General features: G+C 39.6%; 2 protein-coding genes and 2 pseudogenes across 5 annotated transcripts; all 4 read right to left on the reverse strand.

Annotated features, from left to right (window-relative positions):
- Positions 1–4,119: 4,119 nt before the first annotated feature.
- Positions 4,120–64,890, reverse strand: UBXN7 (UBX domain protein 7). 2 transcript variants are annotated; one of them, XM_036071803.2, is made up of 12 exons: positions 64,759–64,876; positions 53,952–54,018; positions 45,474–45,621; positions 42,285–42,352; positions 32,951–33,016; positions 29,883–29,995; positions 22,270–22,416; positions 20,941–21,031; positions 20,157–20,284; positions 12,436–12,829; positions 12,218–12,297; positions 4,120–10,711 (listed from the first exon to the last, which is right to left on the reverse strand). In XM_036071803.2, exons 3-12 carry the CDS (start codon positions 45,593–45,595, stop codon positions 10,550–10,552), a joined length of 1,371 nt encoding a protein of 456 aa, XP_035927696.1. In that variant the 5' UTR covers positions 45,596–45,621; positions 53,952–54,018; positions 64,759–64,876; the 3' UTR covers positions 4,120–10,549. The 2 variants fall into 2 exon arrangements, with proteins under 2 accessions (XP_035927696.1, XP_035927677.1); XM_036071784.2 differs by lacking the exon at positions 53,952–54,018 and having other exon boundaries at positions 64,759–64,890.
- On the reverse strand, positions 23,943–24,024 carry LOC118522837 (U4 spliceosomal RNA; annotated as a pseudogene).
- Positions 31,958–32,580, reverse strand: LOC118522648 (mitochondrial pyruvate carrier 2 pseudogene; annotated as a pseudogene).
- Positions 64,891–87,658: 22,768 nt separating the features above from the next.
- RNF168 (ring finger protein 168) lies at positions 87,659–136,973 on the reverse strand. Of its 3 annotated transcripts, none has more exons than XM_078067413.1 (7): positions 136,662–136,972; positions 135,981–136,317; positions 117,024–117,104; positions 111,552–111,727; positions 109,431–109,552; positions 100,853–100,934; positions 87,659–98,532 (listed from the first exon to the last, which is right to left on the reverse strand). In XM_078067413.1, exons 2-7 carry the CDS (start codon positions 136,279–136,281, stop codon positions 97,588–97,590), a joined length of 1,707 nt encoding a protein of 568 aa, XP_077923539.1. In that variant the 5' UTR covers positions 136,282–136,317; positions 136,662–136,972; the 3' UTR covers positions 87,659–97,587. The 3 variants fall into 3 exon arrangements, with proteins under 3 accessions (XP_077923539.1, XP_077923533.1, XP_035927656.1); XM_078067407.1 differs by having other exon boundaries at positions 136,538–136,972; XM_036071763.2 differs by lacking the exon at positions 111,552–111,727 and having other exon boundaries at positions 117,028–117,104; positions 135,981–136,973.
- Positions 136,974–144,179: the final 7,206 nt, after the last annotated feature.

The raw sequence follows: 144,179 nt of genomic DNA on the forward strand, positions 1-144,179 counted from the left end.
CAGCTTCCTGTGGGCGGGCTCCAACCTCAGCTTACAGCTGACTAAACAAGAGAGCACATTCCCTTAATTGGAGGGAGAAAAAAAGGAAGATAGGAGATGTTGAAAGAATTGCCATTTACACTATCCACTGAAGAGGAAGTATTGTTTTTTCTGCATTAGTATAAAAATATTACAAACTTCAAGCCACCCCAATTAGGCTTCTGTTTCCAACAGCACACTGAGATGGATCTTGGTCTCCAATGACTTTTTGCATCTAATAAACACTTCACTGTCCTTCTTATTGACCCCAAGACAGAATTAGGCATAGCTGGCCACTAGATCCTTTTTGAAATTCTTGCTCTTGGCTCCCTTAACCCCCCACTCTGGTGTTTCTCCTCCCTCACTGACTGCATCTCCTTGACTGGGCCTCTTTCCGTTGGTGATCTCCAGACCTAGGTTCTGGACCCTCTTTAACTTTCTCCTTAGGTGACCTCATTCTCTCTCATGGAACTAAACTCCGTCTGTAACGCTGATGATTTTTCAAATCTCCAATTCCAGTCTACCTCTCCTCCAAGCTTCATACTTACATGTCCTATACTACTCTTACCCTTGGAAGTTTCATGATGAACACATCCAAAATGATTTCTTCTCCACCAAACCTGCCTGATCACATCTTCCCGCCTCAGTAATGACACCGCTACATACCCACCGCCAGAAACGAGTCGTTCTTGATTTTGCTTTCCTTCATTCCCCCACATTTTAAGTCTCTCCATTTCTACCTTCATAGTGCATCTCTACTCTATACCCTACTTCCCAGGTGCTCTGCCACTCTCTGGCCCAGGTGACCTCTGTTTTACAGTTTGATCATTGCAACCGTCTCTACTCTTGCTCTCCTCCAATTCACTGTCCACTTAATAATGGCTTCTCATTACACTTGAAACATGATCTGAGCTCCTTACCAGGGCCTAATAAGGCCTTCTATGATCTGGCTTTTACTCACTTTATGCCACTCCCTTTGCTCACCACATGCCAGACCCATCTGCCTTCTCAAAATACCTCAGATCCATCAAAAACTTTGCTGCTCCCCAGCCTCTGCAGTTGTTGTCCTGCTTGGAAGTTTTCCTCCTACTCAGCATGGCCACCTTCTTTACATCCTTCAGGTCTCAGCCTAAATGTTAACTCCCCAACACCTTATTTAAAGCAGAATTCTTGGGGCACCTGGGTGGCACAGTCGGTTAAGTGTCCAACTCTTGGTTTCGGCTCAGGTCATGATCTCAGGGTCATGAGATCCCGTGTTGGGCTCCGTGTTCAGCAGAGTCCACTTTTTTTTTTCAAGATTTTATTTATTTATTTGACAGAGAGAGAGACAGCGAGAGAGGGAACACAAGCAGGGGCAGTGCGAGAGGGAGAAGCAGGCTTCCCACCGAGCAGGGAGCCCGATGCGGGGCTCGATCCCAGGACGCCGGGATCATGACCTGAGCCGAAGGCAGATGCTTAACAGCTGAGCCACCCAGGCGCCCGACAGAGTCTGCTTAAGACTCTGTCTCCCTCTCCTCCCCCCACTCTAATAAATAAACAAATCTTAAAAAAATAATAAAAATAAAGCAGAATTATCTATCTGCTTTTCCATTTTTTTTTTTCACAGTCTTTGAATCAAATCAGTATTTTTCATTTGTTTATTGTCTGCATTCACTGAAAATAAGTTCCCTGAGGACAGGACTGTGTACGTTTTGCTCATCACCGTATTTCTATTATTTGGCACACAGTGAGGCTAGTTAAGGTTAAGGATAAGCATTCTGTGGCTGGAAGAATGGGAAAGAATCTCTCAACCCAATTTAGTATTTATGCCCACCCCTTGGCTGGTGCATGTGGCCAGGGAGACAAGGTCTTGGAAGAAGATGGCAAGTCCCATCAGGATACATTGCTGAAGCACGGGGATGAGGAATAGCTCCACAAGAGGAAGAGGAATAACACAAACTGATTCCTGGGGTTACTGTGAGCTAGGCAGTGATCTCAATTTCTATAACACAATATAATCTATCTCCTGGCTTTTCTCCCATTAATTTAAAAATTCCTTTTTTCTTCACTTATTAGAGTTGCGTCCTTAGTCATTATTCCTGGTCTGAAAGACTATATGCTGGAATTGCCCAAATATGAGTTATAGACTCTTACTTTCCTAAAAAGCTAACTCACCCAGTGATTTCATGACGCGACCAACATTTACAGAGCAATTACCATCAATGTTCAACATACTACTAGTAGCAGAGAATCTAGCAAACATTATCCTTGATAATGCGATGAAACCTATGTCAATAAACACACTTCAGTGTCCTAAACATGAGAATATGAGGGCAAGCTCTTGAAACCTGAATTATATTAACTGAAATAATATCTAGGGAGTCTTATCTCACAAAAACAGTACCAAAAAAAAAAAAAAAACTAATACTGAAAAGTTTTTGATTTTATTTCCAAGATCAAATATTACAACAGGACATTTACATGTATTTATAAAAAAATGCAGCAGTTGAATTTATAGATCAGAGGTTTCCTTGAGTTTGGTCCCTCTCTCAGCACAGTGAGCTGATGTCTTCAAAAGACTTATCCCACTCCCCTCCCTCCCCCACCCCAAATGTCCCACCCCACCCCCCATTCAAGTTGCAGTACCAATATAAAGCAACTGGGTACAACACAGCAAGGATATTCACAATTTGGTACAGCCAAAACCAGAGGACCACCAACTGAAAGACCCTCTTTTTAATTATTTACCTATAGAGTACGTGTATCTATAGATATATCACACCCAGTTATCTAAGATTTCCCTGGTTTTAGAGCAAGTGGAAGTTCCATTGAGTCTTAGCCAGCAGTTACAGCTCTGCTTTACCTAACAGCATGTTTTTCTCCTCCAAGTTTAGATTTTCTACGGCCTCCATGTGTCTTCAAATTTAAGGCTTTCCCGAGCACCTTACTTATCACTGACTACATATACAGGAGGGTCTCTAGTGTGTTGTGAACAAAAAAATTTAGTGGATGATCCAGTTGCCCCTTGCTCACTGGTCCCAAACCCTTCTGCCCGCTTTTGAGAAGAGCTGCAGAAACAAATTATCTCCTAGCACCATGGGATTGAAAGCCCAGAAAACCGACAACTATATGTGCATTTTAGGGAGCACTTGCCAGAAACATTACAATAGGAGCACTGTCTCTGTCCATTATCTTCTTGGATTCAATAACTAAATTACACTACAGATTAAATTTCGAGCCTGTCCTGCATTAAAAACGCAAATCTCACTAAGACCGCCACTTTGTCCAGAATGAAGGATTCCCAGGGAATCTCTAAATACTGTTAGGAACTGCTTGAGAAACACTTTAAAGCAAATACCCCAAGCTGACTTCACTCGAGTCCCCAACCCACCCCCATCCCTATTCCCCAAACAAATTTCATTCCTTGATTAACCTCTCTGAATAAGATGGGAAGTGAGGTTTGGAAAATGACATGAAAAATGTTTTAAAAACACAATTAGTGAGGACATGCCAGAATTGGGACATCCCAGATGATTCAAAACGCATTATTCAAACTAATGACAAAGCATGCAGAGCCTACAAACACTCCTGAGAGTATCCATGGAACAATCAATACCTACTCAAAAAAGGACTTTTCTTAAAGGGTTAAAAAAAAAAAAGACACCAGATGCTTAGAAATTGTTAACAATCAAAAGGAAAACCGTTCTAGAAAAGATTTTTAAAGGAGTGAAAAAATTGTATCTAACAGATTCATGCCAAAGCTTGGATGAAAGCCCCTCAAAGTCCAAGTATCATGTTAGCATCAACTGGTACTCGTTTCTCTGTATCTAAGTCTAGAGGATTCTATCAGAGCTTCACTGTCTGTTTCCCAGCAAGAGTTTTAAATAGCCTTTCCAAAACTGAAGGGACAAACATTAGAAAGTAACAAGGCCCAAGTCCCAAAATGGGTAAGATAAACAGCCGCTAGTACAAGCTTGCTACACTCATTAACTAAAAAGTGGAGGTCACATACTACTTTCATTCTAATTAGCAGGTAAAAGGGGATTTTCTGGTGGCAATGGTAACTTCATGTGAGGTTTAACTTACAGGGCAATAAATCAAAAAGTTGTTAAGAACATATGATTAGGGTAAAAAACCTATTTAATATTTTGAATCACACCATTTAATGTATTGATATTTTCCATTATTAAGAACACAGAAATCTGAGAACATACTATCAAACCATTTTGTTGAAAGCAGTAAGATACCCAACTGAGCATCAGCATTCCAGTGTCATTAATTTGAAACAGAAATCTAGTGACATGTACTCTTCTAAAACCAGCAAGCTTGACAAAAGAAAAAAAAGCAGAATGGCAGGGAATAGCTCCAGACCAAAATCTCTCCCTTATTAGTTAAGATGCTCTTACTGAGTCTATGAAAAAAGCAAATAAAAAAGATTTTAAGAAAAGGAGAATTCCAGGTCAGAACTATCCAGTGATTTGAAATGCTTCCCATTTTATTTACCACATCTTATAAATGAATGATTCATGGTAGCCCAGTTAGATTAATAACTTGTTTTGATACAGATAAAATTTTTCGTATGTTCAGTCCCATGTAGCTTCACTATTCTTCCTATTTGAAAACTTAAGTGACCCCGTAAGGGATATAAAAATCTCAGGGCATTTTGATCTCTATACAGGAAATACCAATAAGCAAACAACAAAAATTTGCTGTTTGTGGCCACAGAATTAAGTACAACAAGGCAACTTCCCCATATTTAGAGATTAATGTGGGATTGTTCTTGGGCAAAATACTACCATTGGTATTTGTATCTCTAATCCAAGTAAACCTGGCCATCTCTTGAAAATACTTTTCTGAAATGTTAAATCGTTTTACTGAAGTAGTTCATATTGGACTGCCCAACTCTACTAGGAGATCATATGGCAAAGAAAGGCTGGAACCAAAAATGATCACGTTTAGGAGAATGACTGAGACTCTAAGCAGTACAACAGCATTCTGTAGGCCAAAGAAAGGGGAGGGGTATCATGGTGCTAGCCGTTCTATATTTGGAATAAGAATTTTTAGGTAGAGAGAGAAAATGAGCTATGAAAACATTGTTTCAAATTGTTCCCTTATATTTTAATTTATGAAAAAATTTTTAAGTGTTATTCAAACTTAGAAATGGAATTTCTTATAATTTCATTAAAAATCATGACTAATTTTCAGTGAATGGATGCCAAAAAAATTGAGAATAGAGAATGACAAAGTAAAAGAGAATGTAGGATGAAACGATTTTCTAATTAACAGTCTCATCATCATATCCAGTAATTTAATCACAAGTTCACTTCATGGGGAAACTATCAAGGTTGTCAAAATCTCTATAAAAAAATATTCTTGATTCTGAGCTGTCTCTCTAGTAGTGTTCAGTCAAAGACTAAAATACTAAATTTCTATAGAATAGGAGAAATCAAGATAGTGCCTTGATATTCTGTTGGTTATTTTCTGTATGAAAGAACATTCTTGCCACCAGTCTAAACCGTGTACAATGCAATACTAAGTTTCAAGTCAAGACAATAATTGATATGCTATGCAAGGCAAATCAATGAAGCTGAATATTCATGGGACACAGCTGTCTTTAAGTAGCCTTTTCATCAAGGCTTGTAATATTGGACAACTGCCATGTTCATCAGTAAGGTTGGTTCTTCCTACTCTCATTTAGTTTGACACAAGCCATCACTTATTCATCAACCAGCATCCTATGATTTACTATTGAGTAGTTAACTCAAAGAGGGCCAGAGACAGAGAGAATATGAATGACATAATAGAGATATACTCTGTGAGATAAGAAATATTTTTGAAAGTCAGCCTAATTGAATCTTGAAAAAGTTGTTTCTGCCAAAACCAAGTGTGAATTCTACAACTTACATAAATCAATTTCCTAACAACTGCTCAGCCAGTAAAGTGCTTTGTTTAAGCACACAGGTAAAATAAATTTAACTCTGGTGTCAGTGAAATATTTGGTTCTCATTAATTACATTGTAGTCATACTTAACACCGATCAGAAACACAGCATGAAGTTTTTAAATATTATGAATTGTGTTTAAAAGCTCATTACTAGATCTAGAACTATGATATTTTCCTTTTTGGAGATTTTAGTCATCACAGTGAGGTTAGATTAAGTTACTGGGCAAATGAAACTTGGAAACAGAAAAAAAATAAAGGAAGTGATTAACAAGAAAATTTTTAATTAGCCTAGGGATAATATAAAGAGAAGAAATTAGAAGTATAAAATTTTAGAGTGGAAAGGACTTCAAAGATAATCTAATTTGGTGGTCTACAATCTGTGGGTTCCTAGAGTTTTTGCAAAGGGTCTGCAATTCCATACACACATTTACATTTTCCTCATCTATGGACTTAATGTTATTAATAATTAACCCCACAATTCCCCACTCTTGCCGAATTTTAATATTTTAATATTTTAAGTCCTTTTACTTGAAAAGACTGAGAACTATTGATCTAGTCCAGTTCTCTATTAGCAGCAGAGCTGTTACCCAAGTGCACTTATGCCTGCACATAGTGCCCCTTTATACATTTGATTTGTACCTGGGGAGAGAAATGAAATCTTTCCTTCACTTTCCAGTTCCTAGTGGCTCCCTCTGGTATTTTCCTAAGTGTCCAAGTGAGATCCTTGCTAGCTAAAATCTTTAGTCCTAGGATCAATAATCCTTTCCTACTTGGGTGCTGGGTGTACCTTACTGATAAAAGTCATGCCCTAAGTCTAGTAGTTACAAAAGGTGGAACTAAAGAACGAATACAGGTGAGTCAAAAACTTTGAGCTACAGTGTTTGCCACTTTTCGGTTTTATTTATTTATTTATTTTTTGTGGACTTTCCTAATGAAAGCCTAAGTCTTTCCCCTTTCTAAACTTTTATTGTAATTATTGTTCAGCACCAGAAAGGTAAGCATTTACATGTTCTTCAATTATCTCATGTGTAGTGTATCTTTCCAACTGGATAAAACAGAAGAAACCAGGTATTAGACTTCAAGGTATTTCCAACTTTGATTAAGGACTCAGTAAATACTTGCTGACTTTTAGAGTCAAGGAAGTAGAATGTTATAGGAGATTTAAAAACATACACATAGAGAGTTCAATAATCTGGTATGGGTGGGACAAAGAAAAGATAACTCTATCTTTTCCCAAAAATGGTTAAAAAAAGATAAAATTATTTTTTACCCTTTCCATTTATTCTTGGCAAATAATGCCACATATTTTCCTTTCACATTTTCATCAGTGCATCATTTTTTTAAAAAGCATCATCAGTCCCTCAAAACAGTGGTGTAAATAAGAATTTATAGGCATAGTGCAAATCCCACAAGCTTTAAGGAAACAAAACCAAATGATAATTTACAGAGCCAAACAACAGGAAGATAACCTTTTGGGTAAACTGATTCCCCTGTTGTAGGAGACAACAGCAAGGGAGTGAAAAAAGCATGGACTCTGGATGCCAATTTTGATATTGCCAATTACTAGCTGTGACATCCTGAACATATTCTCTAAACTTCAATTGTGTCCTATCTACAAAATGGGGAGAATATACACTTTGTAGAGTTCTTAGGAAGATTAAAGGAGAAAATGCACAGAAAGTACCTAGCACATGCTAGTTACTCAAAATTAGTTCCCCATTCTTCCCTCATTTGGCTGTTCTCTCTCTTCTCTGGTTCCTTTCTAAATTAAAATCAAAAGGTGTTTCCTGTCACTTTCTTCCCCCACTAGTTTTCATTCCATCTCCCTGTATTTGTTTCTTGTCACTCTCAAAAGTCTCTCTTGTCCTTTTCCAACCCCCCTGTTCTTGCGAGCTGTTTCCAATACCTACAAGGAACGACTATTTTTAACTAATCTTACTAGTTTCATTTAATCTATTCAATAAAATCTCTCCTCCACAGAGCAAAGGAATTTGCAGAGGAAATAAGACAAACTGGAGGAAGCTTACTCCTTTAGTGAATTAAGTTCATGAGCGAAGCAATACTCCTTATTTACTCCCCCCCATGGGCCTCTATATCAAACCCGGGATAATTACACTTCTGCCTCACAATAAAAGAAAATCCTCAACATCTGGTACTCTAGACACACCCGCTGTACCTAAGTTGGATCAGTATCTCATGCCCTAAGTCTTTGATATGCTTACTTAAATCATTTTATACATACTCGGGCCATCTCACAGTAAAATCCATGTTGAAAAAGTCACTTTGGTTTCTCATAAATGGATATGCCACAGCTGACCTCATCAAAAAGGCAGAACTACATCCTATCATTAATGAACATGTCTCAGGTTCTTGAGATATGTTTTGTAAAGAGAAGTTAGTAAGCAAAAGAATGAAAGAGTCCCACAGGGAAAATTCTTGACTTCACATTTTTGACAGATTTGGGCTTCAGCTGTGACTGCAGAGAGCGGGGAGGTGCCATCACAGCACCAAAGCTGGGCATGCCCGCAGTTCTTACCCTGTGCCTCCCTGAATTTTTGCATTTCTGACCTTGTCTACTCAACAGTTTTTTAACCCTCTACTGCACCTTTGCTAGTATAGAGCTCTATTCCTCAGATAGCAAGTACATTATCCAAGTTGAGAGATACAACTGAGGAATTAACATGAAAACCACGTTTCCTCAGTAAATCAGAAGCTGCTAGTTACTCGAGAGCCTATGAAAAACACCGAAATGGTATTACTCAGTCACCAATCTAAAGAGAGAACTTTGACTCAAGGTATAAATGAAATTGTAATTATATAAATATATTTATAAATATTTATACAATTATATACTTATACATAAGCACTTACACAGACTTAGAAAAAAATGTAAGAACATTAATTCAAAAGGACTCACTGAAGAATAAACAGAATTTTCCATGATTTCCTTGAGGAGATACATAACTCATTCTTTAGGAAGGGTCCCTCTAAATCCAACCATTAGAAACCATATTCTCTAATTGTGTACTAGCAACACATGAGCATCTTTTTTTTTTAATCCCCTAGTTGCCAAGACAGTGATCTTAAAGTAGATGGGAACCTAAAGGTCTCTGAGCAATAGCAATTTATGTTCCTCAAGTAGAAGAATCGATCGATCCAAATCCCCAATTGACAAAATAGGCCCATTCTATATAACAAGGTTAAAATTCTGATTTTGCCACCAGAATCATTACTACCCCTTCAGAGGACCCTAAAGCTCAAAATAAGAATTGAGCATACAGTGAAGGTGATAAGTCAAACAGTATTACATAGATTCAAGATGGCCTCTTCTAAGTAATACGGAAAAAAGCTTTCACCAACTACATTTTGAAAGTGGCTTTTGTTGGCAGAAAAACCCCACAACATCTGAAGATTGCTGATAATCTTCTCCACCTCCCTTACTAAATGTTGTCTTATAAATTGAATTTAAAGGTCTTCCCCTTACAGAGGCTTTCAGTTTTGACACCTTTTGCAAGAAAACAGTAGAGGAATTAAGCTCATTCAGTCACCAGAGCCTTTTAGAAACTATTCCAACCAGGGGTAAAAAAAATGAATCATTCTAACCGCAGGAACATGGTTAGCAACTCTCAGCTGCATCTTCTTCTTTTTCCCCCCAGGACATACATAAGTATGCCTTAAAGCCCATAGGACGATCAATAACCATAGTGGTTACAACTACAAGCCACTGGACTGCATGATTATTGAACAGCTGCCTTCCCATTGATCACTTGTGGACCCAAACAATGGAAGGGCCAAGGGAACTAGTATGCTGTACTGGCAAAAAGAGCAAGCACCTTCCTATTCTAATCACCACAAGAGCCTCACTAAATGTCCCTTTCAGGACTAGCAGGATCAATACAGTTTATAAAGTAATAATGAAGAAAGCTGTTTCAGGCTAGGATATTGAAAGCCACCCCATGCTACTCACCCTACATTTAACACTCATTCTGCCAATAACACATACCATGGAAATAATTCTAGCTGGGAACATGGGAATCCGTTGAAAAAAATCTTAAATATGATGAGCAATAATTATAAGGGATGCTTTTTCCATGTATGGAAGCCTGGATATTTTGTCACGTGATATTTCTTACATGAACAACAAAACAAAACATGTGTTACAGAGTTTCTTTTCCCTACCAAAAATGGGGCTTACAAAAAAGGGAGGTTGTTCTTATTCTGAATCTAGCCATTCCTTTACCAAAGGATCTGAGGAGTAACATTATCATTTGATCCCAAAAAAGTGCCGTGCAAGAGACCACTTATTGGAACACACATTTCCTGCTGCCAGTACTAGGAGGTCTAATCCTTACACTTCCATTTGGTCACCAGATTAGGAAAGAAAGAAAGAATAGTAGGAAAAAGAAGAAAATAGAAGAGGACTGAAAAGGTGGGGGGAGGGGGAAAAGAGACTGAATATAGGAGAGAGCAAGAAATAAAAGAGAAGGCAGGTGACTTGCTTGCCCAACTTTGGCTCTATGGTCCTATGAGCCAAAATGCATACTTAGTGACATGGTATCTCACAGGAAAGGGAAAAAAGGGGTAAACTGAGAGAGGTCAGGCCATGATGTTAATTTCTTTCCTGTACAAAGACAGTCTCTTGAGGACAAAGGCCTGCCTCCTGTAATGTAATGTCATAGTCCAGATGAGAGAGTTTCCTTCGAGGGAAGTTGGTGAGAAGTTCAAAACGTTCATTTGGATATCCTTTAGACTGGACGTGCTTCACCAAAGCCTATGAAAAATAAGAGAAAGACAAAGCTGTTAGATGGAAATAAAAAGAAAGAATATATTAAAGAACTAAATATCTTATATTCATTTCTATCATATAAGATATGAAGTTATTCTTTTTTTTTAAAGATTTTATTTATTTGAGAGAGAGAGAGTGAGTGAGAGAGACAGCATCAGCTGGGGGAGGGGCAGAGCAGGGAGCCCGATGTGGGCTCAATCCCAGAACCCTGGGAACATGACCTGAGCCGAAGGCAGACACTTAACCGACTGAGCCACCCAGGCACCCCAATTTTAGTTAGGCTTTCACACAACCAAAGCTTACCCTTGTGGAAGGGCCAATATAACTCTTTGGATGGGACGATAATAAACCTGTACCCAATAATTTAGGGCCATTAAGTGATACTGAAATATACAGGATTATGTTTGTCTCCCAAATACACAAACTCAATTTCTATCTGTAAAATTATCATTCTCTTTTTAAACATTTTACCATTTTTCCTTCTTATCAACAATCTGTCCTTCAGTCCACCTGCAGACATCCGTGCCACCTGCGCATTGAATCTCTTCTTCCTTCTCTAAAACCGCGCCACTATGATATCCCCTTTTATAGGTACCTTCAACATCTCACTCTCTACAGATGATTCCCCTCAGACTTAAAGGTGCTCACTCTCTCCTTCAGTCATTTTTCCCCTCTGATTATTGCCCATTCGCTCCCTCTAGCTTCACAACCAAACTTCTCAAAGAAGTGATCTATACTTGTTCTATCCACAATCTCATCTCCCATTCCCATCCAAATACTAGACCAGGAAGACAGTTCTGGGTATCAGCACCAGCGAGCAGAACCTTCTTGCACTTCAGTCATCCAGTCTTGAAGAATCAGATTAATTATCTCCAGCCACAGCAAGTGGCTAGGTGTGGACAACTGACCCAAGGGGGATTCACTCATAGGCTAAGCTAAGCTAGTCAGACCCATTCTCTTTTCCAGGAGTCAGAAACAGAGGGATGCCCATTAGCTGTGGACTTTAGACGAAAAGGCCCTCAGCATCACTATGATGAACCATGTACAAGTTGAGAGGTAAACAAAACCCACCAGTATATAGAGAGAAGAATGGTATGAAGCAGAAAATCACAAAAGGGAAACAAAACAGGCCCCATGAGAAAAACACACAGAAAAATACTTTCGGTTTTCAACCACTCTGCAGGGTCAGCTACTAGGACACCCAGGAGCCCCACTATAATCTATAAATAACTCCACTCCCCTTTTCCAGGTAATAATTTCAGTTGGGTTTCTATACCATGCAGCCATGGAATAGAAAATCTTGACTAGACAAACCCTATGTGACTTGCCTAAGATAATCTGACAAGGAAATAAAGTAATCCAAAGATTCACCACAGTTAAGTTTCCAGTTAGAGGCCAGACTGAATACCATCTATTTCAAAGATTCACAAAGCCAATTATGCCAATTTGTTTCTCTGCTTCTAGTAAACACCTCCAATCAGATATACTTACCAACAGTTTAGCTTGCTCTGGAAGAGTGATCTGTTCCCTTTTTCCATCTGGATACCGCAACATCAGCTGTGCTTTTGGTCCTAAAGGAAGGGTTAAAAAAAAAAAGAAAAAAAGAAAAAAAGATAAGAGCTTAAGACATAAGACTAACTTAAACGAATAAATAAACCCCTTCAGTAACATTCAAGTTTTAAGTAAAGCAGGTCTAGAATGTAACTCACCATTTACATCTATGCCCTCCACTATTCCATCTGATTTTTCAGGTGACATCTCCAATATTTCTGAATCCACAGCTGGCAATCCTTGGTGGTTTGTGGCTGCTCCAGGCTCAGTTCTGGCTGGGGGTTCAGTTAGTGGCCTTCTGTTCTCCTCTTTTCTATGCCCCAAATCTTTGTGGGGAGATTTTCTGGACTTGGCAAGATTCTCTATCTCCTCTTCTTCATCAGAGCCACAAACGGATATGAACTCCTCACTGCCAGAAAAAAGTTCAGATTCAGATTCTTCATCTGAGCGGCTATCCTGTTTTGTCTGTGTTGAATCAAAGTGTGTCTCTTGCAAGGAGGCTCTGATGGCAGCTTCTAGCTGGCTGTCTTCACTTGCATCTATAAGGCTCTCCTGCGAGATGCAGTCATAAAACGTGGGTGGAAAGAAAAAGAAAACAGTTAAACCAAAAAAATAGATAAAGTCAAACAGGACATAAGAAATTTAACACTCAAGACGCCTAGGTGGCTCAGTTGGGTAAGCGTCTGCCTTTGGCTCAGGTCATGATCCCAGGGTCCTGGGATCGAGTCCCACACGTCGGGCTCCCTGCTCAGTGGGGAGCCTGCTTCTCCCTCTCCCCACTCGTCCTCTCTCAAATAAATAAATAAAGTCTTAAAAAAAAAAAAAAAGAAATATAACAGCTTGCCAATATTACTTTCTGCAGAATGTATCTCTTTACTAAAGTTTAAGCTATTTGAGTGCAACAACTTTGTCTTACACAGCCAAGTTGGAATGTATATTTTAAAAACAAAAACTACCACCTGGCATAATGGTGTTGCAAGCACAGGTTTCCTTTATAGCAAAATGAACAGAATCAAGAAAACAGTTTATTCCCGGCCCAGAAAAATACAAGAATTAAGGTTTTAAATATAAAGCCAAAACATTAGTTTTTAAAATGACTCAACACAGAAAAGGATGTCTACCTCACTCATCACTATATTCTTCAACTAGCACTGCTTTGACACAGAGGAGGATATCAATAAACTCAGTAATCATCATTTTGCAAAAAACGTAACAGATCTCTAACATTTGTTTTTTGTTGTTGTTTTGTTTTTTAAAGATTTTATTTATTTGACAGAGAGAGTGAGAGAGCACAGCAGCGGGAAGAGCAGAGGGAGAGCAAGAGAGCAGGCTCCCTGCTCAGCAGGGAGCCCAATGCAGGACTCGATCCCAGGACCCTGGGATCATGACCTGAGCCGAAGGCAGCTGCTTAACCAACTGAGCCACCCAGGCGCCCCTAACATTTGAACCAAAACAAAACAGCATATAATGATAGGAAAAACCAACAACTATGTTTCCCCAAACTTAATTACAATGAAGGGTTTCACTGTGATCATGAGAAATGCAAATTTCAACAGTTTTCCCCCAGGTAAAGTTCTGTCACAAATATCGCTAAACTGATTGAGTTGCAAAATATGGGTTTTCTGAGTGGAACTTATTTCGATCTAACTCAAATTATTAAAAAAAAAAACTTTGTAAGGTAATCAAAAGTTGAATACTAGACATCTCATGATACTAAGGAATTGCTGTTAATTTTTTAAAGGGTGTATCACTGGTATTGTGATTGTGTTTTAAAAGAATAGTCTATCTTTTTTTTAAAAAGGTTTTATTCATTTATTTGACAGAGAGAGGGAGAGAAAGAACATAAGCAGGGGGGAGCGGCAGGCAGAGGGAAAGGGAGAAGCAGACTCCCCATCAAGCAGGGAGCCTGACGTGGGGCTTGATCCCAGGACCCTGAGACCACTACCTGAGCTGAAGGGAGATGCTTAACCGACTGAGCCACCCAGGTGCCCCAAGAGTCTTTTTCTTTTAAAGATACATGCCAAAGTATTAATGAATGAAAAAATGAATTCTGAGATTTGTTTCAAAATAATGTGACTAAGATGAGGTATGAATGAAACAAGACTGGCCACCTGCAATGATTACTGAAACTAGTTAATGGATACATAGAGGCTCAATAAATTCCTTCTACTTTTGAATATGCTGAAAATTTTCCACAATAAAAAGGTAAAAAGTATGGGTCGCTAACAAAAAACTAAAGGAACCTCATTTCAACTTTTACTATGTGCTAATCATAAAGCAAAAAATTTAAGAAAAAAATGTTGAATAAACCTAAGGCTAATCTACCACCAAAAAAGGGCAAGTAAAATGCCCACATGACCTGCAATGGCTTTTAGGTGGACTGTAGGTTTACAATGACATTGCACAGTATGTAGCTTGATTTTAAAGACTGTCTCTGTGGCAGACACTACTGGCTTCCTATCCAATATCCATTCTCCTCTGTTTTCTTACTTACAGAATCCTAATCATGTCTATAAAAGAAAACCTGTCCAGCCAAAAAATTCCGTTTATCAGTTTCCCTTGCAGCTAAAAAAAAAAAAAATGTGGTATGGAGCTAAGGAAGCACTTACAGAGAAATTATAGAACTCAACACATGTTATAGAAAAGTCTGAAATTAATGACTAAATTTCCATCTTAAATAAAAAAGTACCCACACAGAAAAAGAAAATTAAATTAAACCCAAACTACACAGAAGGAAAAAGAGGAAGGACAGAAATCAATGACCTAGAAAACAGAAGAAAAATCATTAAAACCAAAAGCTGGTTGTTTAAAATCAATAAACCTGATATGCTTCTAGCCAAACTGTCAGGAAAAAAAGAAGCTACAAATTACCAATAACAGGATTAATAGGATTATTAAGGATTAATAACAATCACTACAAATACTACAGTCATTGAAGGAATAACAAAGAAATATAATGAACAACCTTATGTCAATATATTCAACCCCTAAGGTAAAAGGGACAAATCCCTAGAAAGACAAAACCTACTAAAGCTCATTAAAGAATAAATGGGAGCGCTTGGGTGGTGCAGTCAGCTCAGTGTCTGACTCTTGGTCTTGGCTTGGGTCATGATCTCAGGGTCATGGGATCAAGCCCCTCATCAGGCTCTGCCCTCAATACAGTCTGCTTGAAACTCCCTCTTCCTCTCCCTCGACGAACCCCCCTGCCCCCACATTCTCGTGCTCTCAAATAAATAAATCTTAAAAAAAAGAAATGGATAATTTAATCTTAAATGGTTCAGACCTGCTTTGTGCCATAATAGCATTTTTCAGTAATTTTGAGACTGTTTTAAAATTTTAAACAATACTTTAATCTGCTAAAGACCTTCAATGTCACAAGAACATCAAAACTAGTGACCATTTCTGAAGAAAATGAAATACTGAAATATATATTATCACTGTTACAAAAATTTGTTTCCATGAAATAAAGATGTGATAAATATTTTATAGCAAATTATTGTATCCTACCAACTTTGTGTAGTAATCAAACTTTCTATTATTTAAAAAAAAAAGAAATAGATACTTGGGTAGTCCTTTATCCATTAATTAAATTGAATCTGTAGTTTAAAACTTCCCACAAAGAAAGCTCTAGGTCCAGGTAGCTTCACTGGTGAATATCATCAAACATTAAGGAAGAAAAATACCAATTTTAGGGCTCCTGGGTGGCTCAGTTGGTTAAGCCTCTGCCTTCAGCTCAGGTCATGATCCCAGAGTCCTGGGATCGAGTCCCACAACAGGCTCCCTGGTCAGCAGGGAGTCTGCTTCTCACTCTACCCTTCCCCCTTGCTCGTGATCTCTCTCTCTCAAATAAATGAAATCTTAAAAAAAAGAAGCAATACCAATTTTATACAAACTCTTCCTGAGGGGCGCCTGGGTGGCTCAGTCGTTAAGCAGCCGCCTTCAGCTCAGGTCATGATCCCAGGGTCCTGGGATTGAGTCCCGCATTGGGCTCCTTGCTCAGCAGGGAGCCTGCTTCTCCCTCTCCCTCTGCCTACCACTCCCCCTGCTTGTTCTCTGTTTCTCCCTGTCAAATTAATGAATAAAATCTTAAAAAACAAAACAAAACAAAACAACTCTTCCTGAAAACAGAAGTGAAAGAAACACTTCCCAATTCATTGTGAGGCCAGCATTAACCTTATACCAAAACCAGTCAAGACATTATGAGGAAGACAAAACAAAAAACAAAGAAACTACAAACCAATATCCCTCATGAACACAGACCCAAGAATTCTTGACAAAATTTTAGCAAATCAAACCCAATACATAAAAGAGTAATGCACTGATAATAACCAAGTAAGTTTTAGCCCAGGAATGCAAGGTTGGTTTAACATTAAAAAGCCAACCAATATAATTCAATAAAAAAGAAAACCAATGTTCATCTGAACAGATGTAGAAAATCTGACAAAATTCCCTCATGATAAAAACTCAGCAAACTAGGAATAGAAGGAAACTTCCCTCAACCTGATAAACTATATCTATAACAAACATAGCTAACATCAAAGTTAATGGTGAAAGAGTGAATACTTTCATCCCACCACCAGAAGCAAGTCAAGGATGTCTAATCTCACTACCTCTATTTAACTTTATACTGGAGGTCGTACCTAAGAAAAAGGTATAGAGACTGGAAAGGAAGAAACAAACTAAGTCTTTATATGCTAACAACACGACCATCTACATAGAAAATTCTGAGGGATCTACAAAAAAACTAATAGAACTAATTAAATTTAACAAGGCTGCAGGCTACAAGGGCAATATACAAAAACTGTAAAACATTGCTGAAAGAAATTTAAGACAAATAGAGAGATCATGGATTTGAATACTCAATACTGTTAGGATGTCAATTTTCTCCGAAATGATCCATAAAGCCAACGCAAATCCAATTAAAATCCCAGCAGCTTTCCTCACGGAAAGTGACAAACTGATTCTAAAACTTATATGGATCTTGGGGCGCTTTGTCAGAAAAGCATGCCACTCAGGGTTGTGAGTTTGAGCCCCACATTGGGTGCAGAGATTACTAAAATAAATAATAAACTTAAAAATAAGTAAATAAATAAACAAAGCTTATGTGGATCTCTCTGCCATAGATCCTTCCCATGTTAAAAATAAAAAAATTAAGAAAATTAAAAAACAAAAACAAAAACAAAACAAACTTGTGGAAACACAAAGGACCTGAAATAACCAAGCAACTCTAAAGAACAGAGTTTAAGAATTTATACCATGCAATTTCAAGACTTACAAAGCTATAGTAATCATTAAGACAGAAAATATTAGTGTAAAGAAAGACATATTAATTGAAAAGAGTCCATAAACCCACACATATATACGATCATTTTTTGACAAAGATGAGAAGGGCAATTCAATGGGGGAAAGGACAGTGTTTTTTAACAAAAGGTGCTAGAATAAGTGTATAGCCATATGCAGACAAACAAAAAACCCTAACTGAACCCTATATTGACACCGTATACAAAAATTAATTCAAAATGGATCACTGACTTAAGAACTAAAATATAAAAAAAATGGGATAAAATCTTGAGTTAGGCTAAGATTTCTTAGATAAGAGACAAAAAGCATAAAAGTTTATAAATTGGACTTCATGAAAATTTTAAAATTTGCTCTTCAAAAGACTATTATGAAATGAGTAAATAAGCAACAGACTAGGAGAAAATATATGCAGACCATATACCTAACAAAGGCTTATTATCTAAGGAACTCTTACAAGCCAGTAAGAGATATACAACTCAATAAAAAAATGAGCTGGAGATCTGAGTAAACACTTTACCAAAAGAGAGATAGTATAAAAGCACGTGAAAAGATGCTCAAATCAAAAACTGTAACTTGTAAGTTTTAAACATGCTATTTATTGCACATTAACTATACTTCATAAAGCTATAACTTTTTTTAAGATTTCATTTTATTTTAGACAGAGAGAGAGAGAGACAGCGCCCTAGAGAGCCCACGGGGGGAGGAGCAGAGGGGAAGGGAAAAAAGAAGGGAGAAAGAATCCCAAGCAAACTCTGTGCTAAGCAGGAAGCCTGATACAGGGCTTGATCTCAGGATCCCAAGATCATGACCTGAGCCGAAACCAAGAGTCAAACGCTTAACCGACTGAGCCACCCAGATGCCCCTATAACTTTTTTTAAATAAAATAAACTTATGGCTAACTTATCACACACACAAAAGCAAACAGATGTGCCCATATGACATGTAATGGCTTAGACTGACTACAGATAGTAACACTGTGTACCATGTAGGTTGATTTTAAAGAATGACACCATTATAGACACTACTAATTTCCTATATCACATTCAGTCTTCTTTGCCTCCTTTACAGAACCTCAACTATATTTGTCCAAGGACATGTGTCCAGCTAAAGTAAGCAGAATTCTTATCTGTAGCTGTTTATTTTGTATAGAGGCACTACCCCCTTCTTCCTTGTCCATGCTTGGATATAATGCCTGGGAGCATAGAATCTATACTGTGAACATGAGAACAAAAAGCCAATACTAAGGATAAAGGAGGGGCTGGGGGGAAGAGGAGGAATCTGGTTCCTTGATGACATCCACAGGAGTCATGTCCTAGACTGCCTATGTCAACTTCTTGTTGAGAAAAGATATGTCTTCCTTGTTTAAGTCATTATTTGTGGGTGTTTCTCTTGCACACAGTTGATCCATATTTGTAACATTCAGAGAATTTAGTATCAGAAGTGGGGTCTGAGGTACTAGTCACCCCAATCACCTCTATGTATTTGTCCAATGTTATGGTCCCACTCTCCCACTAAAAGCCTTACTTTTGTAAGAGACCTGGTGAAGTTGTAAACTCAGTTTATGTTGTTGTAATTCAGCAACTCAAAAGCCCAGTCTCTGGTTTTTGAGAGTAACAGCCTTATGACTACAAAGGATAAGAAACTCTCTGGGTTTTTTATGTCTTAAAAAAGAATTCTACTTAAGTAAAACTTCTCTGGGTAATGAGAAAAGCAAACCAAAACAAAACAAAATACAAGACAAAAACCCCCGAAATACTGTGTCTGTAGATAAAGATGAAACAATGTTTTTGTTCTTCAGTACTATGTCTACCTAAATAAAACTGCTCTAAGGGGGAAAAAGAAAGAATTCTATACCACTCCTTGGCAAGCACCCATAGCATTTTGTGCCTGTGGGTACTTTATTCTAGGTGATAACTTAAGGAACTGTGTTTCACAAATGCATGATATGGACTGCTAAAGTCATATCCTCTGAAACGAATTTTATTCTCACTGCCATCAAACCCAAATAGCTCCTACAACCAATGTGAGATTCCCATATCTTTGAAGCTCTCTTACATGCCACTAATCTTGATTCCAATTATCAAACAGGTCTGCCTCATAATAGCATATTATAGAAATTACATATAGAAATAATCTGAGTGGGCCAGAGAGCCAAGCCCCAAAGCTATATAACCAATAATAATGCCCAGCTATACCACCATGAAAGCTGTCTAGGAAAAATACCATTTCCACTGGCAGTGCTGCCCCTGAAGGAGTGGATTCCTCTGTCACTGGGCTTGCCACAGCAGTTGTCCTGTCCACTGCTACATATTCACATTGTTCACTTCTAAATCCGGGTCTCAGGTCACATGCCTGTACCCTAACTGCAAGGGAGACTGGGAATACGAATCTTATAATTTCACTGAGAAGACTGAACCCTAATGTGGGAAATTATCCAAATATAAGGAGGGTGTCTAAGGTGCTGTGAAACTGTAACTGTCCAAAACTTATGTTATTATATTTACTCAAAACATTTTACACAAGACATTCATATACAATTACACTTAACTGCCCATCACCACTTCTCAGTCATACTTACTGAACGGGCACATTTTTTGGGGGGACTGCTAGAAAGTCCATCCAGTTGCCCATGTTCACCCAGAAATCCTGTCACTTGATCCAAGAAAGAAGATACATCTAATTGGTGCCACTCTACTAGCTTCTGACCTAAAAATTAAAAACGAGGATATATAATAAAATCAATTCTGAATATTCTCATTAAATATTTCTTTGGCACATGCATAATTAAAATTTGTATGGGAACATACACGCCACCCTTCAGCATAAGTTACATACTGTCTTCATAAACTAGAGGATACATTAATTATAACCAACCTAAGAGACTCCGAGCCATCATGACAGGGGCAGCTACTTTATCTGCTGGTATCACTTATTGCCATTTAAGAAAAATAGATTCAGACAAAGCAGTATTTATATGAAGCTCAATTAAAATAATAAAACTAGCTCTATCCCCTGCTTCTCTGGTGGGATTACAACCAGTAATTGAACAATCAGTATTTTAATGATAGAAAACCTAAGGGGATCCCTTATAAAAGGACAAGAAAGATAAACAACTATTCTTTGAAAGGACAGAACTGTACAAAAATATAAAATACTACAATCTCCCAAAGTTACCAGAAACAGACTCCTAAATACATACTTCACAGATATTTAAACATTTCAAGGGCATGAACAAAAACCCTTTATCTAAATTATTACAAATAATTCTGAAACTGGATCCAAGTCCAATAGTAAAGATCAATTATTGAGAAAACTGAAAGATAAATGAGAGGTTAAAGACTGTAAGCTGACATAAATCTTACCTGTCCGTGGATCCAGGATGGAAACATAGGGGAAATCCCCCAGCTTATAAAACTGTATGTATCTCTGACCTTCCTCACTGTCATGATAAACCTGTTAAATCATTGATATTATAAAAAAGGTCAGCTTCTAACCTTTGGTATATATAAGAATCTTATTCCTACATTAAATAGAAAATGAAAGTTATCTGGTGTGAATTTCCTCAACTTCCTGCCCTCAATCCCTCTGGAAACTTACAGAAACATAAAATCTGTTCTTCCTCCCTTCCCAGTCTATTGCCCTTCCTGCTTATCTGTCCATCTGTCATTCCTCTCAAACATATACATCTTAATAAATCACAATATATTAAGATTATATGGCTCGAGTGCCTAGCATAGTGCTAGACAAAGAGATAACCAATCAACAGGTGCTGAATAAAAGATTACCATTCAGAAAAATCATACTGAATTTAGGGGCCTGCAACACATGAAAAGGCAAATTAATAACATTAATAGCATAACTTGCATTGGGAAAATAATTAAGTTCATGCAGAAGTTTTTATTTTCAGTTAATTTTTCATAAAATAAAAAATCAGAGCAAGGTCATCTAACTTTAGCTTGATAATTTATATAAAAAGTAATTACAGCCAGCAAGACCCTAAGTGACAAGTCTAAGGACATACAGATGGGAGTATCAAACTCAAGCTAAAATCCAGGCCTTAGGCAAATGTTTTTCCATTACTCCAAGAACTTCTACATCTGCACTGTCAATTACAGTAGCCACCAGAACATGTATCATATTGAAGTACCTGAAATGTGGCTAGTCTGATACTGCTAAGTATAAAATACACACCAAATCTTAAAGACTTAACACCAACAAACAAACAAAAACCCTTGATATTTTAATACTAATTTTATATTTATATATATATATATATTTATATTTATAGAGTGAATTTTTAAAATATATTAAAATTAATTCCACTTATTTCTTTTGACCTTTTTAAATGTGGCTACTAGAAAACTCTAAATTACTTATGTGGCTCATGTTGTATTTCTCCTGAGCAGTGTAGTTGTACATTCTATTAAAATATATAAACTCTTCTGAGATATGAGTATTATATGCTTTACATGGCATGGTTCTTTTTTCCTCCTTCCCCTAAGAGTTCTTCATTGCTGCCCTTATTTTCACTTGTCCTTACTATTTCAGCCATTAGGTGGTTTTATTTTTTCATATGTCACAATTTAACTGTTATTAATTTTTCCCCATTTTATAACCTAATGCTTCCTCCCCAACATCCCATACTACAAAAGTAAAATACCACAAAAATTTTGATTAACTCTCCATCTCACCTGCCAGAAAATGAAATGTTCCCGGATAATATTCTTCACAGCTTCGTTGCTCCATACATCACGGTTGAGGCACTGGCATGCAAAGTCTTGTACATTTTGAATGTTTATCATTAGCCACTTATTTTGCATCTGGCCGCACTCTTTGGCCTGTAAGAGTAAAGTAACATAACATTTGTTAGAATCACTTTCTACTTGTAACTGATATGTTTCAGAATTCAGAAGCTGTCTTCATATAAATACTAAGTTTTTTCCTCAAGTACAACATCTAGAGTTTTCAGTATCTATACAGCATTTACATTAATTTGCATATTTGTATATAATTATACTGTCCATTTTCAAGCATTCTTCAAATTTAAATTATCTGCTTTTCATTTATACACTGTTACTTATTTAATGGCTAAATTTCTACTGTACAATTAAACATCTTGACCTAAAAAAGACTCCACAAACAAGGTCAACAAGTCATATAATTATATCATATCCCTTCTGATCCCTATCCATAAATATCTCCCCTTTTAAACAGATGTAAGCAGTATGTATTACTTTATTGTTTTCTTTTCAATACTTCCATACATGCATATACATACTTCAAAATGTGTTTCCAATACACAGTTCCAAATACCATTTTCATCCCAATTATCAGGCACGTGCTATTTTACAGAATCACCCTAAACACTTCAGTAAGAGCTGCCGAGGGTGTCTTCTCTTAAGGTTGTTATTCCTAAGGGTGGATTTCGAAACCTGAGATCACAGGATCACAGAATATTTCAGAATGATCTCCAAGACTCCCCAGTGTATGGTACAAGTATCAATCATGAGTGTGCACTTTTTGCTTCACAGTTCCTCATCACCACAAAGACCTAAGAAATAATGCCAAATAGGAAAAGAATAGCAGGAAGGCAAATAAGCAAATGCTACCTCAAACCTCTACATAAGAACTGAAATGAAAGGCATAGTTTTGAATAATTTTGCCCTGGAATAATATTCTTTTCCTATCAGTTTGACATGGGAAAATCTTAACGATCAATTAACTTAGATTAATAACAACTAGAGAATATAAACATTTCAAAAGTATTATAAGATGTAAAACTAAGAATATCTTCTCTTCTAAGGCTTACACAATCTTGCAAATACTGTTATCCTATTTTTTTGTATAAATCCCCCAGAGAAAATAATTTTCTAATATTCGCTACTGATTCCACAAGTGAAAACCCAAGTTCTAAAAAGAAGTATCCATGTATTAAGCCAGGAAGCTCTATTTAACTGGTCAAAGCCTTATTTTAAAGTATAGTATAATAAAGAATCTTATTATACAAATATAATAAAATACCTCCTTGAACCTAGGAAGTAAGAGTGCTCCACTTAACTTCCTTACCTAGAGCATTCACATAGATTTAAGAAATGGGTGGTAAGTAATTATACTGTCTTAACTTAAGAAAAGTATTTGAGGGATACCTGGGTGGGTTAAGCACCCAACTCAGTAGGTTAAGCACCCTACTGTTGATTTTTGGCTCAGGTCATGATCTCAGGGCTGTGAGATTGAGCCCCGCATTGGGCTCCATGCTGAGTGTGGAGCCTGCTTAAGATTCTCTCTCCCTCTTCCCCATGTGCTCTCTCTCTCCCTCTCTAAAAAGAAAAAAAAGGAAAGAAAAGAGAAGAAAAGTAAAGTATTTGAGAATAAAGGAAATTTTCAATTAGCAATAATTGTGCCTCGGATAAACCTCATTGGCTACAATACTGCCACTGCGCAAAGCTCGAGAATAAAGGAAAAAATTAACACACATTCTAGAGAGACAGATTGGAGAGAACATATCCCTTTAATAGGATAAATTTACATGTCTGCCTCAAATACAAAGACTAAGGAAATAGGAACAAGGAAAACAAGGAAAAAAATGTGTAGCACCAAAAATAATAAAAGTTCAGAGTTTAGGGGTGCCTGGGGTCACTCAGTTGGCTAAGCGGCTGACTCTTGATTTTGGCTCAGGTCATGATCTCAAGGTCATGAGGTCAACCCCCCCCCCCTCCCGCCCGCCAGTGGGCTCCACGTTCAGCAGGGAGTCTGCTAGTCCCTCTCTCCCTTCTGCCCCTCCCCCACTCTCTCTCTAAAATAACTACATAAAATCTTTTAAAAAATAAAGTCCAGAGTTCAAAAATGATGCAGAATCATTTGTTTTCTGTGTTTAAAAAATTCGTTTATTAGCATTCATGCTTTCATTAATTCAGATTCATTTATTCAGTAGGCACTTACTGAGAACCTACAATATTTCAGGTACAGTTACAGATGCTGGCTTATAGCAATTACCAAAACACAAAAATCCCTGCCTTCATGAAGCTTACATTGGGGGGCAAAACCTTATACCAGCAAAAACACCTGAAGATCTGGGACACCTGGGTCACTCAGTTAAGTGTCTGCCTTTGGCTCACGTCATGATCCCAGGGTCCCGGAATCAAGGTCTTCATCGGGCTCCCTGCTCAGTGGGGAGCCTGCTTCTCCCTCTGCCACTCTCTTGCTTTCTCTCTCCCTCTCTCTCTGACAAATAAATAAATAAAATATTTTTTAAAAACCAAAAAAACCACCTGAAGATCTATTAAGAAATTACTGCTAGAAGGAAGGAGCCAAAGAAGATACAAATTTCATGCAAAGGAACAACGTCTGGACAAGAGGTAAGAGTCTTAACACAATCTCACTAAGTATACAAATTATATGAGTCAAGGACTAGAGGTGAGAGTGGACCATGGGACAATAATGAATCTTCCCTCTTGGAATCTATTAGGCTGTTCTGAGTCAATATTCCAAAGCCATTACAGGGAGACCCAAGGGCAAGTGTGGCTACACCAAACAGAGAGGTATGTGATGGGATTTATCATGACAAGCGGTAACAGTAAAGACTAACCTCTCTCTCAGTCCCAGACAGGTCAGGAAAGTACAAAAAGTAAGGATATAGAAGAAAAATAATTTGTTTCAATAACAAATATATAGCCACAAAGCTAAAAGGGAAATATTAAAATATGCACAGTACTTTCTTATGGAAATGTTAATTACTTTCACCCACATTTATAGCAAGTACTTTTGAAATTAATAAAGTACTCTTAGTGATTAGGACTAGGTGCATGTGTAACTGAACAACAATTTTAACAAATAAATATGCATTTCTTATTAAAATAAGGAATATCAAGAAAATTGTTCGGATTCTTTCTGTACAATATACTCCAGATTATGCCATTCATTCAATCATTTAATGAAAATTTAATGAGTGCCAACTATGTGCCAGAAACTCTTCCCGGCACTGTGGAACAGTAAATAAAACAAAGTCCCAGGGCGCCTGAGTGGCTCAGTGGTTAAGCGTCTGCCTTCGGCTCAGGTCATGATCCCAGGATCCTGGGACTGAGCCCCGCATCGGGCTCCCTGCTCAGCGGGAACCCTGCTTCTCCCTCTCCCACTCCCCCTGCTTGTGTTCCTTCTCTCCCTGTGTCTCTTTCTGTCAAATAAATAAATAAAATCTTGAAAAAAAAAAGAATAAATAAAACAAAGTCCCTGTGTTCACGGAACTTAAGGGCTAAATGGAGAAATAAGAAAACCTAAGGGGCGCCTAGGTGGGTGGCTCAGTTGGTTGAGCATCCGACTCTTGATCTCAGCTCAGATCTTGATCTCAGGGTTGTGAGTTCAAGACCTGCAATGGGCTCCACGCTGGATGTGGAGCCTACTTGAAGAAAAAAAAAAAAGAAAAGAAAACCTAAGAAATGTTCCACTGCCCAGGTCAGATCATTCATCCTAAGTGCTTTGCTCACTCAGCTCCAACCACATTGGTTTTCTTGGCTGTACCCGAACTAGGCCTAGGTCTTTCCAGTACCAGTTCCTTTACATTTAACTGTTTTGTCTACTCTTCCCCTGGACCTTTATGATTCACACTCCCTCATTCCATTCAGGTTTCTATCAAATCTCATCCTTTCTTAATCTTCCCTCATCTTCCTATCTAAAATAGTTCTGGGGCACCTGGGTGGCTCAGTCAGTTAAGTGTCTGCCTTCAGCTCAGGTCATGATACCAAAGTCCCAGGCTCGAGTCCCACATCAGGCTCCCTGCTCAGTGGGGCATCTGCTTCTCCTTCTGACCCTCCCCGCCCCCCAGCCTCATGTGTGCTCCCTCAAATAAATAAAATCTTTAAAAATAAAATAAAATAGTTCTGTCCCCTCACAATTATAAACATATGTGAAATTTATGAAATCAACCTTGCTTTCAATTTACCGGTAAGAACACTTGTGCTTAATGGCCCCAAACAAACAAAAAATAACCCTCTCTCTCCTTCCCTTATTCTATTTTACTCTTTCTCCCAGCAGCTACTGTAACCTGAAATTTCTCCTCTCTCTCCCTCTCCTTCCCACTCTCTCTATATATACATATCAAACATGCATATAAAATACATGCATGTTATATATTACTTGTTTCTTATTTGTTTATTGTATGTTTCTCCCTCTAGATTATAAACTCTTTGACATCAAGAACTTTGTGTAGTTTGTTATCCGCTTATAAGTACCAAATACCCATTTTCCCCTTCTCCCTCTTAGTAACAGAGCCTCCAACTTTTTGCTAAGCATCTGGATTTCCTAGTGTCTCTTGCAGCTAGGTTTGGCCATGTTGTCAAGTTCTGGTTAATGGGATATGAGCAGAAGTGATGATAACAACTTTTAGGTCGTGCCTTTTTTTTTTTTCTTAAAGATTTTATTTATTTACTTTTGAGAGACACAGAGAGAGAGTGAGCACGAGCGGGGGAGAGGGGCAGAGGGAGAAGCAGACTCCCTGCTGAGCAGGGAGCCCGATGCCACACTCGATCCCAGAACCCTGGGATCATGACCTGAGCTGAAGGCAGACGTTTAACTGACTGAGCCACAGGAGGCACCCTAAGTTGTGCCTTTAAAGGGAAAAAGTGTGCCCTTCTAAACCCCTTCCCTCCATGCTGGTTGGAAAGCAAACAAGGTGGTAAGCCATCTTGACTCATATGAAGAGAAGCAAGCAAGACCTAGGGAATAGCAGTGCAAGACAGAAAAAACCCCACTCCTAATAACTTCATGTAGCAGAACCACTCTAACAAACAGTCTGGACTTCTATCTTATTTAAGCTACTGTCTGCTTTATTCCTAGTGTCTCTCTCATATGCAGTCAAATCTTTATCCCAACAAATATAATCCCCATTACCTAGCATAAGGCCTTGTAATTCAAGGCTTCAGTAAATAGTTACTGAGTAAACAAGTGAATTAATCAGTCTCTCATGTGGTTAGCATGAACCACAACACTTGAACATACTCTACTTCTAGTTACATTGTCCAGTTTCTAACCTGTCAAACTGTGGCTCAAATCTATATCTAAGATGGTGCCCAAACCTATGGGCCCTGCCTGAGCACCAGAGTGTTCCTCTAATTTTCAATATTCACTTTTCTAATCTTCAATGACTTAATTCTGCATATTACCTCCCTAATTTTTATAAAACTAATATACATCATTAGTCATAATTAAATGCCTACCTTTTGTTAAGTATTTGTCATTTATAGATTTATAAACAATGAAGTTTGAAGTTTAGTATTATCAGTGAATAAATGGATTGCTGTGAATAATACAGGTCATGAAATACAAAGAATATAACTTAACAAAATAAATAAAAAAAGATTCATTTTCCCTCAAAGAACAAGCAGCAGAGTAACTGCTTTTATGAACCCAAAGTGATCAAATTAAATCAAGCTCAGTTACTTCATTAAGCCCTAGAGCAACTCAGAAGCTACTAAAAAATGGAAAACCTGGCAAAACAAACACAGATCCTTTTTGTCTTTCATACTGCTGCTATTCTCTCTCAATGGCTGAATTATCACCAGAACAGCAGAAAGGATAGGCAGCTGCCATATTTAGATCACCAGGCCAAGAAAAAGAAAACATCTTTGAGCTGACTAATGAATATCAAAGACTCTCAACTCTAGTCTCATTTACATGACAAAAGGAAATGCTTGGGGCTTCTGGGTGGCTCAGTGGGTTAAGTGTCTGCCTTAGGCTCAGGTCGTGGTCTGGGGTCCTAGGGTGGAGCCTTGCCCTGCCACGGGGCTCCGCGCTCAGTGAGGAGCCTGCTTCTCCCTCTGCCTGCCCTTCCCCCTGCTTGTGCTCTGTCTCTACCTCAAATAGGTGAATAAAATCTTAAAAATAAAAAAAAAGGAAAAAAGAAAAGAGAAGAGAAGAAAAGCTAAGCTAAGCTAAGCTAAATTTGTTTGGTCAAATCATTATCATTTGGATTTTCTGTTACATGTTGCCAAACACTTTCAGGTTTTACAATTCAGAAAATTAAAACTGAAGAACAGACTTAGTTAAATTTCTAATCCTCAGTATTTCATTTAGGCTACCCTAAGAGTATGTCAAAGTACAAAATCTTTTAAAAAACAATCATAATTCACTTCCAAATATGCAGCTACAAACATCATTTTTCTGAGTATTGTTTGGCCTACTTTATGCAAACAGGTAAGACCTGAAATTTAAGTAATTTATATCTATGGAAATGCTATTCTGACTCAAAAGAGCATTAACAAGCTAGTTAACACACAAAAGCAACTGTTTTAACACTTCAACAGAATATTTAAAATCCTAACCAAACTCATTCATTTAACAGATACTATGCTCCTGTAAAATACTAGAAACTGGGGGCACCTGGGTGGGTCAGTCAGTTAGGCGTCTGCCTTCAGCTCGAGGGGCAGGGAGTGTCCCTGTTCAGCCAGAGTCCGCTTTTGTTCTCCCTCTGCCCCTCCCCCCCAGCTCCTACTTTCTCTCTAATAAATAAAATCTTTAAAAAAAAATCCCAGAAACTGGGTCCCAAGGATTACCAAAATAAAAAGAAACATGTTACCCCTGCCCTCATTACACTTAAAATTTAGCAGACAATCAAGTAAACCTGCTCTGGAAAGCTTTTCTTTGGCTTTAGCCAAATTAAAACCAAAAAACTGAAGAAGAGTATCTTCTGCAACTACATAGATATTCTTTTAAAATACAACAGGATCCCCATAAAAATATGGGCAAAAGATACCTACAATTCACAAATCGCCAATAAACACAGGCACACTCTTCTCAGTAGTAATCAAAGAAACACAAACTAAAAAAATTAAGATTTTTTTTTTTCAAAAACTACCAAATGGCAAAGATTCTTTTTTTTTTTAAAGATTTATTTATTTGACAGAGAGAGACACAGCAAGAGAGGGAACACAAGCAGGGGGGGGGGGTGGGAGGGGGAGAAGCAGGCCTCCCGTGGAGCAGGGAGCCCGATGCGGGGCTCGATCCCAGGACTCTGGGATCACGACCCGAGCCGAAGGCAGACGCCCAACGACTGAGCCACCAGGCGCCCCACAAATGGCAAAGATTCTAAAGTGATACCACACAAGGATAATTAAAGGGTTTTATGAAACAATCTCATATACTGCTGGTAGAAATATAAATCAATGCAACCTTTTAGGTATTTCATACTTGTGTCATATTTATTAAGATGCCAATTCTCTATATTCTGGAAACTTTTTTGTTCTTAGAAAGAAAAAAATGGCATTGAAAATGCAAAAGGATTCATAGCTAAGGCTTACAATTTCCAGCAACTTACTGTTTCAAAGCTGCCTTTATGCATCAAATCAATGGGTGGCCGGAAGAGATCTGCAAGGGTAGTTAGTTTCTTATCTATTGCTCCTCCATTTCTTAATTCCTGTTCTTGCCGAACTGCAACACAGGAGGATAGGAAAGTTTCAGTTAGCCAGAAAATAAAAGCCATGAATCTCAAAATATAAACATGCATCAAATGCAAGAATTACTGAACAATGTGCCTGACCTCATGCAAATGCAAATATCTAATGCTGATTCTGAAAAACATACAAAGCATGGTGGGGAGGGAGTCTTAAGACTTAGTGGTGCTCTCAATCCAAATGTAAGGACAAAAGCTGAAAATTACAGTAGAGTCACCTAATCAAAATATTTCCTTCTCATATTCCAAGCGAACTTGAGCACAGGAGAAAATTTTCATCTCCATTTACCCAGTTCTCAAAGTAAGCCTAATATATCTGTTGTTTCTAGCTACACTGCCAATCTTTAAAGATTCTGGCAGTGAGAGAGAAGGACCACCTGTTGTCACCTTCTCCTGGAAGGGTATAGACTTCCCTGGATGACCTGAATCAGTTTGGGTTCCCCCCTTCAACTCTCTCCAAAGTTACAACACCTACCTGTGCTGCAATGAGCTCATTATATATCAACTACAAAATCAAGCATGGTCCAACAGTTTTTCATATATTCTCTAAACAACTTTCCTTTTTTTAAAGATTCCATTGCTAAATCACTACTAAAGCCTCTAAAAGTATAAGGCCAAGAATCTCATTCTAGCTTATTCCACAGAAAGATATAAATCTATTCCAAACAACTGTAGCCAAAATGTTAAGAGTGGCTGCTTTGGGTGGTGTGGCTTTTTCCTCTTCCATTTTTCAATCCCCTACAATAACCATTTTCATTGTGGTCATTCCTTTAAACTGACAGATACCAGGATTTCTTTTTTTCCACCAATTATTCATTTATTGTTTTAAAGTACAGTTGACATACAATATTCTTTTAGTTTCAGGTGTACAATATAGTGATTCAACAATTATATGCATTACAAAATGCTCACCGTTAAATGTAGTTACCCTTTGTCACCATACAAGTTATTACAGTATTAAGTGACTATATTCCCAATGTTGTAGCTTTCATCACTGTGACTTATTTTATAACTGGAAGTTTATACCTCTTAATCCCCTTCATCTATTTCCCTTATCCTCCCACTCCCCTCTGGCAACGACCAATTTATTCTCTGTATTTAGGAATCTCTTTTTCACTTGTTTGTTCATTTGTTTTGTTTTTTAGATTCCACATATACATGCAATCATATGGTATTTGTCTTTGTCTGATTTATTTCACTTAGCATAATAACCTCAAGGACCATAATGTTGCTGTGAATGGCAAGGTTTCATTCTTTTTTGTGACTGAGTTAATATTCCACTGTGTACATAATACCACATCTTCTCTATCCATTCATCTATTGATGGGCACTTAGGCTGCTTCCGTAACTTGGCTACTGAAAATAATGTTGCAATAAACAAAGGGGTGCATATTTGTTTTCTTAGGATAAATACCCAGAATTATAATTATTGGGTCATATGGTATTGCTAGTTTTAATTTTAGAGGGAACCTCCATATTGTTTTCCATAGTGGTTGCAATCCCCATCAACAGTGCACAAGAGTTCCCTATTCTCTACATCTTTGCCAACACTTCTTATTTCTTGTCTATTTCATATAGCCATTCTGACTGATGTCAGGTGAGATGTCAGGATCTTGAGGGAAACCATCTTTTTCTTTTATTATAGTCAGCATTTAAGTGCTCATTCAAAAGCTAATTAAATTTGTAAATTACCAGATTTCTTACATTTCTCCATCACCCTTTTTTTTTTTTTTTTAATTAAAAGTTTGCTTTCGGGGCGCCTGGGTGGCTCAGTCATTGAGCATCTGCCTCCGGCTCGGGTTGTGATCCCAGGGTCCTGGGATCGAGCCCCGCATTGGTCTCCCTGATCAGCGGGAAGCCTGCTTCTCCCTCTCCCACTCCCCCTGCTTGTGTTCCCTCTCTCACTGTGTCTCTCTCGGTCAAAATAAATAAATAAAATCTTTAAAAAAAAAAGTTCGCTTTATTTTTCTGTTGAATCAAGTATTAGCCCCCAGTTTACAGTTTTTTTATGCCTTCCAAACAGTAGCACAGTTAATATCACCTTATCAACAGCCAAATAATAAATCAAATTAGTCCCAGTGGGTATATCCACATCTAGATTGTTCGGGTGGTCAGGAACTCTTGTTTGCTTTAGCTTTTAGTTCTTGGTTATATCTCCAAATATGAAAGAGCTGAGAAGCTTCTGCTACCCCCACAAAGAAATTAACAGCAAAGAGACTCCAGTTTTTTGGGATAATTACAAGTGAGTATCTAGACCAAATAAACCCTGTGGCCATCAAAACATCAGATTGAGCTGTGTGGAGTTTCTCTGTAGGTCTGGCCAGGTCAGCCAATCCAGCACACACCAACCCCCATTTCATAATTGGAGCCCAGAAAAAAACTGTTTTGGGACCTGCCGGGTGGTTGTACAACGGCCTCAATTTCTCCAGCAGCAGGAGCTCCACTTTATTGAGGACCCAGTGGTAGGTGGCCCCAAAGGCCCCGGGCACCAGCGGCTGTCATCTCTGCGGACGAGTTGGTTGTGGGCGGTCGAGTGGGAGAGTGGCCGCGTGCTCCTCCCACCAGGTAAGCGGGGGCCCAGAAAAGATTGAGGGGGCGGAGGCTCTGTGACCTCCATCACTCTTAATATTCTTCTATCACCAGTTAGGTTAGCATTTGGAACAATTTAGCGTAAGGGGAAGTTAGTAACAATCACAGACTGAATTCATAATTTCCTTTTAAAATACGGTGACTCCTCAAAGTAATTAGGCCTGATATAAATCATCTTTTTCTTTTAAGAAAAACTATATAAAACAAACCAGGATCCTGATCTCTAGGGGACCGGTTGGGTGCTTTTCCATCTTGTGGTTTTCTATGTGGGAGAAAGAGAGGGGAGGAGAAAATGGAGAAGGAAGAAGCAAGAGAGAGATAATAAACTGGTACAAGATACTTACTAGTTTCAGTCTGAAAATCTCGGAAACCATCAAATATTGAACGTGCAGGCCGTCGTCTTTTAGGAGCTTTAGGGGAAAAAAATAGAAATGATAGAAAAATTTAAACCTTCACTTTGAAATGGTTCTAAAAACTTCCCTATCTGTATTTCTTGTTTTAAAACAAGAAACAAGGGAACACTCATAAGATTTATAAAGGTGTCCTTCAAAAAATAAAATATTTAAACCATGAGAGATGATGGACTCTGAAAAACAAACTGAGGGTTCTAGAGGGGAGGGGGGTGGGAGGATGGGTTAGCCTGGTGATGGGTATTAAAGAGGGCACGTTCTGCATGGAGCACTGGGTGTTATACGCAAATAATGAATCATGGAACACTACATCAAAAACTAATGATGTAATGTATGGTGATTAACATAATAAAAAATGAAAAAAAAAATATTTAAAAACCTTCAAGTCATTCATATAAAATTAAGTCAACCATCTTCAGCCCAACCATTCTGTTTTACAAATAAGAAAATTAAGGCCCAGTTAAGAGACTTAACCAAACTTGTGTAAAAGATAAGAACAAAGAAGATTTTGGGTGCCTGGGTGGCTCAGATGGTTAAGCATCTGCCTTCGGCTCAGGTCATGATCCCAGGGTCCTGGGATTGAGTCCCGCATGGGGCTCCCTGCTTGGCAGGGAGCCTGCCTCTCTCTCTCTCTCTCTGTCTCTGTCTCTTATGAATAAATAAATAAAATCTTTAAAAAAAAAAAAAAAAAGAACAAAGAAGATTTTAAGGATGACTCCCCATGGTGATGAAGCTACTACATACATGCCACAAATATCTAATTCAGGTTAGCCTAAGGGATCTGACTATCTTTTGGTGTAACACCTGAGTGAGTACCTACCTTCTAAACCATATTTAAGAAAACTTCTTAGTCAATGGATACACATGTAGAATTATAAACTCCAAAAACATTTTTAATTTTCCAAGAAAAATTTTTCCACAGTTACACAATGGGTTAGTGAGAGAAAAGTACACAGAACCAAGATCTTCTGATACCCAGTATAGTATCTATTACACAATCCTTAAGTATTTTATAAAGTCTAGAAAGCAATAATAAAAATGTTATCTTCCTATATGTATATGTTCAGATCATTTGCCAGATCATTTATATACATTACAATAAACAAGGACATTTAACAATTCCTTCAATATGGGTAACAGTTATTAAATTAGCTTATGACATGCCTGGCCAGCATGTAAACAGAGCAATGCTTCATGTTAATAAATGATGAATAGCAGTAAGATTAGGAAGTATGAAGTCCCCACCCCATGTCAAAGCATCTTTCCCAAAAGTCTGTGTATGCCATTATATAAGATAATTCTTTCTATCCAAGAACAATTAAGTAAAAAGCAAAACAAAATGCAGAACCATATATTTAAAAAATCTCATTTTTGTTTGAAGTATTATCTGTATATAATTTATGCACATTTGTGTATATTAAAGAATCACAATATTATCTCAAGGAAAAGAGATTTGATTTAAAAAAGGAAAAAGAAACTTCCATGTTTTAGTTCTATATTGAATTTTATTTATATTTATTTAAACTGAAAATTTTTAAATTTAAATATTTCATTATTTTCTCCTCCCTTCCTCTTTCCCTCCTTTCCTTTATAAAGCAGCATCAAGGAATGTTATTCTTTCCAATCTTGTAACTATTTTTAATCAAGAGTTCCTATTTCAAATGTATAGGTTTCTAGTAGGAACAATATGGCCTCTCAAATAATGCCTTCTTAAAACTCTTTAGCGGATACTTTTAACCATAACAATTAAGAAAGTAAGGATATCTGATGATAAGGCACAGAATGGCTGCCTAAACAGAGTATATGATTATTGGGGAGGTAGTACACAAAAGGTAACTTTCTTCTACTTTGAAATTGCCAAAGGCAGGCCATTCAATATTCTACATTATTTCACACACACCACCCACTTTCTTCCCACTTTAGCCCTTCTAGATCAGGCATCTGATCTCCTGGGAGTCTCCTACTTCCTCTTTTGCTAGCTTTGGACTCAACCCCTTTTACTTCTTGGGCTCATAACCTGCTCCCATTTGTTTCCTCCTTATTTATGCTAAGTCTAACCAAGAACCTCTCCTCAGGCCACACACAATACCTCTAGTCCTAGGACCATTATTATAGGCATACCTCAGAGATAATGTAGGTCTGGTTCCAGACTACCACAATAAAGCAAATATCACATTAAGACGAGTCAAATGAATTTCTGAGTTTCCCAGTGCATATAAAAGTTATGTTTACACAAAGTTTACCACTGAATAATACAGATTTGAACTGCACGGGTCTACTTATATGTGGGAATTTTTCAATAAATACAGTACAATACTGCAAATGTGTTTTCTCTTCCTTATGATTTTTTTTAATAACATTTTTTTCCAACTTACTTTATTGTTAAGAATACAGTATATAATACATATAATATACAAAATATGCGTTCATCGACTGTTTACGTTATGGTAAGGCTTCCAGTCAATTGCAGATTACTAGTTAAGTTTTGGAGCAGGTGGGGGAGAATGGGGGGGGTCAAAAATTATATGCAGATTTCAACGGCTTGGGGGTCAGCTCCCCTAACCCCTGAGTTGTTCAAGGGACAACTGTATACTGTAGTCCATTATGTGTGCAATAGTACTATGTCTAAAAAAATGTACACATTTGGGGCACCTGGGTGGCTCAGTCGTTAAGTGTCTGCCTTCAGCTCAGGTCATGATCCCAGAGTCCTGGGATCGAGCCCCGCATCGGGCTCCCTCCTCGGCGGGAAGCCTGCTTCTCCCTCTCCCATTCCCTCTTTGTGTTCCCTCTCTCGCTGTATCTCTCTCTGTCAAATAAATAAATAAAATCTTAAAAAAAAAGTACACATTAATTAAAAATATTTTATTGCTAAAAAATGCTAACCATCATTGGAGTTTTCAGCAAGTTGTAATCTTTTTGCTGGTGGAGGGCCTTGCCTCTATGTTGATGGCTGCTGACTGATCGTGGTGGTAGTTGCTGAAGTTGGAGTGGCTGTGGCAACTTCTTAAGATAATGAAGTTTGCTGCATTAATTGACTCTTCTTTTCACAAATGATTTCTCTGTAGCATACAATGTTGTTTGATAGCATTTTACCCACAGTAGAACTTCTTTCAAAACTGGAGTCAACCAAGCGGCACCTGGGCTGGCTCAGTTGGTGGAGCATGTGACTCTTAATCTTGGGGTTGTGAGTTAGAGCCCCACAGTGGGTGCAGAGATTATTTTTAAAATAAATAAATATTAAAAAAAAAAAAAATTGGAGTCAATCCTCTCAAACCTTGCTGCTGCTTTATCAACTAAGTTTATGTAATATTGTAAATCCTTTGTTGTCATTTCAAAAATCTTCACAGCATTTTTACCAAGAGTAGATTCCATCTCAAGAAACCATTTTCTTTGCTCATCCATAAGAAGCGACTCCGCATCCATTTAAATTTTATCAAGAGACTGCAGTAATTCAGTTACATCTTCAGGCTCTACTTATAATTCTAGTTCTCTTGCTATTTCTACCCACATCTGCACTCACTTCCTCCACTGAAGTCTTGAACCCTCAAAGTCATCCATGAGGGTTAGAATCAACTTCTTCCAAACTCCTGTTAATGATGTTATTTTGAGGGGCACCTGGGTGGCTCAGTCAGTTAAGCAGCTGCCTTTGGCTCAGGTCATGATCCCAGCGTCCTGGGATCGAGCCCCGCATCGGGCTCCTTGCTCAGCGGGGAGCCTGCTTCTCCCTCTCCCTCTGCCTGCCTGCTGTTCCCCCTGCTTGTGCTCTCTCTCTCTGTCAAATAAATAAATAAAAAGTCTTAAAAAAAAAAAAAGATGTTATTTTGACCCCTTCCCATGAACTGTGAATGTTCTTAATGGCATCTAGAATGGTGAATCCTTTCTAGGAGGTTTTCAATTTACACTGCCCAGATCCATCAAAAGAATCACTATCTATGGTAACTATTGCTTAACAAGATGTATTTCTTTAATAATAAGACTTGAAAATAAAAATTTCTCTTTAATCCATGGGCTACAGAATGGATGTTGTGCTAGCAGACATGAAAACAACATTAATCTTGTTGGACAATAACATTAGAGCTCTTAGATAACCAGGTATGTTGTCACTGAACAGTCCTATTTTAAAAAGAATCTTTTTTTCTAAGCAGTAGGCTTCAACAGTTGGCTTAAAATATTCAGTAAACCATGTTGTAAACAGATGTGCTGCCATCCAGGTTTTGTTGTTCCATTTACAGGACTCAGGCAGGGCAGATTTAGCATAATGCTTAAGGGCTCTAGGATTTTCAGAATGGTAAATGATCATCAGCTTCAACTTCAAGTCACCAGCTGCATTAGCCCCTCACAAGAGAGCCAGCCTGTCCTTTGATGATTTGAAGCATTGACTTCTCCTCTCTAGCTTTGGAAGTCCAAGACAGCATCTTCTTCCAATAGAAGGTTGTTTTGTCTACATTGAAAAATCTGAGCTAGATCTTCTGGATAACTTGCTGCAGTTTCTATATCAGCACTTGCTATTTCACTTTGCACTTTTATGTCATAGAGACAGCTTCTTTCCTTAAACTTCATGAACGAACCAACCTCTGCTGGCTTCAAATTTTTCTATAGCTTCCTCATCTCTCTCAGCCTTCAAAGAATTGAAGAGAGTTAGAGTCTTGCTCTGGATTAGATTTTGGCTTAAGGGAATGTTGTGGTTGGTTTGATCCTCGATCCCGACACTAAAACTTTCTTCTTATCAGCAAGCAACAGGTTGTTTCACTTTCTCATCATTCATGTGTTCAATGGAGTAGCACTTCTCATTTCTTTCAAAAATTTTTCCTTTGCATTCATAACTTGGCTAACTGGCACAGGAGGCTTAGCTTTTGGCCTATCTCAGCTTTCAATATGCCTTCCTCACTAAGCTTAATCATTTCTAGTTTTTTATTTAAGGTGAGAGACGTGCAACTCTTCCTTTCACTTGGACACTTAAAGGACATTGCAGGGTTACTGACTGGCCTAATTTCAATATTGCTGTGTTTCAGGGAATAGAGGCCCAAGAAGGAGGTGAGACAGGGAATGGCTGGCTGGTAAACCAGTCGTATCAATTAAGTCCACCATCTTATACGGGTGTGGTTTGTGATGCCCAGAAACAATTATAATAGTACAATCAAAGATCATGGATTATAGATCACCGTAAAAAATATAGTAATAATGAAAACATTTGAAATATTGCAAGAGGGGCGCCTGGGTGGCTCAGTTGGTTAAGTGACTGCCTTCGGCTCAGGTCATGATCCTGGAGTCCCTGGATCGAGTCCCGCATCGGGCTCCCTGCTCGGCAGGGAGCCTGCTTCTCCCTCTGACCCTCCCCCCTCTCACGTGCTCTCTCTCTCTCATTCTCTCTGTCTCAAATAAATAAATAAAATCTTTAAAAAAAAAAAAAGAAATATTGCAAGAATTACCAATATGTAACAAAGAGACATGAAGTGAGCAAATGCTGCTGGTAAAATGGTGCTGAAAGACTTGTTCAACACAGGGTAGCCACAGCCATTCATTTGTAAAAAGCACAATAATTGTGAAGCACAATAAAACAAGGAATGCCTGTACTCCAACCTGCCTCTTCAATATGTGTTTCCTGACTCTTCAAGCAATCTGCTATACAGCAAACATCAGTCCTTTGTATTCTCACTCTATTGCCATGTAACAGAAATGCTGGTCACTGAGGTCTAAGAGGCTAAGCTACAAAACGCTAATAAAAGACTCAAAATGAGATTCATAGAATAGGGGAGTGGGACAGGTGGAGAATAAAAATTTAGTTAGAAGAGTGGCACTGATCACATTTTCACAACTCCTTGTTAATAACTGGCTTAAGAGAAGACATCTGGATTTTCAGATCTGCTTCTGCAATCCGTTGTTATTCCCATAGCTCAAGTAAATGAAGGAAATTAAAAGTCAACCTAACACAGATACATAGTTGTAAAGGGGAGCAGTATTTTAATAGTGTTTTGAGATCACTGTGAATATTCTCCTTTGATACTGTACCAAAACTCAACCAGTAGTAGTTTCTTAAAGGTTAACTGGAGCATGGAATCTAAAATCTTATCAATGAACTTTTCATTATCTGTTCCATTAAAATCCATTGGTCTATGTGGTAGGCAGTCTGCAGGATGGCCTCCAATTATCCCAATTTCTCAATATTCATAACCTGTGTGTGAATATCCTGAATATGGGCAGGATCAAATGGAATGTGGCAGAGGTGAGGTGATGGGTTGTCACTTCTAATAAAGATGGTGGCTTCTAAAATGGCTGCCTTCTCTTGCTCTCTCATTTGCTCTTTGGTAAGGAAATAATGTCTTTAGTCAACCAACAGCCACATGAGTAAGCTTAGGAGATCCTCCTCTACTCAAGCTTTGAGATGATTATAGCTCTGGCTGATATCTTGATTATACCCTTGTGAGAGACCCTAACCAAAGATACCCAGCCAAGCCATACCTGGATTCCTGAACCACAGGAACTGTGAGATAACAAATGTTTGTTGTTTCAGGAAGCTAAATTTTGGAACAATCTGTTACACAGCAATAGATAACTAATCTATCCATCTATACAATTTATCTTATTGTCTGTCCTTTTACCTATGCACAATTTTGTAATATGGTGCACTGGTCAGGGGCGCCTGGGTGGCTCAGTTGGTTAAGCGACTGCCTTCAGCTCAGGTCATGATCCTGGAGTCCCAGGATCGAGTCCCGCGTCAGGCTCCCTGCTCAGCAGGGAGTCTGCTTCTCCCTCTGACCCTCCCCCCTCTCATGGTCTCTCTATCTCATTCTCTCTCTCAAATAAATGAATAAAATCTTTAAAAAATGTATATATATGGTGCACTGGTCATCTGAAAATATAGTTCAGGGGCACCTGGGTGGATCTGTTGTTGTTAAGCATCTAATCCTGATTTCGGCTCAGGTCACAATCTCAGGGTTGTGAGATCAGCCCTGCGTCGGGCTCTGCTCTGGGCATGGAGCCTGCTTAAAGATTCTCTCTCTGTCCCACCCCTGACCCCCACAGAAAGAAAGAAAGAAAGAAAGAAAGAAAAGAAAGGAAAGAAAGGAAAGAAAGGAAAGAAAGAAAGAAAGAAAGAAAGAAAGAAAGAAGGAAAGACAGAAAGAAAGAAAAAGAAAATATTTCTTCACTGAGTTATGCAAACATTCCAAACACCGACCATTTCATTATACAGTAATAATAAAAAATCAACATCTGTTAATGACACCACTAATCTCATCAGAAAGCCTTTAAGTAATGGGAAGCTATCAAGCTCCTAATCGTGGATATAAACTTTCTAAAATTCTAATTTTTGCCTGAAAGCTCTTTTTTTTAAAAAAAATAACTGGTAACAAACAATGTCAGTTGTTTGTCTTAAAGCAGTAACAGACCTTTGTTCAGATCCAAGAAAATGTCTGCCAAATGCCTAAGTCTACATAACCATAGTTTGTCAGGAATCTTTCAAGTAAAAATAATGTTCCATAAAAAAAAAACAGCTAGTTTAGTTCACAACTCAAACAACCATAAAAGTGCTTTTCCTTAAAGTAACCACACTACTTCAGTATGCAGAAGTGCTTTATGTACACATCCTATTTCATAAAACAGAATAGTTTTAAAATGTGTACTTACGAGTCAAGATTTAATGAAGTTAATTTTTTATTGCTTCATCAAGAACATTATTAGTAAAATAGGTTTATTTAAAAAAAAAATTGTGAGTGTATGGCAGTGAAGAATTTACAGTTTAGTGCCACTGCCCCGACTCAATTAAGATGCAGCAGTCTGATCCATCGTTGCCTCTGAACCATCAGTCCAAATATCAACAATGTAAAAAAAGGCAGATAACTTCTTATGAAAATTATTATGAAAATAGTTTTCATCTTACAGACCCCCAGACCACACTTTGAGAATCACACTTTAAATCAATACTGTCCTAAGAAGAAAATAGTTCTCCAAAGACCTTTATCAAGTTATAATAAGATCTAATAATGAGTGTTAGGACTGACTTCCTAACTCTACAGTCATTCCCATTCCCCTCTTCAATGTCTATTAAACCAGAGGTAAGAGGAGGAAAGAGGTTTCAAACGGGAACTCTTTTGCCTCTTTACAACAGTAAAAGAGCACAGAATTTATTTCCTGTAGTCTACCCCACTCAGAAGTCCTGCCTTATTCCTTGCAATAAAGAAAAGATAAAGCTTCCAAGGGCATCACCCCTCAATCTTAAAATCCATTCATAACATTTATATGAAAAAAAATTATGAACAATGTTTTATTACTTCTGGTATATTAACAGCACAATGACTGGCTGAATCAAAGTCCAGAAAGCCCATATTATACTTCAATATTCAGTTCTTAGTTTTCTTCCTCCCATCTTTATTTCTAATCTAAACAGTATATTCTGTTATTTCTCACTACAGTAAACTCTAAAGCTGCCAAGTCAAAGACTGATCTTAAAAAAAACTCCCAATTACAGTGCTTTTTCAAATTAAAACATATCATTTATATAATTTTCTTCATCCTTTTCTTATAATTTATTTCCTCACCTTTATTCAAGTTTACCTACAGAACTTTTTATTTCTCTGCATTACTGGTATCAATATGTACAAATACATTTCTATGACTTTGCCTACCCAGGTTATAACTTTATTTTCTATTTTTTTAATATACCTATTAATACCTAAAATATTTAGCTTGCAAAAGGTAAATAAGTGCTTATTAAACTAAAAGTTTTCTTTAAATCTAATTAAATGTTCCATTTTCTACTGTCTCTCTATGCACCCAGACTGACACCACAATTTTTTGCATGGATTAGGTATTACTTTCTCCTTTGTTCAAAATAGGAATAGCGCTTCTGGAAATTTAGAAAGAGTAAAGACAAGGCATATCAAGACAGTAAGGATATGGTAGTCAAGTAAGTGCCCCCCAAAACAAAAGTAATCGGATCTTTTATCTAATGATAGATTTGCTTCCATTACAAGGCAGTATTTCTTTTTGCTAATTTTCCTTCTTTTGGCCTTCTACAACAAATATTTTAATCTGGTTCTCTCCTTGTAAAGAAGCAACTGTGCAATTTTCCTGAAGGGAGTACAGAATTATGAGATTAAGAACTGACTCTACACTTAAAAGTAATAATCTCTGAGCAAGCCTTCACATCTTTTGATAACTTCATTAAAAGTAATAATCTCTGAGCAAGCCTTCACATCTTTTGATAACTTCATTAAAACCCTAAGGTAACAACAGAGTCCAATAAAACTAAGGAAAAAAGAGAACTTACCACCAAACAAAGGTTCTGGTTCCACCAATATTTCCTGTTTCTGAGGAATTGGGGCACGAACTTCTTCTCTGTTAAAAGAAGTAGGAAAATATCAAAAGGAAAACTGTTTTTTGCTACATGTTCTCTCCATAACTATTGTGAATGCATCCAAATTAACAAGTTATATGAACACCAAACTTAGTGACTTTTAGGAACCATGGTGTTAAATAATTGTTAGGTTTCCATACAGAGGTCACCTGGAATAAAAGTACCTGGCATAGATGGCTCAAATGATTTATAAAGAAAGAGAACAAACAGAAAAGAAAAAATATTTCCCCTTTGCTCTCAAGTTCCCTACCCTAGATTCTTTACAGGAAAAAGGGGGGGGGGGCGGCTTACAAAAAAACAAAAACAAAAAATCAGACAAAAAATGGAAAATATAGGCACAATAAAAGCAGTATTACATTACTACTATATCAAACAATAGATCATTAAATCACATGTATTAAAATAAGTTTAGGGGTGCCTGGGTGGCTCAGTCATTAAGCGTCTGCCTTCGGCTCAAGTCATGATCCCAGGGTCCTGGGATCGGAGCCCCGCATCAGGCTCCCTGCTCGGCGGGAAGCCTGTTCTCCCTCTTCCACTCCCCCTGCTTGTGTTCTCTCTCTCGCTGTGTCTCTATCAAATAAATAAATAAAATCTTAAAAAAATAAAAAATAAAAAAAATAAAATAAGTTTAAATAAACAAGCAGTAAATTTTATGCTAGTTATGAAGACAGTTAACATAGGTATTACCTTGGATTATTTATTAAATAAACTCCAATATATCCAGAGCAGAAGAAGTAATTACTCATCTTTTAAAAGCCTATAAACTCTTCAAAGTTTACCTCCAGAGGATTTATTAATAACCCATCTCCTCCAGTAGAAAATACTCATTTAGAAATACTGTAAAAATGGCTATGTTCTTTTAAGTATCAGTTTATTTTATAGTTTTAACTAAAATATTAATCTCTGCTGATTAATGTTCGTAGCAAGGAAGAGTATGCTCCAAATTTATTGTGTCCTACTCACATGTTAATTTAAGTAAGGCGTAATGTTTTCCATTCAGGTGTTTCTAATAGTAATAACTGAGCTTAAGGCCTTCTTTTTTATATCTAATAGGTAGAACTCCAAAACATACTTTACAAAATAAAGTATGAATACTCATTTGTCAACAAAAACATCCTATAATCAAAGAACAACTAGTTTGACAGAGAAATCTACAATAAGCCAAAAGATGAAGGATAAAAGGTAATTCAAAATTAAGTACATCAGTCACTGCTCACACACAAAATTCAATAATCTGAAGGAATAGACAATGCATCTATAAGAGGAAACTCTATTAATCCTCTTTCATCAAAGAGAAATAGTCCATTTTCTTAAGAAAATTAAGAATTTAGAAGACATCTTTTACCTAAATAAGTCTTTCCATGATTTCCATGATTTTCCTCATTATATATATATATAATTATCTAAATCTAAAACAATTTAATTACTCAGAAAACAAACCTTAATCTGATGAAATACATCAATTAGGGGTTTAGATTAAGTAGTAGTCCCTATACAGAAAAAGTTGATTACTACATGTTTGAGGGTATCTGTTCCAAGATTGCTAGCTACCCAACAAAATGAAAGAATGGATCAGAAAAAAGTGAACTGTAAAGAGTGAAAATTATAGTTTAGGACAATCAATTAGCAATACAAATAACCTAAGTCAAATTATAATGTAATTCAATAGGATAAGATATTCATCTATCAAAATTATTCTTTTTTAAAAGTAGGTTCCACATCCAATGTGGGGCTTGAACTCACGACCCTGAGATCAAGAGTTGATGCTCTACTGACTGAGCCAGCCAGGCACCCCATATCAAAACTATTTTTAAACACAATTAAAAAAACATGTTTTATACAGTGAGAACAGTTATGTTCCCCCAAATCAGCCATGAATACCTGTTATTCAAGTTTCTGTAAACTAAATCATGTTTTCATATTGATTTCCATGAAAAATTTGAGCTATGTTGGGGGAAATGGGATACCAACATCTTAAATACGTAGCCAATACTGATAAGAAAAAACTTTATGAAGTATTAATAATGATCTCTAAAGTTCACTCTTCATGTGGAAACAATTAGTACTCTAGAACCTGGAACTAGATCAACGAAGTAACTATATGTCTTAAATGTTATTTGGCTTTTTAAATCTATCTCTAATTTAAAAATAGTATCTATGTCTTTATCTATTCCCTTAAACAGGGAATTCCTCTTGTTTAGTATCTCATGTTGTAAACACTGAGTGTTACAAAGGGCTGTAAGCATTAAAGTCTTATTTAAGGATGTGCTTAATTGTTTCAAAAATCAATGGTTTTCCTTTGAGTAGCATTCATCTCTAATATTTTCCAAAGATGTGGAATTTTGCCCATAAGGTATTCATTTCAAATTCTCATTGGTATCAAATGTAAAGGGCAAAACACCCAAATTTGTTCACCATTTATTATCATTCTCTACAGAATACAGTTCCATATGCTAAAGGTGCTTCCAATGATTAACCACATGTAATTATCATTGAGGTATAAAGGACTAGAATTATTTTTCAAAAGATTTTCCTGGCAACTCAAAACTCTCCTGGGACAATGTAAGAAAATTTAGAATTGGGAAATCGGAGCTTCATTGGGCTTTATTGCCGTATCTGCTATGTAATTACTGTGTAGCCTGGGAAAATGGCTAGCCTTTGCTTCCTCATCTGTAAAATGTAGATAATAATGTCATCCCGTAGGGTTCTTTTGAAGATTAAATAATAGACATGACAGTGCTCTAGAGAATTTAAGGCACATAAGTATAAAAATGTACACGAGACACTTTTTGAAATGCTTTCAGCTTTTAAGTTTTTCAAAACCAGAGAATTAACCTAACTGATAAAAATGCAACTGCTGTAGGGCGCCTGGGTGGCTCAGGTGGTTAAGCGTCTGCCTTCAGCTCAGGTCATGATCCCAGGGTCCTGGGATCGAGCCCTGCATCAGGCGGGAGCCCGCTTCTCCCTCTCCCTCTACTGTTCCCCCTGCTTGTGCTCTCTCGCTCTGTCAAATAAATAAATAAAATCTTAAAAAAAAAAAAAAAAAATGCAACTGCTCAATTTAGGCGGGGTTGCTCCTAACAATAAATAATAAATTCATACTCTGTGTGCGGTCTGACTGTGGAGACACTTGCTGAACTGGTACTGGGCTCTTCAGCAATTCCTCCACCATCCAAAAACATAGTGACTGCCATCTCCAGATTATTGTTGCAGGCTTCGAGCATATGTTTCCCTACACTTTCGCTTGCACCTGAAAAAGCAAAAAGACAGGGAAAAAGTTAAAAAAAAGACACCTTCTTACTAAAGGTTCATATTAAAATACAGAAATTCCCAAGCAAATTAATAATACCTTTTCCCTTTTAGGATGAATGACTTATTTACATTTACAATGTTAGCTGATTAGTAAATTACACAAAGCTAGAAAAGAAACTACCAGCATTAAAATAGTGGTCTTCCTTCATAATAACACCAAACTAAATAAAGCATGCCTTTAAATGGACCAACTAGGGGCGCCTGGGTGGCTCAGTCGTTAAGCGTCTGCCTTCGGCTCAGGTCATGATCCCAGGGTCCTGGGATCGAGCCCCGCATCAGGCTCCCTATTTGGCGGGAAGCCTGCTTCTCCCTCTCCCACTCCCCCTGCTTGCGTTCCCTCTCTTGCTGTATCTCTCTGTCAAATAAATAAATAAAATTAAAAAAAAAAAATAATAAAATAAAAATAAATGGACCAACTATGTATTTGTTAGAAACTGAAAAAATGATAAAGAAAAATGAAAGACTACATTCTAGAAAGTTAGAAAATATTTTGTTAAAAAGAATGCATTTCAGTTAGCATTTGTTTCCATTAAAAAGAAAGCATTTTTTTAATAACAAAGGGAGAGCAGTGAGATGGGACATTTTGTCAAAACTATAACCAAGTCAAAATCTGGTAAGAATGTCAATCTTCAGGGCACCTGGGTGGCTCAGTCAGTTAAGTGTCTGAGTTTTGATTTTGGCTCAGGGCATCATCTCAGGTTTGTGAGATCGAGCCCTTCATCCAGCTCAGCGCTGGGCATAGGAGCCTGTTTAAGATTCTCTCTCTCACTCTCCCTCTGCCTCCCCAACCCCCACCCCCACTCTCTCGCTTTCTCTGAAAAAAAAAAAAAAAAAAAGTCAATCTTCATCGTTTAGAACTGACCCTACACACATTTATTCATTTGTAAAACCAGCACAGTCTGTAGATGCAATGTATACTGGTAAAGCCCTTTACAAAACCAATTTTAAAACATGTATCAAAAAGTACTCCTTCCTGGGTTAGCCTGGTGATGGGTATTGAGGAGGGCACGTTCTGCATGGAGCACTGGGTGTTATGCACAAACAATGAATCATGGAACACTATATCTAAAACTAATGATGTAATGTATGGGGATTAACATAATAATAAAAAATTTAAATTAAAAAAAAAAAGGGGAAAAAAAAAAATACTCCTTCCTTTGTTGACCCAGTAATTTGGGTTTCTAGCCAAAAAAACACTTTTTTTTTTTTTTTTTTAGATTTACTTGAGCGGAGTGCACATGCGCACGCTCGGGAGTGGGGCGAGGGGCAGAGGAAGAGAATCTTCAAGCAGATTATTCCATGCTGAACGCAGAACCCCACGCAGTGCTTGGTACCACAACCCACGAGATCATGACCTGAGCCAAAACCAAGAGTCAGACGCCTAAACTTAGCCACCTAGGCACCCCAAAAGATTTATTCTTTTATCTATTCCATATCAAATACTACAAGCATAAATACGTCCACCTATACATGTCCAATACAGTTTCAGTTAATATTGAAAAATTGGAAACACAAATGTCCAGTAATACTAGAATCTAAATTGTAGAATTTATTTGATGGAACATTTTGTGACCATTAAAACACATTGCAGGGGCGCCTGGGTGGCTCAGTTGGTTAAGCGACTGCCTTCAGCTCAGGTCATGATCCTGGAGTCCCTGGATCGAGTCCCGCGTCGGGCTCCTTGCTCGGCAGGGAGTCTGCTTCTCCCTCTGACCCTCCCCCCCTCATGTGCTCTCTCTCATTCTCTCTCTCTCAAGTAAATAAATAAAATCTTAAAAAATAAAAATAAAAATAAAAATAAAAAAAATAAAATAAAACACATTGCAGGTTTTCCATCTGGGATGACTTTCCTTCTACCAGAATCATGTACCTTATAATTTCCTTCTAAAGGGGGTGTGTGCGTGTGCGTGTGTGTGTGTATTTGGTCTGAAAATGTCTTCATTTTGCTGTCATTCCTGAAAGATAGTTTTACTGGATATTCTATTTTCAGGCTGATAGCTATTTTCTCTCAGTAAAGACCACATTCCAATGTCCTCTGGCTTCTGTTGTTGCTGCTGGGAAATCAGTTGCTAGACCAGAGAAAACCTTTTTTTTATAGCAATCTGTTGTTTCTCTCTAGTTGCTTTTAAGATTTTCTGTCTTTGGTCTTCTGCAGTTTCACACTAATTTGTCCTGGCTGATTTTACTTATCTCCTTGGGATTCACTGCACTTCCACCATGTAGTAAGGATTGTTATCTTTTATCATTCCAAAAAATTCTCAGCTATTTCTATTTAACAATTACCATACTCCTCCATTCACACTTATTTCTTTCTGGAACTCCAATCAGATCACTCTATGCTGTGCCAGTCTGTTCTTTTTGTAGTTGTTGTTTTTTAATCTCTTCACTGGGTTTTTCATTTCAGTTAATTTTTTTTAAAGATTTTATTTATTTGAGAGAGAGAGAGCGAACGCGCGCATGAGAGGGGGGAGGGTCAGAGCGAGAAGCAGACTCCCTGCTGAGCAGGAAGCCTGATCCTGGGACTCCAGGATCATGACCTGAGGCGAAGGCAGTCGCTTAACCAACTGAGCCACCTAGGCACCCTCATTTCAGTTAATTTTTTTTTTAACACACTTTTTTTTTTTTTAAAGATTTTATTTATTTGACACAGAGAGAGACAGAGAGAGAGCATAAGCAGGGGGAGTGGCAGGCAGGTGGAGAAGCAGGCTCTCTGCTGAGCAAGGAGCCCGATGTGGGACTCGATCCTAGGACTCTGGGATCATGACCTGAGCTGAAGGCAGCCGCTTAACCGACTGAGCCACCCAGGTGCCCGATTTCAATTAATTTTTTAGAACTACAAGTTCCATTTTTGTTTTTTTCCTAATATGCCTAGCCATGTTTCAGAGACCCTTCCTTTATACTCATATTTCAAAGTTCTCATTCCTTCAAACATATTCATCAAATTTATTCAAATTACTAAGACAAAACAAACTTTCTGTAGTCTGTGGGAGTCATCCTCTCTTGTTTCTGCTGGCTCTTGTTCATGTGACATGGTTTTCGTGCATTTTGTGATTTTTTTTTTCCTGTGATCTCATGTGCCTTGGATTTTTAATTCTGTCGATTTTTGAAGTGAGGGTTGAAGATACATTCCTCCTAAGAGGGTTTGATTTGGTAAATTTTGTAAGGCACCTGTGGGCACTACCAAACAAAGACCATTTTATTTTTTTTTATGATGTTATTTATTTATTTATCTGAAAGAGAAAGAACGAGCAGTGGGGAGGGGCAGAGGCACAGAGAGAGAGAGAGAAGCTAACTCCCTGCTAAGCAGGAAGCCTGATGCAGGGCTTGACTCCAGGACCCGGAGATCATGACCTGAGCCGAAAGGCAGATGCTTAACAGACTAAGCCACACAGGAGCCCCAACAAAGACCATTTTATATACATTCTTGACTTAGGGTATTTAAGCCCTCATGGAAAATGTGACCCTATAAAGACCCTTGTTATAAATTCTCAATGACTATCTCCTGCCACTCTCCAACTGCCAAGGTTGAAACAAAGTCTCAGCTTCATGAAGGGGAAGGGTCTCCTATCAGACTCTCCTCCTTAGGAAGACTACAGGCATTGTTTCCCGTTTCCTGGGCCCTATGAGGCTATCAAAGGAGAAGTTTAAAACCATTCAATTTGGGCAGATTCCACCAGGGTGAAGGCTTCCTTTAAATCTAGCTAACATCTGCATTCCCATTTCATTTCATTTTTAGCCTCAAGGTATTCCTTACTTTCTTACCAGCCCAATGATGTGTTTTCAAAAAAAAAATTTTAATACACATTTCACTTAGGATTCTTCTCAGCAAGAGGGTTATTCATGATCTCTCTCTGTTTACCCCTACTGCCAGAAATGGAAGTGCTGATTCTCCTCTTAATTTCTTTCATTTGTTTTCTCTTTTCTACTATTAGTTTTTTTTTTTTTTTTAAGAGTTTATTTATTTATTTGTCAGAGAGAGAGAGAGAGCACACGCACAAGCCTGGGGTAGCAGCAGTCTGCCTGCTGAGAAAGGAGCCTGATGCAGGGCTCGATCCCAGGACCCTGGGATCATGACCTGAGCCAAAGGCAGACGCTTAACTGACTGAGCCACCCAGGCGTCCCTCTACTATTAGTTCTAAGGCTTTAAATGAAGCCCACAATACTTCTTACCTAGATTACTACAACAGACTCCTAATTGATCATCATTCTATCTTCTACCTTGTTGCTGCAGCTATGCTCCAAAATACAAGTCTGATTCTCATTCTCTCTCTCTCACACACACATCCACTTAAAACTCTTTAATGGCTTAAAAAAAAAGTCTTTTTAATGGCTCTCTGACACCACAGTATACAGTATAAATTCCAAAATCCTTATGATCTGGAAAGTCCTTTGTGACCAGGCCTCAGCTCATCCCTCTGGTTTTCCCTCTCCTCTTCCCCATCCTACACAATTCAGTATAGTCATACTGAATTACATGCTTGGAATGTCCTTATATCCTCCTCATCTCCCCTTCATCCAGTTCACGCATGCTCAAGAACCACCCTAAGTGTTACTTTGTGAATTTGTGTGCTAAGCATTCTCTACAGTACCTCCCCACTCCCATCTCTTTGATACTCTTCTATTATATACATCAATATACTACTAAGTAGTAAATGTTGGTTTACTTTCTGGCTCCAAGGAAAGAGCAGAAGCTTCTTAAACACAGGCTTTTGTCTTGGTATCCCCAGCACCTAGCACTGTGTTTGCTTGCACATGATCAATGTCTAATAAACTGACTTAGAGCTATCTCACAGTACTTCAGTTCACCAGTTGATATACCAGGGAAAGAAAGGTCGGGCTTCAGCCAAAACAATACTTCCATATCCTTTGAATTTTATACCGTGTGCATATGTTTATTCTTTAACTTTCATTTATAAAGTAATATGGTTACACTGTGGAAATCACAAACAACAAGTGGGTACTTAAGATCTATCCATGTTCTTAAGATCAAATTTCCAGTGAGAGCATCACATACAATTTTTTTTTTTTAAACCATAAGAGACTTTTTTTTTTTTTAAAGACTTTTTATTTATTTATTTGACACAGAGAGAGAGTGAGAGAGAGCACAAGCAGGGGGAGCGGCAGGCAGGCAGAGGGAGAGGGAGAAGCAGGCTCCCTGCTAAGCAAGGAGCCCGATGCGGGGCTCGATCCCAGGACCCTGGGATCATGACCTGAGCCGAAGGCAGCCGCTCAACTGATTGAGCCACCCAGGCGCCCTGTCATCACATACAAATTTTAAAAAAGCGCTCTATCTCAAACAATGTAAAGTGAAAATCACATACTCAAAAAAAAAAAAAAAAACCTGTCAGATGACGAAGTAGCTACTGCTTTGTCTGATAGCTGACAAAGACATATCTAAGATGCCAGTGAAAAAAACTGAACAAAATTATTTCCTGAGGGGTGCTTGGCCTACTCAGCAGGTAGAGCATGTGACTCTTCATCTCAGGGTCGTGAGTTCGAGCCCCATGTTCTGGGCAGAGTTTACGTAAAGAAAAAGATTTGAAAAAAATTATTTCATGAAACACAAGTGGAAAAACCATGAATACATAATATTAGGATTTAATGTTAAATCAATTTAAAAAAATTACAAAAAAGCATCTGATCATTTAACTTAAGTCCCTAGAAATTTGCATATTTATGTTGGTGAGAAATCTTTTTTGGGAATTGGACACAGAATTACCTTTCATTTGGGGTTGGCTGTGTATCTGGGTATATATATGGTCATTTTAGTTACATAGGCCCAGGGAGGCTTTTTCCTTTAAAAAGGCTTCACATATTACTCAAATTTAAGAAACTTCCAACCCTTCTCTCTCCTTCAACTGCAAATATCCCATCAGTCAAACAACAATTCCTACAGTTTCCATATAGATGAAACCACTCCGACCCATCCTTTTCGCTCTGCATTCATCACTGTAGTCTTCGTTCAAGCCTTTACCTCTTACATGAACTACTGCATCTCTCTGCTCTTGGTCATGTTCCCTTTGATAGACCTTCTACACTGCTAAATAATGTAAATTTGATTGTCTTCTCTGTATCAATCTGCATTGCTGACTGGAAGTTTTCATCTTTCTTAAGCTGCCAATAAGATTTGGCCCTTATTTACTGCTTCCAAATGATACCCCTCTGCTCTCATCTCATCCCTATACCATTCCCTCCAGCCACACAGGTCTACATAATCTAGGCAGATCCCTTGGTGTTACTTTAGAATGCCATGCCTTTGCATAATATAGTTATATCAAATCAGTCCCCTCATTCACTAAATACCCACTTCCCTGTTAAGTTTTAGACCTTCCTCCTCCCCTCCTCACCCTGAAGTAGATAGATAGAGGAATAGATGTATACTTTTCCATGAAGTCTCAATCTCTATCCTTGTCTGTGCTAGCTTTTCCTTCTTGCAAACTTTAAAAACTCACTGAACTTGCCCAGGTCTCACTCTTCTCATACCAGTTCTCTCTCCCTAAGGTCTCAATCAAGCTGAACTAAAAGTTCTCAAGTTCTAGTATGTACAAATTTACATTCTCACCATTAGTAAACACACTTTTATTTTTTATTTTTTTAAAGATTTTTTATTTATTTGACAGAGAGAGACACAGCGAGAGAGGGAACGCAAGCAGGGGGAGTGAGAGAGGAAGAAGCAGGCTTCCCGCTGAGCAGGGAGCCCAATGCGGAGCTCGATCCCAGGACCCTGGGATCACGACCCGAGCCAAAGGCAGATGCTTAACGACTGAGCCACCCAGGCGCCCCAGTAAACACACTTTTAAAAAATGAAATTTCAGGGTGCCTGAGTGGCTCAGTCAGTTGGGCATCTGACTCTTGATTTCAGCTCAGATCATGATTTCAGGGTCGCGAGACTGAGACCCGGGTTGCATTGGGCTCCACACTCAAGCCTGCTTGAGATTCTCTCTCCCTCTCCCCCTCCCCCACACATACTCTCTCTCTAAAATAAATAAATAAATCTTAAAAAAAATTTTTTTTCAAAATGCAACTTTTTGAGGGGAAGGAGTTCAAATATCCCAATAGCCAATCTTACGTAATCTTGGGGCAAAACCAGCACAAATTTGATGAACAATTTTGAGACTTATGTGTTTCCATATTATTTGTCATAAAACCTGAGGCTTTGTTTTAGTGCCTTCCTAATACTTTTACATTATACTTCTTAAATGCTAGTCTAAAAATTCATTTTTAGACTATTGTACTCCATTTTAATTTACTTATCTACACAGCAATTCTGAAAGTTAAAAGGTTCCTATAGGCAGACCGCTCTGGCTGCTTGTTCTAGCAGAGAGATGCATGAACTGTTGTTATATTTGCCTCATAATGAACCCTAAAATACCAGCTTCACAAGGCATCCACTAATCTTTTCCTTTTCAGAGAATTAAATCACTGAGTTCATATCATTTTTGGCTCTTGTCTTTCTAGGTGCTCACACTGCACTAAAGCACCATAAAAAGCACAAAGAATATGTTGGTGGGGGAGTGAAACTCCCTCTGCCATAATAGCAACCAATGCTGGCTGCTTTCACTCCTCTGAAATGTGTTCACAAGGAAATTCAACTTAAAAATGACCACTGCATACAAATAGTTGTTGTCAACCTCTCTACCACCCTCCAACTATCAGAACTCCAATACAACTGACTGGAAACCCTTCAGAGAATTTATGGGCTCTGAAGTAAAATAAAAGATGGTATGAAAATCAGGAACTTGTAAAGTCAATCCTCAGGCAAGCTCGCCTGTCAACAATATGGTCTGCCTATCCTAAAAGGTCTAACTGCCTAAATTTTTTTTCCACTTTATTATGCTGCCTAAAATGCAACCACTGAAGAGATTAATTTAGGTTAACAAACATGCTTTTTATTTTATTTATTTATTTTTTTAGAGGTGGGGGGCAAAGGGAGAAGGGGAGACTCCGCACTGAGTGCAGAGCTGGAGGCAGGGCTTGATCTCACAACCCTGAATCACGACCTGACCTGAAATCAGAGTCGGGACGCCAAACCAACTGAGCCACCCAGGTGCCCCATCATTTATTAACTTCTTCATTAGATGTTGAGCTACTCCCTAAAACCCTGTAAATTGAGAGCGAAAATAAGAGATTAAGGGAGTTGGGTTAGGAAAAAAGATATAAGTAGCTTTAGCACGCAGGTGCCTTTTGGAGGAGAGCTAAGGAAGGCCTACCAGAAGGTGCTGCACTAGGGTGGGAGGTACCTTAGGGCATGAAAAAGATACTGGGTACCTGAGCATAGAGACACCAAACGGTTGGAATGAAGGTATCAAATTTTTCCTCTGGCCAGTCCTAAACACTGTAAGGAAGAAAAAACATTCTTCATGTTCCCTTCAGTTCTCAGTATAGATATTAAGAGCATGAATACCACTCAAATAAACCTGAGTCTGACTCCTAGTCAAGTTGTGTGACTTTGATCTAGTTACTAATTTCTCTATAGCTCTCAGTTTCTTAGTTATAAAATGGGGATATTACCAACTTCATGAAGTGCTTGTGTAGATTAAGAAAATTCATATTAAAGAACTTGGCACAGCTCCTTATTGGCAAATAGGCAAGCAGAGTAAGACATCTCAGTTTTCTTTCGCTCACTCATCTGATGCTATGAACATGTGCTTCACTCATGTTAAACACTCATTTTGTTTTTGTTTTTTTAAAGCAGGAATATAACAAGAAATAATCACTCTAGAAAAAAAAAATGAATGCTCTAAAGAATAAAACAATACCAAAAGATATCTGCTTTAAAGAAACCTGTAAGTAAGCAGCATTCCAGTATCACTGAGAAGCATCAGGAGTGTTGTAGTGGCAGTAGAAAACTTAATAAAAGTATAGGTAAGTATTCCAAAATTTCCTAGGTCCACAGGTTTATTGAACTATAGATTAAAATATAATTTATTAAAAGGGATTCTACAGGGAATGACTTTAAGACACAAAAATAAAGCTATAATAAAGGAAATAATAACTGTGATATTTTGGGGGCAGATAGTGTCAACACTCGAGGCCCAGAACTGCCATCCTATTTATAATCCTTACTTAACTATTTAACGCTAGAATCTAAACTGTAGGCAGCATATCCCAGAGACAGCCCTATCATATCTCTGTTGACAATGTGCAGGATAACTTGCATCACTGGTGTTTGTCAGTGACCTGTAAGAAACATTCAAGAAGAAAGAGGGACCTCTACCTATGAATATTTTTTTAAAAGGAAGCACATGCTAAATCCTGGCAAGACTGAAGAAGGTAGTATTTGAGAGGGGCCCAAGAAACAAAGTACACCATTCATTTTCTTAAATAAAGCCAAATTATCTGAGTCATCTTGCTTGTATAATCATTCTTAAAGTATCGCTTGTATCAGTGCATCATTTTATTTATTTATTTATTTTAAGATTTTATTCATTTATTTGAGAGAGAGAGACACAGCGAGAGAGGGAACACAAGCAGGGGGAGTGCGAGAGGGAGAGGCAGGCCTCCCGCAGAGCGGGAGCCCAATGCGGGCCTTGATCCCAAGACCCTGGGATCATGACCTGAGCCAAAGGCAGACGCTTAACGACTGGGCCACCCAGGCGCCCCAGTGCATCATTTTAGAAACAGAAGACAACAGAGAGATAATTAAAGGTTCCAGTGGTTCTTAATGTCGGGAAGTAGTAGAGCATTTAGTAATGTGAGAGACCATTTTTGGTGTTTCATGACTGGGGGCTAGGAAAGCACTACTGACATTTAGTGGAGAGAAGACAGGAATGCTATAGGACGTTGAAAAATGCCTCCCCTCCCACAAAGACTGCTCACACCTTCATTTCAGACTTATGACCTCCAGAACTGTGAGAGAATAAATGTGTGTAAAGCCATGCAGTTTGTGGTAATTTGTTACAGCAGCCACAGGAAATAAATACAAGTGCTACATCTTCTGAAGCGGATAGAACAGTCCTACACAACAAAAAACTGTCCCAGCCAAAATGACAATAACACTCCCACTGAACTAAATAGGAATATGAAGAAGTGAAGGTTAACTGAAAAGGCAGAGAAAAAGTATGGAGAGCTAAATGATATAGGGGAAAGGAATAGTGATCAACAAGTTTAATCAAGTTGCAAGTTCTACCTATACATTCAGAGGTAATAACTATTTTTGATGGGTCAGCTGTAAAAAATTTGAACTTCTACCTTATTATATTCAGAATAAAACACCTATCTTTTTTAAAGGGGCGGGACTAATAACACAAGTCTGCAGATTTAAACTATCTGTACACTTGTTTAAATAGGCTTATTTTTTTTCCCAAAGATTTTATTTACTTATTTGAGAGAGAGAGAGAGAGAGAGAAATAGCATGAGAGGAGAGGGTCAGAGGGAGAAGCAGGCTCCCCGCCGAGCCGGGAGCCTGACGCGGGACTCGATCCCAGGACTCCGGGACCATGACCTGAGCCGAAGGCAGTCGCTTAACCAACTGAGCCACCCAAGCGCCCTAAATAGGCTTATTTTTGAGGTCTCAATATTACATGCAGCAACAGGATGGCTTAATCTAACCCTGCATCTTAGTGTGTTCAGGCTGCTCTAACAAAAATACCTTTGACTGGGTGGCTTAAACAACAAACATTTATTTCTCACAGCTCTGGAGGCTGGGAAGTCCAAGATCAAGGGTCCAGAAGATTTAGTATGTGGTACAGGCCTGCTTCCTGGTTCAAAGACAGCTGTCTTGGGGGCACCTTGCTGGCTCGGTCAGTAGAGCATGTGACTCTTGATTTTGGGGTTGTCAGTTTGAGCCCTACACTAGGTGTAAAGATTACTTAAAAAAATAAAAAAAAATTTTTTTAAGTATATTGAAAAAAAAAAAGAACAAAGACAGCTGTCTTCTTACTGTGTCCTCACAGAAGGGGCAAGAGTTCCCTGGGGTCTCTTTTTTAAGGATACTAGTCCTACTCATGAGAGCTCCATCCTCATGACCTAATCACCTCCCAAAGGCCCCCACCTCCTCATACCACCACATAGAGGGTTTAGGATCTCAACATATGAAATTTGGGAGGGGCACACAAAAATTCAATCTATAATCTATGGCAGGAGCTCCACTTTACTATTTCTCACTACATGAACCCTTTTCATTTTCTCCTTCTCTTCCTTCCATCTGTTTTAAGCCTGCTAATGGCACCAAAGTGTATTATTCAACCCAGCCTGTGGTATACAATTCACCAGTGGCCATTTCTTTGCTGCTGCCTCTTAGTTCACACTCTCTCCATTAATGACTTGATATAGGAAATAACCCAAAACCTGTAATGCAGTTATCTCCACCACAGCTGAAGAAAGAATCAAGAGATTTTCCAAACTATAGTAGTCCCTTATGCCTATCCTCTATATCACTTTCAAGTGCCAAAAAAAATTAGTGTCTCCTCCACTACTTTCAAGGAACCAAAGTAGAGCAGTCAGAGAGAGAGACAGAGAGAGAGAAGAAAAGAAAAAGAGAAGAATCCCTCTGTAAAGCCCTTATTATCCCAGGATAGAGAACGGAAAAAATTAGTCTCTCCGCTACTTTCAAGGAACCAAAGTAGAGCAGTCAGAGAGAGAGAGAGAAGGAAAGGAAAGGAAAGGAAAGGAAAGAATCCCTCTATAGAGCCCTTATTATCCCAGAAGGATAGAGAACAGAAATGAGTCTACGGCCATACCACCCTGAACGCGCCCGATCTCGCCAGAGAACAGAAATGATAAAGACACAAAGAGATTGCTTTTTAATTCTACCTATCCCCCAGAAATGATAACAAAGTAAGCTAGACTGTCCACCTAGGAAACAGGAGTGAGTGACAGTTGCAAGAAGTAAGGTGAAAGCTAACCTCATCAGTCTCCCAACCTGAAGTTTTTAAGCATTCAGGAATTGAAAACATTAAAAAACAAAAACAAACAAACAAAAAAAAACACCAAAAATTTATACCCAGAAAACTAAATTTATTAAGTATAAGAGAAACGAAATGACTGAATTAGCGGACAGATAAACAAAGCTAATTTTTGTTGGATCAACAAAGGAAACTATAGTGAGGGTAGTAGTAATATGGTGAAAAATGCATAGGCCTAGGGCGCCTGGGTGGCTCAGTTGGTTAAGCGACTGCCTTCAGCTCAGGTCATGATCCTGGAGTCCCTGGATCGAGTCCCGCATCGGGCTCCCTGCTTGGCAGGGAGTCTGCTTCTCCCTCTGACCCTCCCCACTCTCATGCTCTCTCTCTCTCATTCTCTCTCTCTCAAATAAATAAATAAATAAAATCTTAAAAAAAAAAAAAAAATGCATAGGCCTAGGAGTAAAGACACCAGAATTCTAGTCCCTATTCTGCCATTACCTAAGACCATGCTACCCAAAGTGTGGTCCTCAGACCAGCTATCTCTAGTCCATGACAAGATTAAAAGAGAAATTCTAAAAATAAATAAGTAAATAAATAAAAGAGAAATTCTAGTGTAAGCATTTAGAAACTTTTCTAACAATTTGATAGAGTAATTTTATGTCTGTGGAATCTAATAATTAAAAGTTCAGGCTTAAAAGATTTATGGATGGCAAATTATCATATGAAAAATGCCCAATATCATTAGTCACTAGGGAAATGCAAATTAAAACCACAATACTATACCATTACACACCTATTAAAATGACTACAAAATATTAAAAATACCAAATGAACAAAAAATAAAATAAAAATAAAAATAGAATAATAATAAAAAAAAATACCAAATGGGCAAGTGAACTCTCATACATTGCTGATGGGAATGGTAATCATGACCTTGGAAAACAGTTTGGCAATTTCTTAAAGTTATATACCTATCATATAATCCAATTATCCCACTCTAGGTATTTATCCAAGGGAAATGAAAACTTACATTCACACACTTGTATGCTAATGTTTTTACCAGCTTTATTTATAATCTCCCAAACTGGAAACAGCACAATTATCCATTCACATAATGAATGGATAAACAAATTGTAGTATATCCATTCAATGGTATACTATTCACCAATAAAAAGGAACAACGATATGAATGAATCTCAAATGCAGTATGCTAATTGAAAGAAGCCAGACTCAAAAGGCTACATACTGTGATTCCATTTATATGACATTCTGGAAAAGAAAAACAATAGACAAAAAGATTAGGCTATAGGTGGGGGGAGGGACTGACTACAAAGGGGCAGGAGGAATTTTGTGAGGATGATAGAACTGTTTTGCAACTTCACTGTGGTTACAGAATTGTACACAGTTATTAAAACTCATAACTACACATTTAAAAAGGGCAGATTTTACTGCAAATTATACCTTAATTTTAAAAAGAATTTGGGCTTATATTTTGTTATTTTTATCTCATTTTTCAAGCAATTAATTTTTATTTTATTTTATAAAAGTACTGGTCCATGAAGACTGAAAATTAAAAAAAAAAAAGGGGGGGGTCCTTTCCTCCAAAAAAGTTTGAAGAGCACTGACCTAGTCATATAAACCTAAGTCACTTTACTTCTCATTTGATTAACTCAGAAATGAGTCAAGATGGTTTTTAAGATATCTTCCAGCCCAGGGGGCACTGGGTCACTCAGTCAGTTGAGCGTTGGGCCAACTCTTGATTTCAGCTCAGGTCATGATCTCAGGGTTGTGAGATCCAGCCCAACATCCGGCTCTGTGCATGCCATGGAGCCTGCTTAAGATTCTCTCTCACCCTCTCCCACTGCCCCCCCCACCCTCTTAAAAAAATCTATGAATATTCAATGATTCCTGGTTTCCTCAAGTGCCTACATAATATCTGAGTTACTACCATACTCCTGATGTTGGAAGTACCATTACATTCTCCTGGTTTTCCTCCTAAATCTTTGGTTTCTCTGTACTTTCTTCTTTGCACTGTGTCAGATGTTAGTGTTCCTTCAGCTCTGTGTCTTGGAGCCTACTGTATTCTCACAGTACACTCTCCCCTGCAAGATGCTATTCACACTTACACTTCAACCGCCATCGCTACAACTCCTCAGATGACACTCCTCTTTCTAGACCCAAATAGTCATTTGTATATTGAACAGTCCACTTGGAAGTCTCAGAGGCAGCAACTTATCTGAAACTGAACTAATCATCTTCTCCCCAAACCTCTTCCACTATCCCATATCCTTCACAAATAGCACCATTATATACCTAGATGTCCAAAACAGAATCCTAAGCTTCATTCTGACTCCTCTGACTTCTTCCCATATCTTTCTTCCCTTATCTTCCACAAACTTATTTCAATAAGGACACCAGTGTCTTTCTTGGATTAAAGCAACAGTTTTCTACTTATCTCGATGCCTACCTCTTCTCCACTATAGCCAAGTAACTCTTTCTAAAAAATCTAAATCTGGTTATGTCACTCCCCCAATTAAATTTTTCATTGACTCCCCACTACACTAGAATACAGCCAAGATTTAACATGGGTTACAAAGCCCTTCCTAATCTGGCACCCCCCCACTATCTCTTCAGTTCAATTTACTGCATCTCCCACTAACTATGCCCTATTCATTTGGAATTATCATCAACTCCCTAAATCTACTGTCTCTTCTTTCTTGTGTCTGTATGTGTGTTTATCTGTCCCTCTCTCCTCCAGACCTTTGTACATGTTCCTCCTGTAGGAAACATCTCTCCTGCAAGTTTTTTTTTTCTTTTTTTTTAAATTAAGTTTTAGCTAAGAAATTATTTCTTCTGGGAAACCTTTCTTTACCTCCATCTTTTGTGCTCCCATAATAGCTACCTACCATTCTCCCATTGTATTATAATACCTATGTATGTGTCTGTATTCCCATTAACCTTTATGCTTTTTGAGCACAGACACCTTGTCTTGCTCATAGTAGTATTTCCAGGATCTGAACCATGCCAGGCACATAGTAGTCCATCAATACTGAATTTATTAGTAAGATTCCATTCACAACTCAAAATTTATTACCTCTCTAAATTCTGCTCAAACATCATCACCTCCTGAAATAGTTCTTACAATTCCAAGAGTTTCCTCTTGATATCTAGAACACTTACAACCATCTTTCCTGACAGAGAACTTAAACACAGTTTAATACTAACCCAAGAGAAATGTATTGTAGAAAAGAATATGAATCGAAATTGGCCAAAAAGCCAAAAACTCCACATACCACAGTTTCTAATTTCTGTAACAAATATGCATTCATTTAACAGTTTTAGACAAAGTTAAACTAAGGTCTCTTCTATAATTTCATTAAGTACATGAGTGCCTACTATGCATGAAGTTTTATGGAATTCTATACTAACTCTTGTTTTCTTCTCAGCCTCCACTTTCTATTCCCTCACATTTTGTCCTTACCTTCTACTGCCTGTTTATTTTTACCAATTCTATAGAGCATCTATATATCCCTCATCTCATGAAATTATTCTGATTACATCTGTGCATTTTGTCTATGTGTGGCTGGATGTCAGCCCAAGCTGGTGTTAATGGAATACTGCCATGGTTCAAAACATTAAAAATTGTTCTTTTGGGGGGGTACCTGGCTGGCTCAGTTGGAGAAGCATGCAACTCTTGATCTTGGGGTCGTGAGTTCAAGCCCCACACTGGGTGTAGAGATTACTTAAATAAATTTTTTAATTGTCCTTTTGGAATTACATTCAGATCCAGCAGCACATTCCTTCCTCATGTTTTAAGAACTGATACGACTTTTGAAAGCAGTTAACAGTCATTCAAACCCAAGTACGATGAATATCAAGGGAGATCAAACTGATAATACTGTAAAATGTAGTGGACTATAAAGTAACAGGACTGGTTTTCTATGCAACTTCAAATGACTCTAACATCAACGGTAAAGGTATACAGTTTCTCAATGTGAGTATTTCAAAGACTGTCAGTTCCCTTGGCTTATCAGAGTTTGATCACAGAAAAAATATTTATGATGTAATATTAATTGAAAAGCTATTCTAGGGGCACCTGGGTGGCTCAGTCGTTAAGCATCTGCCTTCCGCTCAGGTCATGATCCCAGGGTCCCAGGATCGAGCCCCACATCAGGCTCCCTGCTTGGCGGGGAGTCTGCTTCGCCCTCTCCCTCTGCCTGCCGCTCCCCCTGCTTGTGCTCTCTGTCAAATAAATAAAATCTTAAAAAAAAAAAATTGCTGTTGTGAGAGATTAGTTTTTACTTTTTTCAAAATCATTTCATGTTATGATTTGTGTGTGTGTGTGATTTTTTAAGTATTTTTTTTTTTAAATCAGGAGTCAGGGTGCCTGGCTGGCTCAGTCTGGAGAACACACGACTCTTAAGCTCAGAGTCGCAAGTTCAAGCCCCACATGAGGCATGGAGCCTACTTAAAAATAAATAAATAAAAATAGGGGCACCTGGGTGGCTCAGTCTGGTAAGTGTCTGCCTTTTGGCTCTGGTCATGATCTCAGGGTCCTGGGATGGAGCCCCGCCTTGGGGACTCTGATTTTCCCTCTCCTTCTGACCCTCTTCCCTGCTCGCATTTGTGTGTGTGTGCTCTCTCTCAAATAAATTAAAATCTTTAAATAAATAAAAATAAATAAAAATCAGTCAATACACCTGAAGCTAATATAATATCGTGTTGAACTATATTCAAATAAAAATAAGAAAAAAATCGAGTCATTACTTCATACTCATACATCATATAGAGAGATTTGTTCTCCTTAGTGAGAAATAAGACTTAAAATTCTTTGTTTTCTGTTCTATTTTTAAAGCCACAGAAAAGGTAAGGCTCACATTTTTGAAAATGCATTGCTTTCACCAGAATGTTGAGCTTCCAGAAAGTAAAATCTTTTTGAAATCACAGCATAAGCTCTTAAGGTCAATTTAATTCATCCAGCAATGAATAAGTATCAAATACCTTTTTATCATAAAAACTACAATTTTAAAATATATGTGGAAAGAACCCCAAACTTTCTTTTTTAATATATGTGAAAAAGACTAAAGGGGTTAATCATGTGTTTCTAACAGTTAATCACTGTCTTGTAAAAAAAAAAATCCCCAAAGTTATTATTTTTTAAAGTTTTTTTAATTTATTCAAGTAATCTCAATGTGGGGCTCGAACTCACGACCCTGAAATCAAGAGTCGCATGCTCTTCTGACTGAGCCTGCCAAGAGCCCCAGAATCCCCAAAATTATTAATAGAAATTCATAATACATTAAGAACAATCTAAGGTATTTTCCCTTTTGCAGACTTCCAGATACCATTGTCTACTAAGGGTCTCCGACCTGATTCAGGAATAGAAAGGCCTGTGGCCAGGAAACAAGCCATTTAAGCTAGCATAGAATTAAACCAAGTAAGTGAGCCATTTTATCTCACCACACTTTGGGTTTTGTCCATATTTAACAAAAACGCTGAATTAGAAGAAATAATGTGAGGTTCTGAGTTCCTGAAGGGGTGGTCCTTAACATAAAAACAGTCTGAGTTCCTGAAGTGGTGGTAATTAACATAAAAAACTGAAATTAAATAGGTGGCATCTTAAACCAACTCTAGAAAAATCTAAAAATTAATAATAACCACTTCTATATCTGATTCACTACAAAGATTTTTCTATAGAAAAATAATGCTGCAATATTAACTTATATACACATTAATTTTCTAATTTTCCCAATAACAGCAATCTGCTTAAACACTGGGAAATGCATTAGATCTTTAATAGTCCAATCACAAAAGTTTTAAAATATTAAGAAAAGTTGATCATTCCATTCCTCATCCCAATTTTACTTCAAATTTTACTTTACCAATTTTGACGTGATGTTTCATGCCCACCAGCTAGATAATGCATCAAACGTCTAGTTGTCATTGCAGAGCAAAAGAAAAAACTAGCTTTAAATTATAAAACAGCAACGTGCATACAACCTGTCTGGTTAGAACAATATAAAATTTTACTTAACCAGATCTTATACGTCAAACTCTAGGTACATTAACAGTAGAAACATTCTCTGCACCTTACAAATAACCAGATAAAGTACAGATCTGCTCAGAAAGGGAACTAACATTCTAACCTCCATCCAAAATGACAAACTAGAACGGCAAAATTACACTCAGGCACATGGAGTACTCTTCTCTCAAATCACTCCACAGAGAACTTCATCATTTGCTCCGCCCTCTAATAACTCATGCAAAAAAAGTTCAGCACCATCAGAGAGAAACAAGGCATAGAGAATTCATAGAATGGCTTAGGGCCTTTCCTCCAGGCGGCAAGAGGATCTGCGTGTGCCCTTCGCAGGGGTCCAAAGGAAAATAACCGAGGATTTGGGGGATGCTGACACCCAAAAACTGACTTTCTCTCAAAGAAGTTTCTGCCGCCATCCCTATTTTATCAGCAGGAGGCTCCGGCGCCATCGTCCCAGTCTTTATTATTTTATTATGGGGAGGTGGGAAACGCCACCCAGGATTCCTCCAGGCCTTCCCTATTAAGGTTGGGGGGTTCCCCCTCATTCTTCTCTTAAAACCTCTGTCTTGAAGGTACTTCTCAGCACCCCCCTTTCTAGCGGCCTATCCCCCAGGATCGGTAAAGGCACTGCCGAACCCACCAGCCTCGTCGTTAAGGCGGGAGGGCCCGAGCACGCCAGGGCCACGGCGATGGCTCTGAGGGGCCCAGAAAGGGGAAGGGCAGGCCAGGGACTGGGGGAGAATGACCTGGCCGAGGAAGAATGGAAAAAGGAGGTGAGAGATGCACTGCACCCCACGGCTGCACAGAGAAGAGAAGGTAATGAAGGAGGAGGAGGGCGGTGGCCCGGGTGCGGCCCCCCACCTCTCCCGCCCCCAGGTCCCCGGGCCGGCGGGGGCGGATGAGATCGGCCCATTCCCCGGGTCTTGGATGACAATGGGGGCATTGGGGGTGAGTGGGGGTGTCGCCCTCCACACTGCGAGAAGACCGAGAACGAGGTATGGGGTGCGCGGGGGGGCTGTCTCCCGCCTGAACCCGGAGACCCGACGCCGTCGTCGCCTCTTCCTCAGAAGGGAGGACGGGAGCTGTGGGGAAAGCCCGAGGGAGAAATGCATGAAGGTAAGGGGAAGCCCGGGGCGGAACGGCCGTCCGCTCCAGACCCCACTCTCCACCTTCCGGTAACCGCGTCTCTTACCGGTGATGGCGGTGAACTGCTGAATTAACCCCTTCAGCGCCGAGGACGCCGCGGAGCCCCCGTGGGCAGCCATCTTACCGCCGCCGCCGCTGCCGCCGAACAACAACACAGACACACACGGACCGCCCTCCCCCACTTCGCCGCGCAGTTTGCGCAGGCTCATTGACCGCCCCCAAGCTCCGCCCCTCCCGCCCCGCCCCCCCCCCCCCCCCGCGGAGATCGGCGCAGGCGCACTTCCAGGCCGGTCCGGGAGCGCTATCTGCTCTCCCGGTTGGTTGGCTGCCCGGTAGCTGCCTGCCGGCAGCATCCTTTACAACCTCTGGTGCCTTCCTCTTCAAGCTCCAAGGCCAGTCTCATAGATGCGATATCTGTTCCTGGTTTCCGAGATAAGCTTCAGCGAGCTCGGCAGATAGTAGGCTCTTTGCGTTTCAACTTCACAAGTTTTATTGACAGACCCAACTGCCGATGACAGTTTTTCCTTCTTTTTTTGCAGCTCCATAGCCCTCTGCTAGGTTTCCTACAGCTCCTATCAAAATACAAATCCTACATCATCGCACTGAAGCGTCTCTCGCACCTGCTCCCCAACCTCTAAACTAATTGCCTAGCTTTCCTTCAATAAATTTGTCAACTCATGTCTCCCCTCAAGGTCTCAGTTTCCTCACCTATAAAACGAGGAGGTGTCATTTAGGTAAAAATAAAACGTGTATTTGTATATATAGTATATGTATATATGTATAGAATGAGCACTGGAAAGTTGTACTCAAAAGGATACTGGTGACGCCTAGAGAGGGGAGCAATAGAGGGGATGGCAAAAGAAGACTCTGAGTGTTTTTTATCTTTTTTTTTTTTTTTTTTTTAAGATTTTTAAAATTTGGAGTGCCTGGGTGGCTCAATACTTAAGCGTCTGCCTTCGGCTCAGGTCATGATCCCAGCCAGGGTGGAGCCCCACATCCGGCTCTCTGCTCCGCAGGAAGCCTGCTTCTCCCTCTTCCACTCCCTCTGTTTGTGTTCCCTCTCGCTGTGTCTCTCTCTGTCAAATAAATAAATAAAAGCTTAAAAAAGAAAAGATTTTTAAAATTTATTTTAGAAAGAGCAAGCGTGTGGGTGAGTTGGGGAAGGGCAGAGGGAGAGGGGCAAGCAGACTCACTGAGAGCTGAGAGCGTTGGGCTGGATCTCATGACCCTGAGATCATGACCTGAGCAGAAATCAAGAGTCAGAGGCTCAACCCACAGAGCCACCCAGGTGTCCCTATCTTTTATTTTTAAACAAAGATAATATTAGTATATTACTTATATTTTTAAAACAATTATAGGGATGCACTCAAATCTGATGATCTCTCCCTTTATTTATGAGAACAAAATTAAGGAGACTCAATTTAGATTCTAACCTCCCACCCACATATTTTGCATCTACATAGGAAAATGGCCCAGTAAAAGATGAGAGGAGTCATGTGGAGAACTGACCCATCCTAAGAGTGTGTAAATGTGCTATTGGGGTGAATTAAGAAATAACTAAGTCAGGGGTGCCTGGGTGGCTCAGTCGTTAAGCGTCTGTCTTCGGCTTAGGTCATGATCCCAGGGTCCTGGAATCGAGCCCCGGATCCGCATCCGGCTCCCTGCTCAGCAGGAAGCCTGCTTCTCCCTCTCCCACTTCCCCTGCTTGTGTTCCCTCTCTCGCTGTCTCTCTCTCTCTGTCAAAATAAATAAATAAAATCTTAAAAAAAAAAAAGAACCAAAATAACTATAGGGTTATAGCTTCAGGAAGATATGACTGATATCTTACGGTTGAAGATATGATTGATATGATATCAGAAAACAGACTCCTGATCAAGAGTATTGTCAATTAAATGACAAAGATTGGTCCTAGCACCACCTCCAGATTGCTGCAATTCTCTGGGTGTGTTGAGAAATCCTAAAGATCAGTCATGGATTTGGGAAGCTGTTGGGCTCACATTGCACAGAAATGCAAAAAAGGAGAGGAAAACAAGAGCAAGAAACAGTGTGACCGCTTCCTTATTTTTTTTTTTTTTTTTGAGAGTGAGTGATAGAGTTTTATTAAGTAAGGATACAGGAAAAGCTCTCAGGAGTGAGAGGGGTCCTGACAGGGTCCTTTCCTTACTATTTTTTTTAAAAATCTTTTTTTTTTTTTTTAAGTAATTTCTACAACCGATGTGGGACTTGAACTCACAACTCTGGGATCAAGAGTTGCACACTCCATGGGGCACCCGGGTGGCTAAGTCGGTTAAACATCTGACTCTTGATTTCAGCTCAGGTCATGATCCCAGGGTCCTGGGATTGAGCCCCGTGTGTCCGGCTCCCTGCTCAGCATGGAGTCTGCTTAAGACTCTCTCCCTCTCCCTCTGCCCCTCCTCCCTGCACTTTCTTTCTCCACCCCCCTAAAATAAATAAATAAACCTTCATTTTTTTCCTCTAATTTTTTCTTTTTTTTAAAAGGTTTTATTAATTTGAGAGAGAAAGAGTGAGAGAGAGAATGAGGGGGGCGGGGATGGGGAAGGGGGAGAGGCAGGGAGAGGGAGAAGCAGGCTCCCTGCTGATCAGGGAGCCCAACACACGGGGCTCAATCCCAGGACCCTGGGATCATGACCTGAGCTGAAGGCACACACTTCACCGACTGAGCCACCCAGGTGCCCCATCCTCTCCCTTCCTAAAGGCTGTGTCACCATAGCCAACCATGCAAAATCAAGCTCCAAATAAAATGGTAGAACACCACTGACTACAAAACTACTACTAGATGTAGTTATTACTGCAACTATGACTGAGACCTGTAGATTTATTTCCAAGGTATTAGAATTCAGATATAGCAGTGTGATTTTTCAATTCATCTTGTGAAAAAGTGGTCAGGGTTATGCTATCCACAACTCTAGAAAAGATTCTGTGGAGACTAAAAAATAATCTAAAAGAAAAGGAGGCGGAAATTAATAATACAACTTTGAAAAGCCTTTTTGAATTATTAACAAATATGAAAGATCTTTAGAATCATAAGAAAATTTATTTATTTATTTATTTTTAGAGATTTTATTTATTTGACAGAGACACAGCAAGAGAGGGAACACATGTAGGGGGAGTGGGAGAGGGAGGAACAGGGAGCCCGAAGCGGGGCTTGACCCCGGGATTTCGGGATCACGACCTGAGCAGAAGGCAGACGCTTAACGGCTGAGCCACCCAAGCCCCCAAGAAAATATATTTAAATACATTCTTCAAATCATGGAAAATATGTTTTAAAAAAAAAACAAGGACTATTCTCAAAAAAACTGCAAAAATATTACTATTGAATAATGAAAAATTAAAATTTTTTTATTAAAATTTTATTTATTTGAGAGAAAGAGATAGAGATAGTGAGAGCATGAGCAGGGATGAGAGGGAGAAGCAGGCTCCCCGTTGAGCAGGGAACCCGGTGTGGAGCTCGATCCCAGGACCCCAGGACTATGACCCAAGGCAGACAATCAACCGACTGAGCCACCCAGGCACCCCGAAAAATTAAAATTTTTAATAACAAAGAGCAAATATCCCAAAGCTAAATATCAGTTACTATTCGAATTATTTCACCAAATTACACTAGGATTTTGTTTTTAATTTTAGGTCTGGTTTTAAGACTCTCTGTCTCAAAACAATCTGTAGCATGTTACTGTAATTTAATGGAATGACAGAGTAAATGAGCTAGAAGGGATAGTCAAGATAATCTGATTCGGGGCACCTGTGTGGCTCAGTTGGTTAGGTGACAGCTTCGGCTCAGGTCATGATCCTGGGGTCCCGGGATCAAGTCCCACATCGGGCTCCCTACTGGGCGGGGAGTCCGCTTCTCCCTCTGACCCTCCCCCCTCGTAAGCTCTCTCTCTCTCATTCTCTCTCTCTCAAATAAATAAATAAAATCTTTTTAAAAAAAGATAATCTGATTCAACACTAACATTTTATCATGACTCTCCTGAGACTCAGAGTTTGAGAGAGTTGTTCAAGGTTACAAAATGGTAGGGTAGAGCCTAGAATCCAAATCCCTTAAATCCTATTCAAATGTAGTATACTTTGATTGTAAATGACAATATTTCTTTTATCTAAAAAATGGGTAACTATATTAGATAGCTTTTAAAAACCCAACTGTTGACACAAGACATAGCTAAAACATAAGGATAAAGGTTGAAGGGAAAAGTAAAAAAGATATACAGAGGTAGTATTAAGGAAACGAAAGCTGGAGTAGCTGTATTAATTTCAGACAAGATAGATTTTTTCCTTTTTTTATTTTTTATTTCAGACAAGATAGATTTTAAAGCAAAATGTATCATTAGAGATAAAAAGGGTCACTAGAGATAATGACAGAAAAGAACAAATAACCAGAAAGATAAAATAATTCTAAACCTGTATGCACCCAGTCACTCGAGTATATAAAGAAAAATTAATGTCTAAAGAAGAAATTTGACATATGCAATTATATAACACCCTTCTCTCAGGCAAAAGTAGTAAAGATACAGAAAATACTTATTCTATTCAAGCATATGTGGAACAAAATAAAAATTGACCGCAAGCAAGTCTCAACAAATGTCAAAGAATCATTATAATATAGAACGTGTTCTCGTAATACATATCGGTAAATTAGAACTTACTTTAAAAGAATAACTTAAAAAGAAACTCATATACCTGGAAAGTTAAAAACAAACTTCTAAATAGCTCTTGGACCAAAGACAAAATAAAAATGGTGTATTGTCCAGAGTACCAACAGATAACAGATGTCATTCAAATGATTTATAAAGGAACACATTTTAAAGGTGTAGGTGGTATATGTGGGAATCAAGGGACAGTGGAGGATCTGGGACCTGCAACAGCAGAATAGTCACAATTTGTAGATTCCAAAGGGATGAGAGAGGTCTTACCAGAATCCCAAAGGACAGAGAATCATATTTGTAGAGCAGGCCACCTTTTATCAAGCATGACCTCTCAAGGGATATAATCAGCCTGAGGCAATCTCAGAGAAGAGACCAAAGAAATAAAAATTCTGACCTTGCTCTCCTCCTCTTTCATCTCCTGCCAGGACTCCCCACTGGCAGAACCCAACCAGAAGACAGAGGGCATAGCAGCCCACTGATGTCTATATAGGCAGTCTGTGGGCCAGAGAGCAGGGTAAAGAAGGGAGGAAGTGAGTAGATGTGGAGGGGCAAAAGGAAGTTGATAGGCATTAATGGAAAATGGAAAATATTTAAAACTAAATGATCATGGCGATATAGATCAAAATTTGTGGGATACAGTTTTCACAGTACCTAAAGGAAAAATATGTAAACATAAATGTTTGTATTAGAGAAGATTAGAAAATGAGTAGTTCAACATCCAGTGAAGTAGTTAATAAAGGATGGGGCACCTGTGTAGCTCTAGTTGGTTAAGGGTCCAACTCTTGATTCTGGCTCAGGTCACATTCTCAGGGTTGTGGGATTGAGCCCCACCTCCAGCTCTGCACTCAGGGAGGAGTCTGCTTGTCCTCCTTTTGCTCCTCCCCCCACTCACATTCTCGCTCTCTCTCAAATAAATAAATAAATAAAATCTTTAAAAAAAAAGAAGCTAATAAGGAAACAACAGAGTAAACCTAGGGAAATTTGAAGGGAAAAATGCAGGAATCAGTAAAGAAAAGAAAAAACAGAGGATCCACACACCAAAATCTGGTTCTCTGAAGTTACAAGTAAAATTTAAATCCTTTGGCAAATTATATTAAGAAAAAAAGAAAAAGGCAAACAATATTAGGAATGAAAAAAAAGGAACATAGCAGATACAGCAGTAATTTTAAAAATAAAGGAATATTATGAACAATTTTATGCCAATGAATTAGGAAATGAATAAATGGCAGCTTCCTGGAAAAATATAATTTATCAAAACTGACTCAACTATGAGTAGACTTATGACAATGAATGAAGTTGAATCTACCATACAAATAAACAGCCAGACCCAGATGATTTTACAGGCGATTTCTATCAAAAAAATTAAGAGACAGGAGCGCCTGGGTGGCTCAGTCGGTTAAGCGGCTGCCTTCGGCTCAGGTCATGATCCCAGGGTCCTGGGATTGAGCCCCGCATCGGGCTCCCTGCTCAGTGGAGAGCCTGCTTCTCCCTCTCCCTCTGCCTGCCTCTCTGCCTACTTGTGCTCTCTATCTCTCTGTCAAATAAATAAATAAAATTTAAAAAAAATAAAAAAATAAAAAAAATTAAGAGACAGATAATCCCAATATGCAATTATTATGCATAAATAATATGCAAATTATTTCAAAGGGGACAAATAGTTCCTTCTATGAGGCTAAGATAACTGTAATATCAAAACCAAAGCAGCAAATGAAAGCCTCACTTAAGGTTACCAAAACAAAAATATTAAACAAAAATTTAGAAAGCCAGTTACACACACACACACACACATACATGTATGCACGTATATATTTATTTTTTAATTGGATTTATCTCAGGAATGCAAGCATAACTTTACAGTAAAAAGATCTTTCAATGTAATTCATGATGGTAGAAAAATAAAAGAAGCCATTTGATCCATTTGATCAGATACAGAAAAATCAATGATATAAATCAACATACCTTCACAAAACAACAAAAAATACTTAATAATCTAGGTAGAGAAGAAACTTCTTCAACCTAATAAAGTATATTTACCAGAAGCACAGAGTAAATAAAATTATACTTAATAATAAAACATTTAAAGTATGCACTCTATCACTATTTCTAGTCAACCAATATACTGGAAATTCTAGCCTTAGCAGTAAGACAAGAAAGAATATGGGATGCCTGGGTGGCCCAGTCGGTTAAGTGTCTGTCTTCGTCTCAGGTCATCATCCCAGTTGGGCTCCCTGCTCAGCAGGAAGTCTGCTTCTCCCTCTCCATCTGCTCCTCCCCCCTGCTTGTGCTCTCTCTCGCCCCCCCCAAATAAATAAATAAGATCTTTAAAAAGAGAAAAAGAGGGTGCCTGGGTGGCTCAGATAGTTGAGCGTCCGCCTTTGGCTCAGGTCATGATCCCAGGGTCCTGGGATCAAGTCCCACATCAGGCTCCCTGCTCCTTGGGGAGCCTGCTTTTCTCTCTGCCTCTCTCGCTCTCTGTCTCTCATGAATAAATAAATAAACTCTTCTAAAAAAAAAAAGAGAGAGAAAGAATATGTAAAACAATTTTAAAAGAAATTAAAAAGTATTATTATAGATTATATGATTACATAGAAAATCTAAGAGAACCAACAGACAAGTTTTAGGACCAATAAAAGAGTTCAGGTATATTTCTGGATATATAACCAATATACATATTTTATTTTATTTTATCTTATTTTATTTTTAAGTAGGCTCCATGACCAATGTGGGGCTTGAAATCACGACCCTGAAATCAAGAGTCACATGCTCCACTGACTGAGCCTGCCAGGCGCTTTCCTCCCCAGTATACATATTTTAAAACTGTATTCCTAAACATGAGCAGCAAATAGTTTGAAGCTATAATTTCTTTAAAAAAACCCATCCATAATAGCAACTAAGAATGTTTACATGAAGCATGTACCTAAGCATAGATTTAACAAAAATATACTAAGTTTTTTTGTTTTTGTTTTTGTTTTTAAAGATTTTATTTATTTATCTGACAGAGAGACAGTGAGAAAGGGAACACAAGCAGGGGAAGTGGGAGAGGGAGAAGCAGGCTTCCCGCTGAGCAGGGAGCCCGATGCGGGGCTCGATCCCAGGACCCTGGGATCATGACCTGAGCCAAAGGCAGACACTTAACTACTGAGCCACCCAGGCGCCCAAAAATATACTAAGTTTTATGAAGAAAATTATAAAATTTTATTGATAAACATTAAATGAAGAAATCTATATTCATGTACGGGAAGACTCAATATTATAAAGATGTCAATTTTGTATATATCAATCAATAAATTCAATGTAATTCCAATTAAAATACCACAGAGTTTCTCAAGTATTTTAATAAGGTGATTTTAAAAGTCAAGAACAAAAGATCAACAATAGTCAACACACTTTTGAAGTAGAAGAACAAGAGGGAGATTTACCCTACTAGATCCCAAGAATTATTATAAAGGTATAGTAACTGAGTGTGTGAGGGATTGGTGGGAGATAGACAAATAGAATACAGAGAGTCTGGACATAGACACAAACATCTGTGACAGAAGTGACCACAGATCAGTGAAGGAAAGGATAGACTAACAGATCCATGACCCCGGGACCAAATAAAATTGGTTCACAACTCCATATAAGATACAAAAATAAAAAGATTTAAGAAGAGTAAAACTCTACAACTGCAGAAGAGAATATAGGGGCCTATGGGGAAGACTTGAAGTCTAATAGAACTGCTCCGCACAACTTAAGGAGGTGATGCCATGCACAATTGGTGCTCCAGGGGGCGCCATTCTCGTGGAACAGAAAGTGCAGGAAAGCCTTCAAGTGGATCACAAAAGTACCGATTAAGGAAGGGAAAGATTTCTTCAAGAAGATATAAAATCACAAATCATAAAGGGAAAAAGTGATCAATTTGACGACATTAAAATTATAAATGTCTGTAATGTAAGCGGTGAGGCTGGAATTTAAACCTAAACAAAAAGGAGCTGACGAAAATGCTGAGAAGTGGTGTGCACAGTAACTATAAAAAGAAAATCCAAAGAATAAAAATATTTTGGTTATTTTTTTCAGTGTCTTTCAGGCGGACCCAGTATTACTGCTATCAAAAAGGTGTATTATCGTGAGACAGGCATTAAGTCATGTAGGGTACTATGTATTCTATCAGGAATCCCCAACTCAGCTGGCTTAAATAATAAGAAAAGTTAGGGCAGGGTCTCTGTCCAGTACCACAGGGCCCCAGCTCTGCTTCTGTCTTGACTTTCCCTCATCTGGCTGATCTTTGTCCTATGCTGGAAGCAAGATAGCAACAGCAGTTCCAAGGATCACATTCAGAGGCAATAACATCCAGAGAAGGAACTACTTACTTACTTTATCTCTTCTAACAGGTCTTTTTTTTTTTTCTTAATTGAGAAACATTTTCTAGAAGTCCCTTGGGAGACTTTCCTTCAAAATTTATCAGTCTGAATTGAGTCACAATTTTGTTCCTAAAGCCATCCCTGCCAAGGGATGTGAGAGAAACATAACTGGTTTAGTAAAGCATATGGCGTTGTGGAGGAAGATGGATGCCTCCTTAAAGTCTGGTGCTTTTAGGAAGGAAGAAGGAGGGGAATGGATGTTAATTAGGCAATCAGAATCTGTCCCATTCATAAAGCTTCACTCTGAGCATGATGAAATATTCCTCTACTTCCCCCTTGTTCTGATTCTACCTTTACCCAGAACCATCTGAATGATAATTAACCTGTCTCCAGGCTTCTTGATACCAGGAAAGTGGTGTCAGAGTATGTTGGTCACTGGAAACTTCTACTTCTAATATGAAACTTAAAAATTGGTATTTTGGTATAGGGTTGGGAGTTTTCTGTTCCTGTGATTTTTACTATTTCCAGAATGTTCTATAAATGAAATTATACAGGATATACCCTTTTGAGTCTGGCTCCTTGCACTTAGCATAATGCATTTAAGAGTCAAGCATGTTGCTGCTGTGTCAGTATTTCATTCCTTTTTATTGCTGAGTGAAATTTCATAGTAAGGATGTATCCACAGTCTGTTTATCCATTCATCAGTTGAAGGTCTTTTGGGTTGTTTCCAGTTAGGGGCAATTATGAATAAAGCTGCTATAAACTCTTGTGTAAGTTGTGTGAACATAAATTTTCACTTCTCTTGGGAAAATACCTAAGTGTAGAATTGCTGGGTCATATGGTGAATGTATGTTTGACATTATAAGAATCTGATAAATTGTCCAGGGATTTTTAAATTCCAATTTGAGGATGGTCTGGGAATCATCACCTTAACCAAGTGATCATACTTAATAGGAACTAAGAATGAGACAACTTCATATTTTGTATTCCTATTGTAATGTATTAGGAAATACACAGCATCACCTATGACATATTCTTGGCAAAATTATTACCCTGAATCTAATCAAGTTTCTAGACCTAATTTTCAGACTACAAGAAATACAGGAAAATCAAGAAAAAAGTTACAACTGAGCCAACCAAGCACCTGAAATAGCTGAAAAAATTTAATTTTTTTTTTTTAAGATTTTATTTATTTATTTGAGAGAGAGAATGAGAGACAGCACGAGAGGGAAGAGGGTCAGAGGGAGAAGCAGACCCCCCGCTGAGCAGGGAGCCCGATGCGGGACTCGATCCTGGGACTCCAGGATCATGACCTGAGCCAAAGGCAGTCGCCTAACCAACTGAGCCACCCAGGCGCCCCGAAATAGCTGAAAAAATTTAATCAAAAAAATTTAATTACTATATTTTTTTCATTTCTGTAAGTTCTATTTATATTTCAAATCTGGTTAATCATTTTTTTTAAGATTTTATTTATTTGACAGAGAGCACAAGCAGGGGGAGTGGCAGGCAGAGGGAGAAGCAGGCTCCCCGCCAAGCAAGGAGCCCGATGTAGGACTCGATCCCAGGACCCTGGGATCATGACCTGAGCCAAAGGCAGACACTTAACTGACTGAGCCACCTAGGTGCCCCTGGTTAATCATTTTTTTAAAAACAATTTCTTGTTTCTTGAAGATGCTTTCAAGCTAGTATCTTATTTCTTTAAACATGATAATCATAGCTATTTTTTAATCCATGTCTGATAATTCCAGTATCTATTCATTCTGTCTGGTTTATACTGCTTTTCATACATGGTGCCTGGGTTTCTGTGTGTGTGCTTAGTTTTTTTTGTTTTGTTTTGTTTTTTACTGTGAGGTGCTTAGTTTTTGCAAAAGTATTTATGGGAATTCTTTGAGGTCTAAGGTGAAGGCACGTTTCCCTCAAGGAGATTTACCTTTGTTCCTGCCAACCATTTAGGGGTACTACCATACTGGGACCAATTTAAGTTAAACTTTATTTTCAGGCTTTCTTTTTTTTTAAAGATTTTATTTATTTATTTATTTATTTATTTATTTATTTATTTGAGGGAGAGAGAGCACGAGTGGGGTGAGGGGCAGAAGGAGAGAGAGAAGCAGACTCCCTGCTGAGCAAGGAGTCCAATGTGGGATCATGATCTGAGCTGAAGGCAGACGCCTAACTGACTGAGCCCCCCAGGTACCCCAATTTTGAGGCTTTCTGAATCACACAAGTGATATGAATTTGGGCCGTAAATCAACATGTGAGAGCTGGTCTGGGACTACATGTTCTCACAGACAGCCCCACTCTCCATTACCCATCTCCAAGACAAGTTTCCCTGGAGCCCCATGGTGACGGGAGGCAGAAAGGGTATTTATTTCTGGTTCTCTCTCTCTTACCAGAGGTGGCCTAGTGTTATGGGGAATGTTTCATATTACGCTCCTTTTATGGGCCAAATTATGTCCACCTCCCTGCCCAATTCATATGTTGAAGTTCTGACTCTTAGTACCTCAGAATGTGACTGCATTTGGAGACAGGGACTTTAAAGAGGTGATTAAATTAAATGAGACTGTTAGAGTGGGTCATAATCCAATCTGACTGGTTTTCTATATAATGAAGAAATGTGGACACAAAAGGAGTACCAGGGATGCCCATGCACAGAGGAAAGGCCATGTGAGGGCACAGGGAAAAGGCAGCCCCATCTGCAAGCCAAGGAGAGAAGCCTCAGAATTAAACCAAACCTGCCAATATCTTGACCTTTGCTTTCCAGTCTCCAGGACTGTAAGACAATAAATTTCTGTTGTTTAAGCTCCCCAGTCCGGGGTACTTTGTTATGGTAGTCCTAGCAAACGAATGCAACTCCCCACCTTGCATGGCCCTGGCCTTTGACTTCTTTATTCCACACCCCAGGGGAATGTGAAAATTGTAGCTCACATGGGCCAGATTTGGCATATGCCCTCAAAGAAAGGAGACTTCAGTATTCCTTTTCCTTTCTGAGATTCTACATTCTCTTTGACTTTAGCCCAACAATTCCTTACTATCTTTTGTCAGCTCTTCAGTGGTTTTAAGAAGTTTTTTTTTAAAATAGTATCCAGGATTTTTAGTTGTTTTCTGTAAGACAGTCTATCCAAATACCTCTCTCCACAGACCAGCTTTGTGGGAACTGCAACTCCTTCGTGGTGAGGAGTTAATGTAAAGACATCCACAGTCCCAGTACTGGAAGACTTCAAGAAGGAAAGAGGAAGGGAAGAGGAGGGAGAAGAGAGAAAGGAAGAGAGGGAGACAAGTGGAGAAAGAAGGAGGGGAGAGAGTGGAAAAGAGGGAGAAGGAGAGAGAGGGAGAGAGAGTTGGGGGGGTGGAGAGAAAAGAGAAAAGTCAAGAAATAGCAGATCAAACATGAGATATGAATAACAGAGAAAAGCAAAGGACAACTTCAAAACTTCAAGCCTAGGAGAAGAAAGAATGGTGGTTTCCATCAAGAAGTCTAGAAGAAAAGTGAATTTTCAGAGAAAATGACCACGAGTACTGTTTAGAGTGATAGTAAGACATCAAAGGGTAAGACAGGAATAACATTTTTAGTTAAATGAGAGCTACTGTATAGTAAGTATAAATCTTAGTGCACAAACTTATAGAACAAAACATATAATTTTATTTTTCCATAACTCCATTTAATTTTTATTATTTCCAGACCAGGGGATCTTCCTGTAGTCCAGAGGTAGAGTAGCCTGGTAACTAAACATCAGTTGATCTCCCAGATCTATAGTCCATGCCCTGGGGGTTTTCTTATTTTTTTTTTTAAAGATTTTATTTATTTATTTATTTATTTATTTATTTGAGAGAGAGCACACAAGCAAGGGGAGTGGCAGGCAGAGGGAGAAGCAGATTCCCCACTGAGCAGTGAACCCCATGTGGGGCTCCATCTCAGACCCTGAGATCATGACCTGAGCCAAAGGCAGCCACTTAGCCGACTGAGCCACCCGAGCGCCCCTTATTTTTGCTTTTATTTACCACCCTGAGGCCTAGGTTTTAAAATTCAGAAGCCAAGCATTGACTCCTTTCTTTTTCCTGCTTCCTACTTTGTCTCGGCATTAATTAGGAATGGTTTTGGCTGTCTATAGCAAAAAACTTGAATACCAGTGGCCTGAGTACTAGGGAGCTGTAGGCTGGTACCGGTTTGGTGGAGACAGGGCTGATAACCCTTGGCCTTTTCCTCATACTCGCAAGATAGCTTTTGCTGCTCCAGACATCACATCTATGTTTGAGGCAGGAGGAAAGGCAAAGGCAAAGCAAAAACTTTCCCAGAAACCCCGAGCAGATGTTGTTGTTTTTCTCATTGGCCATGATTATTTTATAGGGCATAATTGCAGAAAATGACTTCTCATCCAAAAGTCCCTGACCTTCATGATGATGGGACCTGAGTATTTGTCCCAAATTAGATTCCACAATGTAAGAACTCCCTCTTATAGGGACGCCTGAATGGCTCAGTTGGTTAAGCGTCTGCCTTCGGCTCAGGTCATGACCCCAGGGTCCTGGGATCGATTCCTACATTGGGCTCCCTGCTCAGCGGGAAGCCTGCTTCTCCCTCTGCCCCTCCCCCCTGCTCATGTGTGTGTGCTCTCTCTCTCTCTCTCAAATAAATAAAATCTTAAAAAAAATAGAATGCCTTTAAAAAAAGAAAGGAACTCCCTCTTATAAAGCAGCTCAGTGCTGTGTTTATGATACTACTTGTGGTGGTTTAAAAAAATATCTAAAGATTCTTCGACATGCCTCCCTTCAAAAAATGGCGACTAATTACTCTCCTCTTTAGTGTGGGCCAGATTTAATGACTTGCTTCTAATGAAAAGAACATGACAGAAGCGGCAGCCTGAGACTTCTGAGCCAAAGTCATGAAAGGCACTGTACCTTGCTCCACCTTGCTCCCTCTTGGATCACTTGCTTGGTGGAAACCAGCTGCCATGTCATGAGAACACCCAAGCAGCTCTGTGGAGAGACTTACTCGGCAAAGAACCGAGGCCTCCTGCCAATAGCCAGCACTGACTGACCTGCAAGCCTCAGTCAAGGCTTTATTATTTCAGTCGAGCCTTTATATATTATTACTTTTTAAGATTTTATTCATTTATTTGAGAGAGAGAGAGAGAGACAAAGATAGCAAGAGAGAGCACGAGCTGGGAGGAGAGAGAGAAGCAGGCTTCCCCCACTGAGCAGGAATCCCGATGCGGGGCTCCATCCCAGGCCCCTGGGATCATGACCTGAGCCAAAGGCAGATGCTTAACTGACTGACCCACCCAGGTGCCCCTCAGTCAAGTCTTTAGATGACTGAAGCCCCAACTGCCATCTTGACTATATAACCTGATGAGAGCCCTAGGCAGAACCACCCAGCTAAGCCACTCCAGGATTTCTGACCCACAGAAACTATGTGAGATAATAAATGTTTACTGTCATTTTAAGTCACTACGTTTCAGGTAGTTTGTTACACAGCAATCGATAACTAATACATTGCCTCTGGGCTCCTCAGATTCTTAGGTAAGCCTGGATCCAAGGTGATTTACTCCCCTGCAACCATTTGAATGATACCTCTTTGTTATCCCCTGAATAGCCTTCCCACTGGAATTTTGGTTCCATTCATTGCACTCCCCAAAGATGTGTCCTTCCTCCGAGCTGGGTGAGTCCTCTGATGGGCCTCGTACCCCTAGAAGGAAGAGTGGGGCCATTGATTCAGTTCAAAGGTAACAGAAGCCTGATGTTTCAGCCATGCTATTTGCCTTCTTCCTTCTCACACTGCATCGGCCAGTCTCAGGGCCTAGGCTATCTACCTAAGAGCGAAGATGTGTACTAACCAAACTGGGTATGTGGAGACTCTCTGGTTATTTTCCGGCTTCTGAGACAGTGTCTTCCCCAAGGCCTGACTTAGTTTCTGCATTAATAGCTGTTTGGGAATTTAGGAATTGTCCATTTTAACCACTAAGTAGTAGAGAGGCAGAAAGAGAGAGAGAGAAAGAGAGAGGTGCTTGCACTTCCCTAAACTTATGGCAGCAATCCTAAGGTCCTAAATAATTCCTCATAATTCCACCCCTGGGTGCTGGGAGCTAGACAGTGCTGTAGAGACTAGCTTCATCCTCCAAAACTCAGTTTCTCCCCACATATCCAGGCCACCAGTTTTATAGCAGATTAAGAGGTGTGCCAGATTGGGAAAGGTTTTTTGGGCTTCTCTACTCTGGCAGCTGGGGTAGGTGCCATTGAAATTTCCCTTCTTTTCCTGAAAAGGGGCTCTATATTTTAGAAATTCACCCTGATGCAAGGGTATTATAGAGGCTGTATTAGATTCCTGGAGCTGCTGTAACAAAATGCCACAAGCCAGGTGGCTTTACGCAACAGAAATTTATTCTCTCACAGTTCTGGAGGCTTAGAAGTCCAAAATCAGGGTGTCAGCAAGATCACACTTTCTTGAAGGTTCTAGGGAAGAATGTATTCCATGCCTTATTTTAGATTTTAGTGTTACCGCCAGCCATTGGCATTTCTTGGCTTACAGCTATATAACTCCAATCTCTACCTCTGTCGTTACATGGCATTCTTCCTGTGTGTCTTTGTGTGTTCACATGGCCTTTTTCTTATAAGGACATCAATCATATTAGATTAGGGGTCCACCATAATCCAATCTGACCTCATATTAACTAATTACAACTGCAATGACCCTATTTCCACATAAGGTCACATTCTCAGGGACTAGGGGGTTAGGACTTGAACATATCCTTTTTTAGGGGAGACACAGTTCAATCCATAACAATGACCTTACTTATCTTTGATTTAGGAAATTTATTTATTTATTTATTAAAGATTTTATTTATTTTTTGACTGAGAGAGACACACGAGAGAGGGAACACAAGCAGGGGGAGTGGGAGAGGGAGAAGGAGGCTTCCCGCTGAGCAGGGAGCCCAATGCGGGGCTCGATCCCAAGACCCTGGGATCATGACCTGAGCCGAAGGCAGGCGCTTAAAGACTGAGCCACCCAGGTGCCCCTGATTTAGGAAATTTAATCATGAAGGCAAATTCTAACATGGGAGCCTTCACCGTCCCTTATCAATCATTCTGTGTCTGTCTAGGGAATCTCATCATTCTCTAGGACTCTTTCATGCTCCTTCTCATCACTCTCCACTGTTATTTCTGAATCGGCAAAGACTGCTGAGGGGTTGCATCAGCTCCACACACCAAATTTCCAACCAGATCACAGCCTTTGTCTCAGGATGACTTGGCTCTAATCCTGGTCTAGGGTTAGTATTCAGTCTTCGAGCAGATATAGGCTACCCCAGAATTCTAAGACATCCTGGATGAGCCCCACAAATAGCCAATACTGATCATGAACCAGAAAGAGTTGTATACTAGCATTACTCCTCTATAATTCAATTTAGTTTCTACTGGGAGTTCCTGTCTTCTGGGGTGGCAAAATTTAGTTTCACTTAAGTTATTAAGTTTATTTCCTCATGCTTTACCTAAATTGTGTCTAAGCTCTATGCGGTCTTGCATTAGGCCCCCGGGGGGATGCATGTGGTCCTTGCTTGTCATCTCTTCACACCAGCATCTCTGAGATATTGGCACAGCCTTGTTTAGTGTTCCCCCAGACACCATGGGGTTCTCCCTTGTTCCCATCTGCAGGATTTCTTTGGGTCCAAAGACCATCTGGGCTACATGTCTGCATCAGCTTTGAGCACACGGGAAATGTTTTCCTGCTCCCATCCCGCAAATGGAGCAAGGGAAGCTCTAAGGTTGTCTCTTCTGTTTCCATGTTGTTTTGAAACATATTTCTGAGACATGTAGGGGTCTGGGGCAAAGGGTCTCTCTCTCTAAGGACACATATTACCTGCACTTGTAATACTTCTCCTTCTCCCCCTCTACCAGCCCAGAGATTCCTTATTTGGTCCTAGAACAGGGAATCCTATCTTACTCATGTGGGGGGTGGGGGGATTTATTCCCCTTTATCCTCTTAGTTTTTGTACTAGGACCATGTAAATTAAACTGACAAAAAACAGATTAATGAGAGGGGGGAAAAGTTTATTTACATATGCAACACACATACACGCTAGAGAACTTAGTGATGAGTAACTCATATGAGGGCTTAGAATTTACGGCTTATATACCATCTTAATAGGTAAAGAGGAGTGGGAAGAGAGGCACTTACACGAAGTTAAATGACTTTTTAGAAAGATAAAAAATGGGGCTCCTGGGTGGCTCAGTCGGTTAAATGTCTGCCTTCAGCTCAGGTCATGATCCCAGGGTCTTGGGCTCGAGCCTCACATCGGGCTCCCTTCTTAGCAGGGAGTCTGCTTCTCCCTCTCCCACTGCCCCTCTCTTTCCTTCTCTTTTTCTCTCTCAAATAAATAAATAATCTTTTAAAAAATAAGTAATTAAAAAAAAAGAAAGATAAAAAATGTTTGAGTTTGGGGCACCTGGGTGACTTAGTTGGTTAAGCATCTGCCTTCAGCTCAGGTCATGATCTCAGGGTTCTGGGATCGAGCCCCGCATCAGGCTCCCTGCTCAGTGGGGAGTCTGCTTCTCCCTCCGCCACTCCCCCTGCTTGTGCTCTGTCTCCCTCTCTCTCTCTCTCTCAAATAAATAAAATCTTTAAAAAAAATGTTTGGTTTCCAGGGGAACAAATAGGAAATAAGAAAGTTGCAATAATGCTTGTCTATACCGTTATGAGTGGTCTTTCTGTTTCTTTCAGGGCCATAAAATTTCCCTGGAAAAGGAATTTAGGGTAGGTTTTGTTCTTATTCTCCCTTTTGGGAGTAAATCCTCCCTGAAGAGGTATTTACGGCGGCCTTATTTCCTAGATGTTGTTGCTTTTAGTCACATAAGAAGCTCTGAGAAGGCTATTTTTCTGCAATTGTTGAATCTCAAATGTCTTTACCTTAAAATAATCTTTATACTAAGTGGCATATTTTGGGGTGGCATATTCTGATCTCCCTCACTCAGCATTAGGTATTCTTACAAATTTATTGTTCTTGTGTTGAGTTCTCTCTGGGGGCTAGATTTTGAGACTCAAAAGCCTAAAACTAACTTCTTTTTCCTCTGTTATTTCCTAGGTGAACTTTTCCTGAAGAAATGAATGTCAAGTGGTGCCTAGGTGGCTCAATCGTTAAGCGTCTGCCTTCGGCTCAGGTCATGATCCCGGGGTCCTGGGATCGAGCCCCGCATCGGGCTCCCTGCTCAGCGGGAAGCCTACTTCTCCCTCTCCTCCTGCTTGTGTTCCCTTTCTCGCTGTGTCTCTCTCTGTCAAATAAATAAATAAAATCTTAAAAAAAAAAAAAAGAAATGAATGTCAATAGCCTCGATGACTACATGTGACCAAATAATGCAAGGACAGAATAAAATATTGGTTCCTATCTCAAAAACTGACCCTGCCGTACATATGCGGTTTCACTGCACCTTCTCAGCAATTCTGTGAGGGTTTATTGTCTGTTTCACAGTTGAGGAAACACTCCGAGAAGTTAGGGCTTCACAGCTAGAAGGTAAATTTGAATCCACATCTATCTGATTCTAGAACTCTATTCTTGTCACTTCACCATAAACTATGTATCGGCATTCGGAAGTGTAACCTGAAGGCTCCAGGCCTTATCAGCCGGGGTGGGGGTGTGGGGGTGTGTGTGTGTGCAAATGGGGTTACATTAGCACTTACCCAGGTCAGTTGCTCACACAGGATCTCAGCCCCTTCACAATGTCTCCCGAGGAGATTCTCGTAGATGTACGAGAACAAGTATGAAGTATGGCAGCTCTCTTGGCTCCTCTCCGTGGCCCGGAGAACTTACACGGAACTGACGCTCCCACTGCCAGCAGTCTCGGGGCTTCCGCCAGCAGCCGTGAGACAGTAATAGGCTCACTTCTGAGCTTGTAAGTAGGGTCAGATCACACCGCAGACCGGCCCCCGGGCCCAGGCTGGTGGCCAGGTGCGACGTGGTGGCAGCCACACGGAGCAGCTGGGAGCCTGGGCTGAACCGGTTGCTGCCACAGTGGCTGGAATAAGAGGCAGGTAAAGCCAAGGGAATCCAAAGAGATGATGACATGTCCCTACTACGTTTCTCTCTCCCCAAATCTTGGGCAGCCGCCCTCCCTGCTCACTCTCAACTGAGAACCTGAGAACTGGAGCCATCAGGCAAGAACTCCATTGACCTGGAGCCACTCCACGCACAGATACGGCCGCGTTGCTTGACTCATCCTGTCCCCTCCCACAACAGAAAAGCCAGCTCTCCTCCTGCTCAAGATCTATCCCTCCTTTTGCCTATGTGTGGAGAGCACAACGTTCCTTCTCAACGGGACCCTCTCCACTGGCACTTCAATGTGCCCAGGTGCGCTCCCCTTCCCACCAGAGCTACACACTAATCACTCCCCACCTCCTCTCAGAACGAAACCTCCCTACATTGTTGTCCACACAACCACCTCCGTTTTTCTCCCCTCCTACTCACTTCAGAACCACTCCATTTGGAATTCTGCTCACATTGCACCCAGTCTGCTGTTACTGGGGTCACCTAAGACCTCAAAGTTGCTAATTCCTATAGATGTTTATCAGTTTTTGTCTCAACTGAATTTTCAGTAGAATTCGGCATTTGCTTACTCCTCCTTCTTAGAACAGTCTCACTCTTAGCCTCCGAGGTACCACACCTGCTGATTTTCCTCCAATCTCTCTGGCCCTCCTGCCCTCTCTCTCCTCTGCGGTGTGTTCTTCCCTGGTAGCCATTCACTGTGTCCTCAGGCCTGCCCAGGCCCATCCCCGTTTTCCTTTGTACCACAGGAAATCTTACCATCGCCACAGCTTTAAGCACCAGAAATAAATGTGACTTACACATTTCAGGTGTTATAAAAATATATTAAATCCTTTTATTTATTTTATATAATTTATATTTAGCAAGGCAGCACATTTTGGGCCTCCTGGGTGGCTTGGGTGGCTAAGTCTGTTGAGCATCTGACTCTTGATCTCAGCTCAGGTCCTGATCTCAGGGTTGTGAGTTCAAACCCCACATTGTGTTCTGTGCTGAGCATGGAGTCTACTTAAAACACACACACACACACACACACAAACCAAAAAAACAAGGCAGCACATTTTACTTGAAAGAACTGGGTTTTAGACTCTGATCTGGATATAAATTCTGACTTTTTCCACTTACTGTCAGAATCCCCTTGGGAAGCGTCAACCGCCTGGGTCTCAGGTTCTTCCTCTATAAAATGGGGCATACCATCCCCCTTACTAGGTGTCTAGAACTGCACAGAATCCCTTCCTTTTTTTTCCTTTGAAATTGAATCTTCACTTATTCCCTTTCTGAACAGAAGAGAGTCAAAAGTCCAGTCTTTAGAGTCAAGCAGTCCTCCGTTCAAATCCGTGCTCTGCCTCATTCTTTCTGACCTTGGGCAAATTACTCAATCTCTGTAAGTTTCCTTCATCTGTAAAATGGGCATAATAATAGTATCTACCTCACAGACTTGTTGAGACGATTAGATGAGATGTTAAGCACAGTACCTAGCTCACAGCTCATTTGCAAAAAATGTTAACTCTTAGAGATATTATCTCATATGTTTAGGCAGTCATATTTCAGTTTTGAGTACCTGAAACTCTAGAATTGTCCCCAAACAAGATGTAATTTAGAAGTGATAAATGAAATTGAATAGCTCGAGGAAGTTGGCACACGTTTTATCAAGGATAATAATAGAATAAGTTAGACTCCTGGGTATGACTCGTAGGAGTATCATAATCCAAAACTCAAACATTTGAGGCCTGTAATTGGGACTTTTTTTTTTTTACATATGATAATTTAATTTTTAAATTTTATTTTTTTATTTTAAGTAAGCTCTATGCCCAGTGCGCGGCTCAAACCCATGGCCCCTAGATCAAGAGTCAGATGCTCTACCAGCTGAGCCAGCAAAACACCCCAATAAGCTATCTTTTTTATAGTGAGGGTGGAGGAAGCTAATAGCTTCTGAATTTAACATTTTTACCTTTATAACCCAAAGTATGTGCTATTAGTAGTGCTGTCCTTGACTAATGTCCAAGTTACAATAAAGACCAATACACCCAAAGATCACATGATGTCTCCCTTCCTTGATACTGGTCCTGCATCCCTCCTCGCCCAGAGCCCCAATACCATAGGGGGCATAAACGGGAAAGGTGTTTTGAAAAGCAAAGACAATCCTGGAGAGTGACTTGAGGGGGAGAATGGATGCTGGCATCATCCCAGGCAAAGTCTCTCTTCAACAGCATTTCCAGAAAAGCTCTGAATTTTTTTTCTTTAAGTAGGCTCCGTGCCCAGCATGGAGGCCAAGGTGGGGCTTGAACTCACATCCCTGATATCAAAATCTGAGTTGAGAGCAAGAGTAGGATGCTTAACTGACTGAGATACCCAGGCACCCTTACTCTGAATTTTAATTTGCCTTTAAATACCTGAAAATTTGGGGCACCTGGGTGGCTCAGTCGTTAAGCGTCTGCCTTCGGCTCAGGTCATGATCCCAGCGTCCTGGGATCGAGGCCACAGGGAGCCTGCTTGTCCCTCTCCCCCTCCCCCTGCTTGTGTTCCCTCTCTCGATGGGTCTCGCTGTCAAATAAATAAATAAATAAATACCTGAAAATTTGTCATTGAAATGAATAAAAAATATTTTGGAAACAATAAGTAGTCACATAATTGTACAGGTGAATAGGGGTGCCTGGGTGGCTCAGTCAGTTAAGCATCCGACTCTTGGTATGGCTCAAGTTGTGATCTCAGGGTCGTGAGATGGGCTCCTAGTAGGGTTCCGAGGGAGTCGGCTTGAGATTCTCTCCCTTTGCCCCTCCCCTACTCACACGAGCGCTCTCTCTTTCTCTCTCCCCATCTCTAAAATAAGTAAATCTTAAAAAAACATAGTACATGTGAATAGGTGCCCTCTCCTCCTCACTACTGGTTAAAAATAGCTAAAATGAGGGATGGCAGAGAGAGCAGAAGAAATAGATGACAGTCTCCAAATGTAAAATGAAACTGTCATTTACTAAGATCTGCAGACAGGATGGAGAAACAGGTGAGGTTCAGTTCTCTTAATTATTACCTTAAAATTACAAGCTTTAAAAAAATGTCCTTTATTAAGAACAAATAAGTGGAATGAGTATAATAACTTCAGGAAGTCATAAAGATTTTATTTTCCTGGGACACCTGGGTGGCTCAGTCAGTTAAGCATTTGCCTTCGGCTCACGTCATAATCCAAGGGTTCTGGGATAGAGTCCTGCATTGGGCTCCCTGCTCAGCAGGGAGCCTGCTTCTCCCTCTCCCTCTGCCTGCCACTCCTCCTGCTTGTGCTCTCTCTCTCTCTCTCTCTGACAAATAAATAAATAAAATCTTTCCAAAAAAAGATTTTTTTTCCTCCCTGTTAACTATTTTCCTCTGTGGTTCAGGGATCTCTTGAGACACAGGGGAGCATGTAGGCAGGGGTGTCTTGTGATATGGGAACTATGCTAAGGGTCATCGAGTGACCCATAGGAACCAACGGGCATGGGTTACAGATTTCATGGACTATTTTTTTTAATTGAGATATTAATTAATTAATTAAAATTGAGATATAGGAACGCCTGGGTGGCTCAGTTAGGCATCTGCCTTCAGCTCAGGTCATGGTCCGGGGTCCTGGGATGGAGCCCCAGATCTGGCTCCTTGCTCAGCAGGGAGCCTGCTTCTCCCTCTCCCTCTGCCCCTCCCCCCTGCTCATGCTGTCTTTCTCTCTCTCTCAAATAAATTTTAAAAAATAAAAATAGGGGCACATGGGTGGCTCAGTCGGTTGAGCATCTTCCTTCAGCTCAGGTCATGATCTCAGGGTCCTGGGATGGAGTCCCATGTCGGGCTCTCTGCTCAGTAGGGAGTCTGCCTCTCCCTCTCTCTCTGATCCTCCTCTGCTTGTGCTCTCTATCTCTGTCTGTCTCAATAAATAAAATCTTAAAAAATATGAAAATAAACAAAATAAAATAAAGATATAATTGACATGCAATAAAATACATACATTTTAAGTGCACTGTTCAATGAGTTTGCAAGATATGGAACATTTCCATGATTTTCAGTAGCTGGTATGCTTCCTAGTCTAGTTAACAGTACCACTCAGGGACCTGGCAAGAGATAGATGGCTCAGTTAAAACTAGATAATTTGAGAAGAGGGATTATTTATAAAGGCGTGGGCATGGTGTGGGGAAAGCACAAGATGGTTCCTTGTAGCAATGCCAGAGAGCTGTTACCACTCCTAGATCAGAAGGGTGGAGAGGAGGAAGCAGTTACCAGACCCAGGGAAGAGAGGCTGTGTGGTGAGCACTTCCTTACAGGAGCTATGACTCAGGTGAGGGGTGCAGCCAGCCAGACCAGCGTGATCCTGCGGAGGGGTGAGGGAGATAACTACTCCAATCATACCCTCCTCTCCCTCTTATTTCCTGCTAAATACAATTCAACTAGAAGTCAGAGGGTAAGCAAGGCCCCTTACAGGTGATGATCTTCTTGGGGCATTCCTAGGACAAGAGTGAAAAGTGGAATCTGGAAGGGTAATCAGAAAATGTGTTATAATGATGAGTGAGTTTAAGGAAAAGGGAGCAAGACCTCTTGTGGGAAGGTTTTTTTGGGGAGTGGCAAATGGGAAGGAAAGGCCATTTCAAACTCCGCAGTTTCTCAGGTCATATGATCTATATGGGTTAACTACTGATGCATAACAATGTAATCTCAGTGTCTTCAAACAACAGCACATAGATTATTACACAGTCAGAAGCTGGGCACCGCTTAGCTACATTTTCTGCCTGGGGTCTCACAAGCTGCAATCGAGGTGTTGGTGGGGGCTGGGTTCTCATTTGGAGGCTCCCACTGGGGGCAGGATCTACTTCCCTGCTTGTGTGGTTGTTGGCAGCATATTTCTCTGTAGTACAGAGAACTTCAGTTTTTGCTGGCTGTTGCTTTGAGACTGTCCTCAGCTCCTTGAGGCCACTCACACTTCCTTGCTATGTGAGTTTCCCCAGTATGGCTTCAAACCCTCTTCGCTACAACAGCCAACCTGTGGAGCTAAACAGGTGTAGTGGATCTGGAGAGTGTCATTGCGCAAGAAAGGGAAATGCCAAGGGGTCCTAGAGATGGCAGATCTCAGAAAAACATCAGCAAGCATTCATTTTCAGAAGGTGAGGGCCCCTGTGGGCCGAGGAACTCCTGTGTGCAGGTCTGGGAACAAACAGGGCCAGGCATAAGCATTGCAGGGGGAGGCAGCGGGAGGCAGGGGGAGGTAGGGGGAGGCAGGGGAGGCAAGTAGAGAGGAAAGTTGAGAAAATTACAGTCTAGTGGTGGCGAATTTGACAGGGAATCCCTTTAGAAAACAGAGGCAGCATCCTTGGTAGCAGCTACTGTGATTGAAGGAAAGGAAGCAGTCAGAGACAAGAGACTGCCAGAAACGGAATGGGATTCTAGTTTGTATGGAAAAATAACAAGAATAGCCAGGATATTGTGAGAAAAAAAGAGCAATGAGGGGTGACTTGCTGTATCATAAAACTTCAGTAGTTAAAACAGTGTGCTATCAACACATGGATGGATAGCATGACAATGAAACAGAATAGGAAATCCAGATATAGACCCTAATATGTTTAGCATATGGTAAGTAGGCGTCTCAGATTAGTGGCAATAATAGGCTTTTTTAAAAAAAACGTGATGGGAGGATGCCTGGCGGCTCAGTCAGAAGAGCCTGCAACTCTTGATCTCAGGGTCATGTGTTTTAGCCCCACACTGGGTGTAGAGATTAATAAACAAACAAACAAACATTAAAAAATAGTGATGGGAAAACTGAATAAACAATGGGGGAAAAATAGTTGGACCATACTTACTCCCTACACCAGGTTAAACATCCAATGAGTCAAAAATTGAAATGTAAAACACACACACACACTTAATTGGGGGGGGAGGAAGGGTAACTCCTTTATAGCTGTGGAGAAAATCCTTTTAACAAAAAAAATCAGTATTTGTTTTTATAAATGATTGAAAAATCAAATTATATAAAGATAAATTTCAGCGTGGCAAAAAAGAAAGCTTATACTAAGTCAAATGACAAATTGGTGTCAAAATATAAGATTAACACTCAATAACTAAGACCTCAAATCTGAGTTTATTACTTTAGAAATGGACAGGTATGTTGGTGGTCAGGTGATCAGCATTTCACAAAGCAAACTGTCAATCACATATAGGGGAATGTGATAGTATTGATTATGTTGGAAAGTGTTTACTGGCAGGAGACCACCAATGATTAGTTGACTTTCAAAGCATAAGGCTGTCACTGATTGGTTGGTTTTCAGAGGTGTGTTCAATGAACCAAGTTGTCATTGATTGATTAGACAGGCTTATAACCTGTTCTGGTAAGGTTACTTGTTACCATGGCTATAGAACAATCCATCTTTCTCTCAGAGTGTGGGGACTCTTTTATTCCCATTGGGAAATTTTTTTGTAACTTATTACAAAGAAAGGGCCAATCTTCCCAATACATAAAGAGCCCCTAGAAATCGAGAAGCCCAATAACACAATAGAAAAATAAGAGTGCAAACAGAAAAAATAAATACTGTTCTTAGGGCATTTTAAATGCCTAAAATAAAAAAACTCACCTCAACCTCATTCAAAATAAGTGTTTTCTATAGTAACTGCTCTTAAGACTCTGGAGAAAAACACAAACCACATTCCATAAAATTAAGGTAAAATGACAAAATAATTGTTTTTCTCTTCCCCCACCAAAATAACTTTTTGACATTTAAAAACAATTTAATGGGGTGCCTGGTGGCTCAGTTAAGCATCTGCCTTTGGCTCAGGTCACGATCTCAGCGTCCTGGGATCAAGCCCCACATCCGGTTCCCAGCTCAGTGGGGAGTCTGCTTCTCCCTCTACTAACGTCCCTCTGCCCCCCTCTCGTGCTCTCTCTCTCTTTCACCTCTCTCTCAAATAAATAAAATCTTTTAAAAAGATAAAAAAAAAAAGCTGGCTCAGTCGTTAAGCGCCTGCCTTCGGCTCAGGTCATGATCCCAGGGTCCTGGATTGAGCCCCGCATCGGGCTCCCTGCTCAGCGGGAAGCCTGCTTCTCCCTCTCCCACTCCCCCTGCTTGTGTTCCCTCTCTCACTGTCTCTCTCTGTCAAATAAATAAATAAAATCTTTAAAAAAAAAAGATAAAAAAATAAAAATAAACAATTTAATGCAAAAGCCACCAAACTTAGAATAAGGTTTCAGAAAAATACATGATACTCAAAGAGTTTTTTAAGCCAAAGAAAAGTTGGGTTCAGTTCTCTTTTTTTTTTTGTATCTTTTGCCATTATGCAGCATTAAAATTGCTACTTCTCCCCCTCCCCCAAAGACTTAGGTAATTAGGCCACTTATCTATTTTTTGGTTTGTGACCTGTTCTTATCAGCAACCCCCCCAAAATCTTTTTCTAAAAATAAGTCAGTTAAATTAATATAATTTTTAGCTTTATGCAAATAAAAGCTTTAGGCAGTTTGCTAAGCATTTGCCAATAGAAGGAATCAAGTAAATTTTTTTGTTTACAAGATGCATTTGCAAACAGGCAATTATTCTTGAAATGCTGAGGTTTTGAACACTTTTTAATTCAGTAAATTTAGAATACGGTTGTATAAATTGCAGCACTTCTAGCTCTTTGGAACAATTCTCTCACACGTTAAAACCAAATTGATCTAGTATTCTCTTAGTGCCTCTTGCTAAAATTATACAATTTCTCTGCCATCTGATTTTTTTGTAATCTAGGTTTACTCTGGAGAATTACTTCATTATGATCTACTTCAATTACTCAAATGGCCTCCTTTAAATTTTATCCAGGTGTTCTAACTCTAGTATCTCTGAGATGTACCCAGAAATACACTCCTAGGAGCTCTGGGAATTCAGTGATCATGCTGGAGGCCTTAATTTTCCAAAAAGAAATTTTAGAGAGGGGTTCTTGGTGTCCCCGTAGGTAAGGAACTGGGAAGCTGGTGGGGAGTCAGGACAACGGTGGCTTTAGGTGATGTTAGTCTGTGTGGTGTGATGCACACAAAACTTACTCTGAATGATCAACTCTGATCGAGATGGGGACACTCAAATATCATGAGGGCAATAGAAACTGACCAGTTGGGAAGGTTCTCCAGTTTACTTCCATAGATCCTTAACAAAGTTTTACTTCTGCACGTTTGTGTTTAAGCATTTTCCCACACATATTACTCCATTTTGTCAGGGTAAGAGCTTTCTGTGGTTTTGCCTTAGAAATTTCAAGACATCTTAGTCCCAGAATCCACTGAAGGAAATCAATGTGAGGGGAACCACACCTTCTTCTCAGTTCCGAGCCTGCCATCCCAAAGTCTGCAATGCTATGAAGGACACTTTCCCAGACTCTCCCAGCCTCCTCCATCAGCAAGCTTCCTGCTCAGTTCTATTATAAGTAGTAGGAGGAAAGAGGGAAAGGGGAGTCTTGTTTTTTACTGTTCCTATCAGTGTTACCCCAGCAGTGGCAGTTGACTCCAATTTCCAAATCCAACTTTTCTAGAACTAGACTCACTTGACCCTTTCAGAGCACCAGTAGCACTTAAGAGGTTTCTTTCTCAAAGGTCTGAACGCCAACTCCACATTCCCCCTCCCCCACCTCCTAAGTGCTTCATTCTAGTAACCCAAACTCTTCTGTTTCCCAGCTTTGAAGGCAGTAGACACTTCCTGCAGTTATCGTCTTTGGGTTATCTCAGTGTTCCTTCCCTTTGTTCTAACACCTGTCTAACCAATTCCCTACACTCTATACCCTCTGTTGAAATATTGTGGTTTTTGTTTTCTTAACTGGACCCTGATCAATACACATTTGTCTAGTATAAACCTGAGCAAGGAGTGGGATTCTCATCCTCATCCTGGTACTCAGGAAAGTCTGTGGTCAGTGTAACCTGCAGTAAAAGGTGGACACCCAAACTTCTTATGGGACTTAAGAGATGGAGAGGAATGATACAAAAAATGGAGACTCAGTGTATGATCCCCTGCTGACAGAAAGCCTTCTGAATTGAACTCGTTCCAGGGACAGAGCCTGATTGTGGCAACCTGGAACTACAAAAGCCAAGTTGTAGTGGTGGAGTAGTGAGGTCAGAGAAGAGCCAGGGGGAAGGAACCATCACTTATTCCAGTTCTTTTTTTGAATCAAGGCCTGTGCCAGGTGCTTACCTCTTGATAGCAACTAGGTTGGTTACATTAGGATTCCCATTCACAAATTAAGAAAGTGAGGTAATGAAAGGTAAGCAGTTCACCTAAGGTCATATAGGTGGAGACCAAATTAAGAAGGGAATTCTAGGGGCACCTGGGTGGTTTGGTCCATTAAGTGTCCAACTCTTGATCTCAGCTCAGGTTCGGGGTCATGAGTTCAAGCCCTGCGCTGGGCTCCACACTGGGTGTGGAGCCTACTTACGAACCAAACAAAAACCATTCTTAGCCCACAAGTCCTACAACAACAGGCAACATGCAGATTTGGCCCCTGGGATGTACTTTACAGACCCCTGTGCTAGGGCTTCCAGTTGAGGTCCTGGTGTGCTCAACAGGCTCCCTTCCCTCAGTAGGTCATGAATGCTTTTGTCTCATCAGCAGCGTGAGCCTGATGACAACTCTCTGCTTTTCAGAGGTTTTCAGTCTTTGAGCCTCTGCCCTGAGCAATTTCAAAACTCGTCAATTACCTTGATGGGAAAGTTGGCCTTGTGTCTGATGACCCTCAAGTCTCCAGTATTGTTATTCCAGCTTCATCAGAAGGCCAAGAGCTCTGCCAGTTTCTGTTCACTAGCAGCAGCCCTGATTCTTGTCCTGCATTCACAACAGGCACATGCTACCAGCAAAACCACTTTTTGGTTGCAAATATCAGTTCACTTCTCATTAAGTCTCCCTTCTCTCGAATCTTAACCCTGAATTTAGTCCTCATTGTTTCAGTAGCTCTCTGATGCTTTTCAGTAGGCAATTGTACATTTCTTTCTTTTTTCTTTTTTTTAAAGATTTTATGTATTTATTTAATCAACAGAGAGAGAGACAGCAAGAGAGGTAACACAAGCAGGGGGAGTGGGAGAGGGAGAAGCAGGCTTCCCACTGAGCAGGGAGCCCGATGCAGGGCTCAATCCCAGGACCCTGGGATCATGACCCGAGCTGAAGGCAGTCGCTTAACCAACTGAGCCAAAGCAAGAGAGACCACAGAGAGTGAGTGAGAAGCAGACTCGCTGCTGAGCAGAAAGCCTGATGTGGGACTCGATCCCAGGACCCTGAGATCATGACCTGAACCCAAGGCAGAAGCTTAACGGACTGAGCCACCCAGGTGCCCTGGCAATTTTACATGTCTATCTGGCTCTTCTCATTGCTCTCAGCAGGAATGCAGGCCTGCTGCAAAGCTACCTGGAAAGCATAAGTCTTGCTTTTCAAATAAGTTAAAAATAGTACCTTAAAGCTAAATACATTCAAATCAACTCACAATACTCTATTTTTTTCCACTGAAAAAATCCTCCTGAATTATTTTTAAAATGTAAAGGCAAAAAATACCCTTCAGAGTGGTGCAGGCTAAGATTGATAAGCTCCCTTTATCTTGCAATATATATTTTTTAAGTTTATTTTTTTAGTAATCCCTAATATTCAACATGGTGCTCAAACTCAAGACCCTGAGATTGAGTCCCATATACTCTTCCAACCGAGCCAGCCAGGTGCCCCTATCTTGCAACATTTTTTAAAAAAAGATTTATTTATTGGGCGCCTGGGTGGCTCAGTTGGTTAAGCGACTGCCTTCAGCTCAGGTCATGATCCTGGAGTCCCAGGATCGAGTCCCGCATCGGGCTCCCTGCTCGGCAGGGAGTCTGCTTCTTCCTCTGACCCTCCCCGCTCTCATGCTCTCTCTCTCAAATCAATAAATAAAATCTTTAAAAAAAAAAAAAAAAGATTTATTTATTGATTTGAGAGAGAGAGAGCACGCACACGTGCAAGCGGGAAAGGGGCAGAGGGAGAGACCCAAGCCGACTCCCTGCTAGCAAAGAGCTGGATGCGGGGCTCAATTCCAGGACCCTGAGATCATGACCCCAGCCGAAATCAAGAGTCTGTCACTCAACCAACTGAGCCACCCAGGCGCTCCTATCTTGCAACATTTAAAAAACATTTAAATTTTGACTAGATGATGTATTCAGTATGATTGAAAATTCAAAACGTAGAAAAGAACACAGACTGAAAAGTCATTCTTCCCCCCATCTCCCAGCCCCACGGTTTCTCTCCCTGATGACAACGTTTATTGCTTCTCTTTCTAGACATTTTATGTAAATACATGTATATATCTTTTCATACCAGTAAAGTGGTTTTGCTGTTAATTGCTACATAGTATTTCATTGTACCATCATTTATTATCTACTGATGTGACATTAAGGTTGTTTCTAAGCTTATTATTATAAACAGTGCCATACAAAAATATTTTATACATGTCATTCTACACACATGTAAAAACAGCTTTAGGAAATTCCTAGAAATAGAATTGCCAAATTCGGAATTGGGATTTTAAATTTTCTGCTGATACCAACCAACAGATAACAGTGCCTATTTCCCCACACTCTTGCCAAGATTTAAACACACATACATACACAAAAGCAAAACAAAAAAACACCTTTATCTTAACTAATGTGAAGGGTAGAAAAATGTATAAACATTAGTGTAAGTGACATTTTGCATCTTTTCACATATTTAAGAGACATCTGTATTTCCTTTCCTGGGAACTATGTTTCTTGGGAACATTTCTAATTTTCCTTTCGAGTTATTAGTTGTTTTCATAATGTATCAGCAGATACTTTGCATAAAGGAAATGAGCTCTTTGTGATGAACTGCATCTACTCCCCGCCAACCCTCCGGCCATTTGCCATGTCTTCCAATTTTCTATTATGGTAGTAGTTTTTGTTATGCAGAACTTTTTATTTTTATGTAGTTAATTTTTATTTTTTAATTGTGGTAAAATACATGTAATAGACCATTTTAATTTTTATTATTTTAATTTTCAGATTCTCAACCTCTGCACTGTTCTAGTGCTCCCTGAGAAGTTAAACACTCTCCTATCCCTCCACAAAAATGAGAGGAAAAAGTAGCAATATACTCTAATGACTGACACAAAACATTTATTAGTTTCTAACGAAAAGGCATATAAGGTAGGGCTATCAGAAAAACTAATAGAGAAATTAAAATTTATCTTAAGGTCAGGAAGACTTCTTCACAGACAAATAAGTGGTTAAATGTATAAATCCTATATATGTCACACTATTTTTTCCCCTTTTTGGTCATGGACTATTCCAGTAAAATTTAATTATACAACTTCTGAGGAGTTCTAACAGTGTCCACCCTAAAATGTTAAGTGAAATTGCTCTTAGAAAAATACTGGTTTGATGACAAGACAGATATTAGTGGTATTTTGGAGAAATTTGGTTAGTTTCTGACTAGATTTCATTCCAGCACAATCATTACTCAGAGGGCAATCACTTTTTTTTTTTTTTGAGAAAGGGCAAACTAAATGTTAAATTAGCATCAGAATTCTACCCATAATTACCCGATCAATATGGGAATAGATGCCATTAACTATGCAAAGATTAACAGAATTTCAGTTACAAAATTTGGAGGAAAAAAAATCTTAATAATGTACAAAAATATTGACAAATTTAAGCTAGAACTAGCTCTAGAACGTTTTATTTTTACTTTAAAAGGATGGACAACTAGAGATCAGCAGAAATGCTGTTAAAACTGCTATTTGCTTAAAGTTGTTTATATTAATGAAAAAAAGATTAATAGTCTCCAAGTTAAATTTCACAAAATGAAATCACTGCCTTCTGATTTAACTTTCAGGGGTAAGACGGCAAAACCCAAGCATCACACTCTCTTTTTCTGCCCATAAACACATATAAAAGTCAGCATCAATACAAATGATAATATAAGGAAATAAACACATGGTTATGTCTCAGGTCCCACAACAAAAGATATTATGATATTTAACTCTCCTACAGTAAAGTCCCATTTTTTTTCCTGGAATAGCAGATTAATAGAAATGTGAAATCCCTAAATTTCAGGCAATTTAGCATTTGATTTTGATTTTGATACCAGATACTATGATGTGAAAAGCTGTAAAACCCAAATGTTTTCCATGTCATTTAGCAAAGAAAGGAGGAGGGAGAACCCTCTACCAAACTCCACCGGCTACTCCATCCCAGGCCCAGTTTCTGATCACTCACTCAGTTCCAACACTTCCAAATGGTCAACCTGCCCCCACAGAGCTGCACCCCAACTCTTAACTCCTTTTGCATCAAGAGCCTAGTTTCCTTTCTGTCAACTGATTCCTAATTTTCCAGGAAACTCTGATTTTTCTGATTACGCATTGATCATAAACCATTTTAAATTGAAGAAAATGCTATAATGGTTAAAATAATTAAAGTGGAGATGAAAACTAGATTACTTTAGTGTTATGGAAGATGCATTTCAAGTGCTCTGCAAATATATGGGAAAGTGGCAAGAAAACTCACCCTGCCTGGGTTCCTAACTACTCCGTATAGTACCATCTTGCTTTGATTACTAGTTAGGACAACAAGGGAAGCAAAGGCTGTAAAACATGCATTTTTGGGAAACAGAATGGCACCTGAAGATTTCTTGGGAGTTCACCAAGGCATTTTTATATCCGTAAGGATTGTCAAACTTAGTACATCATAATTATTAAAAAAGCAAAGGATTGGGACTCCTGCTTACCACTGAGTTTGGCAGAAACACATTTATATAGTCCTCCCTTGTAATCACACAGTCCTTTATAGATGATGAGTGTGACCATTATAAAGTCTATGACAGAAAAGAGAGCTTCATAATCCAGCTTTACTAGATTATAAAACACTCCTTCTCCCCATGCATTACTTTGTATATCTCTGAAACATCTGAAAAATACTTTTCTGTGACTTACTAGGCTGTAGGGAACTTTTAGATACATTACAATTATCTCTAGAAGAATTTGGCACCTTTCTCCCATTAACTGAATGTTTCAACTGGATCTTAAAAGACGGCTGCCAATTTTCATTTTTTGAGCCTCTCTGAGATTTTGAATGCTCTGTATCAGTCTGTTTTTTGAAGTTCCTATCTTTGGAATTCTTCCTCTGTCCATTAAACAATTTGTCTGGAGGTGAAGATGTAGGACGTAAATGATACTCATCTGGGGATCCTTTTTGCCGGTTTGGCTTCTTTTGTTCTTTATCTACTTCTTTCTGAAGCTGTAACGCTAATAACCTATCCTGTTCTTCTTGTTTATGTCTCTCAAAAAGTAAGTGTTCCAAATCTATCAGTTTTTGGGTAAAGTTGATTTCTGTTTCCTCTTGATCTGAGGAAGCTTCGGGGAACGTTTTCCTTCTTTTTGCAGAAACGCATGGATCCCTGACTGCTTCAGACAAAGATTCCGGGTTTTTTCTTTTGGAAATATCTTTACTGATCGATAGACAAGACTCTTCATTTTCTGTCTCAACTGTATTACTTCCAATTATCTGTGTCATACCTGATACAGTGCACCCACTCTCTGTTTTGTCATAAGGCTTAACTGCAGCTTCCCCAGAGCAGGGAACTCTGCCTTCAGGTCCCTCATGATTTAGGACACTTAGCTCTTTATCATGATTCGTTGGTCTCACTTTGACTTCCCCTTCAAGGCACCATTCTCCACCATCGGCACAAAACTGAGGCATGGGTGACTCTGAAGACTTTTCACCCTGTTCTTGAATTTCCACGCATATTTGCCGAGAAAGTGTTGGCATATCTTCCTCAATTTCTGTATCTTGCCATGCAGGGCTCTTTACAACACTACTGTCAGTTTCCTGTAGAAAACAGAAAAAGACGGAGTGAACCACAGGAAAAACATCAAGTCATAATCTAGAAGTCTAATATCGTGATACTCTAGCTGAGTGTTCACTACAGGGTAGCATCACTACTAATAACACATATTAACTCGTAATAGTATTTTTATTCTGTGTGCCAATTTAGATTAAGGCATTCCTTCATTTTCATTCCCATGAAAACCTACAGATTAAAACCCACAAACTAGATTCTGTGTATGGTCAATAAGCTTTCACCGGGACCTGACCTCTCTTTCACCTTATACCTCTAGCCCAGAGGTTTTTAGTCCCTTTTTGTGCCACGGACTCTCCACCTTTCAGCATTTTGGTGAAGCTTACAGACCTCTTCTGAATACTTTAAAATATAAAAATAAATAAATGGGATTACAAAGGGAATAATTTATATTGCAACACAATTATATCATTCCTAATGTAATGTGCATCTATTAATACATTAAATAATAAGATCTATTGGGGCAAGTCTAATAACTTGTAATGCTGAAGTAGGATGAGTAACAATGGTATTTCAAGAAACCTGCCACAAACATAACATGATAAAAACCTGTGCTTTCCACTGATGACCAAAGGCACAGCTTTTGCTAACAGTATTATGGCTCGATGTCTACATTCATAATTAAAGGAATGAGAGGTTAGGTGAAAGTAAAGATAAACCTTTTCCTCCATTTAAGTTCATATGTACTCTCTGGATTCTAACCACAGTCCTAGACCTTAGGTTAAGAACACTTGCTTTAAAAAAAAGAGAAAGAAAGAAGAAAGAAAAAAAGAAAGAAGAAAGAAGAAGGAAAGGAAAGGAAAATGAAAGGAAAAAAAAAAAGAACCCTTGCTTTTGCCAGTATGTTTTTCTTTTCACTTATAGGTCTTAGGTAAGTGAAGACCTAGGATTCGTTCTGATCATAGAAAAGCCTTAAGAAAGGCTTTGGTGAAAATCTGACTCAGAACAAAAATTGCTCCTTGTTGTTAGAGACCTTAAATCTGTTCTTTTATCTACTTTGCTTTGTCTTTATCATTCCTTATAGCATTTCTTATGAACCAGTCCAGTTTGGACTGGATAAATTCCAGGTTACTTATCTAGTTTTGCTGTGAATATGAACACCAGGGTAGGACAAATATCCCCACCCTACAAAACCTCTTCCATCCTCAGTTCTAGTATGAGCCAGACCATCTGGACTTGAATCCTCCCTCCAGCATCTCTACTTAAGGGACTCTGCACAAGTCTCTTATCTGCATGTGCCTTAGTTAATTCCTAACTGTAAAATGGGCCCAAGAATGAATACCTTACCTTACAGAGTTGGTGCTTGGAGACTGAAGAAAATAATACATACATTATCTGGCACATGGTAAATGCCAATTAAATGATAGGTTTTAAACTACCTAGCTGAGTTTTAAAAAAATTTAGGAACCTCCTAGTAAAGGGTTAACAAAACTTCTCTGTAGGAAATCAACCTTGGTGTCAGCTCACATTTCCTAGTTCTATTCTCCTGGAAACCTAGTGACCTGTGTTACTAGGCCACATAGCTTATGGTAAAAATGACCTTACTGGTGAATTGCATCTATACTAGGAGAACTATGAGTGATCTCTAAGTACCCAATGGGAAACCAAATCTTGGGGCTTCTGTGACTTATAACTCTTCCGACCTGCTGTGTTCCTTCCCAGGACCCCAAGAAGCTACACCCACTGGTTGTTACAATAAATAACTGACTCTCTATGGAGCACAGGGCTTCTAAGCCAGGGTGGTTACCACATTCTCTGCATTGTCTCATTCCCAGGCTGTCACTTAGGAGCTCTACAGTGAAGACTCTTGCTGCACAGACATGCCTGACGCTACCCTACTAGCATGCTTTGTTTCTCATCCTCTAATTCTCCCTTAAACTGAAGCTGGGACCAGGGGTAGCCTATTTGGTTTTGCGAGTTTGATTGTCTAAGCCAGGGATCCACAAACCATGGCCCACGAACCAAATTCAGCCTGCTGCTTGCTTTTATAAATAGTTTTACTTGATCAAAGAGAAGTCTATTAGTTTATGTAATGTCTATGGATGCTTTCACACGAAAACAGCAGAGTTGAATAGTTGTGACAGAGACCACAGGGCCACAAAATATTTATTATCTGGCCCTTTAGAGAAGTTTCTTGACTCCTAGTCTAGGTGAGCCTAAGATGACCAAGAAAGGGTATTCCATATACCAGAGTGACTAAAAAAAAAAAAAGTTAGGAAACTACAAGTATTAGCAATCTATAGCATTAGTAAACTTGCCAAACTGAGAACATCTTTAGCATCCACATACCTTAGACGTGGAGTCCTTCCTCCTTTCTTGTACAATTTCAAACTGTGATGTTGACCCAAACTGAGATTTAGGTGACAAATACCTTACCCAAAAAAAAAAAAAAAAAAAAAGGGTTTACCAAAGTTTGAATGGTTTGACAGACAAGTGGCATGTAACCAACATAATAAGCCAGATTACCTACTTACGTAAAGGTTGTCTGGTCTGCTGTTTGGCTGACTGATCAGAAAGAATGTATTTTATCTCCTTGTCTCAGGTATTTTGGCCTAATTCCCAAGCAAAACTTAAAAGGCTGAGTACTATATTTTAGTGAAAAACAGCAGAAAAGGAAGTAAAAGTCAAATCTAAATATTTCTTAATTCTCAAAAAAAATTTCAAAAGGTAGATTAGCATCGAAACAACGCAAGACTATAAAGTCTTTCTAAAAGTAATGGAAATGACATTTTAAATCAGGAGAAAGGAGATGTTTCTTTTTAATGCCACGAATTCTGGCTGTTTACTACATTTTTAATGTCTACTATTGGGAAAGCACTCATAATTAGATTCTCTACCACTTTGGTATACAGATTTTCTTAGATACATATTTTATATCAACTATCTGCCTAGAGAAATACAGATACATCAATACATGAGTGTAAGGGCATCTCTAAACTTCCAAGCATCTCTAATAGGCTGTTTGCCACTGAAAACATGGAAGTTTGTACTCTGATGAAAAATGCTGTAAAAAAATGGGAATAAAAGGACAGGTTATGAGATGGTAGGTATATTTTAAAAACCGTAAAAAAATCTAAACACATATGTAACTATGCTTAAAAATGGCAGAAATGTCCTAAAATGTTGGCTGTCTTCAAGTGGTGGTAACTTTGGGTGATTTTCAAGGAGTATCTAGCTGTTGTTTTTATAATTAAAGAGAACAACAGAAAAATGTCTGATTGCAGGGGCGCCTGGGTGGCTCAGTCGTTAAGCGTCTGCCTTCAGCTCAGGTCATGATCCCGGGATCCTGGGATCGAGCCCCGCATCGGGCTCTCTGCTAGGCGGGAAGCCTGCTTCTCCCTTTCCCACTCCCCCTGCTTGTGTTCCCTCTCTCGCTGTCTCTCTCTCTGTGTCAAATAAATAAAAATAAAAATAAAATCTTTTAAAAAAAAAAAAAAAAAGAAAAATGTCTGATTGCAAATAATATGTAAAACCATAAGTTCCACTGTGTCCAAAGTACCAACGAGTAGTATGTGGAAAAATAAAACTCTAGACAAAGATGTCATATAAAGAGCAAAGAACAAATAATATCCCTTATAGATTAGAGTATCTAAACCACACATTTAGTTGATTCAATCTAAATACTTACTCTGCAAACTTGTAAGTACAAGAACTACCTTTTCAATTGATAAGAGAAAACAGGAGCCCAGGGTTAGTCCCTTTTTATTTATTTATTAAATTTATTTTTGAGAGCGCGCGCGCATGTGTGTGCACAAGGGTAAGGGCAGAGACAGAGGGAGAGAGAGAATCTTAAGCAGACTCCATGCCCAACAGAGCCTGACCTGTGGGACATGTGGCTCGATCCCACGACTCTAAGACCATGACCTGAGTCAAATCAAGAGTTGGATGCTTAACCGACTGAGCCACCTAGGCGCACCTAGTCTCATTTTGTTTCCCAAAGCTGAAGAATCCCTTCTGCCAAAGTTGGATATTAGTTACTAAAAAAGAATTACTATAGCATAATAGTTTTTTTTTGAAATCCATAAGCAGAGAAAATGTGACTAGATACTTATTCAACATAATCAGGAAAGATTTATGAACTGTCCTGAATATTCTTTATGATAACTGGGTAATGTATGAATACATGCTCATCCTAAAAAAGTAAACAGAAATATAGGACATATATACCATCATCCCTTTCCATTCCAATTTGCTTCCTCATACGTAACCAATTGTTTTAAAAATATGATTTCTATATAATACGCACTATCTCTTTTTTAAAACAATCATATTCTGTGACTTCCTTTTTTCACTTAAGTCTTAAAGATCTAAGAGAGTATGTCTCGGTCTACAGCATGAAAACAAATAGTTTACAAGAGAAGAGTTACAAAACATATGTAAGAATCACAATACATAGTGGTTCAGGGAGAGGGATACTGACTGGGAAAGGGCACCAGTGAACCTTTTGAAAATATTCTGTAGCTTAATCTGGAGGATGGTTTATACATAGGTAAAAATTCACCAAAACTACACTTAAGATTAGTGCACTTTAATATATGTATGTTACCATTTTTAAAAGTTTTAAATCTTTATATTATCATAAAAACCCAAAACTTATCAATGGTTTAAGTGGGGGGGATCACTGATTTTAAAATCCTTTATGGGGCCTCCTCTTTGTCCCCCACCTCAGAGACAATGACTATTCAGCGTTTTTTCCTACTTTTAAAATAGTTTTATCACACATTTGAATCCCTAAACATGAATTGCTTAGTACTGCATTTTGACCTTTACATATACAGAATCATACTACATGTATTCTACCAACTTTTTTTCTTCACCCATTTTCATGATTCATGCATGTTGTCCTCAGCTAGATTCATTTTGACTGTTGGATAGTATTCAGTTCTACTTGGGGACATCTGGCTGCTTCGGCTCTTTGCTATTATGAATAGCACTGCTGGGAACATTCCTGTACATATCTTCTAGGGTTTCTTTGGCATCTACACCCCAGAGTCCTAGAGTATCAACCTTTTACATTTCCACCTAATATGTAAGTGCTCCTTATCGTCTACGACACTTAATATTGCCAGAAAGCTTAATTTTTCCAATAGGATGAGCTTGAAATGCTACCTCACTGTGATTTTAATTTGTGTTTCCTTAATTACTAATAAGGTTCAATATCTTCTCATATATTAACTTTCAGGTTTCGTTTTCTATGAAGTCAAAATTTTTTACCTATTTTTCTACTGATCTTTTTCTTACTCAGAGGTGGGTATTTCTGTAATAGTACATTACCTTTTTCCAGTTAAGTAAGTTAAAATTTCTTTTTCTTCTTCTTTTTTTTTTTTTTGTAAGTAGGTTCCATACCCATCGTGGAGCCCAACATGGGCCTGAACTCACTCATGAGATCAAGACCTGAGCTGAAATCAAGAGTCAGATGCTTAACCTACTGAATCACCAAGGCGCCCCAAGTTAAAATATCTTCTTATAGATCATCATTTTATCCTCTAAAGGTATTTTGATAAAAACATTCTTAATCTTATAATCTAATTATTTTTTGCTCTTTAAAATATCCTTCCCCAGGACACCTGGGTGACTCAGTCGGTTAAGGATCTGCCTTCAGCTCAGGTCATGATCCCAGAGTCCTGGGATCCAGTCCCATATCAGGCTCCTTGCTCAGCGGGGAGTCTGCTTCTCGCTCTCCCTGCTGCTCCCCCCTGCTTGTGCACACGCTCACGCTCTGGCAAATAAATAAAATCTTCCAAAAATAAAATATCCTTCCCCAAAGATAATCTCCTTCATTATCTTTCTAAAGTTTTATAGTTTGTCTTTTTAATAAGATCTTTCATTCGCCTTGTTATATATAGTATGAGTAGAGATCCAAGCTCATTCTTTCCTCATACAGTCCATTGTCCCAGCAGCATTTACTGACAAATTCATCCTTTTCCCATTGCTCCCAACATGAGCAATGACAACTACTGTACTGGTTACTCAAAAGTACCCCAAAACTTAGTGGCTTAAAACAACAAACATTATCTCACTGCTACTGAGGGTCAGGAATCCAAGAGCAGCTTAGCTGGGTGGTTCTAGCTCAGGATCTCTCATTAGGGTCTAGTGAAAATGTTGGTCAGTCATCTAAAGGCTTGACTGGGGCTAGAGGATCACCTTCCAAGAAAGCTCACTCACAAAGGTTATTCTGGAGGTCCCACTTCTTTACTGGCTGTTGGCAGAAGGCCCCAGTTCCTTACCATGCGGGCCTCTCCATAGGGCTGCTCACAACAGGGCAGCCAAATTTTCCACAGCAAGTAATCCAAAAGAGAAAAGTCACAGTGCCTTTTAGAACTTAGTCCCCCAAATGTACAATGTCTCTTTGGGTAATTCTATTTGTATACTTAAGTCCAGCCCACCTTCAAGGGGTGGAGAATTGGGCTCTGTCTTTTTTTTTGTTTTTTTTTAAAGATTTTATTTATTTATTTCACAGAGACAGACACAGTGAGAGAGGGAACACAAGCGGTGGGAGTAAGAGAGGGAGAAGCAGGCTTCCTGCGGAGCATGGAGCCCCATGTGGGGCTCGATCCCAGGACCCTGGGATCATGACCTGAGCTGAAGGCAGACGCTTAACGACTGAGCCACCCAGGCGCCCCGGGCTCTGTCTTTTTAAGGGAGTAGTATCAAAGGATTTGTGGACATATTTTATAAACACCAAAGCCCTCACGGAGGCTGCATAAATTGCTATATTTCTAAACTATTACATTGCCTCAATTATTTTGTTTATCCATCCCTGTGCAAATACCACATATATTTACTTGTACATTTTAAAGCATCCAACTCTCCACCACACATTTTATCTCTCTTTGGCAGTATCTGAAAGCCCTTTCTCTTCCATATAAATTTTTAATTCAGTATGTCAAGTTTAAAAAAAGGTTAGGATTGGGGGGAGACGAACCATGAGAGACGATGGACTCTGAAAAACAAACTGAAGGTTCTAGAGGGGAGGGAGGTGGGAGGATGGGTTAGCCTGGTGATGGGTATTAAAGAGGGCACGTTCTGCATGGAGCACTGGGTGTTATGCACAAACAATGAATCATGGAACACTACATCAAAAACTAATGATGTAATGTATGGTGATTAACATAACAATAAAAATTTTTTTAAAAGGTTAGGATTGTGATTTCAATTGCACTGAATCTGTTGATCAGTTTGGGGAGATCTGACAGTTAGCATCACTGTAATATTAGGTATCTTCCAATCCACGAATCCTGCATATTTCTTTAATATGATAAAATTTTATAATATTCTCCATAAGGTCTTATAGATTTTGCAGTAAATTTATTTCTAAGCACTTTTTATTTTCTAATGCTATAATAAACTGAATCTTAAGTTACATTTCCAACAGACTTTTTGTAGATTTTGCATGCACCAAACTTGCTAAACTCTTAATTGATTTTAAAAGTGTATCTCTGACCTCTCAGATTTTCAATGTATTTGCTATATTCCACCTCTAATAACAATGGTTTCTTTTCCAAGCTCATTACCTTTTGTTTGCTTTTATTGTCTTACTGTGCAGACTGAAATCTCTAGCACAACACTGAACAGAAGTGGTAAACAGCAGGCCACCTTTGTATTTTCCTTAACAGGAATGATTTCCATTTACTACCATAAAGTATGATATCTGGTATAAATTTCCTAGTAGATATCCTTTAACAGGTAAGTTTCTTCCTATTCCCACTTTATTAAGAATTCTCATTCTCATGCTTTTGATATTTAAATGGTTAATAGTTAATAGGTTAACATTAAATCATCATCTAATATTAAGCCAGCAATGTATTCCTGGAATTGTCATTTTAAATATATTCTTGGGGCACCTGAATGGCTTAGTCAGTTAAGTGTCTGACTCTTGGTTTAGGCTCAGGTCATGATCTCAGGATCATGAGACAGAGCCTTGCACTGGGCTTTGCGCTTAGCTCAGAGTCAGCCTGAGATTCTTTCCCCTCCCTCTCCCTCCCCCTCTGTTCCTCCCTCTGTCTCTAAAATAAATAAATAAATAAATGAAGGAAGGAAGGAAGGAAGGAATAATTTATTTTCAGCCTTTCTCCCTTTTTCTTTCTTTTTTTAAAATATTTTATTTATTGTCAGAGAGAGAGAGTACAAGCAGGGGGAGCGTCAGGCAGAGGGAGAAGCAGGTCCCCCTGCTGAGCAAGGAGCCCGATGAGGGACTGGATCCCAGGACCCTGGGATCATGACCCGAGCCGAAGGCAGACACTTAACTGACTGAGCCACCCAGGTGTCCTGTTTCTCCCTTTTTCTGATATGTCATTTAAGGTTTTCTAAATACCACTTTAGCTACCTTCCAAAAGTTTTGATGTATAATACTTTCAGTTCTATTATTTCCATCAAGATTTCTTTAACCAATGAATTACTTAGCAGTTTTTCTTAATTTTCAAACACCTGAGTGGTCTTTTTGTTAATCATTTTAAATTTGAGATGAAATCCTATGACACAAAATTAACCATTTAAAAATGTACAGTTCAGTGGCATCTTAGTATGTTTATGAAGTTGTAAAACCCCATCACCTCTACTCAGTTCCAAAATGTTTTCATCATCCCCAAAGGAAACCATGCATGTGTTAAGCAGTAGCTCCCCATTCCCACCACTCCCCAGCCACGGGCAACTACAAACCTGCTTTCTGTCTTTACACATGTACCTACTCTAGCTATTTCATATAAATAAAACTGTATAAAAGGCAGCCCCTTTTTGTCTGGCTTACTTCACTTATCATGTTTCTGAGGTTCATTTACGTTACAGCATGTATCAGTATGTCACTCCTTTTTAGAGCTGAGTAATATTCTGTTGTATGGATTATACCACATTTTGTTTATCCATTCATCCTTCAATGGACATTTGCATTTGTCCATCCTTTGGCTGTCTGAAGTGCTGACAGAAACATCTATGTACAAATATTTGTTAGAATTCCGGTTTTCAATTCTTTTGAGTAGATAGGTAGGAATGGAATTGCTGGGTCATATGGTAATTCTGTTTAACCTTCTGAGGAACTATCAGATTGCACCATTTTATATCCTCACCAGTAATCGTACAAGATTCCAATTTCTCCGATCCTTGCCAACACTTATTTTCCTCTTTTTGGATTAGACATCCTAGTGAATATGAAGTGGTATCTAATTGTAGTTTTGATTTTCATTTCCATAATGACTACTAATATTGGGCATCTTTTTCATGTGCTTATTGGCCATACATACATCATTGGAGAAATGTCTATTCATGTCCTTTGCTCATTTTGAAACTGGGTTGTCTTTTAAGTTATATAAGAATTCTTATATGTTCTAGAGATTAGATGTTATCTGTTTTTAACTTCGCTTTAACTTTAATCTACTAGTTTCTCAATTTCTTCAATTTCTGCTTTTAAATAAATTGTATTTCTAGTAAATTTTTATCTTTATATATTTCAAAGTATATATTTAGGTACGTGAAGATTCGTGACAGTTACATCCTTTAAGCAGAACAATATTACATCAATATGAAATATCTCTGCTTTTCTCTTAATGGTTTTTCTCTTGATTTCTACTTTGCATAACATCAGCATTAACAATACTGATACTGAGACATCTATTTTTCTCTTTTAATAGCAATCTCCTCATTTAACTGCCCCCCCAAATCTCCATCTCCCTGCTCCAAAATGAAAATTTCTATGAGTTTTGGAAGGAGGTAAATTACCTGCACATATTTATTCAACTGAGCCAAAACCCCTTACATATTTTTACTAATTTATTTTTAAAATAGGCTCCACACCCAACGTGGGACTTGAACTCATGACCCTGAGATTAAAAGTTGCATGACCTACCAACTGAGCCAGCCAGCTGCCCCTATTTTTAAACTCTAGATTGTGGTTCTTAAACTTTTCCAACTGTTAATTAGTATGGGAAAGCTCATATACTAATAAAATCATCAACTCTACCTGCTCCCGGAGGGGCATTGTGAGGAGACTAAATCCACACCACTACTAAATCACTACTGACTACCTGACTCATGTTTTTTGTATAGTAGAGAAGAAATATAGTGCATAAACTGAGGAAAAAAAGGGCGGGGGAATGACCTAGATGCCAAGTTATAAACTCTTTCAGTGAGGATGACCTTGTATGGGACTAGCTTTTCTCATGTGAATCTAAACCAAGAGAAAAAGGAATCCAAATGGTTAATTCTGAGAAAATGGAACATGAAAATCCTGAGGCATCAAGATAAAAAAAAGACTTCAGGGACATCTAGGTGGTTCAGTTGGCTAAGCATCTGATTCTTGATTTTGGCTCAGTCATGATCTCAGGGTTGTGAGACTGAGCCCTGCATCAGGCTCTGCGCTGGGCGTTGGTGCCTGCGTGGGATTCTCTCCCTCTCCCCCTGCCTCCCCTTCCCCACTCTTTCCCCCTCTCTCTTAAAACAAAACAAGACTTCATATCTCTCTTCAGGATAACCAGGCATCTAAGCTAGCACCCTTATTTTCACTTTACATCAATCTGAGACCATCTCAGACCATCTGGAGAGTTTTCATGCAAAGTTCATGGACCAAATTTTAACCATCAGCGGACTATATAAGCAAAAACACCAGCATACAGTAAGTGATCAATAAATAACTGATAGGGGCACCTGGGTGGCTCAGTCAGTTAAGCATCTGACTCTTGATTTTGGCTCAGGTCATGATCTCAGGGTTGTGAGATCAAGCCGCACACTGGGCTCCATTCTGGGCATGGAGTCTGCTTAAGATTCTCTCTCTCCCTCTCCCACTGGCCCTCCCCAACCCCGTCTGTGCACACGCTCTGTCTTTCTCTCTCTCCCTCTAAATACATACATACATACATACATATTCATGTTCACTTACTTATGAATATCTCCAGTGTTTGTTTGTTTGTTCTTACTTTTCTTTTGAGACTTGGTTGTGACTGTATCAGAGTTTCTGGAATTCAAGGGAGAAGCCAAGACACTTCCATCACAGAAATTGTTCTTCAACAGAAAAAGCGTAACAGACATTATTAAAAAAAATCATAATAAAATAGGCTATTATTTTGACTAATTCAGAATCCACAAAGAAATTTTTCAGGAATTATGCTCACATTTAAATTTTACACATCCTTTGAATAACACTGACCATGCAAAAATTAGTATAAATAAGATTATGTCCATCCAAGTTGGTCTACATTAATTACATTTTTACTTTGTATTATAAAGCACAAAGGGCATGATGATACTAATAATCATTTTTCTAATGAATGGCTTCATATAATTATAACTACCTTAATCTATAGGGGAAAATTCAAAGAGTTGTGGATATACCTGGAATAAAAGGTAATTTTATGTAAAAATAATTTAATTTAGGGATTTAAGAGCATACCAATATCATAAATATTTACTTGCTATCCCAGTCTCACAAGCTTCTCACTACACTACTGGAAAAATTAATATACTTAGTGATGGTAGACATTTGGCCCTGGACCACCAAACTTTCTCAAGTAAACCCAGAATTCTTATAAAATATCAATAGATCTACTCTTTTAATTCCTGTTAAAAACAAGAAGGTTTGACAGGTAAAGATGACCCCAAATTCTCCTCTTTGATGTATTTTCTTACCTATGTCATTTGTTTTTCTATTGATCAATGTCTTTAATTTCCTGATTGTGTACCTTTTCAAAACTATTCTACTAAAATTTTAAAAAGAAGATATACATATATTAAAGAGGGCAGGGGTGCCTGGGTGGCTCAGTTGGTTAAGCTTCTGACTTGACTTTGGCTGAGGTCATGATCTCCAGGCCCATGTTAGGCTCTGTGCTGGGCATGGAGCCTGCCTGGGATTCTCTCTCTCTCCCTCTAAAAAAATAGGAGGGGGGGCATATAATCTAAAACTTGGGTACACTATTATGAATAGTAGGCCTCTCAAAAAAAAAAAAAATCCCAATTCTGGATATACTTTGTTTGGGTAAGTATATTTTAAGGTATTTGTTGTTTAAAAGCAGAGGAATTATTTTTAGAGGCTCTCAAACCTCAATGTACACCAGGCTTCCCTAGATGCCTCTGGGAATAGTATTCCCTAAATCCCATCCCCAGAGAATCTGATGCAGTAGATTTAGAACAGGTATGGGAATTTGTATTTTAAAAGAACCCCAGGTGATTCTGCCAGGTTCTTCCAAATCACTGGGTCCCATTGTACCCTCAAGTCTTAAAGTATGGTTTTATCATCCTTTCTTCTATTCATGTAGTAATTTAACTACAGCAAGATAATAAAATCCAAGTCTAGTGTATTACTTAAAAATTTAATGTGCTTCACTTCCAAAAAGTGATTTGCATCCATACAATGGAATATTATGCCATTCTTAAAATGAATTAGATAAGACTATATGTATTTACAGGAACAATCTCTAAGATATATCAAGTTAAAAAAGGCAAGGAAAAAACAGTGATTGATATATTCTTTTTAGGTAAGAAAATATAAAATATAGAAGTTAGCACTGTTAATAGTGCTAAATTTTGGGGAAAGAGACTAATGTAATGGAACAGGAATGAGAATACAGAAGTGGGAAGGGAGAGAGGAAGCTTTCACTTTGAATAGCTTTCCTACGTACTCTGAATTTACTAACATAGAACAAATATGTAACATGCAAAAAATTTAACAATATGCAAAAAAAAATTTGTTTTAAGTAGAGCAAATATGTCAGAAATTGCTTCTAGTCATGGTGAACACTTCCTCAGATCTTTAAAAACCACATAGTCGGGAAGAGCAGCTGGTTAAGTGGCTGACTTGGTTTCAGCTCAGGTTGTGATCTCCGCACTCGGGGTGGGGGGGTCTGTTTGAGATTCTCTCTCCCTCTCCCTCTGCCCCTCCAGCTCATGCTCTCTTTAAAATAAGTAAATCCTTTAAAAAAAAAAAAAGAAAGAAAGAAAGAAAAAAAACCACATAGTCTAAAGCAATAGGAACATTAATACTTCAAAGTTCTCTCCTAAAACTTACAATATTAATGCTTAGCTTCCTTGCTAGTTCTTCATCACTTTTCACTTGTTCTTCCATCTCTCTTCGCCTTTTTTCTGCCTGTCGTTTTTCCTCCTCTTCCTCCTCTGCTAATAATCTCTGTATGTATTCTTCACTGGCTTTGTTTTCTTCTTCCTCACTGGCTCGTCGCTCTGCCTCTACCTTAAAAATGATTAATAAAGAACACTTCTCTGAACTTTTTTAATACACTTGCAACATTCTTTTTTTTTTTTTTTTTTTAAAGTAGGCCCTATGTCCAGTGTGGAGCCCAACACAGGGCTTGAACTCATGACCCTGACGCCAAGGCCTGAGCTGAGATCAAGAGTCAGACACTTACCCAACTGAGCCTCCCAGGTGACCCTATACTTGCAATATTTCTTTTTTTTTTTTTTTAGGAGTTTATTTACTTATTTGAGAGAGAGAACAAGCAGTGGGGAGAGGCAGAGGGAGAGAGAGAGAGAGAGAGAAGCAGACTCCCTGCTGATCAGGACCCCGAGACAGGGCTCGATCCCAGGACGTGGAGATCATGACCTGAGTCGAAGGCAGATGCTTCACCGACTGAGCCACCCAGGCACCCCTTACTTGCAATATTTCTCAAGAAGAATGGTAAAAGTAATAAAAAAGAACAAATTGGCAAGAATTAAAATGTTTCAAATGGAGTACAAATCTGAAGGCAAATTCCTGCCAAACAGTTCAAGATGTCTCTTCAAGGAAGCCTTCCCTAATCAGCCCAATGGAAATCTTGATCAAACCACCATCCCTCTTCACCGCAGTCCTACCAAACTTTCAACTACACTGTTATAATATTTGTGGAAATGTCTCTAGGTAATACCTTTCCCTGGTTAACTCAATGCTATGTGCTTACTAACTTAGGCCCAGATTTCTGAACCAAACGCTAACAAAGGGGATGGAATGATAAAAACTGAGACTAATCAGGGTCTAACCCTGAAGTTAGGAAGAATCCCTCAGGCTTAGTTGGCAGGAGTGGAGTGGCTGCTGAAGCAGCAGCCACAATGGTGATTATGTGATTTACAGATGAGGAAACAGACACAGAAAAGCAAGTAACTTTCTTTTTGAAAAGCAAGTAACTTTCTTAGATCATTAATTGGCAGAGTGGAGACTCAAACTCAAATTCTAAGACTTAAGGCCATGCTTGTGGTCATTTAAACTATACTTCCTGAAAGAAATAATACAAGAACCATTTTAGAAATCCAAAGGATTTGACTCAAGAATAAGTCCTTGATCCAGTTCAAGTGTAGGAGACATAAGGGAAAGTTTGTTAAAGACAAAGTTTTCGGGGCGCGTGGGTGGCTCAGTCGTTAAGCGTCTGCCTTTGGCTCAGGTCATGATCCCAGGGTCCTGGGATCGAGCCCCGCATTGGGCTCCCTGCTTGGCAGGAAGCCTGCTTCTCCCTCTCCCACTCCCCCTGCTTGTGTTCCTGCTCTCGCTGTGTCTCTCTCTGTCAAATAAATAAAATCTTTAAAAAAATAAAATAAATAAAATAAAGACAAAGTTTTCTTGCTCTTAAAAGAAAGTCATAGGAAAAGACTGCTGTTCCTTCCTTTGGATGTTGTATATGCACCTGAGGTTCAAAACTGTGCAGCCATTTTGCTATTAGCCTGAACTAAAGTACCTGACAGAAGTTAGCAAAGAAATGGAGCTAGAGCTCTGAATGAAACCAACCCTGAAGCCCCTACTACCTTTGGAATTTCAGTTAATTACAATGTTCTTATTTAAGGTAGTTTAAGTTGGGTTTTCTTTTACTTCTAGTCAAAAGCATCTTTATAGAACCTGTTCTCACTACACTGTTGTAAGGACTAGATTATTCCTTTAAAACCTTTACTTAAGGGACGCCTGGGTGGCTCAGTCGGTTGGGCGTCTGCCTTCGATTCAGGTCATGATCCCAGGGTCCTGGGATCGAGTCCTGCATAGGGCTCCTTGCTGGACAAAGGAGCCCGCTTCTCCCTCTGCCTGCCACTCCCCCTGCTTGTGCTCTCTCGCTCTGACAAATAAATCAATCTTAAAAAAAAAAAAAACCCCTTACTTAAGGGGGCACCTGGGTGGTGCAGTCAGTTAAGCATCCAACTCTTGGTTTCAGCTCAGGTTGTGATCTCAGGGTTGTGAGCTTGAGCCCCACGTCAGGCTCCAAGCTCAGTGTGGACTCTGCTTGAGATTCTTTCTCCCTCTCCCTCTGCCCCTCCTGCTCATGTTTTCTCTCTCTCAAATAAATAAATCTTAAAAAAAAATAAAATAAAACCTTACTTAAGGACACTGCTTAGACCATATGTTGACAATTAAGTTAACCATCATAACTATTTATTTATTTTTTAAGATTTTACTTATTTATTTGAGAGAGAGAGAGAGAGCACAGCGGGGCAAAGAGTAGAGGGAGAGGGAGAAGCAGACTCCCCACTGATCAGGGAGCCCGATGCGGGACTCGATCCCAGGACTCCGGGATAATGACCTGAGCCAAAGGCAGACACTTAACCGACTCAGCCACCAGGTGCTCCGGCCATCATAATTATTATTTTAGGTCTTCTGGAACTTGCATGGTCCAATACAGTAGCCACTAGCAAAGGCAGCTATTGAGTAGTTGAACTGTGACTAGTCCAAATCTGTATGTAGTATTAAGTACGAAATACACAAAAGGTTTTGAAGACCCAGTAAGAAAAAATAATGTAAAGCCTTTAGATGTTTATACTTTATATGCTCTTCTGTAAACACTACCCCCCTCTTTTCCCATTAGGTTCTTCACAATTAGCCCTTCATGCTCTCCTCATCTACACTCATTATTTGTGTCCCCCAAAATTCATATGCTGAAGCCCTAATCCCTGATGTGACAATATGTGGAGGTAAGGGCCTTTGGGAGGTAACTGGGTTATAAGGGTGAAGCCCCTATGAAAGGGATTAGCATCCTTATAAAGAAGAAACATGAGAGAAATAATCTTTCTCTCCTATGTGAGGACATAATGAATAGGCAGCTGTCTACGAGCCAGGAAGCAGGCCATCATCCAACAGCAGATCTGCCTGTGCCTCAATCTTGTACTTTCCAGATCCAGAACTGTGAGAAATAAATGTTTTTTGTTTAAGCCAACCAGTTTATGGTATTCTTGTTATAGCAGCCCCAATGGAATAAGACACCCATAATCTATCACCCTTTTTCCATCCTTTAAGCTCAAAGCTTCAGGGAAATGAAAAAAATCTTTCATAATGAAATGCTTAAGAATCACTATCAAAAACTAACTCAATAAAAAATTCACAAGCTAGCAAGATATAAAATAAGCAAAACTCAATTACATCCACATAACCAGTTAGTAGTTTTAACAGTTGAGAAGACAAAAATGATGTAGAAAAATTGGCAAAAGACACGGACAATTCACCCCGCAAAAATTATAAAAATGTCCCTTAATTATATGAAAATATAATTTTCCTCATAATAAGAAAAATAGCAAGTAAATCTGCACAGATAGGACTTCCAGCTTCTAGTAATGCTGGAATAAAACACTGGTGGAAGACATCTTCCAACAGAATACAATTTTAAAACCTGGAAATTATATAATAAGCAACCACCAAAGGAACTGGAGAGTGAACATAATCAGACAAACTGCTCCTCCTGGTTTTAAGCCTGGAGCTAACATAATCTAACACCCGTGGAGGAAACTGACCCAGACTTAGGGTCACTTGATATTCTAAAAGGTTCACAGACAATTTACTGGGGAAAAGATGCTCGTTACAATACATGGGGGTAGAATAAGGGAATATTTGTATGAGGAAAAAAAAAAAATCAATCTCAACTCCTACCTCATGTCATACTCAAAAACTAACTGAATGGATTACAGATCTAAACACAAGAACTAAAACAAATTTTGGAAGAAACTTTTGTGACCTTGGGTTAAACAAAGTTACCAAACTGTATACAGGGCGCCTGGGTGGCTCAGCTGGTTGAGTGACTGCCTTCGGCTCGGGTCATGAACCTGGAGTCCTGGGATCGAGTCCCACATAGGGCTCCTGGCTCAGCGGGGAGCCTGCTTCTCCCTCTGACCCTTCTCCCCTCTCATGCTGTTTCTCTCTCTCTCAAATAAATAAATAAATAAAATCATTAAAAAAATTTTTCTTTAAAAAAACTGTATATCTAAAATTAGTAAATTTTCCTATACTGAAATTTACTATAGATAAATTCTACCTCAACAAAGTATTTTTTTAAAAGAAAAACTATGCCAATACCATTTCTCACCCATCAGATTAGCAAAAATTTAAAAGCCTGACAGTACTCTGTTGGCAAGGGTGTTTTGAAACAGGCATTCTCATTGAAAATGCAAAATGGTACCCCTATAAAGGAGAATTTGGCAGTTCTAACAAATCTACATGTCATTTACCTGAAACTTGGCAATCTCACGTCTAGAAATTTACCCTGAAGATCTATATGCACAGTATTGCAGTATTATTTGTAATTAGAAAATACTGGAAACTATCTTACTATCTTACCCTCTCTTGAATAATATGGAGTGATTTCCAGGGGATATTACCAAGTAAAAAAAGCAAAGTTCAAAAGAATATATAGTATGCAATATTCAATAAACAAGAGCAGTTATATATCTATTTGTCTTTACAAAAAACACCAAAGGAAGGATAAACTACACAGTGATAAAATTAGTTATCTACAGTGTGGTGGACACAGGGTGGATAAGGTACAGGAGGGAGTATCCACTCTGAGAATAACTTTTTATGTTATTTTTACTTTGGGGTGCATGTTAATATTCTACACATTTAAAAAATATACAAATAAATTAATAAAAATGGGAAGGGAAAATGAAAAAAAATCTATCACATAAGAGCACAAATTATATATAAATAAAGCTAGTCTAACTACTGTGAACAAATGTAGAAAACAGGGGCGCCTGGGTGGCTCAGTCATTTCGCGTCTGCCTTTGGCTCAGGTCATGATCCCAGGGTCCTGGGATCGAGCCCCACATCGGGCTCCCTGCTCAGTGGGAAGCCTGCTTCTCCCTCTCCTACTCCCCCTGCTTGTGTTCCTGCTCTCGCTATCTCTCTGTCAAATAAATAAAATCTTTAAAAAAAAAAAAAAAAGAAAAAAAAATGTAAAAAACAGAGCCTTTGTAAAGTACATTAAAATTTATATTTCAATATATATTATTTATACAGGCATATATGGGGCACCTGGGTGCTCAGTCAGTTAAACGATTTTGGCTCAGGTCATGATCTAAGGGTTATGGGCTCAAGCCCCTCATGGGGCACCGCACTGAGTGCTGAGCATGGAGCCTGCTTAAGAGTCTCTCTCTCTCTTTCCCTCTGCCCCTTCCCCCACCATGGCACATGCATACACGGTCTCTAAAAATGAATAAAATATTTTTTTAAACAAACACAAAACTCTATGTAAAATATGAAACTGAAAGCACAAGAGAATTCTTCCAAAAAAGAATAACTACTTAGTACCTACCTTGCTTATCTCCTCCTCATATTCTCTTCTCAATTCCCCGGGTCTACTTAATAAGCGAACTGGCTGACAGTCATCAACTGTTTCAGATCAAGAAAGAAAATAATATTATAGGCAACACAGAATTTTATGGCTAGCTTTGGTTTTTCATTAAACCTGTATTAATATGAAAACGTGAAATTAGAATAAATGTACAATTATTAATAGCTATAGCAATACCTTCTCTGTGGAGTGCCATTTTATTTTTTTTCTAAAGATTTTATTTTAAAAATAATTTTAAGTAACTCTACACCCAACATATAGCTCAAACTTACAACCCCGAGATCAAGAGTCGCATGTTCTACTGACTGTGCCAGCCATGAGCCCCTATGAAATTCCACTTTATTTTATTTTTTAAAGATTTATTTATTTGAGACAGCGAGCACGCACACAAGTGGGGGAGGGGCAGAGGGAGAAGATGACTCTCCCCTGAGCAGGGAGCCCAACAAGGGGCTCAATCCCAGGACCCCGGGATCATGACCTGAGCCGAAGGCAGACACTTAACCAACTGAGCCACCCAGGCACTCCTGGAATTTCATTTTAAAAGAAAGTCCAGGGGTGCCTGGCTGACTCAGTCAGTGGAGTGTGTAACTCTTGATGTTGGGGTCGTGAGTTTTTTTTTTTAAGATTTTATTTATCTATTCATGAGAGAGAGAGAGAGAGAGAGATGCAGAGGGAGAAACAGGCTCCCTGCTCCGCAGGACCCTGCCCCAGGACCCTGGGATTATGACCTGAGCTAAAGCCAGTCACTCAACCAACTGAGCCACCCAGGCGCCTTGGAGTCATGAGTTTGAGCTCCATGTTGGGTGTAGAGATTATAAACTTAAAAAAAAAAAAAAGAAAAGAAAAAGAAAGTCCAGAGGTTTTCTGGTTCAGAATGGCACATGAATACATATACTTAACTCTTGTTCTAGAATCTATTAAAATAACAGTATTAAAGGTATTTTTAAAAAGTAATCTTACAACAGCAAAGAGATTAGGGAAGGGTCAATCAGTAAACAGGAAACTTTAACAAATTTCTAGAAAATGGGATGGTGATGTAAAAGAGACAACTTATACATCAGAATGAAGAAAAATGCAACCTTTGGAAAGGAAAGTGAGTCAGGAGATCTGTCCCGTATACTGGAAGAGCAGCTCAGACTCAAAAATACAAGGCACAATAGAGACCACAGTGAGTAAGTGTGGGACAGGGAATTAAAAGTTCATGATCTGTTAAATCAGAATACTTGGCTGGTAGGCATTTCTTCCTAAATGTGTGTGTAAGTGCATATATGCACACTCAAAAGTTATTTTTAAAATTTTATTTATGTATTTATTTGAGAGAGAGCATGAGAACTTGCGTGAGCAGGGGACGGGCAAAGGGAGAGAAGCAGATTTCCCGTTGGGAGTGGAGCCTGACCAGGGGCTGAATCCCACAACCCTGAGATCATGACCTGAGCAGAAATCAAGAATCAGATGTTTAACCCACTGAGTCACCCAGGAGCCCCTCAAAAGTTATTTTTTAAAGAAACTGAATTGTCTGGACAGGGCCAAGAGAGCTAATATGAGAGGTAGTGACCCAGAGCAAAGCCCTCTAAAATGTGGCACGTACAGTGGCGAAGCATAACGGCCAAGCATAACCTCAAACAATGTCTGCCAGTCACCACTGCCAATATATGTACAAGGAGCGTTATTCTAGGCCCTCATTTTTATTTATTTTTTTGAAGGGCCTCATTTTTAAATGTGAAAGTAAAACCAAGGATCATCGGACATTTCAAACGAATCTACAGGATTAAAGAAACACTAAGCCACAAAGAGGGGAAAAAAATCATCTCGAGTTAAATCTAGAAAAAGAGAACACAACTGCTCTTTTACAGGGGCGGCTACTACTCAACTCCAGCTGACTACTGCCCCGGGGAAACTTGGGTCGTCCTTGCCATATTTTCTGATTTTTTCAAAACAATCCGGAAATCTGTATTTTATTTTATTTTTTTAAGAATTTATTTATTTATTTGACAGAGAGAGAGAGACACAGCGAGAGAGGGAACACAAGCAGGGGGAGTGGGAGAGGGAGAAGCAGGCTTCCCGCAGAGCAGGGAGCCCGATGCGGGGCTCGATCCCAGGACCCTGGGATCATGACCTGAGCTGAAGGCAGCCGCTTAACGACTGAGCCACCCAGGCGCCCCCTGTAGTTTTCTTTCTTTTTTTTTTTTTTTTTAAAGATTTTATTTATTTATTTGAGAGAGAGAGAATGACAGAGAGCACATGAGAGCGGGGAGGGTCAGAGGGAGAAGCAGACTCCCTGCCGAGCAGGGAGCCTGATGCGGGACTCGATCCAAGGACTCCAGGATCATGACCTGAGCCGAAGGCAGTCGCTTAACCAACTGAGCCACCCAGGCGCCCCTGTAGTTTTCTTTTTAACACAAGTTTTGATTGTTGTTGTTTTTATGGTGGTAAAATGCATATAACAGAAAATTTACCATTCAAACCTCTTTTTTAAAGATTTTATTTATTTATTTATTTATTTATTTATTTATTTATTTATTTTAGAGAGAAAGCGAGTTGGGAGAGAAGCAGAGGGAGTGGGAGAGAGCTCTCAAGCTGACTCTCCACTGAGCGTGGAGCCCCAGGCAGGTTTCAGCCTCATGACACTGAGATCATGACCTGAGCCGAAAATCAAGAGCCAGGCCAAGTTTGGCCTTCATATATTTTGTAAAGGAAGTGTTATTGGAACAGAGGCACTCATCTATATCAATGGCTGGTTTTGTGCTTACAATGGCAGGAGTTGAGTCACTGCAACAAAGACTACATTGCCCACAAAGCATAAAATATTTATTATCTTGCCCTTTATGGGAAAAATTTGCCACCCCCTGAGCTGTCACATCTGGTATTACACTACCTCTCTACACATACCCTATCCTCCTTTTTTCGAAGTGCTATCATTGAAGTGCTGCTGTCCCTCCTGTCTTCCTGGGCTTCGTTTCTAGCCCCTACTATTTTTTTCAGGAGACATATATTTCTCTCTCCTGTATTTCCCACTGTATTGCCTCAAATGAATCCTCAACAGCTAAAATAAGAATTTGGCATACTTCATTGCTACCTGTTACGGAGTTACATTACTGTTTTTAGTTCTACGAATTTGCAAACTGCTGGTCTGCAAGCCATGTAAAGCCTGCAGACATGTGTTATGTGACCCATTCAGTGCCAGCATTTAAAATTGGGAGATTTCTCTCTCTGTCAAATAAATAAAATCTTAAAAAAAAAAAAGAAAAAGAAAAAGAAAACTACAGGAGGATGGCTTGTTTCCTTCCCCTTAGAGAGTAGCATGCTCTTTGTGGTCATTTTGTAGAACAAAAGCCACCTTGGATAATCACCCATTGTTAATGTTTTGGGTGGCAACACTGGATTTTTACTTAAAGATTTAAAATGGCTTTGGAATAAACATTAAAAAAGAAAAGAAAAAAGAAAACCATAGGGCTATAATGGAGACAGTTAAGGTTTCACAACAGTAAACCAAGATTTAATATCTAACCTAACTTCAGCTTCATCCCCCTCAAATGTAACCTTTAACCACCCAAACTGGAATTTCCTGTAGGCAATACCCTGAGAGGCCCCTTCCCCTTAGGAGGGCGACCTTGCCTAAACACTGCATTCCTTGCTAATAAATTATTATTTGTTTTTATGCTTTAAATGTTTTAAAATATTTATGTGTTTTTAATTTATTTTAAATATTTATCTGTTTTTATTTAAGAGTGAGAGTGGGTGGGTGTGGGGGGAGAGGTTCAGAGGGAATCTCAAGCAGAATCTCAAGCCAACTCAACGCTGAGTGCCAAGCCTGATGTGGGGCTCGATCCCACAACCCTAAGAGTGTGACCAGATTCGAAATCATGAGCCAGACTCTCAACCAACTGAGCCACCCAGGCACCCCATTATTTTTTAAATGGCTCTTCTCTGCCTTTCCTTCCCTGCAGCTCAGAGGAGCCCTCTACTGCTTGCTGGGTGAGATGCTGCCCAATTCATGAATCATTCAATGAAGTCAATTACATCTTCAAATTTACTTGGTTAAATTTTGTTTTTTATTTTTTATTTTATTTTTTTTACAGATTTTTTTCCCAGTTTCTTTTTATTATTTATTTATTTGTTAGAGAAAAGGAGAGGCAGGCAGAGGGAGAAGCAGGCTCCCCGCTGAGCAGGGAGCCTGATGTGGGACTAGATCCCAGGACCCCGGGATCATGACCTGAGCCGAAGGCAGACGCTTCACCGACTGAGCCACCCAGGCGTCCCTAAATTTTGTTTTTTAATACTTCTATATGATATCAAACATCACAAAATTAAAAACAAACAACAAACTGGGAGGAGTTATTTGCAAATACATAAATCAATAGAGAATTAAATTAAATTTTCCCACTGTACTTAATATTGCTGTCTTACAGTGAGTGTACTTCCTGAGCAGCCAAGATTCATTAAAGGAATTTTATCCTCATACTCTTTATTTTATTCTGAAAGAAAAATCCAAGTTAACCAAAGAACTGAATGTTCAAAACTGGACCAAAACCAAAAATCACAATAAACCTAACTTGAACAATTAAGTTGTTTATAAAATTACTTCCATCACTCAATTTGATTCTGCTTGCATCATCATGGAAATAAAGTTTTCTTCTCCCAATTAAATTTGGTCATCTAATCTTCCTCTAAAGCCTGTAGGGTTCCTTGATTCTTCTTAGTTTCTGGTGGTTTACCAGCAATCTTTGGTATTCATTGGCTTGTAGATGAATCACTCGAACCCTCTGTCTTCACAAACAATCCGGAAATCCATATTTTATTTTATTTTATTTTTTTTAAGATTTTTTTTTTTAAAGATTTTATTTATTTATTTGACAGACAGATAGACAGAAGAGCACAAGCAGAGGGAGTGGCAGAGGGAGAGGGAGAAGCAGGCTCTGCACTGAGCAGGGAACCCGATGCGGGACTCCATCCCAGGACCCTGAGATCATGACCTGAGCCGAAGGCAGACTCTTAACCATCTGAGCCACCCAGGCGCTCTTTTTTTAAGATTTTATTTATTTATTTGACAGAGAGACACAGCGAGAGAGGGAACCCACTGTGGGTTTTTATATCATCCTCCTTCTGTGTGTGTCTGTCTCTGTTCAAATCCCCTCCCCCCCTTTTTAAAGATTTTATTTATTTGACAGAGAGAGAGAGACAGCGAGAGAGGGAACACAAGCAGGGGAAGTGGGAGAGGGAGAAGCAGGGTTCCCGCCGAGCAGGGAGCCCGATGCGGGGCCCGATCCCAGGACCCCAGGACCACGATCCGAGCTGAAGGCAGACGCCCAACGACTGAGCCACCCAGGCGCCCCTCAAATTTCCCTTTTTTTTTTTTTTTAAAGATTTTATTTATTTATTTGAGAGAGAGAATGAGAGAGAGAGAGCACATGAGAAGGGGGAGGGTCAGAGGGAGAAGCAGACTCCCTGCTGAGCAGGGAGTCCAATGCCGGACTCGATCCTGGGACTCCAGGATCATGACCTGAGCCGAAGGCAGTCGCTTAACCAACTGAGCCACCCAGGCGCCCTCAAATTTCCCCTTTTAATGAGGACACCAGTCACAATGGATTAGGGCCCACAACACCAATTACCTAAACTTGACTAACTCTGTAAAGATCCTATTTCCAAATAAGGTCTGAAGCATTAGAGGCTAGACTTCAACATATCTTTTTAAGAAAACACAATTCAACATATAACAACGTATAATTGGTCCTCAACAAAAAACTATAAAATATTACTGAGAGAAATTGAAGACCTAAATGAATGGAGAGAGAGCCTATTTTCATAGGTACAAAGGCTCTATGTTGTTACAATGTCAATTCTCCCCAAATTGATCTAAAGATTCAACACAACCCAAATCAACCCCTACTATGCTTTTGCTAGAAAATGACAGGTTGATGAAAAAAATCTACATGAAAATAGAAAGGACCTAGAATACCCAAAACAAACATGAAAAATAATAATAAAGTTGGAGAGCTATTACTATGTGACTTCAAGACTTTCTATAAAGCCACAGCAATCAATAGTGTGATTTTAACATTAAAATCAACAAATCAATGGAACAGAATAGACCCACACTGTGTAAGGAAAGCCATTTCAATAAAGATACAGGAATAAGTGATATTCATATAGGAAAAAATTAACCTCAACCCCTATCTCACACAATATTCAAAAAATTTGAAATGGACCATAAACCTAAACAAAAGCTAAAACTTTATAAAGATTTTAGAAAAAAACATAGAAATACTTTTTTCAAAGATTTATTTATTTGAGAGAGAGTGCAGGTGTGTGTGTGGGGGTGGTGGGGTAGGGGATGGGAAGAGGGAGAGAGAATCCCAAGCAGACTTCCTGCTGAGCCCAGAGCCTGATGTGGGGCCCAATCCCATGACCCATGAGATCATGACCTGAGCCAAAACCAAGAGCTGGATGCTTAACTGACTGAGCCACCCAGGTGCCCCAGAAATATTTTAATATTACTACAGAGGATAAAGTTTTTTAGGACACAGAAAGTCATAACCATAAAAGGAAAAGTTCATTAATTAGACTTCATGAAAATTAAAAATTTCAGCTCGGGGCGCCTGGGTGGCTCAGTCGTTAAGCATCTGCCTTTGGCTCAGGTCATGGTCCCAGGGTCCTGGCATAGAGCCCCACATCGGGCTCCCTGCTTTGGCGGGAAGCCTGCTTCTCCCACTCCCACCCCCCTGCTTGTGTTCCCTCTCTCGCTGTGTCTCTCTCTGTCAAATAAATAAAATCTTCAAAAATAAATAAATAAAATAAATAAAAAATAAAAATTTCAGCTCAAAAGACTACCTGGCTGGCTCAGTCAGTGGAGCATGAGACTCTTGATCCTGAGGCTGTGAGTTTGAACCCCATGTTGGGTGTAGAGATTACCTCAAGAAAAAAAAAAAAAAAGATCTTGAAAAAAATTTTCAGCTCATCAAGACACCATTAAGAAAATAAGCACAATAAGTAAATAAATAAAATCTTTAAAAAATAATAATACACAAAGATAACTCAAGAAGTAAAAGATTCAGACACTTCATAATGGAAGATATATAAATGATTCAACATCATCAGTCACCAGGAAATGCAAATTAAAAGTACAATGAGATTGGACTACAAATCAATCAGAATGGTTAAAATTAAATAGATAACACCAAATGTTGGTGAGCATGTTGTAAATGAACTGAAGGTGTCCCCCCGACAAATTCTATGTTGAAACCCTAATCTAACCCTATGGTATTTGGAGGTTAAGCTTTGGGAAGTAATTAGGTCAGAAGGGTAGAGAGCCCTCCTGACTGGTTTTAGTGCCTTTACAAGAGGCCGGAGAGTGAGCCAGCTTTCCACCAGGTGAAGACATAACCAGGAAGAGGGCATCCACAAAGAATAAGTCAGACAGCATCTTGATCTTACACTTCCCAGCCGCTAGGACTATGAAAAAATAAATTTCTATGTTAAAGCCACCCAGTCTATATACTTTGTTACAGCAGCCCAAACTAAGACAGATATGCAGAAACCAGAATTTGCAAACACTGTTGCTGGGATTAGAAAATAATACAACTATTTTGGAAAATGATAGTACATAGTTTCTTATACAACCAAGCATGTATCTACTCCGAGCAATTCTACTCCTAAGTATTTGCCCAAGAAAAAAATGAAAACACATGACTATAGAAAAACAAAACAACAACAAAAAACTATTACAAGAATCTTCAGAGCAACTTTATTCCTGTTAGCCCAAACTTGGAAACAGCTGAGACACCATGAAGTGCAGAACTGCCAACAAAGTATAATATAGTCAACCAGTAAGATGATACTTAAAAATAAAAAGAAATAAACTACTAATACCCACAAGATGAATCTCCAACATTATACTAAGTAAAAGAATCTTACGCTAAAGATATACACTGCATGATTACTATTATAGGTTGAATTGTGTCCCCCAAAAAGATACGTTGAAGTCCTAATACCTGTATTAAGAATGGGACCTTACTGGGAAACAGTTGTTGTGGACATACGGACTTCATATTGGAGTAGGGTAGGCCCTTAATGCAGTATTAATGGTGTCCTTATAAAAAAGGAGAGAGATACAGAGTTGAGACAGTCATGCAGAGACAAACACAGAGGGAGAATGCCATGTGACTACGGAGGCAGAGATTGGAGTTATGCAGCTGCAAGCCAAGGAATACCATGAACTATCAGCAACACCCACGAGCTAAGAGAAAGTCATGAGAGAAGAGAAGAGAGAAGAGAAGAGAAGAGAAGAAAGAAAGAGAGAGGCATGGAACAGATTCTCCTCTAGAGCCTTTAAGAGAACACATCCCTGTTGACACCTTGATTTTGGGCTTCTAGCCTCCAGAATTGTGGGAAAATAAATTTCTGTTAAGCCACCTAGTTTGTGGTACTTTATGTCAACCCTAGTAAACTAATAGAATTCCATGTATATGAAATTCTGGAAAAGGCAAAATGAATCTATGGTGGGAAAAAATAGAAACACTCGTCGACTTATGGAGGGTAGGGGTAGAGATTAACTGGAAAGGAATGAGGGTACCTTCAAGGGTGATGGTAATATTCTTTATTTTTATAAGGGTTCATGTTACAAAAGGTTATACAAATGTGAACACTCAGTGAAGGTACAACTAAGATTTGTGCATTTCACTGTATGTAAATTTACATTAAAACGAGTTATAAGCTAACACTGATCCCTCATAATATGTGTACTTACATTATTTAAAGGAAAAGTGAAATAAATGAAAAAAAAAGATAGACTGACAGATGGAGAGATGAAAGATCTGTGACACAGCAAATATAAAATACTGTCACGGGGGGGGGGGGCGCCTGGGTGGCTCAGTCATTAAGCGACTGCCACCCAGATCCCGGGGTCCTGGGATCGAGCCCCGCATCGGGCTCTCTGCTCCGCGGGAAGCCTGCTTCTCCCTCTCCCATTCCCCCTGCTTGTGTTCCCTCTCTAGCTGCCTCTCTCTCTGTCAAATAAATAAATAAAATCTTAAAAAAAAAAAAAATACTGTCACGGGACACCTGGGTGGCTCACTCAGTTAAGTGTCTGCCTTTGGCTCATGTCATGATCCCAGGACTCTGGGATTGAGCCCCTCATCAGGCTCACTGCTCAGCAGGGAGCCTGCTTCTCCCTCTCCCTCTGCTTGTGCTCTCTCTCAAATAAATAAATAAATAAAATTTTAAAAATAAAATAAGAGAAGAGAAAAGAGGAAAAGAAGAGAAGAGAGGAGGGGAGGGGAGGGGAGGAGAGAGGAGAGGAGAGGAGAGGAGAGGAGAGGAGAGGAGAGGAGAGAAGAGAAGAGAAAAGAAAAGAAAAAAGAAAAAAAGAAAATACTGTCGGGACGCCTGGGTGGCTCGGTCAGCTAAGCATCTGCCTTCAGCTCAGGTCAAGATCCCAGGGTCCTGCTTCTCCCTCTGCCTGCTCTGCCTGCTGCTTCCCCTGCTTGTGCTCTCTCACTCTCTCTCTGACAAATAAATAAATAAAATCTTTAAAAATAAATAAATAAAAATAAAAATAAAATATTGTCACATCTGGTTATGGGTATATGAGAGTTCACTATAAAATTCTTTCAACTTTTCTGTATGTTTAACTTTTTTTTTAAAAAAATTTTTTTCATAATAAAATGCTGAAAAAAGTAAGTATACTACCAAAATTTCTTAAAAAAAAAAAAGAAACAGGGAAAATTGGACAGCCACATGCAGAAGAATGAAACTCGACCATTCTCTAACACCATTCACAAAGATAAACTCAAAGTGGATGAAAGACCTCAATGTGAGACAGGAATCCATCAAAATCCTAGAGGAGAACATAGGCAGTAACCTCTTTGACATCGGCCACAGCAACTTCTTTCAAGATACATCTCCAAAAGCTAGTGAAACAAAAGCAAAAATGAACTTTTGGGACTTCATCAAGATAAAAAGCTTCTGCACAGCAAAGGAAACAGTCAACAAAACAAAGAGGCAACCCACAGAATGGGAGAAGATATTTGCAAATGACACTACAGATAAAGGGCTGGTATCCAAGATCTATAAAGAACTTCTCAAACTCAACACCCAAAAAACAAATAATCAAGTCAAAAAGTGGGCAGAAGAGATGAACAGACACTTCTCTGAAGAAGACATACAAATGGCTAACAGACACATGAAAAAATGTTCATCATCATTAGCCATCAGGGAAATCCAAATCAAAACCACACTGAGATACCACCTTACACCAGTTAGAATGGCAAAAATGGACAGGGAAAGAAACAACAAATGTTGGAGAGGTTGTGGAGAAAGGGGAACCCTCTTACACTGTTGGTGGGAATGCAAGTTGGTACAGCCACTTTGGAAAACAGTGTGGAGGTTCCTCAAAAAGTTAAAAATAGAGCTACCCTATGACCCAGCAATTGCACTACTGGGTATTTACCCCAAAGACACAGATGTAGTGAAAACAAGGGCCATATGTTCATAGCAGCAATGTCCGCAATAGCCAAACTGTGGAAAGAGCCGAGATGCCCTTCAACAGATGAATGGATAAAGAAGATGTGGTCCATATATACGATGGAATATTACTCAGCCATCAGAAAGGATGAATACCCAACTTTTACATCAACATGGATGGGACTGGAGGAGATTATGCTAAGTGAAATAAGTCAAGCAGAGAAAGTCAATTATCATATGGTTTCACTTATTTGTGAAACATAAGGAATAACATGGAGGACATTAGGAGAAGGAAGGGAAAAATGGGCGGGGGGAATTGGAGGGAGAGATGAACCATGAGAGACTATGGACCTGAGAAACAAACGGGGTTTTAGAGGGGGGGCGGGGTGTTGGTTAGCCCGGTGATGGGTATTAAGGAGGGCACGTACTGCATGGAGCACTGGGTGTTATACGAAAACAATGGATTGTGGATCACTACATCAAAAACTAATGATGGATTGTATGGTGACTAACATAACATAATAAAATTAAAAAAAAAAAAAAAAAGAAACAAAGTGAAACCAAGTGTTGCCAGAATGTGGTTCAGCTACAACTCTCATACACTACTGGTATGAGTACAAATTGGTAAAACCACTTTGGAAAACTGTTTGGCAAGATCTCCTAAGGCCTACCCTACCTGTAACACCCACCATGGGGTAGTCTTAGGCTGTACTAAACATTTAAACTCAGAAAATGACCACAGGACCACATTTGGCATTAATCTAACAGCATGAGAGCAAGGAAGCCAGATAATTCTTGCTCTACAACAACCAACATTTCTTACAGCAACAATAAAGGCACAGGTTCCCCACAAGGAACATGCTCAGTTACAATGGTCACTATGCTCAGAGGAGCATAAAGCACAATATCCCAATCAGTATTTATATTTCCTTCCAATAGAGGGGCAATTTGTCAGCTGGGGATCATATTTCCCATTAAACAATGTTGCCTAGTAACATCATTAACATTCTTACCCTCAGGTTTTGGGGGAAACAAAACTAGGGATTTAATCAAAGGATGGATTCTCATCTAGCACAGGAAAGGATTTAACTTTTTTTTTAAAGATTTTATTTACTTGTCAGAGAAAGAGAGCACGCACAAGCAGGGGGAGTGGCAGGCAGAGGGAGAAGCAGGCTTCCCGCAGAGCAGGGAGCCTGACGTGGGACTCAATCCCAGGATCCTAGGATCATGACCTGAGCCGAAGGCAGACACTAACGTATTGAGCCACCCAGGAGTCCCAGGATTTAACTTTTTATTCACACTCTGTGACCCCCAAATTCCACGCTTAGATATATGAATATATCCAACAGAAATGGAGACATATGTTCACCAAAATACAAGTATAAAAATGTTACAGCACTATTCATAACAGCCCAAAATGCCCAATATCAATGGACACAGAATTCTTCATTGCTTTCACTATTTAATATCCACACAACATAGTACTATACAGCAATGAAAACAAACTGCATCACATATATCATGGATCAATCTCCCAATATAATGGTGAGCTAAAGAAGTCAGACACAAGATACAAGACTCCATTTTTTAAAAGGTTCAGAACGGGCGCCTGGGTGGCTCAGTCGTTAAGCGTCTGCCTTCGGCTCAGGTCATGATCCCAGCGTCCTGGGATCGAGGCCCGCATCGGGCTCCCTGCTCCTCAGGAGGCCTGCTTCTCCCTCTCCCACTCCCCCTGCTTGTGTTCCTGCTCTCTCTCTCTCTCTCTGTCAAATAAATAAATAAAATCTTTAAATATAAATGAATGAATGAATGAATGAATGAATGAATGAATGGTTCAGAACAGGTAAAAGCAATCTGTGGTGTTACACATCAGAACAGGAGTTACCGGGACGGCAAGTGACTAGAGACTGGACCACAAGGAGAACTTAGGCATTCTGGTAAAGTTCTGGGTCTTGACCTGAATGCTGGTTATATAGACACTTTCACTTCAAAAACTCACTGAACTACAGATTTATGATTTGTACACCTTTTTTTTTTTTTTTTAAAGAGGGAGAGGAGGTGGGGAGAAAGAGAGCGTGCTCGAGCATGTGCACATGCACTTGGGCAGGGGAGGGAGGGGCAGAGGGAGAATTCCAAGCAGGTTCCATCTCACAACCCTGAGATCATGATCTGAGCCAAAATCAAGAGTTGGACACTTAACTGACTGAGCCACCCAGGAGTCCCTGATTTGTACACTTTTGTATGTATGTTATACTTAAATACAATTTATATGAAAAACAAAGCAAGGAGAACTAACATCCAGAACACTAAAGTGAGGAGATCTGTAGACCAGTTCTTCAACAAAACAACTACAACTGGAGAATGGTATAAATAACTGGTCATATAAAAATCCCTGGAAACTGTCCTAGGAACATACAGCAAATGAAGAAATATTTCCCCCCAAATTTACTAAATCTCAGTAAGAAAAATGAGAATCTTTGGCACTTGAGCCACAACCTTCCTCCCCCCCACTACCAAGCTAAACAAGATGGAGGCTCCACTCCAAGTGGGGTGGCCAAGCCAGGGCTCCATGTCTCCCCAGCTCCTGGTATAGGGCTATGGCATCCCTCTGGGAGGAACAAACTGCCAGCATGTCTTATCCCTTCCAGCTCACTGTTGCAGAGGCTGAAATCCAGGTAAGTGGACCTGAGAGACTGTGGGCTCCCTTCCTCCATCCACTTCATATGCACAGAAAGGAAGCATTACCCTAGGCACAGCAGGTAGAGAATACTAGGGCCCCATTGCCCTCATCACAGCTCATTCATAGGGCAAAGTTTCTAGGGCAGGCAAGCCAAGAAGACTGGAGGCTACTATGCCAGCCTACTGTCCTGTTCATAAAGAGAGAAGCCAGCCATTGTCTCTGCCTCTAGGTCTAGAGCACTGACTCAGATTTTGCCCAGGGAAAGAGGCATACCGTAAGAACTGAGAGCTCCAGATCTCCCGCAAAGAAAATAGGTTTATTTAGAACCGAATGTGGAAAAGTCCAAGCATAACACCAGTTTGGGCACCTGACCTGGGTGGCTCAGTTGGTTAAGCGTCTGCCTTTAGCTCAGGTCATGATCTCAGGATCCTGGGATGGAGCCTGCTTCTTCCTCTCCTTCTGCCCCTCCCCTACTCTCGTGGTTTTTTTTTTTTCCTTTCTTTCTCAAATAAATAAATTAAATCTTTATTAAAAAAAAGAGAAAATAACACAAACTTTAGTGATAAGCACTTAAGAGAAGGCTGATGGAGAGCTGTCAGCAAAATGGCAGAGCAGACAGCTCCAAGCTCTCATCCCTCCATAGAAATAAGAAAAACCAAGCAGAAACTATCAGAGCCAACATTGCCAGAACTTTGGAAAACAAAGGTTTACAGCAACCAAGAAAATAGTAAATCAAGAAAAAGGCAACTTCAAAATAGTAGGAAAGTTTTGTGGCATTTTTACTCTTGCCCCACCTCCTCCTCAGTGTAGTGGCAGTCTTGAAGGATATCTACATTCTGAGAATGGGACACCGGTTCTGGAGGGGGTGGAGCATACCCAGGGAAGACACAAGCTCCAAAAACACACAAGACCCCCAAACTTTCACCTTGGGCTGATTCCCTAGGCTCAGTGCAAGTCTGGCTAAGAACTGAAGGACTGCCTCCGCACTGAACCAATGTTCCCAGACAAAAAGGTGCTTTTTTCTTTCTTTTTGTTGTTTTTTTTAGCTCCTGACATGCAAGGAAATCTGTCAAAATGCTAACTGAAAACAAGCTAAAGCACAGAGACACAGATGACCACACACAACAAGGCATAGAGTCTTTACAAAAATAGTCTGGCAAAGTTAGTAAACAAATGGACTATTACAGCCTTCAACAATCAAAAAAAAAAAAAAAAATGGTAAACTGGGATGCCTGGATGGCTCAGTTCGTTAAGTGTCTGCCTTTGGCTCTGGTTATGATCCCAGGATCCTGGGATGGAGCCCCACATCAGGCTCCTTGCTCAGTGGGGAGCCTGCTTCTCCCTCTGCCTGCCACTCCCCCCACCCCGCTTGTGTGCTCTCTCTGACAAATAAATAAATTAAATCTTTAAGAAAAAAAAGGAAAGAAAAAAAGGTAAATTCTGGGGAAAGGGAAGACTGACTTATAGTATCACCACACTGTTACAGTCAAATGTCCAATTTTCTCAAAAAAAAAAAAATCACAAGGCATACAAAGAAACAAGAAAGTATGGACAATTCAAAGGAACAAAATAAATTAATAGAAACCATTTGTGAGGAGGTTCAGACATCAGATTTACTACCTAAAAACTTTAAAACAGCCATTTTATCAACAAATGGCACTGGGAAAACTGGGTATCTACATGTAAAAAAATGAAGTTGGACAGTTGGACCCTTACCCCATACCATATTTAAAAAATTAACTCAAAATGAATTGAAGACCTAAATATAAGACCTATAAAGTTCCTAGAAGAAAACAGGAAAAAAGCTTCATGACATTGAAATTTAGCCAAGATTTCTTGGATATGACACCAAAACCACAAGCAACAAAAGCAAAAATAGACAAATAGGACTACATCAAACTTAAAAACTACTGTGCATCAAAGGACACAATCAGCAGAGTGAAATGTCAACCTATGGTATGGGAGAAAATATTTCAAATCATATCTGATAAGGAGTTAACATCTAGAATATATAAAGAACACCAACAACTCAACAATAACAAAAAACCAAATAACCCAATTAAAAAATGAGCAAAAAAAGACTTGAATAAACATTTCTCCAAAGAAAATATACAAATGGCAAAAAAACACATGAAAAGATGTTCAACATCATTAGTCATTAGGGAAATACAAATCAAAACCACAATGAGACATCATCTCATACCTACTAGGATGGCTCCATTTAAAAAAACAAAACAGGGGCGCCTGGGTGGCTCAGTGGGTTAAGCGCCTGCTTTCAGCTCAGGTCATGATCCCAGTGTCCTGGGATCAAGCCCCATGTCTGGCTCTCTGCTCAGCAGGAAGCCTGCTTCTCCCTCTCCCTCTGCTGCTCCCACTGCTTGTGCTCTCTCACGCTCTCTCTTTCTCTCCGATAAATAAATAAAATCTTTAAAAATAAAAATAAAAAAATAAAACAAAACAAAACAAAGGAAAATCCAGAAAGTAAGAAAGTAACAAGTGCTGACAAGGATATGGAAGAATGGAGTCCTTGCACATTGCTAGTGGTAATGTAAGAGTACGGCAGTCCCTCAAAAAAACCCCAATGAATTAGCATATGATCCAGCAATTCCCTTCTGGGTACATACTCAAAGAAGTTGAAAACAGGAACTCAAAAAAATACTTGTACACCACTGTTCACAGCAGCATTATTCACAATAGCCAGAAGGTATAAGTAACCCAAGTGTCCACTAATAAACAAAATGTGGTAAATACATTCAATGGAATATTATTCAGCCATAGAAAAGAACGAAATTCTTTTTTTTTTTAAGTAGGCACCATGCTGGGCATGGAGCCCAACGAGGGGCTTGAACTCATGACCCTGAGATCAAGACCTGAGCTGAGATCAAGGGCTGGATGCTTAACCAACTGAGCCACCCAGGCACCCCAGAAAGGAATGAAATTCTAACACATGCTACAATATGGATGAACCTTAAGCCAGACACAAAAGGACAAATACTATGATTCTGCTTATATGAGATACCTAAAGTGGTCAAATTCATAGAAACAGGAAGTAGAATGGTGGTTAAAAGGGCTGGAGGGAGAAGGAACTGGAGAGTTACTATTTAATGGGTATGGAGTTTCAGTTTGGGAAGATGAAAAGAGTTCTGGAGAAGGATGGTGGTGATGATTGTACACCTGTGTGACTGTACTTAATGCCACTGAACTGTACACTTAAAAACAGTGGAAATGGTAAATTTTGTGACGCATGCTCTACCACAATTAAAAAGACACAGACACTAGAAAAATAAATTAAAAATAATAAATAAATAAATAAAAAAGACACAGATACTAAGATACCACTTCACACCTACTAGGATGGCTATTTTAAAAATAAAAATAAAAAACACCAAAAAACCAGAAGATAAGTGTTGGTGAGGATGTGGAGAAACTGGAACCATTATACATTGCAGGTGGGAATGCAGAATGGCACAGCCCCGTGGAAAAGTTTGGCAGTTCCTCAAAAAGTTAAACATAGAATTACCATGAGGAATGCCTGGGTGGCTCAGTCGGTTAAGCATCTGCCTTCAGCTCAGGTCATGATCCCAGAGTCCTGGGACTGAGTCCCGCACTGGGCTCCTTGCTCAGCGGGGAGCCTGCTTCTCCCTCTGCCTGCTCTGCCTGTTCTGCCTGCAGCTCTCCCTGCTTGTGCTCTGACAAATAAATAAAATCTTTTTAAAAGAATTTATCCTTTCTACCTTTATTAAAAAAAAAAAAAAGAATTACCATACGATCCAGCACTTCCACTCCTAGGTACATACACAAAAGAACAGGAAATGTTCAAATACTTATACATGAATATTTATATCAGCACTATTCAAATAGCCAAAAGATGTAAACAACTCAAATGTCCATCAATGGATGAAGATATAAACAAAATATAATACAATCCATAAAATAAAACATTATTCAGCTCTACAAAGGAATGAAGGACTAATACATGCTACAACCGTGTATAACCTTGGAAACATCAACTGAAAGAAGTCGGACACAACAGATCACATAATGTATGAATACACTTGTATGAAATATTTGGAACAAGCAATTTCACAGACACAAAGTCAACAGACACTTGGGAAGAAAGGATGGGAAAGGAGAAAAATGGAGAGTCACTGCCTAACGGTTAAAGAATTTGGGGTGATGAAAAAGTTTTGGAGGGGCACCTGGATGACTCAGTCAGTTAAGTGTCTGCCTTCAGCTCAGGTCATGATCCCAAGGTCCTGGGATGGAGTCCTGCACCAGGATCCCTGCTCAGCGAGGACTCTGCTTCTCCCTCTCCCTCTCCCCACCCCCCACCCCCCCCACCCCCATGTATGCTCTCTCTCAAGTAAATAAATAAAATCTTAAAAAAAAAAAAAAGTTTTGGAAACATAGTGATGATGGTTGTACATTGTGAATATAATTACTGCCATTGAATTGTGCACTTAAAAGGTTAAAATGGCAAATTTTATGCTATATAAGAGCGCCTGGACGGCTCAGTTGTTGGGCGTCTGCCTTCGGCTCAGGTCATGATCCCGGGGTCCTGGGATCGAGCCCCACATCGGGCTCCCTGCTCAGCTGGAAGCCTGCTTCTCATTCTCCCACTCCCCCTGCTTGTGTGCCTTCTCTCGCTATTTCTCTGTCAAATAAATAAATCTTAAAAAAAAAAAAAATTTATGCTATATATATTTTACAATTCTGAAAAACCTAATGTGAAATACCAAAACCAGTGAACTGTACACTTTCAATGTATCAATTCTATGTGCAGATATCAATAAAGCAGTTTTAATAAAGTGTAACTACTGTTGAAAACATCATTAAATGGCAAATATGTTATATATATTTAGCACAATAAAAGTAATTCCCAAAAAAAGCCAGGTACACCAGAGCACAGGCACCATATTCAAAGCCTAGACAAGAAACACTGCGTGGCTTATTGATCACATTAAGTGTGCTAGAGTCAAGTGTTCAGTATGGGGCACAGTGAATAGCTGCTGAGTCTACAGGGTGGAGGGCTTTAAATAAGAATAACTGAACTAGATGGAACTGGTCACTGAAAGCTAGTTGAGGTTCACTGCATGCTTAAGGGAAGAATTAAATGAATGGAGATGTAGTGCTGTAATCAAGTAAGTTAAGGAAATAACTGGGGCCTCTGGGTGGCTCAGTTGGATAAGCCACTGCCTTCAGCTCGGGTCACGGTCCCGGGGTCCTGGGATCAAGTCCCACATCAGGCTCCCCCTGCTCTGCAGGGAGCCTGCTTCTTCCTCTCCCTCTGCCTGCTGCTCCCCCTGCCTGTGTTGTGTGTGTGTGTGTGTGTGTGTGTGTGTGTAAATAAATAAATAAATAAATAAAATCTTTAAAAAAAAAGAACTGAAAGTTCTTTATGGAGTTCAGTAATACAGGAATCCAGTGCTTTTTGTACTTCTGGGGTTGCTCTACTGACTGACTACTGCTTATCTGTGAATATTTATATAACTTTCACATGACTGAAGGCTCCATGTGGGCCATTCTTCTGGGTTTGTTTCTTTGTTGTCATTTTCAACCCAACAAACAACTGAACACAGCCTGGGCATTCTAACAATGAACAAAATGTTACCATCGACCTCAATCAACATGTTGGGGCCCATAAAACCCAAATCCCCGAGAAAAATTTAGACAAGTATTAATCGGCTTTTTATCCTTTTCGAAAATGGATTAGTGGTGATTCACTTTTTAAAGGATTTTGATTTTTCAGACAACACGCACGCTGGGTTTTACTCACCGATTTCCTCTGATTCCTGCCCAGAAACTCTAAGCTTGCATTCCTTTGGATAGTGTTTTTGGATTAATTCCCACAGTTCCATGTTGACAAGAGAATTTCTTCGGGTATGGTATCGGGTCCACGAAGAGACCCGGCGGCGACAGAAGGGACAGCATAAACTCGCCTTTTCGACAGTCGATTGGAAGCATGGATTACAGAGCGTGTGGTTACAAGGCAGTGTTACGGGCTCGATTAGGATTTCCACACAGATGCGGCACTGGCATTCCGACAAGGAGGGGATGGCGGTTTTGGGTACAGCCATTTTAATATGCTAAAAAGGCATGCTCAACATCAATACCTGAAAGAGAGAGAATCTTATTTCCGACCCAACTACGAAGAAAGGAAATAAACACCTTTGTGTTTAATATTATGCCCAGCAGCGTATCAGAATTCAGAGACTGGAACATCACATAACGTCTTGAAGCAAAAAGGCGCTCTGCGATCCAGGGAAACAGGACTACCCTGGAAGGCGGCGTATTTATCCACGTTTAAGACAAATGTCGGCTAAGGAAACGAACCTTTCCGTCGGGAGACCTAGGCTGCTCCGAGGCATTAACACAACCGTTGTGGCAAGGCTGGCAGTGCGCTCCAGCTCTCCCGCGCGGCGGGATGTACGCGCCAAGTTCCCCTCCTCCCTCTTACCAGCTGAGGGTGCTCCCTTAGCTCCCGGCAGCCAAGTCCGAGGCCGCCCAGGCCCGAAGCTTCGGGGCCTCAGCTCCGAGAAGAACGCTGTTTCCGCCCGGACGCCGAGCTGCGCGGGAGCAGGACTTCCGTTTTACCGTTGTTGTGGCGGCAGCACGCGAGCCCCCACATTCCAGCTTTCGTGCACCTGGAGCCGTTTACCGGCGCTCTGAGCCCACAGTCCCCTTCCTTGGGTCAGCCAAAAATACCTAATCTTAGCAGTGGTGCCGTAGCAACCCGACAAGGGCTAGTGACGTCACAACTGCCCACCCAAACGGCCCCTCCCACCCAGAGAACGACCCACGGGCCGACACAGCTGACGTTCGGCGGGGCGGGACTTCCGGGTCCTGTGAGCGCCGCCCGACCCGCCCCGGCCCGCTCCCTGCCCGGTGGAGGGCCCTCCCCTTGCGTTGCAGTGCCTTTCGCTGCGGAAACTCTTGAGTGTCGTGAGGATGATCTCTGGCAGAAAAAGGGAAGCCTCGAGACAAATTAAAGACCAAACAGAAATTTTAAAAATTCTTCCCTCTTCTTAAAATTCTAGTCCCCAGGCTAGGGCGCCTGGGTGGCTCAGTTGGTTAAGCGACTGCCTTCGGCTCAGGTCATGATCCTGGAGTCCCGGAATCCAGTCCCGTATGGGGCTTCCTGCTCAGCAGGGAGTCTGCTTCTCCCTCTGACCCTCCTCCCTCTCATATGCTCTCTCGCTCTCTCAAATAAATAAATAAATAAATAAATAAAAATTCTAGTCCCCAGGCTACTATTCTGTTTCTGCTATCTTGTACCAAACCTCTTAGGTCGCTTTCTAGAGTTCTTAGGAAGCATCTCGTAGGTTGATCTCCTAGAAAGGATGTGGCGAGAGAATTCGCAAACTTGATACAGTTTAACACGCACTGCCACTGCCTTCTCTGACACACCCCTTCTGAAGTCTGAGGCCTAGAGATAGGTTGTTTTAGGATTGCCTTCCCTTCTAAGTGTTGTCCAAAACTGACTTTTTGTGTTCTGGGACCGAAATTTGTAAGGCAAAGACAGAACTTGGGTATAAAGAAGGAAGATAGTTTATTGCTTCGCCGGGCTGAAGGAGCCTGCAGCAGGCTGATGCCTCCAAGACTGCAAGCCCGCCCAGGGCAAAAGGCTGAGGGATTCGGTAGGCATTACAGGATCTGGGCAGTTTCGACAGGAATCTGGTACGTGCTGTCCCCACGTTTCTTATGTTTTCAAGGTGGTCTCAGGACTAGCGCTGCCATGGGCCATCCAGGTCTCATTACTAAGTACATCACCCAGTTATTGGAACAAAAGGTTCTACAGAAAAACAAGTGAAAGGGAGGGGAGGCCTCAAGAATGAGGACGAGAACAATTCGTGCAGTTTAAAGTCAAGATTTGCTGAAGCATTAGTGTGTCCATCTTAATTTCCATCCATTCATTTCTTCTTTATTTTTATTTTTTAAATCATGTTATTAATTTTTTAAATATTTGTTTCAGAGGTACAGGTCTGTGATTCATCAGTCTTATATAATACCCAGTGCTCATTACAACACATACCGTCCCCAGTGTCTATCACCCAGCCACCCCATTCCCCCACTGCCCTCCCCTCCAGCAATCCTCAGTTTGCTTCCTAAGATTTAGAGTCTCTTATGGTTTGTCTCCCTCTCTGGTTTCATCTTTTTTCATTTTTTCCTCTCTTCCTGTATGATCCTCTGCCTTGTTTCTTAAATTCCACATATCAGTGAGATTATATGATGATTGTCTTTCTCTAATTGACTTATTTTGCTTAGCATAATACCCTCTAGTTCTATCCACGTCCTTGCAAATGACAAGATTTCATTTTTGATGGCTGCATAACATTCCATTATATGTATATTCCATTGTATATATATTACCACATCTTCTTTACCCATTCATCTGTTGATGGACATCTAGGCTCTTTCCATAGTTTGGCTATTATGGACATTGCTGCTATAAACATTGGGGTGCAGGTGCCCCTTCAGATCACTACATTTGTATCTTTGGGGTAAATACCCAGTAGTGCAATTGCTGGGTCCTAGGGTAGTTCTATTTTTAACCTTTTGAGGAACCTCCATACTGTTTTCCAGAGTGGCTGCACCAGCTTGCATTCCCACCAACAGTGAGGAGGGTTCCACTTTCTCCGCATCTTTGCCAACATCTGTCGTTTCCTGACTTGTTAAGGTTAGCCATTCTGACTGGTGTGAGGTAGTTTCTCATTGAGGTTTTGATCTGTATTTCCCTGATACCAAGTGATGTTGTGCACTTTTTCATGTGTCTGTTAGCCATTTGGATATTTTCTTTGCAGAAATGTCTGTTCATGGGGCGCCTGGGTGGCTCAGATGGTTAAGCGTCTGCCTTCAGCTCAGGTCATGATCCCAGGGTCCTGGGATTGAGTCCTGCACTGGGCTCCTTGCTCAGCGGGGAGCCTGCCTCTCCCTCTCCTTCTGCCTCTCCCCCTGCTCATGCTCGCTCTCTCGGTATCTCTGTGTCTCAAATGAATAAATAAAATCTTAAAAAAAAAAAAAAAAAAAGAATGTCTGTTCATGTCCTCTACCCATTTCTTGATTGGATTATTTGTTCTTTGGGTGTTGAGTTTGATAAGTTCTTTACAGATTTTGGATACTAGCCCTTTATCTGATACGTCATTTGCAAATATCTTCCCCGTTCTGTTGGTTGTCTTTTGATTTTGTTGACTGTTTCCTTTCCTTGGCAAAAGCTTTTTATCTTGATGAAGTCCCAATCGTTCATTTTTGCTTTTGTTTCCCTTGCCTTTGGTGACGTGTCTAGCAAGAAGTTGCTGTAGCCGAGGTTGAAGAGGTTGCTGCCTGTGTTCATCTCAAGGATTTTGATGGATTCCTGTCTCACATTGAGGTCTTTCATCCATTTTGAGTCTATTTTTGTGTATAGTGTAAGGAAATGGTCCAGTTTCATTCTTCTGCATGTGGCTGTCCAATTTTCCCAACACCATTTGTTGAAGAGACTGTCTTTTTTCCATTGGACATTCTTTCCTGCTTTGTCGAAGATTAGTTGACCATTGAGTTGAGGGTCCATTTCTGGGCTCTCTATTCGGTTCCATTGATCTATGTGACTGTTTTTGTGCCAGTACCATACTGTCTTGATGATGACAGCTTTGTAATAGAGCTGGAAGCCGGAATTGTGATACCGCCAGCTTTGCTTTTCTTTTTCAACATTCCTCTGGCTGTTCGGGGTCTTTTCTGGTTCCATACAAATTTTAGGATTATTTGTTCCAGTTCTGTGAAAAAAGTTGATGGTATTTTGACAGGGATTGCATTGAATGTGTAGATTGCTCTAGGTAGCATACACATTTTAACAATATTTGTTCTTCCAATCCATGATCATGGAATGTTTTTTTTTTTTTCATGGAATGTTTTTTCATTTCTTTGTCTTTCTCAATTTTTTTCATGAGTGTTCTATATTTTTCTGAGTACAGGTCCTTTGCCTCTTTGGTTAGGTTTATTCCTAGGTGTCTTATGGTTTTGGGTGCAATTGTAAATGGGAGAGAAACTCCTTAATTTCTCTTTCTTCTGTCTCATTTTTGGTGTATAGAAATGCAACTGATTTTTATATCTTGCCACTTTGCTGAATTCCTGTATGAGTTCTAGCAATTTTGGGGTGGAGTCTTTTGGGTTTTCCACATAGAGTATCATGTCATCTGCAGAGTGAGAGTTTGACTTCTTTGCCGATTCAGATGCCTTTTATTTCTTTTTGTTGTCTGATTGCTGAGGCTAGGACTTCTAATACTATGTTGAACAGCAGTGGTGATAGTGGACATCCCTGCCGTGTTCCTGACCATAGGGGTAAAGCTCTTAGTTTTTCCCTATTGAGAATGATATTCGCTGTGGGTTTTTCATAAATGGCTTTTATGATATTGAGGTATGTACCCTCTATCCCTACACAGTGGAGAGTTTTTTTTTTTTTTAAGATTTTATTTATTTATTTGACAGAGAGAGACACAGCGAGAGCAGGAACACAAGCAGGGGGAGTGGGAGAGGGAGAAGCAGGCTTCCTGCCGAGCAGGGAGCCCAATGTGGGGTTCGATCCCAGGATCTTGGGATCATGACCTGAGCCGAAGGCAGATGCTTAATGACTGAGCCACCCAGGCGCCCCCATCCATTCATTTCTATAGCACTTTCATAGGGCTTGGAAAACAAACTACAGGGCTGCCTCGATCCTGGGGCTTAGCTGTCATGTGCATCATTTATGGTGTACTCCTGTATTATTAAATTTCAATCTAGAACAATCAAAATTACAAAGGAGGTAAAAAGTATTTTAACATTTTATGCATTCTGAAATAAGTTTTTCCACTTTGATACTAAGTTCTTGTGCTGACACCTGATCCTACCGTTTTGAATTCTATGAAAAAAGTAGGTTTTGGGACACCTGGCTGGCTCAGTTGGTAGAGCATGTGACTCTTGATCTCATGTGATCTTGGGCCCCACACTGGGTGTAAAGATTACTTAAAAATTAAAAAAAAAGAAAAGTAGGTTTTGGCTAGAAAAACCACAGGAACGAAATAGACTGATCTCTAGTACTTAAGAACCAAACCAAGAGGCAGAAAATAGAATGATGGTTGCCAGGGGCTGGGAAAGTTACTATTTAATGGGTACAGAGTTTGTTTTCAGATGGATGGTAGTAATGGTTGCACAATATTATGAATGTATATAATACACTGAACTGTCCACTTAAAAATTGTTAAGGTGTTCCATTTTGGTATATGTATTTTACCACAATAAGAAAAAATTTTTAAACAACAAAACCAAAAGAAAAGGAAAGGAAAAGAAAAGAAAAGAAAAGAAAAAAACAACCTGAAAAAAAACTCAGGCCTGAGTTTTTGAGGAAATGTTACATAGATGTGGAGGAAGAGAAGAAAATCACTGCGTGAATACAGTCTTTAAGGTCTTTTGGGTTTGCTGAGACCATTCAGGTTGGCCAGATGGTTTCAGATGGAGATAAACCAAGGATGTGTGGGCCCTGGTAGAGAGTTTTGGGAGCTTTCATTTTGTTTTAATGTGAATTCAGAAACCTGTTGTTGTGAATCCACTTGTCCATGATATCAACACCTTAGCCTAAAATTTCAGCTCCCTAATATGGTCCCAACCTTCTTTTCCCTGTGGAACCCCCCTTTATTCTTTCTTTTTTTTTTTTTAAGGTTTATTTGAGAGAGAGGGAGAGCATGAGCGCAGTGGAGAGGGGCACAGGGAGAGGGAGAGAAACTCAAGCAGACTCTGTGCTGAGTGTGGAGCCGGATTTGAGGCTGGATCCCATGACCCCGAGATCATGACCTGAGCTAAAACCAAGACACGGACACCCAACAGACTGAGCCACCCAGAAGCCCCCTCCCATTATCCTTTTATTGTTTATTTTTATTTTTTTTTAATATTTTATTTATTTGACAGAGAGAGACACAGCGAGAGAGGGAACACAAGCAGGGGGAGTGGGAGAGGGAGAAGCAGGCTTCCCGCCGAGCAGGGAGCCTGATGTGGGGCTCGATCCCAGGACCCTGAGATCATGACCTGAGCCGAAGGCAGACGCCCGACAACTGAGCCACCCAGGTGCCCCCCCATTATCCTTTCAAACATTCAACTATGATCTAGTCGCTGGCATCCAGATCTTGTGCTTTCAGGCCATAGTTTGAAATCTTAACTCATGAGTTACTTTGGCGCTTTGCCTACTTGAAGGATCAATTCAATGTGCTTCCTCCAGGAAGTGGTCCTCAATCTTCAATCACACAGTGATAACCCTCCTCTGAACTCACCTAATCATGTATTGCCTACTGATAGTGGTTTTTACTGTAGTCTTATTATTTAACTCTTAACATTTTAATTTATATGTTCAGGTATTTATGTCTGTGTAATGAATACATTTTATGTGCTTCCTCAGATTTCCTTGGCCTTGTTTACTTTCTGGACCCACAGTCCCTTGCTCTGCCTGGGGCTGACCAGTTGCATTTCTAGAATCTCTGGCTCTTTCTATCACTTCTGGACTCCAGTGAAACATTGCACTGAGCAAGGCAGGCACTGGCTTCCCACTGGCTGCTCGGAGGACTTAAATGATGCATCCTGGAAGTAGAGTGGTGGGGGGCAGTTACTCCCCAGGGAACAAACTTCAGCCAACTGAAAACAGTAGACTAAATGAGCATGACAGAGAAATTCCCTTTCCATCTTCCTTCCAAGGCATGGTTTCTCCAAACAGTGTGTCTGGGGAGGACAAGAAAAAAAAGTGCATTTTTTTTCAAGATTTTATTTATTTTTTATTATTTATTTGTTTATTTGAGAGAGCGTGAGAGAGAGTGAGCAAGGTGAGGAGCAGAGGGAGAAGCAGGCTCCCCGCTGAGCAGAGAGCCCAACACGGGGCTCAATCCCGGGATCCTGGGATCATGACCTGAGCCCAAGGCAGCCGCTTAACCAACTGAGCCACCCAGGCGCCCCTCAAGATTTTATTTTTAAGTAATCTCTACACCCAACATGGGGCTCAAACTTACAACCTTGAGAGCAAGAGTCTAATGCTCTACCAGCTGAGCCAGCCAGATGCTCCAAGACTGAGTGCATTTATCTACCAAGCAAGCTGCTGTGTCATGGCTCATTTTCAAAGAGGGCCAGCAAGGTAATACATCATATTGTATTATTTTGAATCCTCTACCTAACTCCTTCCAGAATGTTACCTCATTTTGGTTAATCTGAATTTGTACCGCCCAAATAATGCATAAGCACTTAACCTTTACCTGGAAGACAGGGTCCACATTTTTAAATGTTTCTGTTATTCACAGCACCTAGTACATGGCATTTGGTGTTCAATAAAATTTTTTTAAGATTTTATTTTTAAGTAATTTCTATGTCCATTATGGGGCTTAAACCTACAACCCTGAGATCAAGAATCATGTGCTTTATCAACTGAGCCAGTCAGGCGCCCCAATAGATACTTTAATATATAGTCAATGTGTAAGAGTTCCCTTTCCAGTGTAAAATAACTATGGTAGTGTACTGGAGAGAAAGTGCACAACATACAATATATATTAGGTGTTTTTATTGTTTTTTTGTCTTCTAGTATATAGTACATTCACATGGTTCAAAATTCAAAATGTACAAAATGGAGTAACAGTGAAAAGAATTCCTCCTACCTTTGACCCCTAGCCTCTTCATTTTTTTCCCTGAGAGAACCAATGTTCTTACTTTCTAATGTATCTCTCCAGAAGAAGCTTATGAAGTTTATGGATATATTAGCTTATGTGTGTGTGTGTGTGTGTGTGTGTTTGTTTTTGCCCTTTTTTTTCTACTTAACAATATATAGGAAATATTTTAAAATAATACATCTTGGTAATAACTCCTTATCATTTTACAGTTACACAAAGAACTTCTTCATTCTCTTATATTGCTACACAGAAAGTATCCATTGTATCAATTTATCATAGTTTGTTTAAGGCTCCCCCCACTTTTGCTATAAAAATAAGCCTGTGATAAA

The sequence above is a fragment of the Halichoerus grypus genome, chromosome 1 (genome assembly GCF_964656455.1).
Source record: "Halichoerus grypus chromosome 1, mHalGry1.hap1.1, whole genome shotgun sequence".
Classification (NCBI taxonomy): domain Eukaryota; kingdom Metazoa; phylum Chordata; class Mammalia; order Carnivora; family Phocidae; genus Halichoerus; species Halichoerus grypus.

What these genes read in the sequence shown, in the direction of transcription:
- UBXN7 (XM_036071784.2), bottom strand. Translation starts at nt 64,831, where the DNA reads ATGGCTGCCCACGGGGGCTCCGCGGCGTCCTCGGCGCTGAAGGGGTTA. An exon ending in AACATTTCATTTTCTGGCAG is followed by an intron (nt 21,032 to 22,269) that starts GTGAGATGGAGA and finishes ATGATTTAACAG; the next exon opens with GTTTATCATGACAGTGAGGA. An exon ending in CCAAAAAATGTGCCCGTTCA is followed by an intron (nt 12,830 to 20,156) that starts GTAAGTATGACT and finishes TGCATCTCGCAG; the next exon opens with GAGAGCCTTATAGATGCAAG.
- RNF168 (XM_078067413.1), bottom strand. Translation starts at nt 136,281, where the DNA reads ATGGCTGTACCCAAAACCGCCATCCCCTCCTTGTCGGAATGCCAGTGC. An exon ending in GCAGGAATCAGAGGAAATCG is followed by an intron (nt 117,105 to 135,980) that starts GTGAGTAAAACC and finishes GATCTGAAACAG; the next exon opens with TTGATGACTGTCAGCCAGTT. An exon ending in GGAGGAGATAAGCAAGGTAG is followed by an intron (nt 111,728 to 117,023) that starts GTACTAAGTAGT and finishes TTTTTAAGGTAG; the next exon opens with AGGCAGAGCGACGAGCCAGT.